General features: G+C 40.6%; 3 protein-coding genes and 1 non-coding gene across 6 annotated transcripts in view; 2 read left to right on the top strand and 2 right to left on the bottom strand.

The window, feature by feature from the left end:
* Positions 1-3,768, bottom strand: part of ARL10 (ARF like GTPase 10) — a 6,766-nt gene extending 2,998 nt beyond the window's left edge. Inside the window, exons 1-2 of the mRNA XM_069473906.1 lie at positions 3,567-3,768; positions 2,745-2,946 (exon numbers count right to left, since the gene is read on the bottom strand). Of these exons, the coding sequence (XP_069330007.1) occupies positions 2,745-2,946; positions 3,567-3,749 (385 nt within the window). The 5' untranslated portion in view covers positions 3,750-3,768. The remainder of the gene's footprint in view (positions 1-2,744; positions 2,947-3,566) is intronic.
* Positions 3,769-21,094: 17,326 nt separating this feature from the next.
* KIAA1191 (KIAA1191 ortholog) lies at positions 21,095-35,202 on the top strand. Of its 2 annotated transcripts, XM_069476141.1 has the most exons (9): positions 21,095-21,259; positions 22,297-22,404; positions 22,696-22,782; positions 25,447-25,625; positions 28,512-28,638; positions 30,762-30,886; positions 32,894-33,000; positions 33,193-33,335; positions 33,449-35,202. In XM_069476141.1, exons 3-9 carry the CDS (start codon positions 22,755-22,757, stop codon positions 33,655-33,657), a joined length of 918 nt encoding a protein of 305 aa, XP_069332242.1. In that variant the 5' UTR covers positions 21,095-21,259; positions 22,297-22,404; positions 22,696-22,754; the 3' UTR covers positions 33,658-35,202. The 2 variants fall into 2 exon arrangements, with proteins under 2 accessions (XP_069332242.1, XP_069332243.1); XM_069476142.1 differs by lacking the exon at positions 22,297-22,404.
* A 96-nt stretch (positions 35,203-35,298) lies between these two features.
* On the bottom strand, positions 35,299-113,708 carry SIMC1 (SUMO interacting motifs containing 1). 2 transcript variants are annotated; one of them, XM_069473903.1, is made up of 11 exons: positions 113,478-113,665; positions 78,975-79,899; positions 78,388-78,827; positions 75,101-75,333; positions 74,254-74,323; positions 65,349-65,503; positions 59,966-60,118; positions 57,981-58,109; positions 44,390-44,546; positions 44,124-44,208; positions 35,755-36,128 (listed from the first exon to the last, which is right to left on the bottom strand). In XM_069473903.1, the coding sequence occupies exons 1-11, from the start codon at positions 113,604-113,606 to the stop codon at positions 35,866-35,868; spliced, it is 2,739 nt and encodes a 912-aa protein (XP_069330004.1). In that variant the 5' UTR covers positions 113,607-113,665; the 3' UTR covers positions 35,755-35,865. The 2 variants fall into 2 exon arrangements, with proteins under 2 accessions (XP_069330005.1, XP_069330004.1); XM_069473904.1 differs by lacking the exons at positions 78,388-78,827; positions 78,975-79,899 and having other exon boundaries at positions 35,299-36,128; positions 113,478-113,708.
* LOC138388922 (U7 small nuclear RNA) lies at positions 81,965-82,026 on the top strand. Its single transcript, XR_011234377.1, has one exon. It is a non-coding gene; the product is annotated as a U7 small nuclear RNA (small nuclear RNA).
* Positions 113,709-133,807: the final 20,099 nt, after the last annotated feature.

Here is a 133,807-nt window from a genome sequence, read left to right as displayed (position 1 = left end):
CATTGAACTTACTTAACAGGTTGCAGTAACCCAAAGGTACAACATGCAATGTACCTTTCACAGGGCTGACATATACCAGGGCTGTCCGAAAGGCATCCAGCCATTGTATCCATGTATACATTATATGCATGGCTGGATACTTTTCGGACAGCCCTTGTAGGTGCTCAATAAATGGTACTTTTCAGTTCTTTCTCCTAGGCTGCTTGCCTCTTGCCAATTCCTAGCTTCCACCTAGATCAGTGGTGGCTGTGATCAGTAGCCAGGAGTCCTAAAGTCTAGAAAAGTCGGACCCTCTGCCCTGCCTAGGCACAGCCATCCTCCATTTGGTTTCCCCATTCAATCTTGTCATCCCGTTCTCTTCCTTTGGAAATGCCATACTCAATCCATGGTTGCCCATGCAGCACCCCCAACCTGGGTTGCCTTCCTGTTCCCCCTGCCCTTCTGCACAGTCCCCTTGGTCACCCTGCATCCTAGTGTTTCTGGTTATGCTTCTGACACTTGTGGACTCTAAGCTCTGAGAGTCAGAGGCACTTACCTCTGGATCCCCCCAAAGCCCTCAGCACAGTGCCTGGCACATAGCGGGCACTCAACAAGTATTTACTGAGTGCTTACTACATGCCAAGCACTGCTCTGGGTGCTGGGGATGCAGAGGTGAGAGAGGCAGGCAGGGCCCTGCTCCCAAGGGGCTCCCTCCCTAACTACCATGGACATGGCAATAACAAACACATTTCAGAGAGGAAGGAAGTAAAACAGAAAAAGGGAAAGTGGCTGGGGTGGGATTGGGTAATCTGGGAAGGTCTCCTCAAGGAGGTGGCATGTGAGCTGAGTCTGGCACGATGAGAAGGAGCTAGCCAACGAGAGTGGCAGGGGAAAGCACTACAGACCGAGGGAAGCGTAAGCTCGAAGTGTGTGAGAAACAGAAAGGAGGCCAGGGCAACTGAGGCACTGCTGGAGGGAGAGGGAGGATGGTGCGACCGAGGCTGGCCAGGGTGGGCCACACAGTGCCAAAGGCCACAGTGAGGCTGTGGGGAGCCCCTAGGGTGACATGATCTGACACAGGTTTCTAAAAGATACCTCTGGCTGACACTGGGGACAGAAGAACCAGGAGGACCAGTGAGACAGTACTGAGAGTGAAGTGGCTTGGACCAGGCAGGCAACAGTGGAGGTGGGGAGTGGACAGACACAGAACATATCAGAGGACACAACTGACAGAAAAAGCTGATAAGCTGGATATAGATGTTGTGGGAAGGGGAGAGTCATCAAAGCGTTGTACTCATTCATTCAGCCATCAATCACCTACAAAGAACCCATTCTCTGTTGGGCCCCACAATAGACACTGTCGAGGAACACAGTGAAGGGATTGTCATGGGAGAGGAAAGCACGAGGACTTGATTGGGAGATCTGGGTTTGAATCCAGGCCGAGTGACCATGTTGAGCCTGGGCTGTTACCAATCAGTCAGACCCTCAGGTAACATGACAACACCCATCCCCTTCTCCCAGGGTTGGGGGAAGAGGGTAGTTGTCTCTGCCAGGCCTCAAGCACAGACCTCCCACTTGACCTGTGTCCCTGGCACAAGAGAAGGAGCCAGAGAAAGCCTGCTGAAAGAAGAGAAGGCTAGGTGCATGTCAGCGTTTGCTACAGTCAGGGAGGAAAGACATGATCAGGCCAGAGAAGGCAGCAAGTGCCTGAGACCAGAGGAACTGAGCTCATTTAGGCCAACAGTGAACCTCGAGTCTGAACCCACCACCTAACACTTAACTAAACCCACCCAGTCTTTATGGTCTAAGTCCTCGGGCCAGTAGGAAGTCCACCTGTCCCTCTCCACCAAGCCTGTAGCTAGACATCAGTGACTAAGTTCTGCTGCCCTCTCAATACCCTCTCTGTCACCCTCTTCCAAAATAAGAAGCCTAGGACTGAGAGCAGGGAGTTACTCAGACCCTCTCAGATCACATACTCAGCAAGCTCTCCCAGTACCTATTTGGGGCTGGGCCCTTGGGGTCACAGATGGATCAGCCCTCTCTGTGCCCAAGGAGCCCATGGCCTAGTCAGGGACACAGGCTGGTATATGGCAAATACTGCAGCAGAAGGGAAGCCCAGAGGAGGAGTCCTTAACCTCACAGGGAAGCCAGGAAGGCTTCACAGGTATGTCATGTTTGAACTGAATCCTGAAGGATGAGTAGGAGTTTATCAAGGGAAGAAGGGCTTCCAGACTGAGGGAACAGTGCATGCAAAGGACAGGAGATAAGAAAGAGATCAGCAGGTAGCCTTCAAAAACAAGCAAAGGAGCATGGTGCTTAACAGTCAGGGCCTAGAGCCACTTAGCCTGCATTAGAAGACTAGAAAAATGCGTGACCTTGGATAAATGATTCTACTCGCTTGGCCTCAGTTTCCTTATATATATAATGAGGGCAGTGACCAATTCTAGTTATATAGAGTTGCTGGGAGGGTTGTATTAAGTTTGTCAAGTGCTTGGCATATGAAACTAGCTGTTGGCATGTAAAGACATGTGGGCTTCAGCAGGGGCGAAGGGCAGGGAACCAAGTTGGAGATGCCCATCATGAAGGGCCCCAAACGCCAGAATACAGAGCTTGGACTGTATCCTGTGTCCCAGGGAGGGATGAGAAGGATTTCGTACGTGAGAGCGTCCTGCTTAGACATGCATTTTGGAATCGCCCTCCCTTGCAAAGAATCCAGGCCTGGGTCCAGTAGAGGTAATGGGGAGAGGGGTGGGGTGTCTGCTCACTCTCTAGCAGGTCCACCTCGAAGTCCTTGGTGGACAGCCGCACAGAGTTGAAGCCCCAGGTGGGTATGTGGCCTTCCAGCAGCGGCTTTCCCGACAGCACGCGCAGGAACGTGCTCTTCCCAGAGCCATCCAGCCCCAGCACCAGCACCTCACGCTGCTCCAGCTCCTCCAGCGCCGGCTCCTCGTCCTCCTCGTCCTCGGGCTGCGGGGCAGAGGTCAGGCTGCGGCCGGGAACCTCCCGCCTGACCCTTACCAAGGGAAGACCAAAGGCACCAAACCGCTCACGCCCGCCCTCCACCCGTCCCGGGGACAGGCAGGCATGAGCCGAAGGAATGGGACAAGCACTGCCTTTGGAGTCCTGAATTCCAAGCCCTAATCTTCGGGTTTTCCCTAAGTGACCTCGGACAAATTCCTTACCCTCGTGGAGCCTCAGCTTCCTCAGACTACCCCACGTCCCGGGGGAAACTGGGGAAACGCGCACCTAGCCGGGCCCGATCCCGGCCTCCCCGGCCGCGCACTGCGCAGGCGCCGGGCGGGCGCGGGCACAGCCGGCGGGGCGCGGAGGTTGCTACCCCGCGCGCCCTGCAGGCTGCGGCGCCCGGGGCTCGCGGTGGCGGGGCGGCGCCACGCCCGCCCGCCGGCTCCGCTGTTCCCCGGCTCCGCGACCGCACGGCCGCCCGCGCGGGGCCTGCGGGCTGCGGCGACCAAGCCCCGACTCCGGCGCTTCTGGCGCTCGCAGGGTCGTGGTCACACCCCTCGGCCACACGCGGAGGCGCAGCCCCGGGCCGGCCCCCAGCCCCGCGGCCCCAGCCGGACACTCACGTCCCACTCGTCCCACTCGGGGAGACGGGCAGGCTCCGCGCCCCACCAGGCCTCGCCCTGGTCCCAGCGCCGCTCCCGGCCGCGGCCAAAGTAGGTCTTCCAGAGGATGAAGAGCACCGAGCCGAGCACGGCCGCAGCGCCGCCCAGCGCCAGGGCCAAGGGGCCCAGTGGCCGCGGCGCCATCGGGCAGGCGGGGGGCACAGGTGCGCAAGGCACTGGCCAAGCCCGCCGAAGATGGCCCCGCTGCGACTGCTGCGGCCGCGCCCACCCACCCAAGCCACCCCGCACTACAAGCCCCACAATGCACCGCCGCTGTCGTGGCAGGCCGCCCGGGGCCCGGCGGCGCGGGTGGGGGCGCTGGCCGGCGTGCAGGACCTCCCGCTCTCTCTGGCAGGTGCGGTGTGGCGGGACAGGCTGTGCTGGCAGGACGGGAGACGGCATCTACCGAGCACTTGCTGGGTGGGTGCCAAGGGGTTAGCTCGTGGCTTTTCTCGGTTACCCCTTACCATACTTCCCAGAAGGGGAAACTGAGGACCAAGGTCGCACCGTAGTTCATTGGTGCAGCCTGCTTTCAAACCCAGGAGTTCTATCTCCTGGGAATCCCTCAAGTCCTAGGGGAGGAAATTGAAGCAATACGTCCGGATCACATGGCTATGGGGTGACAGAGGCAGGACTAGAATCTGAGTCCCCGACTCCCAGTGGCCTCTACCCTCCTTTGGCTGCCTTCCCGACCCCAGGGATTTTGTTGTCTTCGGGTCCTGGGCAGGCTGATGAAGTAGGCAGGGCCACGAATCAGATGTTCAGACCCGACCACCTTGTCCTAGGTCACCACCCAGCGAGCGACAAGACTTCCACGTGTAGCACAAGGGAGAGGAACGGGAGAAATGGCCTGAGGGACAGCAGTCGGGTTCCTTTCACTCTTAAGAGGGGGACACGTGGAACGAACGCTGTGGGGTAAATGGGTGAAGACCCGGCCTCAGGCACTCGGGGCTCAGGAGGGCCTACCTCTTCACCTGCTCGTAGTTCCCAGTTCCTCGGAGCCCTTGGATCTGCGCCCTGTCCTCTGTTCTGATTCTGCTCCTCTGGCCCTTTGGCTACACATCTGTAATCCTCTCCTCCCACCTTGACTTTTTAGCCATATTTTACTTTTTCTAGCGCCGATTCTTTTGAAAAATTTATTTTTGTATTAACACTTCGGGGGCAGTGCATGTAGCTTGTTTGGGGGGTGATGTATGGAGGCAGGAGAAGGATGTGGGGAGGGCAGGACAGGAAGAAAAAAAGGCCAGTGTAAAAGGTGCAGCATCAAGGACCCTGCTGTAGACCCTCTGGGCTGAATCCCACTGGGACCTCTGAGGAGGACGCTGAATGTCTCTGGAGAATATATTATCACTTGTTTCATAATATATTTTTATTGTGAGCTGCTGCGAGCCATCTTGTAGACCGGGGATTAACTTAGAAATAAGTGAATAAAATCGCTCTCCCTCTCCCCAGTGAGCTCTTTTCTAGCAGCCTGCACATATACTAAGATCTCTCTCATTTCAGAAAACCAGCTTCTCTCTATGGTTGCTGCCTTTCTCTCCTGTCCATTTCAGCCCCACTTCTGGATAATTTGCACTTCTTATTCCTTGCCCCAGCCACCCAGTGAAACTACTTTCGCTTGTGTCTCCAACAAACCCCTTGTTGATCATCCATTGGAATGCCTTAGCCCTTATCTTGCTTAATCTCCTGGTACCATTTAACACTGCTAAATGCTGGGATCTTAGCAGGTTATAAATAACACTTGCAAGTTTAGAATTAATTGAGAAGATGCAGTAGGTAGCCACATGAAGAGAAAAATGTCACCTGCTGACTGTACAGAGCCAGACCCCTCTCCAGGAAGCAAGGAGCATCCTGACCTACCCTCTGTAGGTGGACAGGGCCCGGAGGGGTGCTCAGAAGTAGCTGGGTTGAGTGTGCCTCCTACCTTCTCCTAAAATCCCTGTTCAAACAAATCACTCCTCTAGGGAGGAGTGACTGAGGCTTGGGAAGAGCACCTAAGATGGGTTTCAAACTGTGGTTCAAGACCATTAGTGAGTTGTGAAATCAGTTTACTGGGTACCAACTATGACTTTTATTTTTTTTTTATTTTTTTTTTTTGAGACAGAGTGTCGCTTTGTTGCCCAGGCTAGAGTGAGTGCCGTGGCGTCAGCCTAGCTCACAGCAACCTCAAACTCCTGGGCTCAAGCGATCCTACTGCCTCAGCCTCCCGAGTAGCTGGGACTACAGGCATGCGCCACCATGCCCGGCTAATTTTTTCTATATATACATATTTTAGTTGGCCAGATAATTTCTTTCTATTTTTAGTAGAGACGGGGTCTCGCTCATTGCTCAGGCTGGTCTCGAACTCCTGACCTTGAGCGATCCACCCGCCTCGGCCTCCCAGAGTGCTAGGATTACAGGCGTGAGCCACCGCGCCCGGCCCAACTATGACTTTTAAAATTAGAAAATGAAATAGAATAGAAAAGAATAGAGTGGGAAAATACCAGCATTTCATGAAACTTGTGTGTGTGTGTGTGTGTGTGTGTGTGTACTGGGGCACCAGGTAAAAAATATTTCTTACTTTTGGGATGTGGTAATAAAAAAAATAGCTTGAAAGTCCCTGTTCTAGTGTGAGTACCTCCACGAGCAAACTGGAGTCAGGGAAGGTGTGCAGACCCCTCTGCCCACTACACACATTGGCCAGTCCTTTTGCTTGAAATTTCCTTCCACCACCTGCATACCTGGGAAGCTTCTATTAATAGGTGGCTTCCAAAACCTGGCAGGGCCCCAGCTCAGGCCTCGAGGGATCAACTCACTGACAAGACAGGAGCACGAGGCCTCCAAAGAGAAAAGTTTAGTGCTAGTGAATTTATCCAGAACTTTGCAGTCTGAAAATTAAAAAGCAAACAAAAAACCCCTAAGAACCTAGGGATTTTATCTTGGCAGTCATCTAAGTTTTATGTCATTTCAAAGGAAAGTGCCTTAATCCCGTAAGAGCTGAGGGCTCCTCAAAGTCTAGTTTGGCCTTGCCTCACCTTTCCTGCCTCCTGACACAGAGTGGGTAACCATTCTCTTGTGTCTTCTTGGCTGGAAATCCCATCACCCTGCCTCTCTGTCCCCCTGTCTTGAGGACGGTGACCAGGCTTTTTTCATCTTGGGGTCCGATGTGCTTCATACAGGACTGAGGGCCCAGAGTTCATGCTTAACAAGTTTGCCGAATTGAATCAGGTGCTAGAGTTCAGTGGCGTCATCATAGCTCACTATAACCTCAAACTCTTGGGCCTGAACAACCTCCTGCCTCACCCTTTGGAGCAGCTGGGAGTACAGGCACATACTACTACACCAGCTAATTTTTCTATTTTTTTTATTTATTTATTTATTTTTTTTTATTTTTTTTTTCAATTTAATTTTACAGAATCAAAGAGTCTAACAGTATATCTTGTAGATACAGTATGTCCTCATAATGTATACATTATTTCTTGTACAATGATATGAAATAATATGGGAAATATTCATGATAAATTATTAAGTGAACAGTGCAAGTTAAAAACAATAGTTTCATTTTTTTTCCCCACCCCCCCTCTATTTTTATATAGACTGAAACTTGCTCTCGCTAAGGCTGGTCTCAAACTCCTGGCCTCGAGCAATCCTCCCACCTTGGCCTCCCAAAGTGCTAGGATTATAGGCATGAGCCACCGCGCCTGGCCAGCAACCTTATTTTTAACATTTTATTTTGAAATGATTTTAAACTTAGAGAAAAGACAGTACAGAGAGTTGCTCCATTGGGCACGGTGCTGCGTCTGTAATCCCAGCTACGCAGGAGGCTGAGACAGAAGGATGGCCTCAGGAGTTCAAGACTAGCCTGAGCAACATAGCGAGATCCTGGAGACCCTTCTCTTTTTTTTTTTTTTGAGACAGAGTCTCACTCTGTTGCCCGGGCTAGAGTAAGTGCCGTGGCATCAGCCTAGCTCACAGCAACCTCAAACTCCTGGGCTTAAGCGATCCTACTGCCTCAGCCTCCCGAGTAGCTGGGACTACAGGCATGTGCCACCATGCCCGGCTAATTTTTTGTATATATATATTTTAGTTGTCCATATAATTTTTTTCTATTTTTAGTAGAGACGGGGTCTCACTCTTGCTCAGGCTGGTCTCGAACTCCTGACCTCGAGCGATCCACCCGCCTCGGCCTCCCAGAGTGCTAGGATTACAGGCGTGAGCCACCGCGCCCGGCCAGAGACCCTTCTCTTAAAGAAAGAGAGAGAGAGAGAGGAGTCCCTGCATATCTTTCACCTTGTTTCTCTTAATGTAAACATCTTACATGACCGTGGTACAATTACTAAAACTAAGAAATTAACATGGTAATAATGCTATTAACTAAACAACAGACTTTTTCAGACTTCCAGTTTTCCTGTCTTTTTCCTGTAGGATCTAATCCAGAACACTGCCATAGCATTTGGTTGTTCGTCTCCTCACGCTCCTCCAGTCTGTGACAGTTTTTCAGTCTTTCTTTGTCTTTGATGACTTTGACTGACGCTTTTGAAGAGTACATTTTGTAGAATGTCCCTCAGTTTGGGTTTGTCTCATGTTCTCCCATGACTAGCCTGGGGTTATGGATTTTTGGAGGAGCACTACAGAGGTGGTGTGCCCTTATGGTCATCATAGCATTATAGCAATATGTCTTACTCGTGGTGACGTTAACTTTGAGCACTTGGGTAAGGTTGCGTCTGCCAGCTTCTTTACCATTTTTCCCTTCCCATATTCTATTCGTTAGAAGAGAATCATGAAGTCCAGCCCACACTCAAGGGGAAGAGTTTTAATCTCTGCCTTCTGGAGGAAGAAGTAACAAAGCATTTGTGGACATCTGCTCAAACCACTATAGTACTTAATAAATACCTTGGGGGTGATACTTTGAGGCAGTGCAAATATCCTGTTTCTCCTTAAACTTTCACCTACTACTGTTGCTGGGTCTTGCTTGAGGCAGTTATTACTGTGGTGTTCTACTGCAGATATTCTACTTCTCTCATTACTAATACATTTATTAATTAGAATCTGTCCCTTCTCCCCCATTTGTTATTTATTAATCATTTATTTCTTTTTAAAATTTGTTAGAATATTATGGGTGTGCAAACGTTTTGGTTACATAAATTGCTTTTGTACCGTTTGAGTCAAAGTGTGCCCATCCCCAGATAGTGTGCATTGTACCGTTAGGTGTGAATTTACCCATTCCTAAATCATTTGTTTCTATCAGTATGGACTCAGGCATATTTATTTTAACTTGGGTTATAATCCAATACTGTAATTATTTACTTTGCTGCTCAAATTGTTCCAGCTTTGGCTATTGGAGCTCATTCACGTTGGCTCCTATGTCTTTTTGACATGGCCTCTCCCCATTTTTTAGCACTCTCTGCTTTCTGATATTGCAAAATGCTCCAGGTTCATGTTGTATTTTTTCTGCCTTAGCACTGGAATCAAACAGTTATCCAAAGGGCTCTGGTTCCTTTTATTGGAGAATGGTATTTAGAGACCAAGATCTGGGGCTAAATATGCTCATTGCTACTAGGATGTCACTACTTGTAGGACTTCTCAGTGGACAGAGCTAGGAAATGAACATATGCCTACTGGCTCATGTATATACACGTCTCTTTTTCTTATCTATCTGTGTATATATTAGGATAAACTTGAGCTCATACTGATACCTCTGATTCAATTTCAGTACCACAGGATTCATTCTAGCCTTCCCCCTTTCCTTATCTGTAACTTCTTTCTCTGACAGTAAGAAGCCTGGTTCTCAGTATATACAATATATTTACTTATTTATTCTATCCTAGTATACATGTAATTTCAGAATTGTTAACCATACCCTTGTCAGAGTATATAGTCAAAACACTGAAAATAGTGTTTTCTGGGGGGGAAAAAGTGTCAAGGTTCTTTTTTTTTTGCATATGGATGTCCAGTTGCTCCAGCACCATTTGTGGAAAAGACCATCCTTTTCTTCATTGAATTGCCTTTGTACTTCTGTATTGATTATTAAACTTTTATAGTAGGTCTTGGAAATGGGTAGTGTGAGTTTCCCGACTTTTTTTTTTTTTTTCAGAATTATTCTGACTAGTTTAGTTCTTTTATCTTTTCACATAAATATCAGTTTTAAAAAAATTTTTTTCCGCCAGGCGCGGTGGCTCACGCCTGTAATCCTAGCACTCTGGGAGGCCGAGGTGGGTGGATTGTTTGAGCTCAGGAGTTCGAGACCAGTCTGAGCAAGAGCGAGACCCCGTCTCTACTAAAAATAGAAAGAAATTATCTGGACAGCTAAAAACATATATAGAAAAATTAGCCGGGCATGGTGGCACATGCCTGTAGTCCCAGCTACTCGGAAGGCTGAGGCAGGAGGATTGCTTGAACCCAGGAGTTTGAGGTTGCTGTGAGCTAGGCTGACGCCATGGCACTCTAGCCCGGGCAACAGAGTGAGACTCTGTCTCAAAAAAAAAAAAAGAAAAGAAAAAAAATTTTTTTTAGGGGTCTTGCTCTGTCACCCAGGCTGGAGTACAGTGATGCAATCACAGCTCACTGCAGCCTCGAATTCCTGGGCTCAAGAGATCCTCCCATCTCAGCCTGCTGAATAGCTGGGACTACAGGTGTGAGCCACTGTGCCCAGCTCTTTTCACATAAATTTCAGAATAAGCTTATTGATAATACATAAACTCTTTCTGGGATTTTGCTTGGAATTGTGTTGATCTATAGATCAAATTGGGGGGCATTGACATCTTAACAATTCATGAACATGGTACGTCTCCATTTATTTAGGTCTTTGATTTCTTTCATGAATGTTTTGTGTTTTCAGCATACAAATCCTGCATATATTTTGTTATTTTTATACCTAAGTATTTAATTTCTTTGGCTCTATTGTAAATTATATATATTTTTTAAAATTTCAAATTCCAATTGTTCAATGCTGATATATAGGAGTATGATTGACTTGTGTATATTGGCCTTCTATCCGGTGGCCTTGCTAAACTAATTTATTAGTTTTAGGAACTTTTTTGTAGATTCTTTGAGATTTTCTATGCAAACAATTGTGTTGTCTGTGAACAGATAGTTTTATGTCTTCCTTTCTATTCTATATGCCTTTTATTTATTTTTCTCCATTTATTTTACTGGCTAGAACATCCAGGACTACGTTGAGTAAGAGCTGTAAGCAGTGCACCTAATCGTCCACTTTGCGAAAGGAAGTTGCCTGAGATGAAAATATATACAGATTCTGGCCAGTGGCCAATGGCCTGGCTATATGGTTGGGAGCCTGGGGAAAAGGACTGAAATACTCACACAAAGAGGTCTGGGCTAGAAGTACAGAAGATGGACATATGGAAGCGGGGACAAAGAGTGAAGATCTGTGTATCACATATTAACACCCGCCAGAAAGCACCCACCATGAAAGAGATACGGAATGACCAAGTGGCCAAAATGACGTCAGCTGACATTAGCCAGCCTTCATCATCAGTGAACCTGCCATGTTGAACTGGCATGATGGGCACATGAGCAGAGGGGCCACAGTGACAGAGGTGAAGGCTATGTATTGGCCCCAACAACATGGGCATCCACTACCAAGGCAGCTCTAGCGACTGCTGTCTCTAAGTGTTCCATTTGTCAGCAGCAGAGGCCAACACTGAGTCCCTGATATGGCATTATACCACTCCTTGAGTAGACCAGTTAGCCACTTAGTGACATCAGGCTCCTTCCATTCTGGGTTATCCTCACAGGGGTAGATGCTCATTCCAGGTGGGCCTGCAGAGCCTCAGCCAGCGCCTCTCTGTGGGGCTTACAGAATGCCTATCTACAGGATGTAGTCACAAAAAACACAGCCTCTGATGAGAGGACCCCTTTATAGTGAGGAGGTGTGGGAGTGGGTCCCCGACCAAGGGGTCTACTGGCTATATCATGTATCACACCATCCAGACGTAGATGGCTTTATACAACACTGGCTCAGTCTTCTGCTTTTTAGTTATTTATACCTTTTTCCTGCCTTTTAGGAAATTTCTTCAACCTGATTTTCATACTTGCTTATTTGGTCTTTGGCTATATCCACTCTGCTATTCAAACCAGCCTCTGAGCGCCTTATTGTTTTTTTTGTTTTGTTTTTTTTCTTTTGTGAAACAGAGTCTCACTCTGTTGCCCGGGCTAGAGTGCCGTGGCGTCAGCCTAGCTCACAGCAACCTCAAACTCCTGGGCTCAAGCGATCCTCCTGCCTCAGCCTCCTAAGTAGCTGGGACTACAGGCATGCGCCACCATGCCCAGCTAACTTTATATATATATATGTGTATATATATATATATATATATTTAGCTGTCCATATGATTTCTTTCTATTTTTAGTAGAGACGGGGTCTTGCTCTTGCTCAGGCCGATCTCGAACTCCTGAGCTGAAACAATCCGCCTGCCTCGGCCTCTCAGAGTGCTAGGATTACAGGCATGAGCCACCGCGCCTGTGAGCGCCTTATTTCCTCTCCCATATTTTTCATATCTGATTCTATACAGTTTGTTCTTCTTTACGATTTTTTGTTTTTCCTTCTTATTTCCAAAATCCTCACTTTTTTTTTTTTTTTAGAATAATATGTGGATTGCTTACTTTAAATTTCTGGTCTACCTGGTCCATTAACTCTACTTTGCCTGGATAAGGTAGTCTTATATGTTGTCTTTCTCTTGTAGAGTGTGTGTCCCTCAGTGTGAGCTCCTAGTTCTTTGGGGACCAGCTTCCAGGGCCAGTAGTGAGGGCCTGGGGGAGGGAGAAGGGCCCAGGTTGGAGCTTAAACCCTCCCTGGTGAGTTGGGAATGGGAGTGTCTGGTGTAACAGCTTAGGCTCTACCACCTGCTATCCTGAGCAGACAACTGCATCCTTGGAGAACCTCCCTATACCTCTCTCTTCCCAGGTAAGACTAGAAGGTGCCACCTACGGTTGCTAAACCTAGTGCCTAGGGTATAGGGAGGAGGGAGGGGGAGTGGAGGCAGAGAGGCTGCCCCAGTGCATGCCAGTTCACTCGCCTATTGTTTGTTACTGACTCCCCCACTCAGCCTGGAGTAATGGTGTGGTGATAGCAGCGGGGCTGCCGAGGAGGAGCTGGGGAAGAAGACAGGGCACAACTATTTGAAAACTCCTAGGGGCTTGACTTCCTTCCACAGAGCTATGTCCTCTTCTGCTCTGGGCTGCCACCGCCACCCCCAGACCAAGCCCTCTTCTGGTAGCCACAGGCAGGTCTCACAGCTTTTATGCCAGTTTCTTGGATGTGTCAACTTCCCTTTCACTCTCAGGTATCCCCTGAGATACCTGGGACTGGCTCTTGCTAGTTCTGTCATCTTGTCAGCTTATCTCCATCTCAAGAAAGAGGAAACTGAGGCCTGGAGAGAGGCAGTGACTTACCCAAGCTCATATAGTGAATAAATGATGCAGCTAGGGTTTGAACCAGGTCCACGTGACAGCACCATGGTTTTAATATCCTGAGTTCTCCTTTACAAGTGCTAAAATCTATTACTAGGTCCAGCCGTTATGTCACACTTTTTTCTGATAGCATGAAACTCAGGAGATTGGCTCTGAAGTTTCTCACACCCTCCTCAGTTGGATTCTAGGATGTTTTAATTTCACGGTCGTAGACAAGCTCCTGAGTTTTTCATCATTTTAATAATTGGCTCTTAATGTTTTTAAATTTTAAAATTATGAAATGTTTTATTTTAATTTTTATTTATGTATTTGTTTTTTAGAGACAGGGTCTTGCTACATTGCCCAGGCTGGTCTCAAACTCTTGGCCTCAAGTAATCCTCCTGCCTTGGTCTCCCAAAGTGCTGGGATTACAAGCATGAGCCACCACATCTGGTCCAAAATTATAAAATATTTTGAACAAACATGTTCAGATACCCATGTATTGACCTCCAAGATTAATAGTTAACATTTTGCTATTTTTCTTTCTCTCTTTAATTAAAACAATTGCAGACACACCTAAAATGCTACACCTACCTCCAGAGATAACTATTATCCTAAAGTTGATGTGTATCATTCCCATTAATATTTTATGCTTTTCTTACATGTGTATTAAAACTTTTTTGTATTTTAGCAATTTATATAGATGGTAATATACTGTTATCTTTTAAAAAAAATCCAACATAATATATTTGAGATTTACCCATGTTGATACACAGAGATCTAGTTCATTCATTCCTACTATTGTATAGTATTTCTTTGCATGAATAGATCACAGTTTACTACTCTTCTGCTGTTGAAATGGTTGGACTGACTGCACGTTTTTGCTGTTATAAAAAATGATGCAATGAAGTTTTTTATACGTGTCTTTCTTGAGCACATTTGCAAGAACTTTTCTAGGGTATATCCCAAGGAATGGAATTGCTGGGTCATTCCTTTCATATATCTTTGCCTGATATTGTGCCAAATTGCTCAAAGTGGTTGTCCTCATTTATGGTTCATTCTAGAAACATTCAGAGTTCCTATTTCTCAGTATCCTTGCCAACATATGATATTATCACACATAAATTTTTTTACAAATTTGATGGAAATGAACTTATATCTCTTTATTTTCATTTGTATTTTTCCTCTTTTGGGTGAGGCCGAACACCTTATAATATGCTTATTCACCATTCAGCTTTCCTCTTCTGTGAATTGTCTGTTCACATCCTTTGTCCGCTTGTTTCATTAGCAATTTTGATGAGTATGAGTTTATTGCCTCTCTCTGTCAGAAGCCAGGTTCCATGAGGGCAGGGACCGTGTCACTGCTATATCCCCAGCACGTAGCACAATCTCTGTCCCTTAAATACTGATCAATCTGTTGAGCAGGTGTTGACTGCATCTGTTTGCTGGCACCTACTGTCCTTTCCAGACCCTCCCTGCTTTCCTAGAGAAAATGCTTCTCCTGTCCCAATCACCAGATTCCTGGGGAAGCTGACATTTTCTAATGTTATCATGTCTTCCTGGACACAGGCGATTGGCCGAGGTGTGCAGAGCATTGTCCCAAGCCAGGACAGGCCTTCCTTGGGGTTTTTAAACTGGTGGGGCCAGTCTGCTCTTGGTGGAAGTAAAGCTCGAGAGCGATCAGCAGTCGTGTCCCTGCAGACACCGAGAGAGAATGATGATAACACGAATAGATGAGAAAGAAAATTTGAGTCTCTGGTTTCAGGTATTCATGAGGGACTCCGTGAGCTAGGCTGATGGAGTTGGGTTTCTCTCCTTTCAACTAAAGGAGTCCTGACTAAGTCACCTTACGTTTGAATCTTTCCCAATATTTTTTCTTTTAAACCTTTATTGTCATAAAGGTATCCTCATCTTTCATATCTTTTCTATTTAATAAAAATCAAAAATTATGTGAGAGTAGTAAACCCTTATTGTCGTCAAATCCTAGCTGGGAGCAATTTTAATGTGCAAAGAAAACTAGTCTTGGAGTCAGAAGACCTGAGCAGGGCACACAGCATGGTGGTATCAGCAAGATCTGGGCTCAGATTCTAGACCCACCACTTATTAGGTCTGTGACCTTAATCATGTCACATGACCTTCCTGAACCTCAGTTTCTTCAACTGTAAAATGAGGATAATGGTTGTGGCAGACACAGTTGGTAGCCTACCCAACAGTTATTCTTCTCTTTTCTTGCTAACAAAACCCCAATTTTTTTTTTTAGTTTTTTATTTTTTTGAGACAGAGTCTCGCTCTGTCACTCGGGCTAGAGTGCTGTGTCATCAGCCAAGCTCACAGCAACCTCAAACTCCTGGGCTCAAGCAATTCTTCTACCTCAGCCTCCTGAGTAGCTGGGACTACAGGCGTGCACCACCACACCCAGCTAATTTTTTCTGTTTTTAGTAGAGACGGGAGTCTCACTCTTGCTCAGGCTGGTCTCGAACTCCTGACCTCGAGTGATCCTCCTACCTCGGTCTCCCAGAGTGCTAGGATTATAGGCGTGAGCCACTGCGCCCGGCCCAAAACCCCAATTTTATTTATTTGGCATTTTCTCAGCCCCTGAAGAGGGGACTGATTTAAACTAAACTCATTGGAGCCTTTTAGTGTCCTTGGTCAGTGTTGGTTTAGGGGTGGGCATCTGGCTCAGTTCTAGCCCAAGAGATGTTAGTAGAAGACTACTACGGCCTTCCGGGAAATATTTTCTTCCCTACCTGCACAAAGTGCTGTCTGGTGAGGAAGCTATGCTTTGTGAGCTGGAACGGCCACAGTGCAAACACAAGGTGAAAGCCTGAAAATGAAATCCAACTTGCTGAGGAAAAGCAGAGTGGAGGAAGGAAAGAACATTCGTCCTTGAGGTCATGGAGCTTCTAGACTAATTTCAAAGAAAGATCCACTTTCCTCTAGACTCTTTGGTAAGCAAACAACAAATATTCTTAGGCCTCTGCTAGTTGGATTTTTCTCTTACTTGCAGCCAAATGCGTCCTAACTGATATAATGATCCCTGTGAGTGAGGAGTGTATGTAAGAGCATTTATCCTCACGCACGGTGAGGCATTCACGAAATGTTGCCTTCCTCTCTTCTTGACCCTTCATCACACCCACTCTACTAGACCCAGCCCTGGGTGAATCCAACAAGGCTGGGCCTGCATCCAGATTGTTAGGCTACGCTCTGGAACATCACACAAATAGGCAGATCGGCACAACCGTTTATTCATGGTTACGAACCTCAGTGGGTCCTCCACACTTTTAAGTCAGTCTTTCTTCCTTGCTCTGAAATGGCAAATTCAAATCACCTTCATGGGTCCTCCTTCTTTGCCCTCAACCCAGACCATACCACCTCATCTCCTCCTACTTCAAAGACAAGAAAAAGCCACCAGAGGAGGTCTTGTCAACCTACTTCCACCAAATTCCCTGAAACCTTCCTCCTCTCCAAAGCCAGCATTGGGCCTACCCCAAGGGTAAATTTTAGATCTCCTCTGGCTCTAGTCTCCTTCTTTAGAGGGTCCTACTCAAGTATTCTACTCAAAATATTCAAATGTACTCACTTCCCATGTTAAGTATATTACTATATCATTGCTGTAAAAAATTTTAAATAATTAAAAAAACTTAAAAAAATTATTTAGCTACAAATAACTTGTCTAATTTACAACTTTCTGTGTTTTTTGAGGACCACTAAGGTGCTCACTTATTTATTTAAAAAATTGTATTATTATTATTATTTTGAGACAGGGTCTTACTTTGCCCCCCAGACTAGAGTGCAGTGGTAGGTATCATCATAGCTCACTGCAGCCTCAAACTCCTGGGCTCAAGTGATCCTCCTGCCTCAGTCTCCCGAGTAGCTGGGACTACAGGCATGGGCCACTATACCTCATTAATTTTTCTCCTTTTTGTAAAGATGAGGTCTTGCTCTTGCTCAGGCTGTTCTCGAACTCCTGGCCTCAAGCGATTCTCCCACCATGGCCTCCCAAAGTGCTAGGATTACAGGCGTGAGCCACTGCCCCCAGGCGGATTTATTTGAAGATGAGAAAAATTCTAACTCCCAAGCTGTTTTCAAATGTAAGGTCATTTTTATAAAAATTAAATGTCATAAGTAAAATTGATGTAATAATATGTTGTGTATACATTTAATTAAACATATTAATTTTGATCTGCAGTTTTCTTTTTTTACAAAATTTAGAGCTAATAATTTTACTTTTAGCATGCAAAAGATTTTCCTGGGTCTCTGAAAAGCCCTAGGCCCTAGATAATTGACCCAATGCTGGGTGCCCCCTCCTGCCTCTCAGGGGTTGAGTAACCCTTCCCTCCTCTGCATCTTCCACACCTCCTTCTGCTTCTTCCCAGCTGCATTTAAATATGCTTATTTATGCCATCCAGAGAGACTCCACCGTAGCCTAACAAAATCCCTACCTCTATATGCAGGCCAATTCCCACTACTTTTCTATCTGTCTCCTTCCTACCCCACCAAAGCCCAACCGCAGACTTTGTCTACACTATGCCTGTTTCCAGATGGCCCCTCCCCACCATGGCTCTCAGGGGAAGGACCCAGCTCCATATCTTGGTTTATCAAGCCTTACCCAGTGTGGGCTCTGCCAACCTCAAAGACCCTGCTAACTGTCCTACCCTCCAGCTCCTCTTTCTCTCAGTTCCTGAGACACAAGCTTTCTCCCACCCTGGGGCTTTTGCCTTTGCCCTGGTGCTCCATGTGGAGCACACTCTCCCATTCACTTCTTTGCCTTCATAACTCCTAATTTCCCTGGCAGTCTCTCCTGATGTTCCAGAGTGAGTCAGGCCCCCATTACATGGCACCTGGTGCTATCACTTCATGACATGTGACTCACTGTGGTTATTCACTGTCTTCTTTTGGGGAAGAGACTTCAGGAGCTCTGAGTCACTGTATGAGTGTGCTAGGGCTGCCATAACAAAATGATATAGACTGGGAGGCTTAAACAACAGAAATTTATTATCTCACAGTTCTGGAGGCTGGAAGTCCAAGACAAAGGTGTTGGCAGGTTTCTGAGGCTCCTGTCTCTGACTTACAGATGGCTGCCTTCTTCCCGTGCCCTTGCATGACCTTTCCTCTATGTGCGTGCATTCCTGGACTCTCTTCCTCTTGTTGTGAGGACACCAGTCATATTGGATTTGGGCACACTCAAATGACCTCATTTTAATTTAATCACTCTTTAACGACCTCATCGCTAAATAGTGCTACATTCTGATGAACTGGGGGACTGGGCTTTCAACATAGGAACTTTGGGAGACACAATTTAGCCCATAACAGTCAGGGACTATGTCTTCTTTCCAGTATCCCAAGCACCAAGTGCAGTGCCTAACACAAAGTAAGACACAGAACATTTCTTCTCTAACCAATTGCCCCAGACTAGCTGCATGACATTGGCCTGGTTCCTGCTGTTCTTGCACTTTAGTTGCATGATCTGTAATATTAAGCTGGAAAAGCTGAGCTCTATGGCCAGTCTGATAGTTAAGTTCTATCAGCTCTAGCTCAGCATTCTTAAGTTAATTTCTTTAGTGAAGTCTTTCTCCCTCACCACTACAGGGAAGTGTTAGTTCCAGTTGTTTCTTCGCTGGGAATGTGCCTTCAACTCTCTTGCCCCAGGAAAGTTAAAGTGGAGAAGCTGAAACCAAGAACAGCCAGCTGCCTAGAGTCAGCTCATAGCTAGTCACTTGGTCACAGTGTCCAGCAGTGAAACTATCAGCTGGGCACTCAGCCTTGGGTTTGAATTTCAGTTCTTCCATTTCCGGGCTGAGGTACCTTTGCCAAGGTCCCCTTGAGAGTGTTACTTTTTCCTGCTACCGAATGGGCAATGGACATGGATAATTCCGGAGCATTGCTAGGTTGAGTGCCTCATCTATAATGATACAGGAGGCAGGCTACCAGGCAGAGCTCCCAGAAATGCAAATGCCACACTTAACAACCAGCTGAGTGGCTAAGCTCTTGTCTGCTGATGGATGGGTCATGAGAGCACAACAGACCTGTCTAGGGAGTGGACCTTTCTGAGGGCTTGGGCTACTAGAGAGGGCAGATGTCTAGAGGAAGGCAGGTGGGCAGGATTCTGTCCCACTCCTTGGCCCCTCCCCGATGAAGCAGACATGTAGGATTATGGCTTGCAGAATGCAGGACTGCTAGCTAAGCATGTAACTGGACCCTGGGCAATTCCAGTTCTCCAGGCTCCAAGTTCATTAAAGTATGAAATGCCCAAGGAGATGGGAAAAGATGATTCAGAGACAAAAAGTTTTAGAAAATTAGTTTCCTTGTAACTGTACGTTGTAAAGGCAACCAGGTTTACTACTGGTCAACCATACACAGGGACCCTTGATTGCTGTCTGCCAGAAGATAAGAACCATACAGTCAGACCTCAAAGCCCACCTTTCCCACGATGCTGCCACTCTTGGGGAAATAAAGCAGCTGTGCTCAGAACCAGAACCAGGCTTGGCTGAGAAGCAAACCAGAGTCAGGAAAAGAAGCACAGAACAGGGGGTAGGGGGAAGACCTAGTGCCACAAGATATCTCCCACAGGAGCTGGGAAAGATGGCCTGACCTCAGGCAGCTCAGGAAATACCCTTCTCAGGCCTTGCAGTTCTGTCGTGACTGACTGAATCCCCCTAGCTAGAACAGGAAGCCTATGAAAACAAGCCATTTAGCAAAGCAGTTTACTTCCAAAGAAGGCCGGTAAGGAAGTCTAGGCTTTAGGAGAATTAACTCTCCAAATAAAAAAAAAAAATAACACTCATTTAAAGGGGAAACCCCCACAAGAAAGCCAAGATTAAAAGTTTACAGTTAGTCTATTCTTTGTGGAAAACAGCAATTTTCTCACGCGGCTACTCTTCGCCAAGGTCATGACATTGGTACCACAAAAATCAGGGATAAAGTTATTTTAATCAGACAGTAACTTCCAGGAAAGGCTTCAGTTTTCAAGTATTTGTGGATAAGAACTAAATGAGATGATCCTGCCTTATGATTTATATAAGGGTGCAAAGTGCTATTTTCCGCCTTCTGAGTATGAGATGTGATATGCAGCCCTTCCTCATGGTGAAGGCATAAGGGGTCACTTTGCTTCCACAGAGGTTAAAAATATAGCCTATTTTTAAAAGCTCTAAATAAACAAAGTAACACTTTTAACACACGGATCACACTGCAGTGTAACTGTGCTATTCATAAACTAATTGTAGAACTTATAAAAGACTTTAATTCGTGCTGCACTCAGGCACCCGGCTCTGGAAAAGGCACTTGTGTTTAAAGTTGCATGAGCAAAGCCTCTCAGTCCTGCCAGTATACCTGGCAGAACTCACATGCTGAAATCTAAACGTGAGCTCCACCCTCAGCACCCACAGTCCTCCTGAGATGAGCCCTGATGGCAAGCTTGGGACTGGGGTGGAAAAGCGGATGGGCCTTTGCAATTTCTTCCTCTGCTTCAACTTTTTTCCTTTGTTCTATTTGTAAATCCTTCAGGGAAAAGAGAAGTCTTCCTTCAGGATGTGACATCTGCGTTGGCACCTCTCCAAGCCTCACTTTCCTTAGCGTAAAAGGGAAATGATACTAGAACTTCCTTACCTAGGGGAGGCAGGCGCGGTGTGCTCCCCCTTCTGGTTCAGCTACTGGTATAAACCCTGCCTAACTCAGCTGTTCTTGGAAGATAGTGCCCGCTCACTGCACCGCTTATTAATCAAAGAGAATTCTCAGCTCTCCCAGCCTCAGCTTCACCTCCGTGAATTGGGAAAAACAGGGTGACAAGCGCCGACATTCGGCAGCCCTTTTTGAGCCTTGTGGACTTGGGTTTGTGGGTGTCACTTTACTATGCCATCTCCACCTTCTCTCAACCAGTCACGGCCACAGGCACAGAACAGGCGCTGAGGAAGTGGTGGTAAGGGTAGCTTTTCTTTTCGGAGCTGGCGGATTCCACCCACACTCGCAGCCCTCGCAGCCAGCTGAGGTTGTGGGGCCTCCCGATCGCGAACTACAACTCCCGGCGCACCCCGAGCGCCTCCTGGGCCGAGTCTCGCGAGAAGTGCCGCGCTCTCGGGAGGCTTTACCACCGAGGCTGCCCGCCGGCCTCCAGTGTGCCCTGGCGGGTACGGGGGCCTCCACTGTGGCCGCCGCTCTCACGATGGCTTGGGTCCAAACTGCGCCACAACCTTTCGGGAGACGTGGGTCCTCGGAGCCACTTTAGTGTCGGACTTTGGGCTGCAGGCAGCTCCGCGGCGGCAGCACGAGAACAGGTGAACCCCAGATGGCGGGCCTGGGCCCTTCCCGGGGCTGCGTCTTCTGCCCATCTGGGGGGCGGGGGGCGGTGCGCTTCCGGGCCCTCCGCTGCGGCCGAGCCGGGGCCCCTCCATGCCTCTCCTCTCACCCTTACCCTGGCTCAGAGCTCGGCCGGGCCGTCCCTTGGCTCACTTGCCCCGCTTGCTTGGGTCCACCTAGTGGGGCTTTCTCTCTGCTGCTGATGCTCTGTAGCCCCGGTACGGGGCTTCTCCTTCCCTTCGTCGGACCAGCGCAGCCCAGCACCTCCCACTCCTTGTCCTCACCCTCCTCTCTCGAGCCCCCGCCTTGCCCTACCCTATGGCTTGTGCCAGGCCCTGGCCCTAATCTTCTTAGTCTTTCTTAGCCTCCAGGGGTGGGAGGGACTGTCGGATCAGACCTAGCCTTTCAAATCCTGGTGGCTTTGACTGGTGTCTTGCGAAGGAGAGGTGTGAGGGACGGTGAGGGCTGCGGGAAAAGGGGAAGGGGATGTATCAGGGCGGAGAATGCTCCCTGGCCCGAAAGGGTTTGGTTTTTGCGATGCTCTTTAGTGAAGAACTAAGTGGGTTGCTCTCTGAGCTGTATCAGAATAGAGGGACAGTGTAGCAAGCTGAAAAGTAAGCACAGTAACTTGGCTTGCTCAGGGCCTTGTTTTAACTCCTCTGTGAAGTGGGGATGAAACTACCTGCCTTGCAGATGGGCCACTTATCTGTGACCTGGGACAAATCACTTAACGCCTCTGATTTTTAGTTTCCTTCTCTTGAAATTTGGGATAAATAATGCCTGCTCTGCTGTGTTGCTGCAAGAGTTAAAAGACAAGCTAAAACGCTATAAATATTAGTTAGTTTTCGCAATAAAGAATGAATTTACCTACTCTAGTATCTAGGCCCTTGCTGTGAGTTAAGGAAATGAGTATAATACCCCTTGCGAGGTTGTTACGGGGAATAAAAGAGCGTACGGGAATGTGTTCGGCACATTCTGAATGGTTGTACCAATGCTGGTTGTTTATTGTTACTAGAACCTCTGGATGGACTCTTCCCGGGAAGGTTTGCTAATTTGCAGCAGCTGGACAATGTTCCTCATTAACATCTGTCTGTCAGCATAGTCGTCACATAATTTCACTGTGGTAAGGTGACTTTTTCACCATGTATAGTGTCTTAGCTTTGTTTTCTCACAGGGGTTAAGATCAGCCATGGGTGTGGCAAGACCTTGACTTTATCCTATTTTCATTGGCATGTTTGTCACTCACTGGCTCCTGTGTGTATGTTTTAACTTTGTAAACAAGCCATAAAATTCTGTGTGCCTTCTCCTAGGGGAAGCCTTGTGGGGAAAAAACTTGTGTTCCTGTCAAAAGAACAGCTTTGGAGCTATTCTTTGGTGTTTACCATAAGAAAATGCCCTTTGTTATTTTTACTAGGTGGCAGGGACTCAGCTCCGAATTCTATATACAAAAAGCATCTGGATCCCAGTCTTTCAATGGCTTCAAGACAACCAGAAGTACCTGGTAAACTTAATTCTTTTTGGTCAAGTCATTTAAGCTAAATAGAAACCATTTTATCTGAATTATATATTAATGGTTACTCTCTGCCACCTGGTGGCTATTTAGACTTAATAGATTGTCATCTGTTAAATAATCTTCTTAACCACCCAGCTATGGTATGAATCCTTAAAAGGAACAATCATTTCATTTAAGGCTATGACAAATTTGTTACTTTTCTACTGGGTAACAAATAAGAATTTAGAATAAGTTGTATAGTTCTTGTTGTATGTTCCAAAGTGATTAAACTCACCTTTTTTGGGGGAGTGAAGGTGGGGTGGGATGGAGGTCTGGGCAAAAAGGAACCAGCCTTTAATGGCAGATTGAATTTAATCATGAAAATGCTCACAGCAACATTTTAGGGAGTCAGTTTCTGAGTTACTGAAGTCATTAATTCCTCCTTGAATTGTTTTATGGGAAGAGAAAGTGATTTTTGAATAATATCTGAATCATTCAATTTCTAATTGTCAGTAAAGTGTGATGATGAAGAAAGGTGATGGTACCTATTTCTCAGAGTTGTTGTAAATATTAAACATAAAATATGTGAAAATGTGAGTTAAGAGTTAGTGATGAATATGCATTTGCTGCCCAGAAAAATTTCTGGTCTCTCTTTATAGGAATATATTTCCTAGTGAATATTAGTTGACTTTGTTATTTTTAGCATGACTACTGGGGGTGTCTTTATGTTTTAGAAACTGCTCCCAAAATAGGTGGGTTAATAGAAGTCTCCCTGTTCCCCCCAGTGTAGATCAGATCCGTCTATAGTCTCTAACATCATCAGCTTGTGTTGTAGTTTGTCTTTCATTGTTGCTGTGATTACCACAAACTCTCTGTAACCATCCTGAGTCACAGGGTTGTACTCATTAGGTTAATGTTTTGGAATGTTGGGAGCATGGAGTGTTGCATGCAGAGTGTGAGCGCTGGCTTAGCTATGTATCTCAGTCCCCAGCCCATACTTGCTAGCTGGGTGATATTGGGCAAGTCGCTTAAGATCTATGCCTCAGTTTCCTGAGCTGGAAAATGGGAAGAATATGTGCTTAATGAAGACTAGATAAGATGAAGGACATGAGTGCTTAGCAAGGAGGAGTATTCAGTGATTATTTTTGCTTGTGTGTTTTGAGATACAATGCACATACCATAAAATCTACCCATTTAAAATGAACAACTCAGTGGTTTTTGGTATATTCACAAGGTTCTCCAGACGTCACCACTATCTAACTACAGAACAATTTCATCACCCCCGAAAGAAAACCTCATACCATTAGCAGTCACATCTCATTGCCCCTGTCTCCAGCCCCTGGCAACCAGTAATCCTCCTTCTATTTCTATGGATTTGTTAGTAATTATTATTAATAGTAATAGTAATGGTAGCTTCTTTGTCCCTTGCTGTTTAAATGAAGTCTTTTGTGGTTTTGGACTTAATTGCCAGGCAAGTTGATGTCTTAGTGCAGTTACATAATTTTAGCAACAGGAAAATGTCACCTTGAAGGCAGGCTCTGGACGTGAGTTCTAATATGAAAGGATTAGCAAACCAAACAAAATGAACTTGGCTCCCTGATCTGGCACAGCTAAGAGTGCCCTTGAAGGGAGGTGCCTGCGTCATAGTGGGACAACGGGCAGTCAGTTCCAGTGGACAGGAACAGCAGGGTCAGCTAAAAGTGCTTTGTGAGAGTGGTTGTCAACACTTTCTGTGATGGAAATTGGCTCTGCCAGATGATGCATTTCTTGTAGTGCTGTTGTTTTCTTTGGTGAGGTAGGGAAGGCAGAGGGTTTGCCGTCAGGCAATGGGCAAGCCCCAGCTAACCATTTTCTTTATGAACTTGGGCAAATCATTTTACCTCTAGGCCTTAGTTTCTTCATCTATAAAATGGGAACAAGAACTTCATATTCTCATTCTTTTTTTTTTTTTTTTTTTTGAGACAGAGTCTCACTCTGTTGCCCTGGCTAGAGTGCCGTGGCGTCAGCCTAGCTCACAGCAACCTCAAACTCCTGGGCTCGAGCAATCCTTCTGCCTCAGCCTCCCCGGTAGCTGGGACTACAGGCATGCGCCACCATGCCTGGCTAATTTTTCTGTATATATTTTTAGCTGTCCATATGATTTCTTTCTATTTTTAGTAGAGACGGGGTCTCGCTCTTGCTCAGGCTGGTCTCGAACTCCTGAGCTCAAACAATCCGCCCGCCTCGGCCTCCCAGAGTGCTAGGATTATAGGCGTGAGCCACTGTGCCTGGCCTCTCATTGATTTTGTATCCTCAGTCTTGCATGGATTGAGTCTTGGTATTCCAGTAGGGTGTGGCTTTTTTGAAATTATATAGGTTTGGGTTTTGATTCCAAACTGTACTTTGAAGTTGTGTGACCATGCTCAGGTAAATTTAAATTGAACTACAGGTTTCCTAAATGGCAAATAGTTTGGGGCTGCTGAGTGGGTTAAGTGGAGAATCCAAAGTGGTCAAGCATAGGGGAAGGGATGAGTACTATTATCTTTCCTTGACTGGCTTAGCTATTCCAGAACAAGCTATTTTTTTTTTTTTTTGCTCTGTCCAGAATAAGTGTTTCAGGGTTTTCCCTCCTACAGAAAAGCTGCTAGTATGTTTAGTTGCTGAACCCATCTTGACAGGTGTCTCTGTTCTTAGCACTTGAGCCTGGTGGGCCTCTAGGCAAGATGTCCCTGCCCATCGGGATATGTCGCCGGGCATTCAGCTATGATGATGCCCTCGAGGACCCTGCGCCCATGACTCCTCCTCCATCGGACATGGGCAGCATCCCCTGGAAGCCAGTGATTCCAGAGCGCAAGTATCAGCACCTCGCCAAGGTACCTGACTCTGCTGGCTGCTTCTGGCAAGCTTGATCCCTTTGTTCCCCTTCCTCTGCTCCGGAAGCCTTCAGTGGATCCCGTACCCTTAGAATTGGGCAGCAGCCACTCCCTGTGTATGTTTTCTGTGCCTCAGCTACAGTTGGTGTGTCTTTTTTTATTTTTAATTAAAAACTAGAATGGCCATGTCTTTTACCTGAGACTCTTCTGTACCCCCACCCCCTATTCCCCACTTCGTTAAATCCAAGCTTGTTAGCACAATCTGGTTCTGCATGATCTAGGTCCTGTTTGCCTCTCCCCAGCCCCGCTACCCAGTGATCCAGCCATGCAAGTTACCTAAGAATTCTTGCACTTCATAGGCTATTTTCTGCCTCCAAGTCTCTGCCTCACACTGCTGGGACTGCTTAGGATGTTTACCATCCATCCTATACTCTGGCCCTCCGCCCTCCCATTTGCCTTTCAAATGGTATTCTTTACGTCTTAGCTCAAATCCCTTTTGTGAAGCTTTTCCTGACCTCTCCATCCTCCTGATGATACTATCACTTTGAGAGTGATAACTCCCTTAGTGTCACAATCCCTCCATTACTTTGTTACCTTCCTTAGTTCCCTGAGGGCAGGGGCCATATGTAAGTTTGTACTCCATCTGTAGTACCTAGCAGAGGGCCCAGCGTAAGGTAGATTCCAAAAAAAGTGTTCATTTTGTGACTGAGGGGAAAAAATCAGTTTTCTTTAACACATGCTGTGCTTTTCCTCATGCCGTTCCTCCTGCCTCGATGGCTTTTTTCCCATGGCTGTCCTCTGTAGGAGCTGCCTCCTTCCCAAGGCCGTTTCTCATACACATCGTGACCTGCCCTCACGGTCCTTTTGTGCAGTTTGGTGTCCAGGTTCCTGTGTGCTGGCTGTAGTTGTGTTGCTGAGGCCCATGCTTCCTGACTTCAGGACTCTCACCTCTGACTCTCCAACCACCAAGAATACAAGAAAGGTCATACTGTTGCCTGAATAAACTAGGCCTGCCAAGTTCAGATGAGGCCATTTAACCTGCAGCTATGGTTTCACTAGACTTTGAGCTGCATGATAGCTCAGGGCCGGACAGGAAGTCCACAGTGAGGGTCTGCTTAAACAGACCTGAGTGTGAATCCCAAATGACCTTGGGCACACGGCTTTCCGGCTGAGTCACAGTGGCTCTGCTCTGTCTGAGAGAGGACAATACATTATGTCGTAAAGGCGTTGTGGAATTAAATAAGATTTAAGGGCTTGGCACACGCTATGGTAGGTGTGTAACCAGCATTATGACTGCTGGCTCCCAGTTTAACTTTCTCTTAGTAGAGCTGTATTTGATTCCTTCTAATGAGTTTTTTCCCTCCAATATGCTTTCAGAACAGAGAGCTCCTTTCTAAGCAAGCATCCCCTACAGCTCTGGGGGAAGTTCCCTATATCAATTATCTACTGAACTATGACCCAGTCAGTTGTTGAGGAGAAAATGTTCTACGTAAAAAGTAGTGGAAGTGCTAGGAGAAAAGGCCCCCACAGCCTGCCTGTGATGTCAGAGCAGTGGGCCCGGGCGACTAGAGCAGGAAACAGGCAGGGCTCCTGGCGGTGCTTCCAGGGGCGGCACATGGTTTTCATGTATAAAAGCTGCTGGTCCCTTCACAAGGCAGTGAATGGGCCTCTGGTTTCCTGTTGTGCCTCAGCTGGAACAGCTGACGATTTGGAACAACTGCACTCTTTTTTTTTTTTTTTGGAGACAGAGTCTCACTTTTGCATGGCTAATTTTTCTATTTTTAGTACAGACAGGGTCTTGCTAAGGCTGGTCTCAAGCTCCTGAGCTTGCTCAAGCGATCCTCCCGCCTCAGCTTCCCAGAGTGCTAGGATTACAGGCGTGAGCCACCACATCCGGCCAGGAACAACTGCTCTCTTAAAGGAGAGCAAGTGAGTCAAACTGGACTGATTACGTTCTTTGGCCCTAACTATCCACGTGTTGGGAATCAACCATCTTCCAAGTAAGGAAACGTGGGTTCAGGTTTTACTTGAGTCAGGTCACAGCTGAGAAGTATAAATTCTATTTCGTAGTAAGGCTACAACATTTCAATATTCTGTCACCCTCTTTTCTGAGCATCTTTCTTAGTTGCTCTGGAGAAGCAGAGGATAAAGAATAAGGCTCATTCTGTCCTCCCTGCTAGGCCTGAGCGTGGTGTCAGGTGTTTAGAGTACAGAAGGTGGATGCTCCCAGCTCTTGCACGTTAAAGATCAGGAGCTAAGTAGATTGTTTGTTTTAAAAGACTGTTCCTTGGACCTTTAGAGCAGTGGTCCTCAAAGTGCGGTCTCTGGACCAGCAGCAGCAGTGTCACCTGGGAATTGGTTAGAAACATAAATTCTTGGGCCCTATCCCAGACCAGCCTGGACCTACTGAATCAGAACTCTTAGCGGTCTGTGTACTGAGCCCTCCAGGTGATTCTGATGCTTTGACAAAGTTTGAGAACTACTTAGTGAGTGCTCTGCTTAACTAAGTGAAGTCTAGTGTAGTGGTCAAGTCCTCACTAATAGGTGTTTCTCCTGCATTCTTTGTTTTGCTGAGAATGAGAATCTCGTACATTCTTATGAGCATAGTACTATGGTATATTGCATGGCCATAGGATGGGAAGGTAGACCTCAGACCTTCAAATTCTGACTTTCCACTTTTATAAATCTAAGCTATTCACATGTCTTTCATCACTGTTATCCATGGTGACAAAATCTAATGGGGTGGGGATGACCAACTAACTGCCCCCTTCAAATAATTCCTCACTTTTCAGATTAAAGGTATTTCAGTAACTTCTTCCCCACAGGAGTAAGTTTAGGTGTGTGACGCCCCTGCCCTGCTCAAGTGCTTCCTTGCCTCTCGAACAGGTGGAGGAAGGAGAAGCCAGTGTATCCTCCCCTGCCATGACCCTGCCATCGGCTACCGACAGTACGGACAAGGTCCCGGTGGTGAAGGCTAAAGCTACCCATGTCATCATGAATTCTCTGATCACAAGTAAGCGCTCTTCACCCTCAGAGCGGAGCGAAGGAGGGGCAGGAAGAGTTTAGGCGTCCTGCCTCCCGTCCGCGGATGATTCTGCAAACCTGCCTACTCAGCGCGTCCTAGCAAATGGCAGTTTGGCTGCTGACTCCACCTCAGTGTTGAAGCTCCATTTAGCTGGAAGATGTGACAAACATTAAGCACCTCAGCTGATTTAGGTGCCTTCTTGCTGCTTTGTTGATGTCTTCCCATATCTGTCACTGTGGTCTTGGGCAAGTTGTGTAACTGTAGAGACTGTTTCCTCCTTTATGAAATGGGGACTCCAGCTGGCAGGCTGAGGCTGAGGTGATGAGGATTAGGTGGCCCGGTGTTCAGCGGCTGGGAGCTGCTGCCATTGCTGTCTCAGCTCTGCTGGAGAAGGCAGCACACCGAGGCATCTCTCATTTGCCCTACATATGCATAGACTTTTAATTAAACCGCTCAAAATTGGTCCACCGGGAAGAGGACCAGGTTTTTGGTGCCTCAGATGTCGTTAAGAATATGATTGGTCCTAATGAGGCCTGACATAAGAGAGCCTGCATTTTTTTTTTTTTTTAAAACCTTACAACAAGTTAACCAAACCTCTTTGCTCTGGAGGGCCATTCTAACTGTGGTGGGAAGTTAATGATTATTAGATACATACTCTGCTTGTCAGCAGTATGCCCCTACTGGGTAAGGTACATCGAGGTTCTTCTTGGTTGGCTCATTGTTGAATCAGAAGCCCTTGACTTCAGGGCATCACTTTGTCTTGGGCAATTCCTAGAGAACCAAAAGTCCAGACTCTTACTTTGGTTTTTGCTTATTTACACATAAATGCACCTTTTGAATCAGCAACTCCTACTTGTATTTTGCAAGATTGAGAATGTGTTCTAGCAGTGTTAGAAAACTTAGTCATTGGTCTTTTAGCACAGTATAACTTCTTTATTGAAAATACAATTTACCGACGCCACGGCACTCTAGCCTGGGCAACAGAGTGAGACTCTGTCTCAAAAAAAAAAAAAAAAAAAAGAAGAAGAAAATACAGTTTACCAACAGTTCAGAATATTATAACACCTCAACATACCAGTGTTAGATACTTACTTGGCTTATTCACTTCCACATATATGCATATTTTAATATAATTCCAGGTATAGTAGACATACCATTCTGTTTTTCTCAACTAATATTAATACTTAACCATGTTGCTATCGTCTTAACTTTTAAGAAAAAGCTGCATTTAAGATCCTCGTATTGGTATACCGTAGTTCATTAAATCCTTTCTCACTTTGTAAATTTTCATGTGACCGACTACCTGGTAAGACTGGAAAAAAATCTTTATGCATTTAGGTTTTTTCTCTGTTTCTATTTCTGATAAAAATACTTCCTTAGAAGAGGAATGACTGGGTCATAAAATGCATCTGGCGTCTAGACTTCCGACCCACGGCTGCCCAGTCCTACATGTAGTTTGTATACAGATTAAGCAGGCGGCCAGCTGCCGTTCGTTCCGCGCTGGAACTGACCTGCTGACTGAGCTAACCGGTCAGAGAGGACGAATGTGGAGTGCAGCGTGTCAGCTGTGCCGGGCCCTGTGACGGGCCATTTACACAGCAGCAGTGGTGGATCAGAGGACTTTGGCTAGTTCAAGGCAGGCTCTCTGGTTTGAGTCTGGTTGGAACCTTGGTGCCATCTAGCCTGAATGTGCCCAATTTCTCTTTGGGAAAAGTTTTTGTGTGGGTGACGAGGGGGTGAGTCTCTTGGAAAACTTTGTATTTGGAGAATCTTTACTGTCTGAATGTCAGCTACCTTCTCTAGGCTGCATTTCTAAATACAAAGACAGTGTCACAGTGCACAGCTAAGAGGAGTGTTCACCTGGAGGTTCTTCAGCTATCCCTTTGGGCATAATCTGTTCTTTAGCTTGGTGTGAGGGAAGGCTTCCTTCTGGTTAGAGAACCATTGTGTGAGGTTAGGAATTACTGCTATAATGCCTCTCTGGGCAAACAAACCCTCCTTGGATGGTCGGTGTGGTCTCTTGCTTCTGGGGAGAACAGCAGCTATCTGTGTTCTCCTCAGTTTGTGGTGGGAGTAGGGATGGGCATGACTATCATTTCCTCTGTCCCTAGAACAGACCCAGGAGAGCATTCAGCGTTTTGAGCAACAGGCAGGGCTGAGAGATGCTGGCTACACACCTCACAAGGGCCTCACCACCGAGGAGACCAAGTACCTTCGAGTGGCAGAAGCACTCCACGTAAGCTGCTTTCTTAGGACCTTCCAAAAAACAAAACCGTCAGCATTCATGGCTTGAAATGTGGCTGTGGTTTAGAAGTTTCCAGCTCAGCTAGCTGGGAGTGGCAAAGAGTGATTGGAAGAAAGTTGGGCCAAGGAATTTAGAACTGGGTTAGTCCCACCGGTGGTGGCACTCCCAGGCTGCAGGCTCCTGAGCTCTTAGCCTTGTAGTTTTTGTTTCTTCATCTATAAAGTGGGGGTATCTGTTTTGCTTACTTCTGGTTAGAAGGATCAAATGAGATTGTCAGCTTATTTGTGAGTACTTTATGAACTATAAAGCAAATATGGATGGTTTCATGTACCACAGTGATTGACCTTGAGCGAGAGAGAAAATTGGGCAGTTTTAACAGAGGTAACAGTTTAACTGGAAAGGAACATTATATTTAATTTTTAACAAGTTAAAATCAAATGTGGAATTGGAATGTTTTTGCTATTTCATTTCTATAGTGAATGAATAATAATTTTGGTAAGGTTAATTTAACGGTAAGTAAATATTTGAGTGAATAGTTTCAAATAACTTTCAGAGAATACCACTTTATACTGAATAAGGTTTTATAATTTGTGAAGCACTTGCATTCACTTAATCTTCACATTGATCCTTTGAAGCAGATACTATTCTCCATAAGTGAAGAAAATGAGGTCCACGGTCATATATGTAGCCAGTCACAGTACCGGGACTCAACTGTCTCCTGATGCCCTACTTCCTGTTGGTTTTTTCCTCCTCCTTCCGAAGTAGTCTGAGAGTCTGGCTACTGAAGGGGCACCATACAGCTCGGAAATTTGGACTGCCTTCTGTAGGCAAGGATGGGTCATAACCCAGCCCTGTTACAAGCTTTATTGTAAGAGTTCTGCTGGGGTGTGAGGAGAGCACGGAAGGCAGGGAAGGGCATGATACACAGCGTATGGAAAGAGGGATGAGAACACAGATCTAGTGGCCTGGGGAAGGGATATAAGACATGAGCATTCCACATGATTCTTTTGCAGGCTAAGTTTAAAAACCACTGCTATAGGGGATCAGAGTTGGGCTGGTGGCCAGTTTAAACTCTCAGACAAGACATGCTTCCAGAGAGGGGTACTGTGTCAGCTTTTGACACTTAATTGAGAACTTTCTAGGATAGGTCAGTTAGAATCCCATTTGAGCAATTCACCTTATTGGATGGTAGGGCTGACTTTGGTTGGCCTGTTTTCTGCATCTTGCCCACAGGAGTACAACATGAGGACAGCTGAAATGCTAGGGGTACCTAGCCCCATTTTATAACAGATTGTCATCTTACATAAATTGGCATGGTGAGTGTTGAGAAAATTCAAACATGATCATGTGTTTGGAATGTAGCTTGGACTAGGCAGTGGCATACTAGACATGGAGGGTAGAGCCTTGCTCTAGAACTGAGACGTAGATTTGCCTCTCCCCTCCTCGACTGCTAGTCTGTTGAGGTATGTTTGCAATGCTGAGGGACCCCTGAGTAGCTGGTTAGGGGAGAGGAGGAGAGACTGCGGAAGTGTTCAGCTGAAGCGTAGCATGCCTGAGTCCTGGCTTTGAGAGACTAGGGATGGCCGGGTGTGTGCATGGTAGGAAAGGCAGTGAGAGAAGAGCTCAAGGCCCTGCTTAAAAGGCCAAGAAGGCCTGCAGCTTGCGTTCTGGCTCTTCCACTTCACTGGCTGAGTGCATGTGGGGAAATTACTTCACTTTCCTGAAACTAAAAGCTGCAGTGTAGAGCTTTTAATACAGAGATGTTTACCACATGTTGTAGGATGAATACCTCTTTTAAAAGATGGGACTCCATCTAGTATGGCAAAACAAAGGGAATATCTGTTATATCATCCAAAACCATTCCACCTATGGATGTTTTTTCTTGTGCCTAAAGTTAGAATGTGAACCAAATTGTTTGTGCCCAGACTCAGCTGTTTAGTAGCTATTTTAGATTTGCAGTCATTTTTAAAAAGTCTCTCTTTTTACCCATCTGAACAGAAACTAAAGCTACAGAGTGGAGAGATAACAAAAGAAGAGAAGCAGCCTGCGTCAGCCCAGTCCACCCCAAGCAGCACCCCTCATTCTTCCCCTAAGCATAGGCCCAGGTGAGCCCTTCCTGTGACCCCTGAGTGTCACTGTGCTTCAGGGGGAAGCTAGTGCTGAGGACAAAGTTGTACTTAGGCCTTTGGTTTCTGAGTGAGAAGGACTAGTTCACAGTTCCTACTTTTTGGTGTGCAACACTTCTAAGGGTGTGGGAAAAGAATATATTAGTATATGTTTTATTCTCTCTCTTCCAGAGGCTGGTTCACTTCTGGCTCTTCCACAGCCTTACCTGGCCCAAATCCTAGCACCATGGATTCTGGAACTGGGGATAAAGACAGAAACCCATCAGATAAATGGAGCTTCTTTGGAACAAGACCCCTCCAGAAATATGATTCAGGTAAGGGCAGTGCCTTCAAAAATGGAAGCAAAGTGGCAGGCATTGTGTCATGTCATAAATCAGGAGCTACCTATTAGTTTTGAAATCATTTGCTCTCTGGTTTACCTCTGTAGGAAGTTTTGCCACACAGGCCTACCAAGGTGCCCAGAAACCCTCTCCAATGGAACTGATCCGAGCCCAGGCCACCCGAATGGCTGAAGATCCAGCAACCTTCAAGCCACCCAAGATGGATATCCCAGTGATAGAAGGGAAGACACAACCCCCACGGACCCATAATCTCAAGCCCCGTGACTTGAATGTGCTCACACCCACTGGCTTCTAGAGCTCTTTCTGTTCCAGGGATTCTAGAGCCCCACTTCCCTTTTACCTTGGCTCTGACATAGGAAAAGTATATTTTTAAAAAACCTCTTAAACTAAGGCTAGACCTGAAGACATAATTGGTTTTTGAGAAACATTAGTGCAAACTTTGCCCTTGTTGTGTGGAAGAAGCCATTTTGTACTGCTTTAAAGTTAGATTAGGCCGGGCGCGGTGGCTCACGCCTGTAATCCTAGCACTCTGGGAGGCCGAGGCGGGTGGATCGCTCGAGGTCAGGAGTTCGAGACCAGCCTGAGCAAGAGCGAGACCCTGTCTCTACTAAAAATAGAAAGACATTATATGGACAACTAAAAATCTATATAGAAAAAATTAGCGGGCATAGTGGCGCATGCCTGTAGTCCCAGCTACTCGGGAGGCTGAGGCAGTAGGATCGCTTAAGCCGAGGAGTCTGAGGTTGCTGTGAGCTAAGCTGACGCCACGGCACTCACTCTAGCCTGGGCAACAAAGTGAGACTCTGTCTCAACAACAACAACAAAAAAATAAAGTTAGATTAAATCTCAGCAATGGTGTATGGGGGACTTGATGACCTATTTTTGTGTCATTTACCCTAGACAAGAATTTGATCATTGCTTACTAGGTAATTAATGTTTGTGCTGTTCTAAAAACCAGGCTTCTTGATTCTTTTACCACTATCAATGTGAACACTGACAAATCATGGCATAGAGGTGCTCACTGACCAGTTTAGACAACTTTGGGCCTCTTGACTATACTGGTGCTGTGTACCAGCCTTGTCAGGTAGGTGGGCCTAAGATCTGTTTTTGAGACCTGGGTACAGTTAAAAGCCAGACTTGGCAGGGACCTCTTTCCAGGCTGAAATAGGAATTGTCTTGCATTTTGGCATGCCCAGTAGATCACTTTGCCTTTAGCCAGTTCTTCGTGTGGTACCTCTTGGGCCAGTGTCATTGGAGGGATGTTTCTTTTTTATGTCATAGAACAAACACTAGTCTTGCATATCCTTTTTTGCACTTTAATGTGAGATTAATTTAACTCCAATTTGGTTGAAAACTTCCTAAGGGAGAAAATTCAGTCTACTGATTTGGTATAGATAAATGGATGTTAAGTAAAGATGGTAACTACAATTAGATTATAGTCTTGAGTTCATGTGAAAGTAGTGTCGCCTTATTTTAATTTCCTTGTTCATCATCAGGTCAGGGCCTGAATCTTTTTTGGGGGGAGGAGATGGAAGAATTCAAAATTGTCTATATGAAAGCATTTGTCACCAGAATGAGCCTCATTCCTTTATGCAACACATACCGTACTGAGGATAGGAAATAGGGAAACTGCCTTTTTATGCTCCTCACTCTGTACATGTTCAGTCATTGTCTTGAGCCCTGTCTCATACTTGTTTTTGTTTTGGATAGTCTTTTATCTGTCAGTACCTAAGGAGCTGACCTTTCCATAGAGATGCCCTGGAGTCTATAGTTATCAGAACAATTAATTTATTTGTGTCTTCTGTTATGATCTCCTGTTTGGACAATAAAAATCCTTACTACTTTCTCAAGTGTGGATATGTTTTTTTTTGTCCTTTTAAGAATACTCCATTCTGCCTATCGATACTCATGGAACCTAAGCATGGTAAACTTGGTATTTTGAAAAATCGTTGCCTTTTTATTTTATCCTTTTAACATCAAATGTTTTATAACACACTCAATCCTTTTATTTCTGCCCCCTTCATTACATTGGATATTAACAGACTGGCCACAAAATTCATAGGCATTATAACAGGTCTAGTACCGAATATTTGTGTTCCAGTAGGGAAAACTGAATGTCTTTCTCTTCAGAAACAGGTTGTTGGTACCTTGAATGACATAACATTGATGTATAGAGTTTGTTCAGCAGAGGGATTCTTTTCTCACATCTGGAAATGTTAAACATAGAGTGTGTATAGTATTACCTGTTTCAAAAAAGTATAGATAAATAATTTATTAAAAAATATATACACCTTGTATATTTAAGCCATATTTGAGAACAGGTTAGGCTAGGATTTAAAAAAAAAAAAAAAGATATTTACTAAAGAGAAAGTTATTACAACCTGTAGGTAAATAAGATAGGTTTGGTCCTGTAAGACTGACTACTTTTCATACTTTTAGAGCTTCTAAGTAGTTGCAGATAGAGTTCAGGAGGTATTCTTGGTGTGCAGTGCTTGGAAGGCCCTCAGGAGCTGCTCCAGTTCTTCTGAGAGGGCTCTGCATCAGGGTTCAAGTCCGCGGCATAGAAGAGGAGGAGCTTCAACAAGTGCACTTTGTCTTGGAGCTGGGGGACGAGAGGTTCCCCCAGCATCTGGATCAGGCGGCTGCGGAAGGCCTCGATTTGCTTCTCCACGTCCACCACTGTGATGTCATCTCCTTGCTGGGGCTTTGGCTTAATCCTTTTGATTATTAAGTCTTTTCGATCAATCACTGAACTCCGTAAGTGCTCTGAAAGAGGAAAAAGGTCAATTGCTCTTATCTGCTTTTTATTCCTTTATGACTTAAGAAGATGAAGTCCAATTTTAGTAGGTAGGGTCTTAGCAAAGACTTACTGACTAGCTACTGGGATACAAGTCAAAGACCATGTGAGTGCCCGTGGTGGTAACTCCATTTCTAATATGTCCCATGTTCTTGGTTCTCCCTGGTCCTCAAGAAGTTTTACATATTAAAAAAATTAAAAAAAAAATTGCATTTGGTTTTAGTTTTTTACCCTTTGCTGATTTAAACAATGAACCTGTATTAAACAAACTATATTTCAGATTAATACAACCACTCAGAAAAAAATTCAAGTGAATTTTGAATATCTTTAGGGAGATTTCTATGAAAAGAACTGGAAATATTGAACTTAAGTTTGTGGTACTGGTTTATTGTGACTCAGTCATTTTGTATGTATTGTAGGATAGATAAAATGAATATATTTCTGTCATTGGGAACAAGGGTTCTCACTGGGAGAAGAGGAAGAATCCTACAGTATGAGAATAGGCTGGGCATGGTGGCTCACGGCTGTAATCCTAGCACTCTGGGAGGCTGAGGTGGGTGGATTGTTTGAGCTCAGGAGTTCGAGACCAGCCTGAGCAAGAGCGAGACCCCGTCTCTACTAAAAACTAGAAAGAAATTAGCTGGACAACTAAAAATATATATACAAAAAATTAGCCAGGCATGGTGGCGCATGCCTGTCATCCCAGCTACTTGGGAGGCTGAGGCAGAAGGATTGCTCGAGCCCAGGAGTTTGAGGTTGCTGTGAGCTAGGCTGACCCCAAGCACTCTAGCTAGCCTGGGTGACAGAGCCGGACTCTGCCTCAAAAAAAAAAGAATAGAAATTGAGGTACCAGTATAAACTTGTTTTAAAAAAATTACATAATTTACTAGCTCTGTCATCATAAAAGGCCTAGAAGCAGAGACACCTCAATAGCAATCAGCATACCTGGCACCCAGACCTTGGTTTCTAACTACCATTTCCATTCAAATAAATCAGAATTTATCTGGACAAAAGGCTGATTTCTAAGACCAAGGCAAGAAAGTTACAAGGTGAACCTGAAACACCTTTCATAAGAAAGTAAGGGAATGCTTTAAAAACTGACGGAGACCTGTCAAAAGGACTTAGGAGCCAACTTGAAGGCGGCTCCTGTTGGTCACACTTTGGACAATGTGGTCATAAAATGACAAAAATGGATTATTTTAACACATTGAACTTTAAAAATTGATACACTGTGATAATACATTTAATTTTAAAAACTCCTAAGCACATAATAAAAAAGAGGGGGAAGAGGAGGGAAAGATCCTTTTTCCCAAAGGCCAGTTAAGAAACATAGAAGGTATAACTAGAAAGAAAGTCACCACTTTTCAACCTACTACTGTATTTGATTCAGGGAAGAACCATCAGTGGATGCTAAAACCATTGAGTGAATGGCTGAACAGGATATTCACGGTCTCAAAGTTTCACCTTCTGGATTACTTACTATTAACAAAGGGAAAACAAGGGAGAAGTCTGATAGACACTACTTTAGCCAAATGACCAAATGTAACATCACCACTAATGGAAACAAAATGACATTGCCTTTTGATGTCACGCACTGCGAAGGAAGGTGTATCTTTATTTAGTGTTTTTGACAAGAGTATTTAACATGAATGTGATCATGTGTAAACAATTAGACAATCCCAATTAATGGAATATTCTACAAAACAATCGGCCTAGATTCGTCAAAGATATCTGTGTTATGAAAAACAAATAAAGGCTGGGAACTGTGCTAGACTAAACGAGACCAAGAGTATGACTGCCAACTACAATGCTTCATATTTGACTAGATCCTGGCTCAAAACAAAATCAATAACCTACAAAGGATATTGGGACACTATCAGATGATATTCTATCAAGAATATCCTTCTTCTAGGGAGGTATATGCTGAAGTATTTAAACAGAAGAATTATGATGGTGCAACTTATACTTTCATCCGTTTCAGAAAAAAATGTACATAGATGGATCAATAGACAAACCAAATGTGGCAAAATGTTAACAGCTAGTCAATCAGGGTAATGGGTTTATGAATGTTCATTGTACTAAACTTTTGTAGGTCTAAAAACGAAGATACTGAGGAAAACAAAGTTATAAAGTTATCGAATCCCAAATCCACAGGCCAGCCCCAATAGGGTTCTAGAAGCATGTGGAACTGAGGCAAAGGAATACAAGGCCACACACAAGCCAAATGTACTGAGAGAGTTCTGAGGATTTCATGACTCCCAGCGCACTATACCATCATTTTCTCAGTCTCCTCATTTATGAAATGTGGATAATGGCATGTTCGCTAACAAGGTTATTAAAAGGATTGAACTACAGTGTGTCCAGAAATTTAGGAAGCAGAATAAACTTATTTTAAACAGTATATTAGGTTACATTTTCAAATAATATGCTCAGTGTTTTTCCTCAACCTTCAGATGAAATACTGAAAAGTAAAGTCCCTCTAAACTTACCCCAATGGGCCTAATCGTAATCTGAAAAGAAAGTAAAATAAATACACTACAGCATGTTCAAAAAGTCTGCAAACACAGGAAAGAAACCTGCCCTGACATGCAATTGCAGGGCTCTTTCAACATTCAATGAGCAAAAATTTACGGTGAGTACCTGTTATATATCTGGAACTGGACTGCACTCTAGGGACACAGTGAAATCAGAGATTTGGGCCCAGTCCTTGTAGACTGACATTCTAATTGCAGGAAGCCTGACAGTAAGTAAGCCAACAAAATTAATTATAGCTTGTTGTGAATGCAATCAAAGAAATAAACCAGATGCTGTGATAAACAGTAACGCTGGGGGAGATGAGAGAAGCAGCCCATTCTAGCCAGGGAGGGCCTCTGGACTGAGTCCTGAAGGATAAGAAGGAGGCAGCCATGTGAAGGTCCAGGGGAAAAGCAGTCCAGGTAGAGAGAAGAGCAAGCACAAATGCCCTGAGGCGGGAAAAACGTGCTTTGAGAATTAGAGGTAAAATCAGGGTAGCAAGCCTTCTGCCATGGGCTGATGCAATAAGAAGGCCCTTGTCAGATGCAGGCCTCTCAACCTTGGATTTTCCAGCCTCCAGAATTGTGTCAAAGCACTGGGGAGGTATATGCCAAATGTTAATGGCATCCATGGAAGCCAATGAAAATTACATTTGATACTTCACGTGTTTCAGCTAACCTAAAGTAATGACTTTATAAAATGAGAAACTTAAAAAGAAAACAGGGCAGCAAGAGGGAGAGTAGTACTGGATGGGACTGGAAAGTACGCTAGGTCACCTCACAATGAGCTCGGCCTCTGAGAGCAAATGGGGTATCTGGAGGGCTGTAAATAAGGAAATATGATTTATTTCACTTTGCTACTGATGGAGAATGGTCTTAGGAGGACAGGAGCATTTTGGTAGAATTTGATTTTCTTAAACAAGGTATGTGCTACTCTGAAAAATATAAAAATGATTTTGAAAAAAATGGAAAGAAAAGTTGACCGAATAGAGTAAAATAGGGAAGAACTGGGATGCAAGCAAGAGAAATCTAGAGTTTACTAACTAATGCAGGAGATTTAAAGAAGCAAATGCTAGCAGTGCCCATCTAAGCACTGCCCGTGGGGGAGGAAATCATGGCAGTGGACTTCAGCCATTCTGGTCCACGTGGCAAGGCCTTGGACTTTATGCTTCAGCAGAGATGAGAGTTCTTACATCAGAGATTGTTGATTACTATATGAGCAAATTTAACATTGAAAAGGGCTTAGCATAATGCCTGGCTCAAGATATTTTAGCTGATAGTATTATTATTGGTTCTGGATCAATATTGGAGTTAGTGACTATTCTATCATCATCATCATCACTATAGGAAACTCCTACCTAACACAGCAAACTGAGCTCTTTATCTTCCCTGCAGCTCTCTTCCTCCACTTCTCTCCATGTCAGTAAAGGCAGAACCCTGGGAGTCAGCCTTCAGACTCAGTCACTCCAGCCCCGTGAAGCTGAACTTCAAAGCGCCGCTGTCCCACCCCTGCCGTCTCTGCTGCACTCCCCACACGCACATCACCATTGCCCCTCCCCTGACCCCTCTGCCAAGCGACTCACAACAGGCAGAGCAACCTTTTACATTTGCAGATCTGACCATGGCACTCCCTTCACTTGAAACCACTTTGGTGGCTTCCCTCCAGTCTTGGCATCAGCTGAGTTTCCTAAACATGGCCGAGGAGGCCCTTCATGTCCTGTCCTGTCTACCAGTTCAGTCTCCTCTTGTGCTATTCTCCTCTCGCTCACTACATCCCAGCCCTACTAGCTTGTTCTGTGTTCCTCGGACTCACTAAACAACTTCTTGCCTCAGGGCCCTTGGACATGCTGTTCCTTCTTTCCGGAAAACTCTTCCTCCCTACTTGCCTGGCTACCACCATGACTTCCTATCTTAGGTGAAATATCACTTCTTTGGGGAGGTCCTTCCAAAAAAGAGATTAGGTTCTCTTGTTTTGTGTACTTGTACTTTCCTTCACAGCATTTATTTTAATTGTAATTATATGTTACTTGTATGATTGTTTAGGGTGAATCTCTCCACTAAACAATAAGCTATGTAAGGGCAGGGCCATACTGGTCTTATTCACTGAGGTATTCCCAAAGAGCCAGGCACAGAAAAGGCATCGGGTAGGTATGTGTTGCCTGGAGGAATGCATGGATTGAGCTGCTCCCACCTGTTCTGCCTTTCTGCCCTCCGTGGACTATGTATACGATTCTCCTTAGAATGACTTGTGCCTGACCTCTGTGGGCTGCCCTGCCTAAGCTGTCCAGCTGAGTGGGATTCAGGAAAAGCATGCACTTTGTTCATTTAAATATTATATGTTTAAGTTCCTAGGATTCATAGTTTCAAAATAAGAGGTTTTAACTATCCACAAGCACCAGGAAAACTCCCTGACAGATAGCAATTTGTAATTTTGCTGAGGCTCAAACTTGAACTACATGGCTATGAAACTGGGGTGTGGGGGTTGGTTCCCTTGGCCAGAGAGCATGAGCTCAACTGACTGTCTCAGTAGGGCTGCTCTGCCCTCCGTGGAAACGTTTGTAAAATGGGGGTTTAGGATGTTCTTCTCCCCGAGGTCTGTACAAAAGTGATTTAGCAGTGTACAGACTGTTTCGAAAATGGAGGGTGGGAAATTCCTTAGAATCTCACCTTCTAATCTCATCCAGGATTTCATGGAAAGTAATTCCGTCCAGTGTTTTTTCATTGCACACTGACTTTGGTGACAAACCTAAGTTTGAATCCTGGCTCTGCATTTACTTCTCTCTTGGTCCTTGTTTTCCCACCTGTAAAATGGGAGTGATACCTTCATAAGGTTGTTGGGGTATATAAGCCAGTGTATGTGAATTTATCTGGTCTTGTTTGCTGTCTTCCTCCCTGCTAAGAGGCTCCCCCTAAACAAAGGGCAAGCTTGGGCTCTTTAACTCCTTCCCTTCCTCTGTCCTCTTGGAGCTGGACAACTCAGGCCGGTCCCCAGACGCCCTCAGCAACACCCGCAGATTGCGCGCAGAGGGCAGAGACCACTAAGAGGCCCTCACAGTAAAATGCTTACTGACTGATGAGGACGCTGACCATTTCAGCATACCATTCAGCTGTGTTCTTTGTAGGACAATGTTTTCAAACTACTAGTTTTATATAGTTTTCTTTCTTCTTAATTCTTGGTCTCCAAAAAAGGTGGAGAGAACAGTAAAGATAAAACAACATTACAACGCCCCCCCATTTATTCTTGGTTCATATACACTGGTCTGAGGGCCTCCCTTGTCAGGGCATAAAATATTCTGTAATAAAAGCAGATCCCATGTCTATCTTAAGTCACTATTGCCCATAATAGGTGTATTCCCTGGGACTCAAAACAGAAACGAACAAGAAGTGTTAAAGGTGAACTTTAAACAAAAATACTTTAATATTAACCTTACTGTTAGATTTCCAAAAGAAACAATTACATAAACATCAATGAGGCTGAGAACACATGGAATTTGCCTTTGGGGCTTTGGTCTGAGAAGGACACTACCTTTCTTTGAGGGTGCTAAAAAATGTACAAACTGCACCACCCCAGGTGCTGGACTTGACAATGCACTCTTTTACGTGTGAGCCTACCCCTGGCCAGGCAAACAGGCACACTGAAATTCAACTAACATTTATTGAACACTTAGTACCTTTTTTCTCATACCCATTAATTATCAATCCTTGCAAATTCTATATTATTATCCTCATTCTGTAGAAGGAAGAAATTGAGGTATAGAGACATAGTTAGCTGCTCAACAGAGTAGGTGGTAAAGTTGGGATTTAAACCTAGACTGTCTGTCTTAAATCCAGTGCTATTCTTCTAAATATCTCTACAACAGCTTTCTCAGTTCCAGGGCTGAGAGATCTAAGGGCTAGCTTACCTTCCCACGTGCCATTACTGAGCTAAAACCAGGCCCGATGTGACAATGGGAGGTAGACTGTATACACACACTGTCCCCTCACTGTTGAGAGTCAGTCGCAGACACTGTGCCCTTCTACTCCTCAGTGGTTCCATATGGACCTCCTAAGACCAAAGACACTTACTATCATGATCCCGTATAATTATCAAAAATAGGGAATTTAATATTGATATACTATTATCTAATCTATTAAAATTTCACCAATTGTCCCAGTACTCTATGGTTTCTTTTTTCCTCATTTAGGATCCAGTCTAGGGTCATGTATTGCATTTAGTATTCATGTGCTTTTGCTTCTTTTTAACCTGGAACAGTATCTCAGCCTTTGTTTTTAAGACATTGGCACTTTAAAAAAGTATAGGTCAGTTATTTTGTAAAAGTTCACTCAATCTAGGTTCGTCTGATGCTTCTTTGTGATTAGATTCAGGTCATAAATTTTCAGCAAGAACAATACATACTTGATGGGGTGTCCTTCTCGGTCCATTACATCCGGGAGGAATGCCAGGTTTGTCCCCTATCAAGTTACTATTAATATTTTTCCCTTTGTAGTTAATAATTGATTAGGTATTCCGTTTTCCCAAGGGGCTCATTAATCCTTGGCTAATAAAATCATTCTCATTTGAAGCAGCTATTTCATCATTATCTTTGTCAACATTTGCCACCTGAGTGTTACTTGGTGTACTTCTCCCAGATCCTCATAGGTTATTGGCTTTGCCTGTGATTTGAGCAGCTCTGAAGAGCCATTTTCATACACTTAAGGGTACCTAACATCTTTTGCAAGTACATGTTCACCTTGCCACTGGTTTGCTCTGTATTTGCATTGTGTTGACAGACATTTACAATGTCCATAGTCAGTGGTCAATCAACCCAACAAAGATGCTGCAGCGATAGGCCAGGGCCAATCAGGTCATCACTGAATACTTTTCATGTTATGGTAATGACTTTTGCTTACCTACACAGCCTTATGACTGTGAGGACCACTGTATTACTAGCCATAACAAAAATATGTGAATTCTTCTTCTTCATAGTAGTGCCTCCAGCTATGCCATTTCTAGTTAAAACCAAGGAACAAAGCTTTTCTTTTTTTTTTTTTGAGACAGAGTCTCACTCTGTTGTCTGGCTAGCATGTGTCAGCCTAGCTCACAGCAACCTCAAACTCCTGGGCTCAAGCGATCCTTCTGCTTCAGCCTCCCAAGTAGCTGGGATGACAGGCATGCACCACCATGCCCAGCTAATTTTTCTATATATTTTTTTAGTTGTCCAGCTAATTTCTTTCAATTTTTTTAGTAGAGACGTGGTCTCACTCTTGCTCAGGCTGGTCTCGAACTCCTGAACTCAAATGATCCACCTGCCTCGGCCTCCCAGAGTGTTAGGATTACAGGCGTGAGCCACCGCACCCGGCCAGTGCTTTTCTTAAGTGAACAAATTAGAATTCCCTTGCATAACTATTATTCATAAAGATGTCCTTTGTGAGACCTCCTACAATACCTATTTGTGAACAAATGCTCCTTACCTCTTAAAACATGTTGATAACTGGACAACAGAAACTGCAGATGCTCAACCAGTTCATCCCAAGTCTGCCACTGTGTTTTATCCGACTGCAGAGATAGTAAAAGCAGTTGATGATAAATGTCTTCCCCAGTTAAAATTTTTGCACAGTTTTTAATTCATGTTTACATAATGCTCAAACAGTTGTGTTTCAAGCTAAAATTCCATGGGTAGAGAGTCAGGGGAAGGAAAGGTGGTCTAGGCCTGGAATTGAGGTAGGAAAAAATGTACCTGACACTTGAGTAGTGACGTGGAATTGTTCAGAAAGTAGAGGGCCTGGGCCAGAGACAAGGGCAGGCGAGTGGGCGTCTCACAGCTGTGGAGGAATATGATTTCTAACACTTTGCAGCGCAGAAGGTGGCTTTCCATGGTAGTAAAGAACATCTCTCTGCATGAAGAAGAGGAAGAAGGAGTTAATCATCACAACTATATTTCAAAGAACATATACCACAACTCACCCTGAATGTTCTAACATTTGCCCTAAAAAAAGACAGCTAAGAAGGAACTCAGTGGAGTCCTACAGAATCACAAAGCTTGTAGACAGGGCACAGATGAATTTGTTCATGAATTAACAACTGCCAGAATGAGGAAAAAGTCTTTGACATTTGAAAAAGATAATTTTAGGATACATTAAAAAGACAACATTACTTCATACTATGAGAATTAATCATGAGAATAAATATTTTTGAATGCCTATAATGTACCAGATACTATTTGGCACAATAAGGAATACTAAGATAAATAAAAGAGGGTGCTGCTCTCAAGAAGCTGATAGTTGAACAGGGGCAAGAGGTATGCAATGGGAACTTAAATATTAAGTGCAGGGCAATGCACATGTATGCGAGGTGCTGGTGGTGCTCCCAAGATACACAGAAGCGAGTGTGCATTTGGTCAGGAGATTGGAAGCGGCCTTCCTGTGGAGCAGGCAGTGCTGGTGACAGGGTCTAGGCAGGAGCAAAGAAGGCTTGAAGCAGGAGGCATTTCAACAAAGGGAAAAACATGAGTAGATGTACAGACGTAAAAAATATACAACTGTGGCATTCTGGCTTCTTAAATTTCAGAGTCTGGGCCTTCAGAGTCCCAGAGGGACTCTTGCCCTTGACTTTGCCCCTCTGGCCAGTTTCGTCAGCAAAAGGGGGCTGAAGCACCTTCAAAAGCTTCTGAGCAGGGGAATGACAAAACTGGAGCGGTGCTTTAGGAAGGTGAGTCAAACGCGTTGTTCTAAAAGCAATGTTAGCATCCAATAAAAGGCTATGAATCTCACACACAGGGTGCATCTCTGGACTGTCTGGAGGTTTTGGTTTTCTCGGCAGTCCTGGACAGCTTTGTGAGTCGTTGCACTTCTGGGAGGCAGACTAGCTTGGGAGCAGGTAAGGAGACGGCAGAGAGCAGGAGCAGCATGACTTGCCTAGTCAACAAGCAACAGAGCTGCCCCCAAATCAAAGAGTGCTTTCTTCTACAACATCCTGCCTGTTTGCAGTTTTGCAACATCTGGAAAAATAGGAGACTCCCTTTGCCACTGTCACTTACAAAATTGATAAATAAGCAAAGTATTTTTTTCTTTTTTACCCTTACTTTTGTTTTTCCACCAGACACATAAATTATTTGTGTAAAACAAAGTTTAAAAAGAAAAATGAATATTTAAAACTGTTGTTTCTTACTATTCAAAAGTTTTAAAATATCTAAAATATTCTTAAAAATCCATTTCATCTCTTTAATGTGTTTTAAAAATCCTTTTCTACATTGTCTCTGAAAAATTTTCTTCTTTCATGCAAAGAACTCCATATTCTTACATTTACAAGATATTCCTCAAGTTATTTTAAAGTGTGATTTCTACTCTGCATTTGGCCTATTACTCTGACATGACAATTTTCCTATTCAATAATCTTTTATTTGAAATTATATTTTCTCTTCCAATTTTTATGCGTGGGCCTACACTTGTCCTGGGTTTATAACCTACAGATGGTAAATTCATAAATCTACAAAGGACAAGAAGGTGGTTTCTTTTTTTTTTTTTTTTTTTTTTGAGACAGAGTCTCACTTTGTTGCCCAGGCTAGAGTGAGTGCCGTGGCGTTAGCCTAGCTCACAGCAACCTCAAACTCCTGAGCTCAAGCGATCCTCCTGTCTCAGCCTCCCGAGTAGCTGGGACTACAGGCATGCACCACCATGCCCGGCTAATTTTTTCTATATATATTTTTAGCTGTCCATATAATTTCTTTCTATTTTTAGTAGAGATGGGGTCTCGCTCTTGCTCAGGCTGGTCTCGAACTCCTGAGCTCAAACGATCCGCCCACCTCGGCCTCCCAGAGTGCTAGGATTACAGGCGTGAGCCACCGCGCCCGGCCCAGAAGGTGGTTTCAATGTATTGAACACAGTAGGAACTGGAGGTAGAATTATCTATAGTAATTCAAATTAAAATTTTAAAAACAAGGTACGAAGGAAGGCCAACATCTAGATCCAGCCTTACAGAGTAGCTGGCATTGGACTTTCCCTCCCATCATAATCACTGATAAAACATGAAACAACTATTTTCAGGCATTGGACAATTTACTACAAAGGACTTGATTCTTGAGAGAAGGGAAACAAAGGTGGTGAACTTCACTTGACACCAGCTTTCTTGCTGGGGACACTTTCTAATAAGGCAGAGGTAAGTGTGGGTCAGAACAAAACAGTGGGTTTGTTGGGCCGAGCAAACAGAGACTGGAGTCAGGACAGCTGAGGTGGCTGGAATTTGTATCAGAGAAAAGGGAGCTCAGCAAGTGTGTATAAGGGGCCCACTGGTACATGTGCAGGGAGGAGCGCCAACAGCCTGGTAGAGAACAGCTGCTGGGGGTCTGTGAGCTGAGTGGGAATTCTGGAGATCTCAGAGTGCTAAGAGACATTGAGTTGCAACGAGACAGTGGAGAGATCTCACTGAGTATCTCATTGAATTCAGTTGAAGCCCCAGAAAGACAAAGCTTCAAGACTCTGGCTCCTTAATAAGGGCTGCTTTAGAACCAACCCTTACAAATCCTAGAAACAAACCTCAAAAGGAAAAGCTATTCTGCCAGCAAATTAGCTGCACACCAGAATAAAAGTCAGTACTCTTTAAAGAAAGATAGCAAAATTCAGACTCTCAACAATGTAGTGCACACACTGTCCAGAACACACACAAAAAAATTACTAGAAAAAGGAAAAAGTAGGAAAATGTGATTCATATAGGAGCAAAATGTCCACAGAAACAGACCAAGAGGTGACACATATGTTGGAATTAGTTGAGAAGAACTTTAAACAGCTATTGTAAGTATAAGATTTTCTAAAGCAGGCAAACTAAGATGTATACAATGAGTAACTTAAAGACTCTCAGCAAAGAGAATTAGAAACTATAAAAACGAACCAAATGGGCTGTACATGGGTGCTCATGCCTGTAATCCCAGCACTTTGGGAGGCTGAGGTGGGAATATGGGCTGAGTTCAGGAGTTCAAGACTAGCCTGAGTAACATAACAAGATGCTGTCTTTATAAAAACTTAAAAAAAAAATTTAGCTAGTGTGTGCTGGTAGTCCCAGCTACTCAGGAGGCCAAGGCAGAAGGATTACCCAAGCCCAGGAGTTCCAGGTTGCACTGAGCTATGTTTGTGCCACTGCACTCTAGCCTGGGTGAGAGCAAGATCTGTCTCTTAAAAAACAAAACAAAACAAAACAAAACCAAGTGACTCTAAATCTGAAAAATACAATATATGAAATGAAAAGAAAAATCACTGAATAGGCTTCAAAGCAAACTGGGCACTGGAAAAGAAAACATCAGGGATTTTGAAGACTACCCAAACTGGAATAGCAAAAACAAAGAAACAAAAAAACAAAACAACAATAGAAAACACGAGTGCCTCAATGATTTGTGGAAAAGTGTCAAGCAGTCTAACATGTACACTTGGATTCCCAGATGATGAGAGAGGTTGGGACACAAAAATATAAAAAGTTAATGGGGCCGGGCGCGGTGGCTCACGCCTGTAATCCTAGCACTCTGGGAGGCTGAGGCGGGTGGATCGCTCGAGGTCAGGAGTTCGAGACCAGCCTGAGCAAGAGTGAGACCCCGTCTCTACTAAAAATAGAAAGAAATTATATGGACAGGCCGGGCGCGGTGGCTCACGCCTGTAATCCTAGCACTCTGGGAGGCCGAGGCGGGTGGATTGCTCAAGGTCAGGAGTTCGAGACCAGCCTGAGCGAGACCCCGTCCCTACTAAAAATAGAAAGACATTATATGGACAACTAAAAATCTATATAGAAAAAATTAGCCGGGCATAGTGGCGCATACCTGTAGTCCCAGCTACTTGGGAGGCTGAGGCAGTAGGATCGCTTAAGCCCAGGAGTCTGAGGTTGCTGTGAGCTAAGCTGACGCCACGGCACTCACTCTAGCCTGGGCAACAAAGTGAGACTCTGTCTCAACAAAAAAAAAAAAAAAAAAAAAAAAAAAGAAATTATATGGACAACTAAAATATATATATACAAAAAATTAGCCGGGCATGGTGGTGCATGCCTGTAGTCCCAGCTACTCGGGAGGCTGAGGCAGGAGGATCGCTTGAGCCCAGGAGTTTGAGGTTGCTGTGAGCTAGGCTGACGCCACGGCACTCACTCTAGCCCGGGCAACAGAGTGAGACTCTGTCTCAAAAAAAAAAAAAAAAGTTAATGGCCTTAATATTCCAAAATTTAGTGGAAAATATCAATCCACGGATTCAAAAAGCTCCACAAACTTCAAGCAAGATAAACATAAGGAAAACCACATGTAGGTATTACAATCAAACTGCTGAAGATAAAAAACAAAGCAGCCAGAGAAAAAGGACATTACATACAGGAGAACAAGAAGAAGAAATTTTAATGACTTCTCATGAGAGACAATGCAAGCCAGAAGACAACAGAACATCTTTAAAATAAAGAGAAAATACCTATCAACCCAGAATTATATCAAAGCAAAAATATCTTTCATAAAGGTGAAATAAAATTTCACTTTTACATTTAAACAAAATTTAAACAGACATTCATTATCTGCTCTACAAAAAATATTAAAAGAAGAATGTTCTTTGGGTGAAAGAGAAATGATACCAAATGGTATCAATGATATCTTCAAGATCAGTTGGATCTTCAAGAAGGAGGGAAGAGCATCAGAAATGGTAAATATGTAAGTAAATATTAACCCTCGTCTTTTAATTTATTTAAAAAACATCTACATATTTAAAACAAAAATAATAACACTTCAACCTTGAATTTATAACAAATGTGGAAGTAAAATGTATGACAATAATAACATAAAGGATGGGAATCAGGTAAATGGAAATATACAGTTATAAGATTCTTTTTGTAAAAAAAATTAAAAAATTTTTTTTTTAGAAACAAGGTCTTGCTTTGTCCCTCAGGCTGGAGTACAGTGGTGTCATCACAGCTCACTGCAACCTCAAACTCCTAGGCTCAAGCAATCCTCCTGTCTCAGCCTCCAGAGTAGCTGGGACTACAGGCATGTGCCATGATGCCCAGCTAATCTTTCTATTTTTTTTTTTTTTTTTAGTAGAGATGGGTCTCGCTCTTGCTCAGGCTGGTCTTGAACTCCTGAGCTCAAAGCATCCTCCCACTTCTGCCTCCTAGAGCGCTAGGATTACAGGCGTGAGTCACTGCACCTGGCCAGTAAAATTCTTACATGTTAAGTAGGACAATATTACTTCAAGGCAAACTGTAGTAACTTAAGGCTGTATATTATAATTCTTTTTTTTTTTTGAGACAGAGTCTCACTCTGTTGCCCAGGCTAGAGTGAGTGCCGTGGCGTCAGCCTAGCTCACAGCAACCTCAAACTCCTGAGCTCAAGCAATTCTACTGCCTCAGCCTCCCGAGTAGCTGGGACTACAGGCATGCACCACCATGCCCGGCTAATTTTTTCTATATATATTTTTAGCTGTCCATATAATTTCTTTCTATTTTTTTTTTAGTAGAGGTGGGGTCTCGCTCTTGCTCAGGCTGGTCTCGAACTCCTGAGCTCAAACGATCCGCCCACCTCGGCCTCCCAGAGTGCTAGGATTACAGGCGTGAGCCACCGCGCCCGGCCTGTATATTATAATTCTAAGAGCAAGCATTAAAAAAAATTTTCAGGGTAAGCATTTGATAAAATTCAATACCTACTCATGATGAAAGCTCTCAGAAAACTAGGAATACAAGGAAACTTCTTCAACTTGTTAATGAACATCTACAAAAAACTTACAGTTAGCAAGATAATTAATGGTGAGCTAATATATTAATCAGTAAATAATTAATGGATTGAATCCTTTTCCTGTAGATCATGAACAAAGCAAATATGTCCACTTTTACCACTGCTAGTCAACATAGTTCTGGAAGTTCTAGCCAGCACAATAAAGCAAGAGAAGGAAATAAAAGACATATAGATTGGAAAGGAAGAAACAAAACCATCCCTATTTGCAGATGACACGATGGTCTACACAGAAAATCCCCAGGACTCTTTGGGAAAAAAGCATGATCCATAAAAGGAAAAACTGGTAAGCTGGATTTCATCAAAACTTTTGCTCTGTAGAAAACCTTGTTAGGAGGATGAAAAGACAAACTACAGAATGGTAGGAAATATTTGCAAACCACAGGTCTGACAAATGACTAGTATCTAGAATATATAAAGACTCTCAACTCAACAGTAAAAAGCAAACAATCCTTTTAGAACTTGGAAAAAGAGCTTTATCATTAAAGAAGTTACACAGATAGCAATTAAGCACATGATAGCAATGTTCAATATCATTATTAGCCATTAGAAAAATAAAAATGAAAACCATAATGAGACATCACTACATATCTATTAGAATGGCTAAAATAAAAAAAAGTGACAATGCCAAATGCTGGCCAGGATGCAGAGAAACTAGATCACTCATACACTGCTGGTGGGAATATAAAATGGTATAGCCACTTGGGGAAACAGTTCAGCAGTTTCTTAAAAAATTAAACATGAAACCATAATGACATAGACATTGTACTCCTGAGAAATAAAGGCTTATGTTCTACAAAAATTTGTACATGAATGTTTATAGAAGATTTATTCGTAATAGCTCCAAACTGTAAAACAACACAGATATCCTTCAATGGATAAATGTTTTAAAAAAAACAAAACTGTGGTACACTCACACCATAGACTACTACTGAGCAATAAAAAGGAATGAACAATTAATACACACAACCTGGACGAAGCTCCAGAGAATTATGCTGAGTGAAAAAAGCGAATCTCAAAAGGTTAGATACTGTATGACTTCATTTACACAACATTATTGAAATGACAAAATTGTACAAATGCAGAACAGATTAGCGGTTGCCGGGGTGAGGCTGGGAGGTAAGTAGGTGTGGCTATAAGAGGGCAATATGAGCAATCCTTGAAGTGACAGAAATGTTCTGTATCTTGGCTTGTATCAATCTCAATATCCTGGTTGTGATATAGTATTAGTTTTGCAATATGTTACCATTGGGGGAAATTGGGTAAAGCGTACATGGGATGTTTCTGCATTATTTTGTACAATTGCATCTAAATCTACACTTATGTCTAAATAAAATTTTAATCTAAAAAAAAGAGCTAAAAGCCAACAGGAGAGAGAAAATGGAATAGAAAATACTTGATTAATCAAAAAGGAGCCAGAGAAGGAGGAAACAATGAACAAAGAACAAACAGGACAAACAGGAAACAAATATAATAGCAAGATGATGGGTGTAAACCCAATAATTAAATTATATGTAAATGGAATAAATACTTCCATTAAAAGGCAGGGATTGTCAGCTGACTAAAAAAGCAAATACCAACTACAGACTGTTTATAATATACTTTTTTTCTTTTAACTTTTTGGATTGACAATTTCAGATGTACAGAAAAATTGTAAGAATAGTACAAAGATTTTCCATATGCCTTAATACCTTTCACCCAGATTCCTCAAATGTTAACATTTACCACATTTTTTAATCCTTATGTGTCTTTTTATTTTTTCTCCCTGAACTGAGAGTAAGTTGCAGACATAATGCCCCAGTCATCCTTAAATGCTTTAGGGTACAGTTCCTGAAAACAAGGACATTCTCTTAGATGACCAAGTAAGATGATCAAAATCAGGAAATTAATGTTAACACATAGTAGTATACTATTGACAGGCCTTAATCAGATTTTTATTTTCCTAATAATGTTATCTACAGCAAAAGAAAATCCCAGGTCACAAGGTACATTTAGTTGTCTGTTTTTTAAGGTCCTTTAATCTGGAACAGTTCCTCAATCTTGTTTAGTCTTTCATGACACTGACATTTTTCAAAAGCACAGGCCAATTTTTTCAAGGAACGTCTCTCATTTGAGATTTGTCTGATATTTTCCCACAAACAGATAAAGGTTATGCATTTTTGGCAGTACTGCAAAAGTGCTTTATTATTCTCAATGCATCATATCAAGAGGCACATGATGCCAATTTATCCTATTGTTGCTGTTAACTTTGGACTTGATTACAGTGATACCTTCGTTGTAAAGTTGCTATTTTCCCCATTGTAATAAATGAGTATCTCGTGGGAATATACTTTGAGGCTCTGCAAATACCTTGTGACTTCACAAACTTTCACCATTTCAGTATCCATTAACGTCTGAATTACTATGATAGTTGTCAAACAGCATTTTTTCCTAATTCATCATTTCTTCTAAAATTATTAGTTAGCTTTCTACTACTGTAAGGAAGAGGGTCCCTTCTCCTTCTTCCTTCCTATTAGTATTGGAATCATAGATTCCTATTTTATTCAACAGATTATAATCCTTTCCTGTCAGTACTCATATTGGAGCTCAAATTTTCCCAGATTTTGTCAATAAAAGCCCCTTTAAGCTGTGTCTTTTGATATGTTCTGAATAGTCTTTGAACACTTCCTTACTTTCTGGCACAAAATGTTCTAGGCTTGCCTTGTACCTTATCTACCTCAGTTCTGGAATCAGCCATTTCTTCAAGAAACTTTGGTTCCTTTTAGGGTAAACAGGAATTTAGAAACAAAGATCTGGGTATGAGATGTGCTCACCGATACTAAGGAATAACTGCTTCTATGTTCTCTTAGTGGGGGGAGGTAGGAAACAGCTGTATGAACACATACACACATGTGTATCCATAGACCCTCACACACCTACATTTATTCCTGTATCTATCCATATTTATTAGAAACCACAAGTTCATATTGATACCTCTAACTCCAATCCAGCACCAAGGGTTCCTTCTATCCTTTCCCCTTTTCATATGTGTAACTTTCTTCTCTGACATTGAGAAACTTGGCTCTAATAATCTACAATACGTTTATTTGTTTAATCCTAGAATACACATAAGACAGTTTTTGAATTGTTAATCCATACCTCTGTGAAAAAAGACTACCAATGAGAGCCCAATATTTATTTACATTTTGTCTTTACCATGAGGGCATTTAGTCTAAATATTGTGCTTTAAGTTACCTGGACAAAGATGGAGAATGGATTAGTGGTTGCCAGGGCTTGGGGAGGATGGATGGTTGTGGCCATAAAAGGGTAGCATGAAGGATCTTTGTGGTGATGGGACAGTTTTGTATCTTTTTTTTTTTTTAATTTGAAACAAGGTCTTGCTCTGTTTCCCAGGCTGGAGTCCATGGTGTCAGCACTGCAACCTCAAACTCCTGGGCTCAAGCGATCCTCCTGTCTCAGCCTCAGGAGTAGCTGGGACTACAAGTGTGCACCACTGCGCCCAGCTAACTTTTAAATTTTTTGAATAGAAAGGGTCTTGCTATGTTGCTCCGGCTGGTCTCAGACTCCTGGGCTTAAGCAATCCTCCCACCTTGGCCTCCCAAAGTGCTGGGATTATAGGCATGAGCCACTGCGCCCAGCTCAGTGCTGTATCTTGACTGCAATGATGGTTATATAAATCTACATGTGGTAAAATCACAAAGAGCTACACACAAATGAGTGCATGTAAAATGGGTGGAATGTGAATAAAGTCTTGGATTATACCAAGGTTAACTTCCTGTTTGTGAGGACACACAGTACCTCTTTGTAATAGTAATAGTTTTTGCAACTTCCTTTGAACCTATAATTATTTAAAAATAAGAAGTTTTTAAAAAGTTACTTGGGCTTGTCCCTCCACCCCTACCTCCATTTTATTTATTTATCTATTTATTTATTTTTAATTTTTTTTTTAGAGATGGGGGTCTCACTATGTTGCCCAGGCTGGCCTTGATTTCCTGGGCTGAAGTGATCCTCCCCCTCAGTTTCCTGAGTAGCTGGGACTACAGTCTTGCACCACCGCTGGCCGGCTCCCTACTATTCCATTAATTTAAAGTCCAGTTAAGTTAATTTGTTTCTGTTTGTACTCCATTTTAGGCACTTCCCTCCCTGAACTTCCTTGGTGATTGTCTTTTTGAGTATGTAAAACATTAAATGGCTCTAGAAAGGTTAAAAGTTGTTTTTTGTTTTTTTTTTTTGAGACAGAGTCTCACTCTGTTGCCCGGGCTAGAGTGCCGTGGCGTCAGCCTAGCTCACAGCAACCTCAAACTCCTGGGCTCAAGCGATCCTCCTGCCTCAGCCTCCCGAGTAGCTGGGACTACAGGCATGTGCCACCATGCCCGGCTAATTTTTTCTCTATATGTTTTTAGTTGTCTATATAATTTCTTTCTATTTTTAGTAGAGATGGGGTCTCGCTCTTGCTCAGGCTGGTCTCGAACTCCTGAGCTCAAACGATCCGCCCGCCTCGGCCTCCCAAAGTGCTGGGATTACAGGCGTGAGCCACCGTGCCCGGCCATAGAAAGGTTAAAAGTTTTAACTGTACAAAAAGGTATACTCAGGGAAGTATGTACCAACCCAGTCCAGTCAATACCTTTTCTCCTTTCTCCCATTCCCACCCACTTCAGTGTATAACCAGTTTTATTAGTCTGTGGCTTACCTTAATTTTGTTTCTTCTTTCACAATTGATCAGAATCATGTATATTTTTAGATTTCTCCTCCTTTCTTATAAAAAATGTTTATGTACTAAATATACTCTTTGTATTTTGCTTTTTAAAAATAACATATCTTAGAATTCAGTTCATAGAAATTTTCGTATTTTTTATCTTTTTATAGCTGCATAATACCCCATTGTATAGATGTACCATAGATAGTCATCACTGTCCTATGTATGGGCATTTGGGTGTTTCCAATATTTTGCAATTACAAAGAATGCTGTAGTGAATATCCTTGTGCATATGTATTTTCATATTATTAGAAATATGTCTTCAGGGGATTCCTAGAAGTGGGATTGCTGGGTCAAGAGGTAAATGAGCATTTATTTTTGTTAGATATTATAAAATTCCCCTCCATAAGGCTTGTACCAGTTTTTGCATTGCCATCAGCATTGTATGGGTACCTATTTTCTCATAGCCTCACTAATGGAGTGTATTACTGTTCTTTAAATTTTTCACTATTTAGATAGGTGAAAAGTTATATCTCTGTATAGTTTTAATTTACTTTTCTTTAAATGTGAGTGAAGAAACATTATAGAAACCATTAAACATTATAGGAAAATAAAATTACAGATCAATATTCTCTGTCAACATAGGTGCAAAAACCCTTTGTACAATATTAGTAACTTAATATATAAAGAGGATAACAGCATAACCAAGTAGGTTTTTATTCCAGGAATGCAAGGTTGGTTGAACATTAGGAAATTAATCAATGTAAGTCACCACATCAAAAGAATAAAGGAGAAAAATATGATTACCTCTATAGATGCAGAAAAATATAATTTGACAAATTTCAATACTATTCTTCATAAAAACACTCAATAAACTAGAAATGGAAGGAAGCTTCCTCAATCTGACAAAGGGCATCTATGAAACAGCTAACATCATACTTAATGGTTAAAGACTGAATGTGTTCCCCCTAAGATTAGGAATGAGGCAACAATATCTGCTCTTATGATTTCTCCAACATTTTACTGGAGGTACTACCCCTTGCAATAAGGCAAGAAAAGAGCAAAAGGCATACAGATTGGGAAGGCAGATGTTAAACTCTCTATATTTGTAGACAACATGCTTTTATACATAGAAAATATTAAGGAAACCATTAAAAAATCCTACTAGAATTAAATACATTTATCAAGGTTGCAGGGTTTCTACACACTATCAATAAGCCATTGGAAAATGACATGTCAAGCAAGTGTATGCATTTGTCAAGACTCAACGAATGATACTTAGTTACTCATTCCTTAGATTACCCATTTGTCTCCAGAATCTCGTCCTACATAAATGAGAGGTATGGGAGTTGGACCCAAATGAAATACTTCTGACAACATATTAGAGCAAGCATGGCATTTATATGTCCTTTTTTCTGTCTAACCACTACAACATACTGCCTTCTTTGCAGTCTTTTTTTTCTTCTTCTTCTTGAGACAGGGTCTCACAGTCACCCAGGCTAGAATTTAGTGGTGTCATCATAGCTCACTGCAACCTCAAACTCCTCAAGTGATCCTCCTGCCTCAGCCTCCCAAGTAGCTGGGACCACAGGCAATGCGCCACCACCTGGCTGGCAAATTCTTCTATTTTTTTGTAGAGACGGGATCTCACTCTTGCTTAGGCTGGTCTTGAACTTCTGGCCTCAAGCAATCCTCCCACCTCAGCCTGCCAAAGTGCTAGGATTACAGGCGTGAGCCACCACATCCACTCTCATACTGCCTCCTTTGAATAATGAATTTGGGATTAAGTAGCCCCAGATTTAAATCTGGATTCCAAATCTGTTTAGCTGCACAACCTTGGGCTAGTTAATGTCACCTCTTTGAGTATTTTTCTTATTCATTAAATGGGATAACATTATAAGGTTTCATGAAAATAAATGATATAATTAATTCGACAATGGTTGACAACATTGGAGGAACTCAGTAAATGTTTGTCTTAATCTTAGCAGGGTATTTTAATTAAGTCCTATTATAGTACTCTATGGTATGACATTTTCTTATAATAGAAGAAACCAGAGCTGCACAAGAGTAGTCTTGGTTGCCAGATGGGAGCTTAGGGACCCGGATGGGAAGCAAGCATTTAGCTAATGGAGGTGCACTGAAGACAAATATACACCATAATTTCCCAAGTGTCACCACTCTGCAATAGCTTTCTCATAGTTATTCACCTTACCAGCAATTGTTCATAAATTCATATTCATTCCAATTTATTTTTCTTCCTCTGGATTTTAAAATTACTGGTTCAAGGAAGGAATCATTGGTCCTAGCCAAAAACTCTATTTCTTTATCTCCTCCTAATAAAATACTTTACTAATTTATGCTTAGAGAAACTGAATTCCTTATTCTTACTATCTGGGTGCTCATTCTACAGGTCCAATTGTCTTCAGTGGGTCACCTCTCTGTCCCCTAATATTGGACATGTCTATTTCATTCATCTACCAAGCATTCAGTGAACACTTAGGCCAGGCCCTATGGATGAAGATCAGAGAAGGTGGTAGTGCTTAACAGCTGAATTTTGAAGGATGAATAAGTCTTTAGAGAAATGGGTAAGGTAGGGAAATTTATGCTCTGTTTGGGGTACCCTGTCTCTTCCCAAGAAATTATGCCTTAGCTGCAAATAATAACAATTAGTTGAGAACCTCCTTCCTTCAAAAAGTCAAAGAGACAGGAATCCCATTACCGCTTTCTTCCTATTTTAACTAGTTAGAAATTTTCTTTTTCTTTTCTTTCTTTTTTTTTTTAGCTTGTAATTTTCTCTTGTGAAATTCTGTTACCAGCAGGCAGGACAGATAGAAAAGTTAATTTAAGAAAAATGACTTCCTAAAGGTTTCTTTCCCCCCCTAAAAAACTAAGACTCACCTCTGACTCCTCTCAGGAATGTCCAGCACAAATCCAAACATCATCTCAGCAATTTTATTGGAGCTGCAGGTGGGGGTCCTGTCCACCTCCACGGCTATGGATAGCATCCTCTGAAGCTGGCACACAATCCTGAGTCCAGAACATAAGACACAGATGAGTGGGAGGGTCTGGCAAGGAGCCACCGTGTGGCTAGGAGGAGGTCCCCACCAGTGTACATCAAGAATAGAGACTACTAAAGGATCTTGTAAAGCACACACAAGGTCAGGGAGAACTACTCAAGCCATCAGCATGCTTTCATTTAGCAGTTTCACCTACCTGAATCCCTTTTGCCAGATCATACTGTCTGAACCTCTGAGAACCTGGGGTTGAGCTGCAAAAGCACGCTGCTTTTAAATTCAAAAATAGAACCACACAATCTTAAGGATCTAGAGAACTTTAAGGATCATCTGACCTATAATTTCCCTATTTTATAGATGATGAAACAGGTCCAGAGTGACTAAAAATTATTTCAATTTCTTTGATACAGGAGAAAATATGTATTTGCCATATAGTTTTTTCTTGTTACTGTTTCCTTTACAATAGTTTCTAAATTCAGTCTCAGAACTTTTGCTGGTGGAACCTGACCTTCTCTCCCATTCAGCCTACTGTGGGAGACACCCAGTCTGATATGGCATTCCTGATGTAGGAATCCAGGAAACCCCTCAGAAAGGTAAGGCTGGCCTGATATCAGCCTTCTCTAACACGTATTATTTGTGATGGAAGGAAGGGCTTTGTTTTTAGAAAATCTGCAGCCAGTGACAATAGGTGGACCAGACTAGGGCCTTGGGCATCAGATTCTGGCTGTACAATGATAAGCTGTTCAACCTTAGACAAGTTACTAACTCTGAGTCTAAGCGTTATCATCTATAAAACAGGGGAAGAATATCATGCATTTCATAAAGTTGTGAGCGATGTGTAAAATATCTGGCAGACAGGCACTCCTTAATGAAAAATGGTAGCACCTATAACTGTTGTTGATAAGATCATCATAAAATTGACTTTTAGGAGGCCTATTGTTATTTCTGCTAATATTTACTTATAACAAATTTATTATGATTATTATTATGAGATCAGCTTCCATTGAAGGAACAGTATTTGCCTCCCTCTTGGGTTTGTATATGGTACCTCTGAGATAACCTCACTTTAGGGCCTTCTCCAAGAAAATGCTTCATTGTTCAAAAACATTCCCCCTTTAGATAAAATAGTGTCTTCTAAATTAGTTGAAATCTGTAGGCTTTATAAATCAGGTAGGTACAAGCAGATTATAATTATAACACTGTGAATTCAGGCACAAATGCTATATTTGAAATGTCAAGTGTGACTGGTTTTTAACAATATATATGATTGGCACGGAATACTAGGTCACTTGTACAAGGGCAGCCCCAGCCTCTAAAATCCTGGCATTTCTCAAAAAAAGCCAAGACCACTCTTAACTCCATAAAAAAAATGCCATGAATCTCTTTCCAGTGCAGTCTGAGGCAATGAGATCTACCTTGACCTGTTGGAACCTGCAGGTTGAACTGCTATTTTCCCCTAGGACTAGGGGAGATAAACACAGGTCCTTGAGGACTTGAGGTTGCTGGAACACCGCTACCCACCACTCCTCTATGTCAGTAGCTACCTCAAGTGATTAGTAGCTGTAACCCTTTACTGTCTCTTAGAATCCAGGAAAGGAAGTGCAGTGTCCTTTAGCTTTTTGTTCACTTCTGCTTTGTGACTTTGTACTTACTTTGTGGAGTCCTATTCATCTAGGGGTGAAAGCACCTGCTTTTGTTCTACTTTGGAATTAGAATGTAGCGTTTAGTTAAACTAAGCCTTTAATAAGAATCAGCCTGTGTTACAAGATCTTGTTAATTTGAGGGAAGCAACTCTTAGGGAGTGGTGCTGCTCTCTAAAACACTAAATCCCAATAGCCCGGGAAAGACAACTTCTGCCTGCCCCCTTACAGCTGATTGGTGTTCTTCGTCAGGTTAGGCTGGGAAGAAGGGTAGCTACTGCTGGCTTTCAAGACTCCTGTTCCTGAAGAGGTTTGATTCCCATTTGGGGGCTGAGTTAATCCATCTGCAGTCACTGCTTTGACCAGCCACTTGATAACATCCCTGCAATTGAAAAAGGATAAGAAGGAAAAGGTTTATTTTTTCTTTTCCTGGGCAGGGGAAAAAAAAAAAAAAACAACAACAAAAGGAAAGAAAAAAAAAAAAAGAAGAAAAAAAAACAAAAGAAGAGGTTTAAACTTCTGTTGTATTTATGATGTTCTGGACTACAGCCTTAATCTGAGCTCCCAGATCCCTAGATTTCCCTAAAGGCAACAAAGGGGGCCCTTAGGTTATTTTTAATATTTAAATCTAATGAAACCCCATATTTAATTATAGTAAGGCTAAAAAGCTAACTAAAAAATAACATTCTTCTTTCAGCTACAATTATTGAAAGGTAACTGCAGGGTCAAAGAGCACTATCTGTGACTTCCTGGCCAGGTGGAAAGTTGGACTGGATGACCACAGAAGTCCTTGCTGGCTCTCTATTATTGGGTGTCATCTGTTAATTCTAATAACTAAGGTTTAGAGTATGTGCAGTGGAGTCATACTTTAAATACAGGGCTTAATCTCTAAAAGTTGGTAAGGTAAGAACATCTCATATAGTCAAAATTACTTTTTGATGGTCACTTAGGTAACCCAGGTAAAAATGGTAGATTGAATACACATATCTAATTTTGTTCCCTCCTAAAACCCCACTAATATTACAGTAAATACTTAAAAAAATATATCTATAAGGAAGGGGAGGAGAGGAGACAATAGCAGTGAAATCTTATTTAAAGTGGAAGGCAAATGAACTATACTCACAAAATAGAATATTACATAGTAGTCAAAATGAATATGCTATGACAGGCAACAATACGGACAAATCTTAGTACTATAAAATATTAAGTGAAAAATAAAGTTCTCAATAGATTACATACAACATGATGTCTTTTAATATAAAGATAAAAGAGACTAAAATTAAAATATATACTTTATAGGAACACATGTACATACAATAAAAGTACATAGAAAGGAAAGAAATATTTCCAAAACATTTTTAAGGAAAAAAAGAAAGGAAAGGAATGAAATGATGAATATGCAGGATGGAGAATATCTTGGGCACAGGCAGGGGCAAAGGTGGGAGATGGGGGATGGTGTGTGGTTAGAGGTAGGTAATTGTCAAGGTCCTAGTCTTTGATTTGGGGGTAGGTTAAGAGATGCTGATTACAAAATTAAAGGTAACTAAGTAACTAAGCAAATAAATCAAGTGTGTCATGTTTTAAGAATGATGTTTAATCCAAATCTATGACTTTGGTAAAGAGATAAATTTTAATTGACTTAGCAGAATTGAGGAAGCTGAATCCTAAGCCAACAGCAGAGAACAACAATCCTATTTAATCCTATTTACTAAAAAAAAAAAAAAATCTTCAGTAAGTTCTGCAAGTGGCAGTACTAGGTTTCTCTGAAGTGAGGGTGAAGGGGTGTAAGTTAAAATAAATTGGATGGCTTGAAAGCTCTTTAAGAAATTTTCAGACTCCTAGGTCTTTTTACCCAACCCTTCAGACTACAGGTAGACTCAGTGAAGAGGTAAAACAAAGGGTCTCTGGACTGGGATACGAGGCATAGCTTGGAGGCAATGGCACCAGGGCAAACAGGGACACTAAATGAACATACGCATGCTCAATGCAGAGACCCTTGCTATCTTCCCACACTTATCTTCCAAAAACCTGAAGTTCCAGTCTCTATCATTCATGTAGGTGATTAGAAGTCTTCTCTGGAAAACTCAAACAGCCCCAGGAGGAAAGACCTGAAGACACTGACTTGAGTGATTTTCTTAGAAATGGAAAACCAGGCTAGGTGTGGTGTCACACCTGTAATCCCAGCACTTTGGGAGGTTGAGGTGGGAGGATCACTTGAGCCCAGGCTTTTGAGACCAGCCTGGACAATACCCTGAGACTCTGTCTCTAGGGGGAAAAAAAAAGAAATGGAAAACTAGTTCCACCTACAGGGAAGTGCAGAAATGACAAGTCCTCCCATGTCCTCAGAGCTTCTTTTGAGTCCGCGACCTTTATACATGGATAGACTACCAAGGTTTATCAGACATCTATGGAAAACTTCAAACATAAGAGATAGAGACCAAAATAGCAAAAACAAACAAACAAAAGGCAATGTAAAGAAAACAGATATTATGTAGAGAATTAGAAAACAAATAAAAATGAAAATCATCAAAGATATGAGATGATATAGATCTAGGAAAGAAGAAAACAAGAACATAATACTATTTATTAATTTCAATAAGGAACACAGAAAAAAATAAAAGAGCTCTTGGAAATTGGAAACACAATAACAAAAATGAAAAACCCTATTTATCAGATATGAAGAGATATGAAGGATATTTTACCAGACTGAAATGGCCGACTGAAAGCCCAACACAATGGACGAATATAGACCTTCAACAAGTCTAGTGGGCAAAAAGAGAGCTTTGCCAACTTCCAGAGGAAAAAACCAGAGCACATTTAAAGAATAAGTACTCAAAATAGCTTCTGACATCTTAACAGCAATTCTGGGAGCTAGAAGACAATGGAAGATTTCCTTCAATGTTCTGTAGAAAAGTTATTTCAAAGTCTCAAAAACGTTGCTTCCCATATACCTTTCTTAGAAAGCTAGTAGAGACTGATTCCTTAACACAAGAGAGTAAAAACCAAGAAAGAGAAAGACATAGGACAAGTAAGTTATCCAACAGTGGAAAGAGGTAAAGGGAACTCTCACATTTACAATGAAGAAGACTGGAAGAGGACAGAATTTGGGGTTGACTTCTGATTTGCACAAAGAAAGCAAGAAAACTAAAAATACGACAATTATTAACTCTAGGGAAAACAAAAAGGTATGAATAAAGGAAAAGTAATCATAGTACTTGGCTAAATTCTGAGTGGTCTACATAGTCAAAGTAATAGAAACTTTGAATATTGATTTAAAAAAATTATGGGCTTGGTACAGTGGCTCATGCCTATAAGCCCACCACTTTGGGAGGCCAAGGCAGGAGGACTGCTTGATGCCAGGAGTTCAAGACCAGCCTGGGCAACACTGCAAAATCAGCTGGGTGTGGTGGTGCGTGCCTGTAATCCCAGCTACAGGCTGAGGCAGGAGGAAAACTTAAGCCTAGGAGGTGGATTTACAGTTAGCTGTCATTGTGCCACTGTACTTCAGCGTGGGTGACAGAATGACTGTCTATTAAAAAAAAAGATATAACTATATTAATGGTACAGGGGCTGGGAAATGTGTGTGTGTGTGTATGTGTGTGTGTGTGATGTGGGAAGGTGGGGAAGAAAAAGAGTTAACTCCTAATCTTTCACGCAGGAAGTCAGTAGATAATGGCTAACAACGGAAAATCAAGAAGTAGAAACACACCTATGTTATTTCACCATATGGAGGTGAATATCAAAAGAATCAATTAAGAGCTGGGAAAGAGAAATGCAGGTGAGGGACCTGGAGACAAGTGTTTCTTAAATCTTGTAGAACTAGTTTATCTTTGTACGTATAGTTAAAAATGAAATAAAGAGAAGAAAATCCCTTAAGAGGGCGTCATATAGAGACTCACTTAGCATTTTTTTTTTAAAAAAATCCTCTTCAATGTATAATTTACATACAGTAAATTGCCAGGGTTTTGTTTGATGAGTTTAGATAAGATATGTAGACATCCATGTCATCACCACTTCAATCTCATATTCATCTCTTAGTAAATCAAAGATAGCTTGTTTTCCTTACAGCTAGAACAAATGACTTTTTTCATTGATTGAGCACAAAACAGAGGACCTGGCTTGCATTTAGAGGCTATAAATACACCCTCTCCATGCCTATCTTTAAACCTAAGAGTCACTCTGTACAGTGAGAGGCTCACACCATGAGAGATGGAAACGAAAGCAACTAAGAGAACAGTGGGTCATGTCTTCCATCTGCCACTCACTCTAAAGCCAAGCTCACAAAGCATAATGGTAGATAGAATTGTTCTCATTATTTAAATTACTATTTTTCACTTTAAAACCAACTGTCCTGTGTTCTTTGTAGATTCTCTACTTACTGATTTTTCTACTCCTATAATTATTAACATTTAAACTTTAGGTAAAACGCCACATATAGGAATATGGATATGGGCATGCAAACTAATGGGGCAAAAACTGACCAATGCCCAAAACACAATGAAACTTCTTCCTTTTTTAATGGAAGAGTTATGATAGTCAATATCCCACACTGGCCTGTGAAAAATATTCTCAACAAACATATAAGAACATGTGGGAAAGTAAAAAAGAGTGGAAGAGCTTCAAGACTGCTCTAAACAAAGAGATGCTGTTACACTGTTCTAGTGAGAACCATTTCCAAAAAAGCGAGGAGTGTTCAGAGGCTCCTCAACCTACAATGGGGTTATATTGTGATAAACCCATCATAAGTTGAAAATACATTTAATACACCTAACCTACTGAACACCATAACTTAGCCTAGCCTACCTTACATGTGCTCAAAATACTTACAATAGCCTACAGTTGGGCAAAATCATCTAATACAAAGCCTATTTTATAATAAAGTGCTGACTTTTTGGTGACTACTGCATGTAATTCATTGAATACTGCACTGAAAGTGAAAGACAGAATGGTTGCATGGGTACCTGATGTACAGTCTCTACTGAATGCGTACTGCTTTTGCACCAATATAAAATTGAAAAATTTTAAGTCAAACCTTTTTAAGTCAGGGACCATCTGTAGATCCAAGAGAAAAATTCCAGCCTGAGATCCCCATCCTAGAAATCATTCCCCACCCCCTTGGTATAAACATATAGTAGTTCCACACTCTGAAGCTTCCAGAAACTCTGACCCTAATTCTTGGAAGAAAGAACACATGCTTACTATCTATTGTACCTTACTGTCAGCCACATGACCTATTGCCATAATATTACTTTTCATAAACTAGTATTGACAAATGAGATTTATACTGAGTTTTCAGGGGGATGGAAATAAATCTAGGTTAATAAAAGCCACAAAAGTTTTACACACGTTTCCCCCTTAGATCTCACAAGGTTGTTTGGACAATACTTAAATAGACCAAAGGAAGTCAATGGTATTGAAACAAAAATCACTCAAGCTATGGTACCTGCCATATTGTTGGTGCAGAGAGGGTTTCTTTTTTGATTTTAATAATTATCCTTGTTATACTACCTAGTGACTAGAAAACCTTGTCCACCTGATATTCTCTAGCCTTCAGCAGCTGCCCACCTATACCTACTACCTCTTGTCACCCCAGGGCTCAGGTGGCTGGTTACCTGACATTGTGGGGCTGCTTGTCACAAGACAGCACAGTGTTTGCAATGGATTGCTGCAGGTGCTGCCGTTGCCTCCTCAGGATCTGCTGGAAGTCATCTTCAAGGGTCTGTACTACATAACGCAGAAAAAGGACTCGCCCAGGCAGAGTCTGTCCCTGTGGGAAAATGAATGTGAAGTCAGTCTTTTCACTCTCCTGGATGACAGTAAGCACGGGGCACTCTTAAATACTAAGTCCAAGAGAAGGCCACGAGTCAACAAATGTGTCTGTACCTAAAATAGAGGGTCCTGGGAGAGAGCAGGTAGTCTAGGTCATTACAAAAGAGGACAAATAGGGCAACTGCTAAAAGAATGATATCCTATAAGGTCTGAGAAACCATTTTTTTTTTTTTTGGTTTCTAAGGATTAAAAATAATTTACTTACTCAAAAGATTAGGTATCTTTTAGGAAATTAGAATTTCCTAACAGCTAAGATGTAACCGGAGGTCTGCTGGAGTCTCTAGGATTATAGAACTTTTGATCTAGAGACAGCCATGGGAAGTCAGTCTCTCTCAATGAACCTATAAACCTTAGGATAAACCCAAAACTTAGTAGAACAGAGAGAGAAATTGGTTCTTTAATGACTCTGCTGAGCTGCTGGATCAAACAACCATGATGTCCACCTTACTGCTGAACTCCAGTAATGTGAGCTGATACATGTCCTTATTGTTGAGGTAAGTCTGAGTTGGGTATTCTGTTACAGGTGAAACAATCCTAATTGACACAGGTAAAGAGGATGGGCTTTGGTGGAACTCAGATCTTACGTTTTTGTTGTTGTTTGTTTTAAACCTGGCTCCATCCCTCATTTAATTTCTCTTACTTAACTCCTCTGAATCTCATGGGGATAATTCTGATCTTACCAAAGTTAGACCTTACCTGTTACATAGCTGGCAGGCATGCACAATTTGTTGGTTTCCCTTTACTAGAAGATAAGCGCTGGGAGCTCAGGAGCTCAGGTTTTGAAACTTCACAGAATAGGAAGGCACCAAACTGTTTCTGGACTATGTGGGAACTTTCAAACTCCAGGGGGTAGGTATATTTTCTGGGAACATAAACTCATGGACCAAGATATGGTTCAGTCAGCAGGAAACATATAACCATTCCAAGCACATACCATTTCTTTCTTTTTTGGGGGGAGGTGACACTAAGAATCACATAGTATTTGTCCCTTAGAGAACCGGCACATTTCACTTAGCATAGTGTCCTAAAGGATCATGCTACAGGGCCATGTTGTAGCATGTGACAGGATTTCTTTCCTTTTTAACACAGAATTAATATTCCATTGCATGAATATACCATATTTTATTAATCCATTCATCTGACTATGGATATATGGGTTGCTTCTACTTCTTGGCTGTTGTGAATAATGCTGCTATGAACAAGGGTATGTAAATATCTTTGAGAAGTTGCTTTCAATTTGTTTGCATATATACCCAGAAGTGGGATTGTTGGATCATATGGTAATTCTACTGAGGAACTGCCACACTGTTTTTCATAGCAGTTATACTATTAATACTTGACATTCCCATCAAGAGTGCACAAGGGTTCCAATTTCTCTACATCCTTGGCAACATTTATTTTCTGTTTTTGCTTTTTTGCTTTTTTTTTTTTGAGGTGGGGTCTCACTTTGTCACCCAGGCTAGAGTGCAGTAGTGTCACCATAGCTCACTGGAACCTCAAACTCCTGGGCTCAAATGATCCTCTTGTCTCAGCCTCCAGAACAGCTGGGACTACAGGCGTGCACCACCACACCCGGCTAATTTTTCTGGTTTTTTTTTTTTTTTTTTTTTTTTGTAGAGACAAGGTCTCTTTCTTGCTCAGGCTAGTCTCAAACTCCTGAGCTCAAGCAATCCTCCTGCCTTGGCCTCCAGAGTGCTAGGATTACAGGAGTAAGCCACTGCCCCCAGCCTGCATCGTGGTTTTGATTTGAGTATTTTTTCAGATGTTTATTGGCCATTTGTATATCATATTTGGAGAAATATCTATATAAGTCCTCTGCCTTTTTATAAATTGGGTTATTTGTTGTTGAGTTTTAGGAATTCTTTATATAATCTGGATATTAACCCTTATCAGATATATGGTTTACAAATATTTTCTCCTGTTCCATAGGTTGCCTTTTCATTCTTGATTGTTTTACTCTATTTTTCTATTTTTTATTTTTATTGTTTCACACTATTGATGCATAGAAGTTTCAAAGTTTGATGTTGTGCCATTTGTCTATTTTTGTTTTCATTGTCTGTGTTTCTGGTGTCCTATTTAAGAAATCAATGCTAAAGCCAATGTCATGAAGCTTTCCCTCATGCTTTCTTCTAAGTTTACTAGGTTTCGATCTTATATTCAGATCTTAAATCCATTTTGAGTTAAATTTTGTATATGGTGTGAGATAAGGGTCCAACTTCATTCTTTTGCATGGAGATATCCAGTTTTCCCAAACCACTTGAAGAGACTGTATTTTTGCCATTGAGTGACCTTGGTACCATTATTGAAGATCGTGTTGCCATATATGCAAATGTTTATTTCTGGGCTCTCTATTCTATTCCATATGTCTATATTTCTACCTTTATGGTTGTTCCACACTATTTTCATTACTGTAGCTTTATAATATACTTTACAGTCAAGAAGTATGAAAATTTCAACTTTGTTCTTTTTTTCCCAAGATTTTTTTTGGCTATTTGGTGTCCCTTGCAAGACATCAACTTTTGTAAAATGAAAAGTTGGTTTCCCTTGGGATTCAATACGAATTTTGGGATAGATTTATCTATTTCTGTGAAAAATGCCATGGGGATTTTGATAGGGATTGTGTTGGATCTGTAGATCACTTTGGGTAGTGTTGACATCTTAACAACATAAGTCTCCCATCCCATGAATATGGGATGTTTTACCATTTATTGGCATCTAATTTCTTTTAACAATGTTTTGTAGTTTTAAGTGTACACGTCTTTCACTTCCTTAGTTAGGTTTATTCCTAAGTATTTTATTCTTTTTGGTGATACAGTAAATCAAATTGTTTTTTTAATTTCCTTTTCAAATTTTTCATTGTTTACAATAACGCAACTGAGTTTTGTGAGTTGATTCTTTATCCTGCCACTTTGCTGAATTTGCTTATTAGTTCATTTACTAGTATTTTTGTGGAGTTTTTGGATTTTCTTATCTACATATAAGATCATGGATGCCTTTTATTATTATTATTTTTTCTTGCCTAATTGCTCTGTATAGGACAATACCATGTTGAACAGAAGTGGTGAAAGCAGGCATGTTTATCTTGTTCCTGATCTTAGAGGAAAAGCTTTCAGTCTTTCTCCACTGAGTATGATGTTAGCTGTGGGCTTTTCATATATGGCCTTTATTATATCGAGGTGCTTTTCTTCTATTTCTAGTTTTGATGTTTTTATCATGAAAGGGTGTTGAATTTTGTCAAATGTGTTTTCTGCATCAGATGAGATAATCATGTGGTTTTTGTCCTTCATTCTGTTAATGTCGCATATTACACTGATTTTCATATGTTGAACCATTTTTGCATTTCAGAAATAAATCTCACTTGTTCATGGTGTACAGTAGGCCCTCTGTATCTGTAGGTTTCACATCCATGGATTCAACCAATTATGATTTGAAAATATTAGAAAAAATATTTGCATCTTTACGGACTTTTAAAATCATTATTCCCTAAACAATGCAGTATACGATTATTTACATTGTATTAGGTATTATAAGTAATCTAGAGATGATTTAAAGTATACAAGGGAATATTCATAGGTTACATGCAAACACTATGTCATTTTATAAAAGGGACTTGAATACCTGTGAATTTTAGTATCTAAGGGAAGTCCTGAAACCAGTTTCCTATGAATAACAAGGGATATTCCTTTCATGTGCTGTTGAATTCAGCTTTAGTTTTTGAGGATTTCTACATCAATATTTACCAGGTATATTGGTCTGTAGTTTTCTTATAGTTTCTTTGTTTGCTTTTGTTATCAGGGTAATACTGGCCTCACCAGAAGAGTTAAGGCATGTTCCCTTCTCTTCAATTGTTTATAAGAGTTTGAGAAGGACTGATATTCTTTATATGTTTGTTAGAATTCTCCAGTGAAGTGATCTGGACCTGGCTTTCTCATCTTGGGAGTTTTTGATTACTGATTCAATCTCCTTACCAGTTATTGGTCTGCTCAGATTTTCTATTTCTTCATAAGGCAATCATGGTAGGTTGCGTGTTTCTAGGAATTAATCCATTAATTCTAGGTTATCCAATTTATTGGTATACAATTGTTCATAGTGTTCTTTTATAATCCTTTTTATTTCTGTGGCATCAGTTGTAATGTACTCTCTATTTCTGCTCTAATCTTTACTATTTTTTCCCTCTGTTAATTTTGGGTTCAGTTTCTTCTTTTTCTACTTTCTTGAGGTATAAAGTTAGGCTGTTGGTTTGAGATGTTTCTTCCTTTTTAAATGTAAGCATTTATAGCTATAACTTCCCCCTTAGCACTGCTTTACTGCATCCGTAAGCTTCGTATTTTCATTTGTCTTAAGGTATTTTTTAATTTCCCATGTGATTTCTTCTCTGACCCATTGGTTATGAGTGTCTTGATTAGTTTCCACACATTTGTGAATTTTCTAGTTATCATTCTGCTACTGATATTCTAGTTTCATCCCATTGTGATTGGAATAGATACTTGGTATAACATCAATCTTTTTATATCTTCTAAGTCTTATTTTCTGGCCCAACATGTGGTCTTTCTGGAGAAAGTTCCATGTATACTTAAGAATTCATTTTCTGCTGTTGTTGGGTGAAATGTTCTGTGTATGTCTATGTTCAAGTGGCCTATAGAGTATTGTTCGAGTCCTCTATTTCCTTATTGATCTTCTGTATGGTTGTTTTATTCATTATTGAAAATAGGGTATTGAAATCCACTATTGTTGTGTTGCTGTCTATTTCTCCTTTCAATTGTCAATGTTTGCTGAATATTTAGGGGGTCTGATGTTTAATACACATGTATCTATAATTGTTACACTTTTTCGGTAAATTGACTCTTTTGTCATTATATAATGTTCTTCTTTGTTTCCTGTAAGTTTTTGACTTAAAGTCTTTTTGTCTAATATTAGTATAGCCACTACTTCTCTCTTTTGGTTATCATTTGCAAGGAATACCTTTTCCCATCTTTTCACTTTCAGCATATGTATAATAATTCTTGAGTCTCTTGTAGATGGCCTATAGTTGGATTCTCGTTTTTACTCCATTCAATTTATTTTTTGATTGGGAAGTTTAATCTTTTTACATTTACAATAATTACTGATAGGGAAGGAGTTACTATTGCCATTTTAATTGTTTTCTGTATGTCTTATAGCTTTTTTGTCTCTCCTTTCCTTTTTTACTGCCTTCCTTGGTATTTCATTGATGTTTTTTGTAGTAACACACTTTGATTTCTTTGTCATTTCCTTTTGTGTATAAGCTATAGATATTTTAATTATGGGTACCACAGCAAGTATATAAAATATCTTAAAGTTTAACAACCTAGTTTAACCTGATAACAACTTAACTTCAATTGCGGGATAGAGTATTCTTGGCTAATTGCTTTTTTCTTTCCTCACTTTGAATATATCATCCCACTCCCTTCTGTTCTGCAAAGCTTCTGCTAAGAATCCACTGATAATCTTATAGAAACACCCTTGTATAAGTTATTTTTCTCTTGCTGTTTTAAGATTCTTTGTTTTCAATTTTTTAAAACTTTTTTTTTTTTTTTGTAGAGATGGGATCTCTTTATGTTGCCCAGGCTGGTGTCAAACTCCTGGCTTCAAGTGATCCTCCTGCTTTGGCCTCCCAAAGTAATGGGATTACAGGCACGAGCCAATGCACCTGGCCCGGTCTTTGATTTTGATGATTATAACATGTCTTGGTGTGAGTTTCTTTGAGTTTATCCTAGTTGGAGTTATTGAACTTCATTAATTTGTATGTCCATTTCTTTCCTCGGATTTGGGAAGTTTTTGGCCATTATTTCCTCAAATAAACTCTCTGCCCTTCTCTCTCTCTCTCTCTCTCTCTCTTCTCCTTCTGGGAATCCCATAAAGTGTATATTCGTTTGCTTGATGGGATCCCACAAGTTCCTTAGGCTTTGTTCAATTTTTTTCATTTTTTTACTTTTTGCTCCTGTATATCAATGATTTCAAATGATCTATCTTGAAATTCACTGAATTTTTCTTTGGCCTGATCAAGTCTGTTGTTGAATCTCCTAATAAATTTTTCAATTCATTTATTGTATTTTTTTCAGCTCTAGAATTTCTGTTTGGCCTTTCTTATAGTTGCTATCTTTTTTAAAAAAAAAATTCTCATTTTGTTCATGCATCATTTTCATGATTCCATTTTAGTTGTCTGTGTTCTCTTTTATCTCCTTGACTATCTTTAAAACAGTTGTTTTAAATTCTTTGTCAGGAAGTTCTGAGATCTGTAAGTTCTGTAAGATCATTTGGATTTTGTTTTTGGAGTTTTATTTGTTTTTATTTCTCTTTTTGTTTCTTTTGGGTTGGTTTCTGGAGCTTTATTTCTTTAATTGGGCCAAGTTTTCTGGTTTTTTGTTTGTTTGTTTTTGCATGTCTTGTGATCATTTGTTGAGATTTAACCACTTGAAAAAATAATCACCTTTCCTAGTCTTTACAGACTAGGTTTGTGTAAGGGAAGACCTTCACCAATCTGCCTGGCTAGAGGTTCTGGACCTCAGACTTTTTCTGGTGTTGTGTTTGCTCTGGACTTGTGAACGTACCTTTAATTGTCTTAACTCCTCCAGTGGCTTGTCCCTGTTTCTTTTAAGGAACCCACAATCTAATCTCTTGCTCCCCTTGCTATTTGCCTATGAAACTACAGACTCTCTGCAGTTCTAACGTATTGCAGTGTTCACCTGTTTCCAGCAGTTTCCAAACTATGCCACTGTTCCCATCAGTGCTCCAAGTCTGACAAGACAGAAGCCAGTCTCTCAGGCAGCCTCCAGATAAGCTAGTGCACTGGATGCATGGTCCATTCTTTTATTTCTGTCCCAAGTGAGGAGCTAGGGCATGGGAGGTTTTTTCTTGGTTGTGTCATGCTATGCTGGGTAGGGGGAGGGACTTGGTTATGCAATAAATGTCATAAACTTTTCTGCCACTTTTAATAGAGCACTTTCTTGGTTATGCATTGGCCTGGGCATTGTATCTCCTTAACTTATCTCTAGAATTCTCACAGATATTCTGGTCCATATATTGTTAACTCAGTGTCTCCATGGGGTAACAAGGGTCTGGAGCTTCCTAGTCCCCCATCTTGCTGATGTCTCTCAGATCATTCTTACTCAAGGTCTTCTGTTCTTTCACTCCAATCTGCTCCCTAGGTCTGCTATTCATTGTAATCTTGGGACTTCTCTTCAATACTCTCCTGAATTAAATCTGGTATTCCCTGGATCTGATGCCTCCCTATTTTTTGATTACTCCCTCATTCCTTTGATGCACTCCCGCAGCTAACTTCCTAAGAAATAGGGTATGGAGATGTATTTTCAAATTCCTGTATATCTGGAAATGTTTTTATTCTACCCTCACACTTAACAGTTTGGCTGAATAAAGAATTCTAAGTTGAAAATCTTTTGTTTTATCCAACTGCTTTAGGGTTAGCAGACAAAAAGCTGGCAATTAAGCTTGGAGATAACTAAAGTTCAGAATGTGGAAGACTTTATTCCTGGAGTACCAACTGTACACTAGCTGTCTTTGTTTATTTCAGATGGTGCATTCAATTTCTTTAGACAATGAATCCTCTGACTTTTTGCCTGAAGGGTATCACTTGTCTACTGATTTTTCTGTGCTCAAGAATGAAGAGGTTGATAGTTTCATCCACAGACTTTCAATAAAAATCCATTTATAGCCCATATCTGACTTCCACCCTCTACTATATATTATGTTTCTGAGTCCAAAACCTCTCTGGTGCTCTAAAGGGAAGATTTCCTCCATCCTTGGCTACAGCCTCTTCTACATGTATTCTAGTCTGTACCTTTTTCTGTCCGGCTTCATTAGCCATCATTCTTACATTTTCTTTAGGTCTTCCAAATCTTCATTCAAATCTACTGTCCTTCCTCTTATTTTTATAGCCATGGATTTATAACTTTCTCTATTCATTTACTATTTTTTTTTTGTTTGTTTGTTTTTCAGCTCATTAAGGGGGTACAAAAGATCAGGCTATATACATTGCCCATGTCTCCCCATCCCCCCGAGTCTGAGCTTCAATTGTGTCCATTCCCTAGACAGTGCACACCACACTCATCAAGTAGGTGTGCACTCCTCCCCTCCCCCCACCCTATCCCCCCCAGTCAGAACTTCAATCGTGTCCATTCCCCAGGCAGTGCGCATTGCACTCATCAAGTAGGTATACACCCATCCCTTCCACCCAGCCCCGACCTCTGTCCGATACCCAATTGGTGTTAATCCCAAATGTGCACTCAGGGAAACCAGTTTCCTGGTGAGTACATGTGGTGCTTATTTTTCCATTCTTGGGATACTTCACTTAATAGAATGGGTTCCAGCTCTCTCCAGGAGAACCAAAGAGATGCCATATCGCCATTATTTCTAATAGCTGAGTAATATTCCATGGTATACATATACCACATTTTGCTAATCCATTCATGAATCGATGGGCATTTGGGTTGTTTCCACTACTATTGTTTTTAATGGGATCTCATAGAAGGAGAGGGGTAAATGAATGTACTTAATCTTGAATAGGGAGATGGCAACATCAACAGGAATTTTTTGGCAGCGATAGGAGTATCAGGAGGAAATATGGCATAGACTTTATTACCAGATTTGCTATCACTTTTCTTTATAGTTAAAACCTCTGCAGAAGATACATCCTCATAATTGTTGTGTTACCTCTTCCTCCATGACATAGGTGAGCAGTTTCCAGTCCCACTCCACTGTCTTGGCATTGGCTGGATGTAGCCTGAAAGTTAAGTGACATCAATTAGAATTCTGGAGAATTTAGTGGAAGAAGGGATAGGATCTGGAAGATCATAGAAGGAAGAAGTTTTCTCTAACCTCAGTGCTCTTGCCCACCCTCTGGTACCATATCATGTCAATCTGAGGGTAACAGAACTTCATTGTTTTTGCTACCCAGTATCTACTCCCCTTTTGGGGAAACATTAGTATTCCAATATTGTCTTCAAGAAACCAACTCTTTATTACTTTTAGCAAACTGGCTTTACCTACCAGAATTCCAGGATAAAGCATGTGACTTATTGAGCCAATCATGATATTCTACTCCTCAATTCACAGTGATTGGATCAAAGATGGGCTAATGTCTCCTGTTAGGTCAATTAAATCCTATAAGACTCAATTTCAAACTCTTTTGTGACTATAAGGGAAGTAGATTCTCTCTCCCACTGGGAGTGTTATAAAAGCCTGAGGCTGGGAGGGCTAACATGTGGAGCCTGAAACGGCACCAAAGCAAAGCTGGAAAATGAACCCTGGTAACCATTTTTTGCATACTGAATCATGTCACATCTTATTCCTAGGTTTCCAGTAAATGAGTAAACTCTCTTTTACAAGCTATTAAAACCAATTTGTATTGGATTTCTTGTCACTTACAATCCAAATAACACTAATATACTTAGTTACCCTCCCTAATGGGTAGCTGAATAAAGCTTAGGCAAGAGAAAGCTGGGCCCTGAGTCCAGGTTCCCTAGAAGTTTTGCCAACAGCCAGCTGTTATGATTCATACTGTTGAATTTTCATGAGAAGCATGTAGGCTTCCTTTAGGACATCCACAGTCTCAGAGCCACTGAGCAGGATTTTCTGGATGATGTGAGCCACAATTTCTCTGGGTGGGTAATGCTGGGGTGACACAAAGTCCATCAAAAACTGCACGGTCCCCAAGGGAAAATTTTCTTCAATGGTGTTTGTCACCATTCTTAGTCTTCGATGAGGGATGGGTTCTAATTTTTGACCTTTGTTCTGTAGAGATAAAAAGAAGGAAATTAGGATAGGTTTCTATAGCACATAAAAACAAGAGGTTCTAGAATAGGCTGAAGACAGCAGTCTTCCATGCATTTAAAATGTTTCATAATTAAAAAAAGGTCTTAACTAAAAAAAATTTTAATGACATGGGAAAAGCTTATATAAAGTTAAAAAATAATTCAAAATTCTACATATAACATGATTTCATCTATGAAACATAGCATCTAGAAAGAAAAATATAAAAGAGTTAAGAGCTAGCCTAGGTTGATTTGGGGGTAAGGGTAACAAGAGATTTAGGGGTAGTTATAATGCTCTATCAGATACTAAAATAGATAAGAAATAAGTTTCAAATTCATTTTGTTAGGAGACGTTCTCATTTTGGTTTTTTTTTTTTAAGACAACAGTAAATATTAAGTCACCTTCTTCTGAAAAATATGTACATAAAGACTGGAAGAGAATATATGAAGTGATTTTCTACTATGTGGGTAGTGGAATTAGGGATGGATTTTCCCTATATATGTTCTTTTGTATTTTTTAATTTTTTCACAATAGGCACGTATTACTTTTATAATTAGAAGGAAAAAAACATTAAAAAGTTTGCTTGATATAGGAATATAACAACAGCAATAACAATTTTGAATACTTAATTTATCCTCATTTAGTTCTTACACAACCCTTAGAAATACATATTATTATTACTATTTTATAGAGAAAGAAACTGAGATCTAGAGAGTAAGCATTTGTCATGCAACAAATGGCAGAGCTGGTTTCAAACATAGGTGGCATAACTCCAGAGCCATCCTCTTGACTCCTACTCTCTATAAACAAAAAAAACAATAAATATATATGTTAAAAATTCTAATTATTAAAAAATTAAAATGCCTATGTATAAAAAGGCAACTGCAAAGGAAACACACCAAATTATTCACAATAATAAATGCTGTCCGATAGTACCAAGGGTATATCATAAAAAAATATATATATTTAATATATATATCAAAAGATGTTTTATAATAAACAAGCACTATTTTTAAAATCAGAAAATAAGTATTAATTTAAAAATAGCTCACTAAACAAAGATCTTACAGCGTGCATTAATAGAGTAAAACAATGATGGCTAGAATTGTCCTTCCAGAAAATCTTCTGGAGGAAAAAAAGACCAGTTAGCTTTCCTTATGTCTCAAATTACCTGCAAGTTCCCCCTGAGCTCACTGATGAGAGAGACCATGACTATATATGGCATGTAGTGAGAATTAAGAGCTAAGGAAGACAAGAGAAGAACAAAAATTTGCTTTGATGATTGGTTTTACGTGTGATACACTTTATAATCTTGAACCTATATTATTAATTTTTTGCCTACAAATAGGGACATCTACAAACAGAGAAATGCTTATAAATTATTTTGATGTCCATACCCTTAAAGGGAACAATATTTATAGAGTACGGCCATAGGCCCTGAAAGGTAGCTATGTGTTTTATGTGTTTACCTTTAAGTCTAACAACTCTATGATATGAGCATTATGACTCTTATTTTAGAGTTAAAAAAAGACTCAGAAGAGTTAAGGCCAATGGCAGGTAAGTGGCAGTGGTGAGGGCTAGCTGAAGAAGTTCTGGGTGAAAAATGACCAATATTTATTTACATTTTCCAATATTTATTAAAAACCCAAAAGAAATCATAGGAAAGACAGAAAAGGTTTACAGATGTATTGTAGGTGGTTGAGGTTCTTTAAGGTGGTAAGAAATAAAGAAGAAAAATCCACTTTGTGTAGCCTCATTGCCAACTCATAATCCAAGCTATGTGTACACAGAAAGGGGACAGCTTCTCTGTTGTGCCACACCTACAAAGTACCACAGCCTTGACTATGGAAAACTGATAAACTCTCAAGTCCCCCAAGAGTGCTCTTGATGATGGACAGATGTGTCACCAACTTGAGGCAAACCCACAGGAAAAAAGAGAATGAGCTAGTGGTCGGGTGGAGAGAGAAGACATAATAATACATATTAGAAGACATAACAATTAAGACAAGATGAAAAAAGTCATTCTCCAAGGCCAAATCAATGTGAATGTCTGGCACCTGCTAAGATGGATGACTGCTTAAACAAAGAGAGTGTACCTTTTGACTTCTTGAACTACTTCAAGCCAATCTTCTTAATATGGGGGATGTGGTGTAGATAACAACAAAAAGTCTCATATTGTGGGACTTGGATACAATTTTTTGTTTTTAAAGACAGGGTCTCACTCTGTCACTGAGGCTGGAGTGCAGTGGCATGATCATAGCTCACTGCAACCTCAAATTCCTGGGCTCAGGTGATCCTCAGCCTCCAAAGTGGCTAGGACTATAAGCACACACCACCATACCCAGCTAATTAAAATAATTTTTTTTTTTAGAGATGGGGTCTCACTGTGTTGCCCAGGCTAGTCTCGAGTTGCTGGCCTCAAGTGATCCTCCCATTCTGGGGCCTCCCAAAATGCTGGGATTACAGGTGAGCCACTGCTCCTAGCCACAATTTTTTTTCTTACATATCTAGTTTAGTTCTCATAGATCAATGGAGACCAATGGGAAGTAGAATACCCATTAAAGTCTTAAAATTGAATTTCCTCCCCAAAATCAGAGAGTAGTAATTTTGGAGGCACTGAAGTAACAAAGAGTAGTATCATTTCTGTGATATGGGAGCATTGGGAAAGTAAAGGGATAGGAGCTGAAGAAGACAAGAATTTTAATATGATCTATGATGAGTCAGACACCCTGGCACTTTACATATATTATCTCATTTAATGACCCTGGAGGTATGTTTTTACCTTCATTTTACATATGGGAAAGCTAAGGCTCAGAAAGGCAAAATAACTTACACAGTGCCAGTTTTTAAGTATGCGGCTAAAATCTGAACCCAGATCTGACTCTACACTGCATGGTCTTCACTAGTGGGAGAAAGATAAACATTTCATTTATACTTGGCTTCTCCTTTCATGTATGTACTCCAATCATCCTGACCTTATCCTAGGCCTATAGATAGGACACTTAATCCTTAGGGGAAGATACATTAGCTCACCTCTCTTGTATCTTTATCTGGTATTAGTGTCTGGAAGAAGAGGTGATGAACCGGCGGTCGCAGGAAGTACTTCAGCCTATGCAGGCATGGTCTGTTGTACAGCCCACCTTGTGGTGTCCGTGCTTGTATCTGGGCAGGCCCGGGGTTGGCTGGCTCTGACAGTGATATCTCTTTTCTGGCTGGGGTTTCCATGACAGAGAGCCAAGGAACTTTCTCTAAGGAAGTTTCAGACTGTGGAGATTGTGGGCTGGGAGAGCAGCTCAGAGAGGATGGATCTGAGATATCCATAGGAGTGTTTCTATTCTGTACATCATTCTGGGGAGAGTCAGGCCTGTCTCTTGGTAATTGAGGCATGTCTCCAGGTGAGTGTGGCATGTCCTCTGATGAGCGTGGCATGTCTCCTGACAAATGTAGCATGTCTCCAGGTGAATGTAGCATGTCTCCCAGTAAGTATGGCACATCTCCTGGTGACAGTGGCATATCACCTAGTGACTGTGGCATGTTTCCTGGTGACTGTGCCATGTTCACTGGTGACTGTGGCACATCACCTGATGACTGTGGCATATCTCTTGGTGACTGCGGCACACTGCCTGGTGACTGAGGTGCATCTCCTGGAGACTGTGGCATATCACCTGGTGACTGCAGCATGTTTCCCGGTGACTGTGGCATGTCTTGCAGGTGTGCCACATCTTGTGGGTATAATGTGTTTTGAGGTGGGCCTGGTACATTTCGAGGTAGGCCCAGAGAGTCTTGAGGTGGGTTTGGTAAGTGTTGAGGATGCCATAATGTGTCTTGAGGTGTGGCTGGCATATTCTGCTGAGGGCATGGCACATCTTGAGGAGGGCATGACACTTCTTGAGGTGGATGAAGCAAAGCTTGCAGTTGGCACTGTATAGTTTGTGATGGGCATGACAAGGCTCGTGGTGGACATGAGGAGGCTCGTGGTGGACATGGAGAGGCTCTCAGTGGACATGGCAAGGCTCGTAGTGGGCATGGCAAGGCTTGTAGTGGGCAAGGCACATCTTGCTGTGGACATGGCAAGGGTGCCCTTTGATTGCTGCTGCTACCATTATTGCTTGCTGGGGAGAGGGAGCTAACATCTGAAGACAGCTGTAACCTTGCCAAGAAGTTGAGGTCACCTTTGAATGTGGTTGTGCTACAATTTGGCTCCGCTGGATAAACAGAGTCCCCACTTATGGATGTAGGGGGTTGGGGACCTTCATATGTATTTTCTTCCAACAAGTCCAAATCCACAGGATCACTGTTAATGATTCTCTGTGCCGCAGGTCGCGAGCTCCTGTCCACTCGCCCTTCCATCATCTCTTTGCCAGAGAGGCTGGGACATGTCTGAAGACTGGTTGGCTCCTTCTGGGAAGGAGTGACAGGTTCTAAAGTCAAATCAAGAGTGGCAATAGGTCTACTTTCTTCTTCAGTTCTTGTCAGGTCAATCACACAGAGTCCACCGCGATCCTTTGCCCTTGGTCTGGTTTCTCTAGTTAAGTCAATAAAGTCCTGTTGAAGGATTGTGAGAAGAGAAGAGGTCAAGTAGGGAGTCTCAGCTTTATCTAAGGAGACTTAAGTTTTAGCTTTTAAGCATGAACATTATTTTACCATTTCACTTCACTGATAATTTAAACATCTTGTATAACATGGTATATTTCCTTTGGTCAACATTTTGGTATTATCAAATCTGTCAATTTCTATACCTTCTTAAATTATCCAAGTGCCACATGCACATGGGAGCATAGTGGAAAATTTTTTCCGGTCTAAGGAGGAAAGGGAAGTAGTAGGAGATATTCCAACCTTAAGTCACAAAGTACAAACCAAACTTTGTCTACACCAGGATAATCTACAACAAAAGCTAAACAAGAAGTGAAGCTAATATAAGAGAATCTATGTGCTAAGAACGTGTTGGGTGCCTTCACATGCTATCTTTAATTTTCACAAGACTACAAAGTAGGCATTATCATCTCCACTACACAGATGGGGAAACTAGAGTTCAGAGGGATTAGGTTATTTGCTCAGTGGCAGAGATACACCTTCAAACCCAGATCTGTGTCCTTTCCCTGCTAGGGCCTAGGAATATACATCTTCATTCAATATGTAATCAGCCTAACAACAAATACAGAAGATAACACAATAAGAGTTATAAAACCAATAGTGTAAGTCTGAGCCCTAACAAGATTAATTAATGGAAAGCTTTCTATCTCTACTTCCATTCCTCAACAAATTGATCAGGCAGTTCACAAAGCCTGATGATATAGTATAGAGGTAATGTAATCAACCTCTGTGCCATGAGCCTCGAACAATGTTGTTCTACTTTCCAGGTGACTTCTCACCTGGTTGAGTGTCATTGCTATGGGTATGTGAGGGCCCTGGGGCTGGCAATACTATTGCTGCTACGACACTACTTCTCTCAACAGATGGTTACTACTGTCACTAGCACCAAAGCAGGGCACAGGACTTTGGGTGGGTCAAGTGAGAAGCTGGCATGTATCTCATCGTGAAACAGGATTTTTCCAGGTGAACAGGACTGTTTGGTGAAATCTAATACCTCAATCCTAGGAAGCAGCCATATAATATCACTGCCTTTGGTGGCTCTCAATGGCTAGCCGAACTGAACATAAATACCTGAAAGGTCACTCAAGGTCTGAAAATGGAAATGCATTTTTATTTCATTTTCCAATTGTCCACTGCTAGTATAAATACTACTGACATATATATTAACCCTGTATCCTGCAAACTTGTTAAGTTCACATAGTAGTTTGGGTAAAATTTTTTCATAGATTCCCTAGGGTTTTCTATATAAACAATTATGTTGTCTGCAAATAAAGTCTTACTTCTTCCTTTCCAATGTGTATGCCTTTCCTTTTTCTTTCTTTCTTTTCTTTCTTTCTTTTTTTTTTTTTTTTTTGCCTTATTGCAATTGCTAAGGCACCCAGTATAATTCTGAATAGAAGGGCTGAGAGCAGACGTTCTTGCTTTGTTCTTCAACTTAGAAGAAAGAATTTCAGACTTTCATCATTAAGTATAATGTTAGCTGTGGGGTTTTCATAAACGTCCTTTATCAGTTTGAGGAAGTTCCCTTCTTTTTCTAGTTTACTTTGAGTTTTAATTGGGAATAGTTGTTAAATTTTGTCAAATGCTTTTTCTGCATCTGTTGAGATGACCATAATTTTCTTCCTTTGTCCTATTCATGCCAGAATTTACACTAATTGATTTTCTTTCTCTCTGTTTTTTCCCCTAGAGAGAGGGTCTTACTCAGTTGCCCAGGCTGGAGTGCAGTGCTGTGACCACAGCTCACTGCAACCTTGACCTCCTGGGCTCAAGCAATCCTCCCTGAGCCTCCTGAGTAGCTGGGACTAACTACAGCTGTGCGTCAGTGAGCCTGGCTAATTTTTTTTTTTTTTTTTACTTTTAATTTCTTGTAGAGAACAGTCTCACTACGTTGCCCAGGCTGGTTTCAAACTCCTGACCTCAAGTGATCCTACCACCTTGGCCTCCCAAAGTGGTGGGATTATAAGCGTGAGCCACTGTACCCCATCTAATTGATTTTCTAATGTTAAATTCACCTTGCAAGTGTTACAGCTCTTTTAGAATTTGTCTAGCAGGTTTTCTGGTCCTCACCAGAAGACCATGCCCCTTGAAAAAAAATTCACCTTGCAATCCTGGGAATACTTTAACTTGGTTATGATGTATTATTCTTTTTCTACATCGTTGGGCTTTAATGAATTAGTATTTTGTCAAGAATTCATGAGGGATATTAGTTTGTAGTTTTCTATTCTTGTAATTTCTTTTTTCTGGTGCTGCTATAAGAGTAAAACTGGCCTATAAAATGACTCAAGAACTATTCCCACCTTTTCTATTTAGGTTGTGTTGGCATGTTACTTTCTTGAATGTTTGATAGAATTCACCAGTGAAGCTATTTGCACCTGAAATTAGCTTTGTAGAAAAGTTACAAATTAAATTTACAAATTCAATTTCTTTAGTAGATATATGGCTATTACAATTTTTCTATTCCTTCTTGTGTTAGTTTTGTGACTTTTGTTTTTCCAGGAATTTGTTCATTTAAATTACCAAATTTATTGGCATAAAATTGTACATAACAGTTCCTTATCATCTTTTAAATTCTATACTCTGCATATAATTCTTTATTCCCAATTCCTGTTTTTATTCTCAATATTGGTAACTTATATCCTTTGTATTTTTTGTCCCTGATCAGTGTAGCTAATCAATTTTATTGACCTTTTCAGAGAACTAGATCTTTTGTCTGTTTTGTATTTCATTTATTTCTGTTATCTTTACTATTTTCTTCCTTCTGTTTACTTTGGATTTAAATTGCCCTTCTTTTCCTAGCTTCCTAATGTGGAAGCTTAGATCATTGATTTTTAAAGATTTTAGACCTTTTTCTTTTCTAACATTACCTTTTTTTTTTGACACAGAGTCACTGCAACCTCCAACTCCTGGGTTCACGTTATTCCTGCCTCAGCCTCCAAAGTAGCTGGGACTACAGGTGTGTAAGACCATGTCTAGCTATTTTCTTTTTGTAGAGATAAGGTCTCACTCTTCTCAGGCTGGTCTTGAACTCCTGGCCTCAAGCAATCCTCCTGCCTCAGCCTCCCAAAGTGCTAGGATTATAGGTGTGAGCCACCATGCCTGGCCCTAACATTAGCTTTTAAAGCTGAACATTTCACTGTAAGTACTACTTTGTCTTCATTCCACAGTTTTTAATATGTAGTCATTTTATTATCATGGAGTTTAAATTTAGTTTCATTCTGTTCAGAAAACATACTCTATAAGATATTAATCTTTTGAAATACACCAAAATTTGTTTTATGTCCTAACATAAGACCTGTACCTTCGTGAATCTTCCTGGTGTACTTGGGGGAAAAAAGAGTATTCTATGGTCATTGGTTAGAGTTCTGTAAATAACAATTAGGTAATGGTGGTTGTATTTTTCAGGATCTTTGGTTTCTTTAGTTTTTTGGGGGGATTTAATTGTACTACCAATTACTGAGAGACTGTATTAAAGTGTCCAACTATGATTATGGCTTTCACTATTTTCTCCTTGAGTTTTTCCTTCAGGTACTTTGAAACTGTTTATTAGATGTATATACACTTATAATTGTTATATCTTGCTAATGTATTAACCCTTTTATCATTATGAAGGATCCTTCTTAGTCTCTATCAATCCTTCTTGTATTGATGTCTATGTTTTCTGGTATTAATAGAGCCACCCCACATTTCTTACACATACTATTTGCATGGTGTATTTCTTTCTATCATTTTATTCTCTGCATTTGTGTCTATTTAAAGTGCATCTCAAAGATAGCACATAGTTAGTTCCTGGTTTTTTGTTTGGGAGTGGGGTCTGGTCTGACAATCTTTGCCTTTTGATTACAATTTTTGGTCCACTTACACTTAATTATTAACATGTTTGCTTTTAAATATACAATTATACCATCTGTTTCCTATTTGTCCTGTTTGGTGTTCCCCTGTTCTTCCTATCTCCATTTATGCTAATCACATATTTTTTGGCATTCTATTTTAAATCATCTATTGGTTTTCTAGCTACACCTTTTTATTATATTTGTAGTGGTTGTTCTTGGGATTACTTTATGTAAATTCAACTTATTACAATGTACTTAGAAAAATATTAAATTACTTAAAGTAAAAATATAGGAACCTTACAAAATATTCCATTTACCCTGCACCTCACACTGTATTTTTGTTGTCATATGTATTATACTGGTAAACATTTTGAATTCCTTAATATGGTATTACAATATTTATTTTCAACAGTTACTTGTCTTTTAAAGAAATTAAGAAATAGCAAAAAACTGTTATTTTCTTTCTACACACATATTTACAGTCTGGTGCTGCTCTTCATTCCTTTGTATAAATCCAAATATCCATTTGGTATCATTTCCCTTCAGCCTAAATTTCTTGTAGTATAGGTCTACTAGAGAAAAATTCTCTCAATCTGTATTTACCGTAAAATGTCTTCATTTTGCCCATATTTTTGAAGGATATTTTTGCCCTAATATATAATTCTTAGCTGAAAGGTTTCTTTCTTCCATCACTTGAATATCAGTCCAACATCTTTTGGCCTCCATAGTTTATGATAAGAAGTTAGCTGTTAATTGCATTGTTGCTCCCTCTATGTAACATATTATTTTTCTTTAGACAGTCAAGAAGTGGTTTTCTATGTTTACCTTGCTTTGAGTATGTTGTACTTCCTGGATCTCTTAGTTTTTTTTCCAACAAGTTTGCAAAAATTCCAGCCATTATTTCTTCAAAAATTTTCTATAACCTACTGCTGCCCCTCCTTCTAAGACTCTAATTACACATATTATGAATTGCTTGATATTGCAGTGCATATCTCTGAGGTTCTATTCAATTTTATTCCATATTTTCCTTCCTCTCCTGAAATTGAGTGATTTCTATTGATCTATCTTGAACTTCACTATTTCCCTTGCCAATCTGCTTTCTTTCCCAATCTTCTGTTGAACCCATTTAGTTTTTTCTTTATTAGAACTTTTGCCTTTTACTTAATTTCTTTAGTGTCTTTTTTAAATTTCAAAATGTGGGGGTACAAAAGATAAGGTTACATATATTGCCTTTGCAGTAAGTCATAGCTATAAGCATGCACATCCACAGAGAGTGTGTACTGCACCCATTAGGTGTGAATTTACCCATCCCCTCCTCTCCACCTCCTGCCCAACACCTGATGAATGTTACTTGCATATGTGCACATAAGTGTTGATCAACTAGTACCAATTTAATAGTAAGTACATGTGGTGCTTGTTTTTCCATTCTTGTGGTACTTCACTTAGAAGAACAGTCTCCAGAGCACCATCCAGGATAATACAAGAGCTGTTAGTTCACCATTGTCTTTTGTGGCTGAGTAGTACTCCATGGTATACATATACCACATTTTATTAATCCACTCATGGACTGATGGGCACTTGAATTGTTTCCACATCTTTTCAATTGTGAATTGTGCTGCTGTAAACATTTGAGTGCAGATGTCTTTTTTATAGAATGACTTTTTCCCTTTGGGTAAATACCTAGTAGTGGGATTGCTGGATTAAACGGTACTTTTAGTTCTTTGAAGTATCTCCATATTACTTTCCGTAGAGGTTGTACTAGTTTGCAGTCCCACCAGCAGTGTAAGAGTGTTCCTATTTCTCCTCATCCGCACCAACATTTGTTGTTTTGGGACTTTTTGATAAAAGCCATTGTCACTGGAGTTACATGATATCTAAGTGTGGTTTTGATTTGCAATTCCCTAATGATTAGAGATGTTCAGCATTTTTCATGTTTCTTGGCTATTAGTCTATTTTCTTTTGAAAAGTTTCTGTTCATGTCCTTTGCTCACTTTTCAATGGGGTTGTTTGATTTTTTCTTACTGATTTTCCAGAGTTCCATATAGATTCTAGTTATTAGCCCTTTATTGGATGTGTAGCATGTGAATATTTTCTCCCATTCTGCAGGTTGTCTATTTGCTCTCATGATAGTTTCTCTGGTTGTGCAGAAGCTTTTTAATTTGATCAGGCCCCATTTATTTATTTTTGTTGTTGCTGTGATTGCTTTTGGGGTCTTCTTCATAAATTCTTTGCCTAGGCTGATGTCTATAAGAGTTTTTCCAACATTTTCTTCTAGAATTCTTATGGTTTCATACCTTGGGTTTAAGTTGCTTATCCATCGTGGTTGATTTTTGAGAGGTGCTGATCCTGTTTCAGTCTTCTACACGTGGCTATCCAATTTTGCCCAGCACCACTTATTAAATAGAGATTCTTTTCCCCAGTGTACATTCTTGTCTGCTTTGTCAAAAATAAGATGGCTATAGAAAGATGGTTTTATGTCTTGGTTTTCAGTACTGTTACATTGGTCTATGTCTCTATTCTTGGGCCAGTTCCATGCTGTTTTGGTTACTATAGCCTTGTAGTATGGCTTCAAGGCTGGTAAATTGATGCCTCCCAATTTGTTCTTTTTGCTTAGGGTTGCTTTGTCTATATGCATGGGGTCTTTTTCTTTGTTTTTCTAGATCTTCCATATAGTTCTTTTATCAATTTCATTTAGTTCTACTCTGATCTTGGTTATTTCTTTTTTTCTGCTGGGTTTGGATTGGTTTGCTCATCCTTTTCCAGATCTTGAAACGATTCATTAGATTGTTAATTTGTGATCTCTCTGTCTTTTGGATGTAGGTATTTATGACTATGAATATTCCTCTGAGGACTGCTTTAGCTGTATTCCACAGATTTTGATAACTTGTGTCCCCGTTATCATTTAGTTCAAAGAATCTTTTGATTTCCATCTTAATTTCCTCCTTGACCTACCAATCATTCAGCAGTAGGTTCTTTAGTTTCTATGACTTTGTGTAGAGATGAGCATTTTTGTTTGAGTTGATTTCTAATTTTATACCACTGTAGTCTGAGAAGATGCATGGTATAATTTCCATATTTGTTGAGACACGTTTTATGGCCTAGGATGTGATCAATCTTAGAGAATGTCCTGTGAGTTGATGAGAAGAATGTATATTTGGTGGTTTTTGGGGTAGAATGTTCTGTAAATGTCTGTTAGGGCCATTGTTCTAGAGTTCTATTTAAGTTCCTTGTTTCTTTGTTTATTTTCTGTTTGGAGGATCTGTACCATTCTGTCAGTGGGGCGTTTAAGTCTCCAGCTCTTACGGTGCTGTCTATCTTTTCATTTAGATCAAGTAGGATTTGCGTTATGAATCTGGGTGCTCCTGTGTTAGGTCAATAAATATTTATGATTGTTATGTCTTCTTGTTGAATTGTTCTCTTTACTATTATATAATGACCATCTTTGTCTTTCATTACTTTTGTTGATTTGAAGTCTAAGTTATCTGATATGAGAACTGCTACGCCAGCTTTCTTTTGGTTTCTATTTGCATGGAATATTTTTTCCATCCCTTCACCTTGAGTCCAGGTGAGCCCTTATGGGTTAGATGTGTTTCCCAAAGACAGCAGATACCTGGCCTGTGTATATTTATCCATTCGGCCAGCTTATGTCTCTTCAGTGGGCAGTTCAAGCTATTCACATTTATTGAAAGAATTGATAAGTGGGGTGGATTTCTGTACATCCTGTCGAGTTGAACTTTGTTGCTTTGTTTTCTCTCTTGAGCCATTGTGGTATCTGCTCTTCAACCTTTAGCTTTTGGATAATTTTATCTTGGTAAGTGTTTATTGTGCTGATTTGTGAATAATGCAGTACTGAAGCCTTCATGCAGAGCAGGTCTTGCCTTGATGAATTCCTTCAGTGTTTGCTTGTCTGAGAAAGACTTTATTTCCCTTTCATATATGAAACTTAGCTTTGCAGGATATAGAATTCTAGGCTGGGCATTATTCTGTTTGAGAAGACTGAGGATGGGGCCCCAATCCTTTCTGGCTTGTAGAGTATCAGCTGAGAAGTCTGCAGTGAGTCTGATGGATTTTCCTTTGTAAGTCATCTGCTGCTTTTGCTCTACAGCTTGTAGGAGTGCCTCTTTTGTATTTATTTTGGCCCGTCTGATGACTATGTGTCATGGTGTCTTCCTCTTTGTGATCAATCTCCCAGGGGTCCTATAAGCTTCTTGTACCTGGATATCGAGATTTCTAGCAAGGCAAGGGAAATTTTCCTCAATTATTCCCTCAAATAGTTTATCCAACCGTTGAGTATTTCCTTCTTCACCTTCAGGGATGCCTATGATTCTTATGTTAGGCCTCTTTACATAATCGGACACTTCTTGTAGGCTTTGCTCATTCCTCTCATTTCTATGCTATATCTCTGTGACTGACTTGTTTAATTGAAAGGAGTTGTCCTCGAGCTCTGAGATTCTTTCTTCTGCCTGATGTAACCTGTTCTTAAGGCTTTCCACTGTGTTTTGTAATTCCTTGAATGAATTTTTTCATTTCCAGAAGTTCTGTTTGATTTTTCTTTAGTAATTCAATTTCTTTAGTGAATTTTTCTTTTATTTCCTTCATTGCTTTTGTGTTTTTTTTTTTTTTTTTCCGGTTGGGTTTCTATTTTATCTCATATTTCATTAACCTTCCTTACAATCCATGTGCAAAATTCTTCATCTGTCATTTCAGTATTCTGCTTTTGGTTACTATCCATTGCTAGGGAGCTGGTGTTCCCTTTTGGGGGTGGCTTTTCACTCTGATTCTTCATACTTCCAGAGTTCTTTTGCTGGCTTCTTCTCATCTGGAACAGATGTTGCTTTTTATTTTTGGATTGTCTTTTGTTTAGATACTGACATGCAGTTTAATCTGAGTCAGTAGGTGGTGCTTGTGGGTGTGAATCAACCACATCCTCTATGATTGAGTCAGTGAATGCTGTAGCAGACGTACAAATTGACCTCCTTGTCAGTAGGTGGTGTTTGCTGGAGGGAATGAGCTGAGCTGATTTTTGGACGCCGTGACCACCTCTAGTTCCCCAGGAGAATCCCTGTAATGCCCCAGGTGGTAGGTGGGGCCCTGGACCTTCCAGGTGAGTCCTTTATTCACTGCCAGAGCAGACGGGGGTGGGGGAATGAGGTTGAGTGGGGTTAGGTTGAGTAAGGCTGCCCTCCAGCTCCACAAATGCTGGTAAGAGATATGCAGAGATTAAAAAACCATTACTTCCATCTGGGCTAAGCTGCCCAGAAGGGACTGAAGTGGCCCCACTTAACCAGAGAGTCTGCATGTGGAGGCGGGGCTGTCTGAGACCTGCAATCCTGTAGTCTAGAGCAGGCCTCACTCCTTTTCAACCCTCCCCTTTTTCTCAGTTTCTCCTGGGCCTCTGCCTATAGCTAGGACCTCAAGTCAGCTGAGCTTCCCAAAGACTGTGCTGCAGGCAGGGAGGTTCCCTGGTCAGGGTCCCGGCCTGAGCTGGGGTCGCAGCCTTCCTAAGGGAGAAGGGGTGCCCCACTAGCTCACTGTAGCTAGGACCCACATTGCTCTCTCCCCCGTTTTGCCCCTACAGGTACCTGTACCTCACTAGACTAATTCACAAATATCCCCTTTGTGTCCCTAAGCAATGTGATTGAGACCTGGGTGTACAGGGTCTGGTCTGTGGGCCTGTCCCAGGGCCCCAGAGATCAATCCCTGACCATTCCAAGGAGAAGAATGCTGGTCCCCTGTCACCTATGGGGTGCCCACAAGGGTTCAATGTCCCTCTGCCTCAGGGCCTGTCTTGTTCTAATGGGGCTGCCAGGCAAACAGCCGCACGGAGGGGCTGGCAAGGAGGGAGCCCATAGTCCAAATACCCCTCAGTCCGCTGCAGGACTCCAAAAGGGAAGTTCTGAGCCCTACTCCCTGTAGCAGTTCATTTGTCCCTTTCTGCAGCTGTGGGAGGTGTAGGGGAAAGGAGCAAAAGGAGCAAAATGTCAGGGTGGGAATGAGCAGGATGGAGCCTGGGGGTTTGAAATCCTCTAGGGAGGACAAAGGTTCCTGGTAGGTAGAGAAGCAATACGGCACCTGCTATTTGACTCAAGTCTGTGGGATGGGATGTGCCCCAGGGGTGCTGGGAGCCTGGTGTTCTGTCCACAAGAAGTTTCCTGTTCACTGGTGGCAGCAGTCTCTGGGTTCATGTGGGTAGAAGGACTCTCCAGTTGCTTGAGAGTGGGCAGATGGCAGGCCAACCCAACCTGGGAGCAGGTTCAGGGCCTGGGAGGCAGGAGGCAGTTAGGACCTGGAAGAGGGGCTTGGGTGGATAGGCTGCAATTTGCTTCTTAGGCACCATAGTCCTGCAGATGCAGGTCACCTGCACAGATATCTCGGCTCTCCTCGCCTGCCCAGAGCCCGCACACTCTGGGTGGAGCCCGCCACACCTCTGCATGAGAGCCCTTGGGCCAGGAGTAGGGTGGAGCCTGAAATCGAGTTTCCAAACAGGACCTCTAAGCAGAGTGGCCTGAAGATGGTGGCAGCAGGAGGCAACCGGGCAGATGGCCTGGATGAATAGATTGCAATCTGCTTCTTAGGCACCAGGGTCCCGCAGATGCAGGTTAGCTGAAAATGTGGCTCTCCTTGTGCTGCTCAGAGCCTATGGGAGCAGCTGCCGGTGGCCTTTCAGGTTGGTTCCCACTCCTCTCTGGTCAATTCCCATGCCCTGGTCTCACTGATTTCCAGGGGCGAGGTGCCCATCTCCAAATTCTAGCCTTCAGCCACAGGAAGCCGCAACTCAGTCTAGTCCCTCCACAGCCCAGTGCAATTCTGGCTCAGTGCACCTGAGAGTTCAGGCTGGCTCTCCTCTCCACAGAGCCTGTAGTGTAGCATAACAGCTTTGCACTGACTCCAGGGCTGTCCTTGTCTGAGCAGGCAGGCGGTTTGTGGGAGTGGTGGGCGTCCTCCTGCAGGTCAGATTGCACTGCAGTCCTCCTGCACTCTGTTCTCTATTGATCTCTTTATGCTCTCCAATCTTTGTGAATGTAACTCCCCATCATCTCTTTTTCTGCACTGAGTGTCCCATGCTGCTTCTCTGCAAATTCACAACACTGCTTTCAGAACGAATGATCTGCGTGTAGGCAGCCATCCAGGCTCTTCACCTCCTTCCCTGGGAGCAGTGAGCTGGGAGGCCATTTTTCTTCCCTCCATTTAGTTTTTTTAAAATTCATTTACTGCACAACTCTTGACTTTCCATTTTTTTAGTTTCTATTTCTCTGCTGAGATATTCTAGTAATATGTATTCACTTGTCATATTAAATATTGCAACTCATTGAACATATTTATAATAGTTGCTTTGAAGTTTTAGTTAAACCCAACACAGGCTCATTCAGAGTCAGTTTCTGTTGACTTCCCTTTCTTTCTCCCCATCCTCCCCAAGTATGGGTCACACCTCCCTGCTTCTTTGCATGCCTACACACTGGGTTTGATTGTGTTCCTCTATGAATTGTTGTGGGGTTGTTGTTGTTGTTGTTCTGGGAGATACTTAATTTGCCTGGACTCAAACTGCAAACTTTGTCTTCGTTGCACAATATACGTGCTGGTATCTTTGTTCTTTGTTTTTTCCTCCCCGCCCCCTGCCCCCCGTATCTTTGTTCTTATGGTTTCCAGCTGCTGTGTTAACTTGGCTTCTTGTGAGAGTGGGTTCTCAGCTATGCCTGAATGGCTGTTAGTCAAGGATCTGGGCAGAAATTACATTCAGATTTTGGGGTTCACCCTTCCTGTGGTTTTTCTTGTTTCTAGGGATTCTTCTCTAATTTCTTGCTGCTATGCCAGCCTTGACCTCTGTCCCCTGACATTTCAAGCCTACAAAATTTCAACTTTCTGCCACTCAAGTTGCAAAGGACTGGGGAATGCATTCAGTTAAAAAAGCATTGAACTCATGGATATTGTCCTATGCAGCTATCTTTCAAAAGTAGATTCCTCTTTTCCATCTGCCTGATTTTTCACTGGGCCCTCAGGGAGTATTTTAACAGGTGTGGTAAGGGAGTTTCATAGATTGAAGTAGAATTTAACTGCACCGCTCTCCAAACCTTGGAGTTAGTTGTTCCCCTTTTTGATGATTCCACAGCACAGTGTATATAATAATACTATTTTAGCACACGTCACAGAGCATTTTGCAGAGTACTTGATTATCTTCTCACTCATTTGATAATAACCTCTTTTTGTATCCTGTAACCTTGATACCTATATGATACTTGGACTCAACATATAATAAATTTAATCTAATAATTATCAATTTATCTCCTGTCTTGTCATTCTCCTCTCATAGTCCTCCAACTCCTAATTAATTTACATTTCCATTACATATTGTTCTAATTATGCTTTCACAGATAACAAATTATCTTTCTAATTTTAATAGTTGTATTGCCAGAGGGAGGAGAAACAGAGATTACTAAGGCTCCCTAACATTTGACATCTACAGGGTAAACCTAGGCACTAAGTCCATCAGGCCTTCTAATTAACCATATTTTCAGACCCAGATACCTCACAACCCTGTGAGGTGAATATTATTCTTATTTTATAGCTAAAAAAAACTCAAGGTCAGAAAGCAGAACACTTTTCTTCTGGGTTCTAGACTTGTTTAAATTGGAAGTCTCATATTAAACTATATTAGCAAGCTGCTGGCCCAAGGCTTATCTACTGCTTATGGTGTTAATAATGGGATTTGCTGCTCACCACTCCAGTTTCAGCTCACAGTTTTTGGTTTAATTTTTCTCCTTGAAGATTTCTCTTAATTCCTGGCAGCCCAGGGAGCAGGAGAAATTAGTTTCAGTCAGGATCCAGTTAGGTTTTTTTTTTTTGCTGTTGTTGTTTTGTTTTGTTTTTAGTGGAGAGCCCTTGAAAGTTGGCCATACTGCTGAAAGCAACAGTTCCTGGTCCAGGCTTCTTTACAATATCCCAATATTAGCTACTTATCCTTCCCACTAGGGCCTACTATAGTGCCAGTGACTGACATGGGAGCAGACATATGGCAAAGTGTTCAAGAAATATCAACAGAATTGAATGAAATAATTTTGAGAGGGAAAGCTAATTTTTCACACCTCACATGTGAAACTTCAATAAGACTGAAAATAATAGAGATACTTCAGGTTTCTTTCTACCTATCACTTACTCTTTTTCACAAGGAAAAAGGAATGGCTTAATTATTTGGTAAAACTAGAATCAAGAACTAAATCAGGAATGGCTCAGCCCCTTTTCTCTGTTTCAGGCACCCTACCCTAAATGTACTGTCTGCTTTTTCCTTAGATAAAGTTAACATGCAGGTTCTGCCCTTGCAGTTTGTAAGGGAAGTTAGGTGAGGGCAGAGGTGGGCAAGGGGCAATAAGTTTAATTTATAGATTTAGGGAGCCAAATTGGGCCTTTGGATCCATGAAGCTGATTCTAAGTAGGCATATCAGTCTTATAGTTCTTACGTCCATCACCATCTATTTTACTTGTATGTCTGTCTATGGATTTGCCTATTCTGGACATTTCATATAAATGGAATCATCAACTATGTGGGCTTTTGTGACTGGCTTCTTTAACTTAGCATAATGTTTTTAAAGTTCATCCATGTTATAGTATGTATCAGTACTTCATTCCTTTTTATAGCTGTTATATAGAAATACCACTAGGCACTAGGCACTAAGTCCATCAGGCCTTCTAATTAACCATATTTTCAGACCCAGATACCTCACAACCCTGTGAGGTGAATATTATTCTTATTTTATAGCTAAAAAAAACTCAAGGTCAGAAAGCAGAACACTTTTCTTCTGGGTTCTAGACTTGTTTAAATTGGAAGTCTCATATTAATGAGTCTCATATTAATGAATACTCTGTATTCATTCAGCAGTTGATAGATATTTCTTAGAAACAACATTTCCTTCCACTTGTTGCTATTATGAGCAATACCATGAACATTTGTGTACAAGTTTTTGTGTGAGCATGTGTTTTCAATTCTCTTGGACATATGCCTAGGAATGCAATTGCCAGGTCATATCAAGTTTATGTTTAACTTCGTAAGAAACTGTCAAATATTTTCCAGAGTGACTGTACCATTTTATGTCCTCATGACAATGATTGAGTGATCCAGTTTATGTGCATCCTTGCCAGCATTTGGTATTGCCACTGTTTGTTTTCTTACTATTAAGGTTAGAGTGTGCTTTATATATCCTGGATCTAAGTTTTTTGCCAGATATTTTATAAATCTTTTCTGCCAGTTTGTCTTTTCATTTTCTTAACAGAGTCTTTCATAGAGCAAAATTTTTAATTTTGATGAAGGAAGCCCAATTTGTCATTTTTTTTTTTTCCTTTTATGGACTCTTCTTTTGGTGTCATATCTTAAGAACTCTTTGTCTGATGTCAGGTCATGAAGATTTCCACTTACGTTTTCGAAAAGCTTTATAGTTTTACATTTTAAATTTAAGTCTATGATCCATTTTCAGTTAATTCTGATATGTAAAGTTTATGTCAAAGCTTTTTTTTTTTTTTTTGCCTTTTAGTGTCCAGTTGTTCCAGCATAATTTGTTGAAAATACTATCTTCCCTCCATTGAACTGCTTTTGTACTTTTGTAAAAAATCAGTTTGCTGTAATTGTGTTGGACTATTTCAGGACTCTGTATTCTATTCTATTAATCTATATGTCAATTTGTCCACCAATACCACAGTGTTGTGATTACTATTGTTAAATAGTAAACCCTAAAACCAGATAGTTTGGTTCCTCCAGCAACACCTCCAACGATATTTTTCCTGTTGAAAACTCTTTTGGCTAATGAAGTTCATCTCCTTTCCACATAAATTTTAGAAACAGCTTTTCTACATGTATAAAGCATCATGCAAGAATTTTGATATGAATTAAGTTAAATCTATACATCAATTTGAGGGGCAATGACATCTTTAGTATGTTGAGTTTCCCAATCCATGAATACATCTTTCTACTTAAGTTCTTCTTTCTTTCAGAAGCATTATGTAGTTTTCAGTAAACTGATCCTATACATATTTTGTTAGATTTATACCTAAGTATTTGATTTTGGGGGATGCAATTATAAATGGTATGGTTTTTAATTTAGGTTTCTAATTGTTTATTGCTAGCATATAGAAATATAATTGATTTGTGTTGAATTTGTATCCACTGACCTTATTAAATTCACTTATTAGTTCCAGGAGGGTTTTCTTTTTGTACATTCTTTGAGATTTTCCATGTAGATAATCATGAAATAGGGACAGTTTTATTTTTTCCTTTCCAATCTGTATACCTTTTATTTCCTTTTCTTGCCTTATTGCACCAGCTACGGCTACCAGTACCATATGAATAAGAATGGTAAAAGCAGAACTCCTTGCCTTGTTCCAGATCTTAGGAAGAAAGCATTCAGTCTTTCACCGTTAAGTATGATGTCAGCTCTACTTTCTTTTTGTAGATGCTTTTCATCAGGTTGAGGAAATTCTTTTCTATTTCCAGTGGTTTTTTTTTTTTTTTAATCATAAATAGGCACTGAATTTTGTCAAATGTGTTTTCTATATCACTGGGTTTCATCATGTGGTTTTTCTTCTTAGAACTACTACTAAGATGGATTACATTAATTGATTTTCAAATACTGAACCAGCCTGGAATTCCTGGAATAAATCTCACTTAGTTGTGGGATTTTTATATATTGTGAGTTCGATTTGCTAATATTTTGCTGAGAATTTTTATGTCTATGTTGATGAAGGATATCACTCTATAGTTTTCTTTTTCTGTAGTCTGTCTGATTTTGGTATCAGGGTATTACTTATCTCATGAGGTGAAAAATGTTTGCTTTTCTTCAATCTTCTGAAAGAAGTTGTATAGAATTGGTGTTATTTCTTCTGTAAATGTTTGACAATATTTCCTAGTGAAATATTTGGGGCAGGATACTACTTTTTGGAAGGTTTTATATTATTAATTTAATTTCTATTATAGTTACAGGACTGTTCAGATTATTTAATCTTGGGTGAGTTTTGTTAGTGTTTTGGGGGGAGGAGTGGTTCATTAACTAAACTGTCCATATACCTGCAGTCGTTTACAGTAGTCTCTTTATTATCCTTTTAATGTTGGTGGGATCTATAGTGATAATCCCTCTTTCATTCCTGGTATTCATAGTATGTTTCTTCTCTCATTTATCAGTCTAATTAGAGGCTTATCAATTTTATTGCTCTTTCAAAAAATCTTTTACTTTAATTTTCTGTTTTTCTGTTATCAATTTCAGTGATTTCTGCTCTAATCTTTATTATTTTCTTCCTTCTGCTTGTTTGTATTTCTTTGTTTAGTTTCATAAAGTGTGAGTTTAACATTATTGATTAAAGACCTCTCTACTTTTTAAATATATAAACATTTTGTGAAATAAATTTCCCTCTAAGCACTGCTTTAGCTATGTCCCGATCTTTTTTTTTAAATTTAAAATTTATTTTTATTTATTTATTTTTATTTCAAGATATTATGGGGGTACCAACATTTTGGTTACAAGTAATGACTTTGCCTTGCCTAAGCCAGGGCTAGAGGTGTGCCCTTCCTTCATATAGTGTGATATGTTGTGTTTTCATTTTAAATTGGTACTTTAAATTGGTACAATTACATTGTACCAATTTTGGTACAAAAATGAATATTTTTAAATTTCTCTTAAGATTTCTTCTTTGATCTATACATTATTTATATATGTGTTGTTTAATTTCTAAATGTTTTGAAATTTTCCTATTACCTTTTTGTTATTGATTTCTAGTTTAATCCCCTTATGGTCAGAGGGCATAATTTTGATGATTTCAATTCTTTTAAATTTTTTAAAGTTTGTTTTATGACTCAACCTATAGACCATATGATAGATATGGTCTATCTTGGTGGATGTTCCATGCATGAGAGAATAGAACAGAACATATATATTTTGCGTTGCTGGGTAAAGTGCCAACTGTCCTTTTGAAAATTTTAACCTAGTTTTTGGCCTATATACTAAGAATAAGGCGAAGAATGACTTACCTCTTCCAGGCTAAGAAAGTCACTTTTTAGTTTCTACATAAGTAAGACCAGCCTTTGGAAATTTCAAAAGTTGCATTAAAACAACAGAGTCTGAAGGACTCTAGAGCAGGAGATCTTCTCTTCATTACCACAGTGAAAGAAATCTCACAGAACTCAAGCTCTAATCCCCAATATTAACATAATAAGTACAGTGTAGGTGCATCTTACTTGGGAATTAAGTTCCAAAGTAAACCAGTAAGACAAACACAGTGCCTATTTAAAAAATAGTGCCTATTTACCTTGAACTTGAACTCGCATAAAGGGGTTCCCACTGGCCCAAACTAGGTCAATTTGAGCATCAAAATAAACTGCTGGTGGGACTGCAAACTAGTGCAACCCCTATGGAAAGCAATATGGAGATACCTTAAACAGATTCAAGTAGACCTACCATTCGATCCAGCAATCCCATTATTGGGCATCTACCCAAAAGAACAAAAGTCATTCTATAAAAAAGACACCTGTACCTGAATGTTTATAGCAGCACAATTCACAATTGCAAAGACGTGGAAACAACCCAAATGCCCATCAATTCATGAGTGAATTAGTAAAATGTGGTATATGTATACCATGGAATATTACTCAGCTATAAGAAATAATGGTGAGATAGAATACCTTTTGTTCTCCTGGAGAGAGTTGGAACCCATTCTATTAAGTGAAGTATCTCAAGAATGGAAAAATAAGCGCCACATGTACTCACCAGCAAATTGGTTTCCCTGATCATCACCTAAGTGCACATTAGGGAATAACACCAATTGGGTTTCGGACTGAGGTAGGGGGTGGGGGGAGGGAATGGGTGTATACCTACATGATGAGTGCGATGCTCACTGTCTGGGGAATGGACACGCTTGAAGCTCTGACTTGGGGGGATGGGCGGGACATGGGCAATATATATAACCTGAACTTTTGTACCCCCATGATAGGCTGAAATAAAAAATAAATAAATAGCAAAAAAAAAAAAAAAATGGCATCGAAGCAATTGGATATCCATAGGCAAATATATGAACCTGGCCCTAACTCTTATACTTCATACCAAAACTAACTCAGAATGAATTCTACAGACTTATAAATAAAATCTAAAACTACAAAACTTTTAGGAAAAAAAGTAGGAGAAAATCTTCAGGCTCTAGGCCTAGGCAAAGAGTTTTTAGACAATACCAAAAGCACTATCTATATAAATAAGACCTAATCAAAATTGAAAACTTTTACTCTGTGAAAGCCTATGTGAAGAGAATGAAAACACATGCTATAGACTGGGAGGAAATATTTGTAAACCACATATCTAACAAAGGATTAGTGACTAGAATATGTAAAGAATTAATTCTCATAACCTAACAGTCAAAAACAATAATCCAATCAGAAAATGGGCAAAATATATGAACAGACCTTTTACTAAGAAGATATACAGATGGTAAATGAGTACATGGAAAGATGTTCAATATGATTAGCCATTAGGGAAATGTAAATTAAAATCACAATGAGATATCACTACACATCTATCCAAATGGCTAAAGTAAAAATAGTGACACCACCAAATGCTGGATGCCAGGAAACTAGATCATTCACACCAGGGCTGTCCATTAAGTACCCAGCCATTGTTAACAATAAAATATAATGAGGCTGGATACTTTCTGGATAGCCCTCGTATATTGCTAGTGGGAATGCAGAGTGGTACAGCCACTCAGGGAAACAGCTTGGTAATTTCTTAAAAAACTAAACATATCATAGGACCTAGCAATCACACATCTAGGCATTTATCCTAGAAAAATGAAAACTTAGATTCACACAAAACATGTACATAAATGTTCATAGAAACTTTGTTTATAATATCCTCAAATTGAAATCATGCCAGATGTCCTTCAATAGGTGAAGGGTTATAAACACTGTGGTACATACCACATGGTACATACTGGAATACTATTCAATTATAAAAAGGAATGAACTATTGACACACCTAATAACTTGGATGAATCTTCCAGATATTATGGTGAGTGAAAAAAATCAATCCTCCAAAGTTATATACACACCTGCGGTTCCCAACCCCTGGGCCACAGGCAGGTGTGCCTGTTAGTAACCAGGCAGCACAGCAGGAAGTGAGCAGCAGGCAGGCGAGTGAGCGAAGCTTCATCTGTATTTACAGCTGCTCCCCATTGCTTGCATCACTGCCTGAGCTCTGCCTCCTGTCGTATCAGCGGTGGCATTAGATTCTTATAGGAGCATGAACTCTATTGTAAACTGCACATGCGAGGGATCTAGGTTAGATACTCCATATGAGTAACTAATGCCTGATGATCTGAGATGGAGCCGAGGCAGTGATGCTAGCATTGGGGAGTGGCTGCAAATACAGATTATCATTAGCAGAGAGGTGTGACTGCACAAAGACCATAATAAATCAATTGCTTGCAGACTCATATCAAAAGCCTATCAGTAAGAGACAAGTAACAGTTAAGCTGCATTTGGTGGCAGGCTTATAGTGGGAAGTGAGTTGACGTATTTCAATTGTACAGCTGCATCTGGAGGCAGCTTTAAGTCAGAATCCGACACTTATTTTAGTCTGCGTGGGGCCTGCCCATTATTTTATTTACCACTTCCATCCGCACCTCTTTCCCACACTATGCACTTGTCTCAGTCAGTTTTGGTAGGCCCCTACCAAAAATAAGTAAAAAACAAACATTGCTGGAGAGTTTCTTTGAAAAGGGGGAAAGACCCAATGATGAGACAGCAGAAGACTTTAAGACCGCCAACAAAATGGAAGCTGCATTTAAAAGAAAAGTCTCAATAGGTTTTATTAAGGGACTAGAAAAGCTTATTCTAAAATTTGAATGGAAGAACAAAAGCCGAGGTTACCCAAGAGATTTCTGAAGAAGACAGTGTGGTACTCACACTACACAAAAAGACAAATGGAATAAAGAGCATTCCCAAACACACCCACACATAGGTGAAAACTGGATTTATATCAGAGCTAGTATTAAGACTAGGAAGGAAATTATAGACTTTTCAATTAATGGAACTAGAAGAACTGGTCATCCATATTGGGTGGAAAATGAAATGCTATCTTCACTTTACACAAAAACCAGAAGTCAATTTCAGGTGTATTAAAGACTTAAAAATGTAAAACACAATTAAAAATCTTTTAGAAAAAAATATGAGGAAATCTGTACAACCTCTATATAAGGAAGAATTTCTTAAAATAAGATACAAAGTACAAACCATAAAAGAAAATATTTGATTACATTAAAATTAGCAATTTGTGTTCATCAAAATCACTCTAAAGTTGCCAGACAAGCCACAGACTGGAAGAACTCCGGCAGTGATTGATTTCAGAATACTATATAGCAGTGAAAATGAACTAGAGGCATATGTAATAATACTAATTTTAATACTGGGAGGAAAAGCATGATAAAAGAAAATAACATACAGTATGATTCCATTCATATAAAGTTCAAAAATAAGCAAAAGAAAGCTATATTATTTAGATACATACATACAGGTGGTAAAATTATAGAGAAAAACAAATGATTACATAAAAATCGGGAAGTAGTTGGGAAGAGAAGGGGTAGCACCGCATGAAAGTAGAATGTAGTTGAACCAAGATGCATTATGTAGGACTTTTATAGTGCTGGCAATGTGGTTACATGGGCTTTTGCTTTATTTGTTCCACCATATGATTGCTTTATATATTTTTCTTATGTGAGTAAGATCTCTTTCAATCAAAATATTTTAATAAAAGAAAATTTAAAAGTTGCCAGAATAAATGTAATAGGAAATTCCAAGATCTACATGAAAAAAACTTTAAAAGCTCATAAATACCTAAATACAGTGAAGTACTATTTTTTTGTTTTTGGATAGAAAGAGGCAGTACTGTAAAAATGGTTAAATCTTCTTAAATTAACTTTGTAATTTAAAATGCTGGCTGGGTGAGGTGGCTCACTCCAGTAATCCCTGCACTTTGGGAGGCTGAAGCAGGAGATCACTTGAGGCCAGGAGTTTGACCCCGTCCCTACTGGGGAAAAAAAAAAAAAGGAAATTGGCTAGGCGTGGTGGCAAGTGCTTGAGCCCAGGAGTTCAAGGCTGCAGTGAGCTATGATCATGCCACTGCACTCCAGCCTGGGCAACAGAGTGAGACACCATTTATTAAACAAACAAATAAATAAATAAAAATAAAATGCTGAGAAATTTTAGAAAATTTGGTAAAATGACACTAAAGTCGATGTAAAACATGTGAAATTGATTAAAAAAATAAAACTAAAAAAAGAGAGAAAAGAAATATGTGACAAAAGCTAGAAAAACTCTGGGAAATGAGCTGGAGACTAACACCATCCTAATTTTCATTATATACTATTCTCTAATGTTTGAATTTTTAAAACAAGTATATGTAATTTTTTAAATTAAACTTTATTTCTTAGACCATTTTTATGTTCATGGCAAAACTAGGCAGAAAGTACAGAGAGTTCCCATACATTCCCTATTCCCATACATACACTACACCTCCCCGCGTTACTGGCATCCAGCACCACAGTGTTATATTTGTTATAATTGATGAACCTATACTGACACATCATTATCACTCAAGTCCTTAGTTTACATTAGGTTTCAAACTTGGGGTACATTCTATGTGTTTTGTTTTGGTTTTTTTTTTTTTTTTTTTTTTGAGACAGAGTCTCACTCTGTTGCCTGGGCTAGAGTGCAGTGGTGTCATCATAGCTCACTGCAGGCTTGAACTCCTGGGCTCAAGCGATACTCCAGCCTCAGCCTCCCAAGTAGCTGAGGGGCGCAGCTAATTTCCTTTTTCTTTCTCCAGTAGAGACAGGGACTCCCTGTATTGCCCAGGCTGGTCTCAAATTCCTGGCCTCAAGCCATCATTCTGCCTTGGCCTCCCAAAGTGCTGGGATCTACCATGCCCAGCCTGGTTTTTGACAAACGTATAATACATATCCACCATTGTAATACCATACAGAATATTTTCACTGCCCTAAAAATCCTTGGGGCCCTGCCTAGTCAAACCTCTCTCTCCCCAACTCCTGATCTTTTTACTGTCTCCACAGCTTTGTCTTTTCCAAAATGTTATATAGTTGGAATTATATAGTATGTAGTCTTTTCAGACTGGCTTCTTTCATTTAGTATTATGCATTTAAGTTTTTTCCATATCTTTTCATGATTTGATAGCTCATTTCTTTATAGGGCTAAGTAGCAATTTACTTATCCATTCACCTACTAAAGGATACTTTGCTTCCAGGTTTTGGCAATATGCATAAAGCTACTATAAACATCTACATGCGGATTTTTGTGTAGACAAAAGTTTTCAATACATTTGGGTAAATACCAAGGAGTGCAATTACTTAATTGTATGGTAAGAGTATGCTTAGTTTTATAAGAAATTGCCAAAATATCTTTCAAAATGGCTGCATCATTTTGGATTTACACCAGCAATGAATGAGAGTTCCTGTTGCTTCACATCCTCAGCAGCATTTGGTGCTGTCAGTATTTTAGATTTTGGCTATTCTAAGTGAGTAGTTGTCCCTCATTGTTTTAATTTGCAATTCCCTAATGATGTATGCTATTAAACATCTTTTCATATGCTTACTTACCATCTATCTGTATGTCTTCCTTGATGAGGTACCTGTTTAGGTCATTTGCCCATTTTTTTTAATTGGGTTGTTTTCTTATTGTTGAGTTTTAAGAGCTCTTTGTATATTTTGGATAAAATATCCTTTATCAGATGTGCTGTTTGCCAAGTATTTTCTTACAGTGTGTAGTCTGTCTTCTCATTCTCTTAACATGTGTCACTCACAGAAGTTTTAAATTTTAAGGAAGTACAGTTTATCAATTACTTCTTTTATGATTATGTCTTTGTTATCAAATCTAAAAAGTTATCACCAAACCCACGGTTATCTAGGCTTTCTCCTATGTTATCTTCTAGGAATTTTATAGTTTTACATTTTCAATTTAGGTATCTGATCCATTTGGAGTTCATTTTTGTGAAGAGTGTAAGATCTATTACATTCATTTACATGTAGATTCATTTTTTTTGCACGTAGACGTACAGTTGTTCCAGCACCATTTGTTGAAACACTATCTTTGTTCCATTTTATTCCCTTGGCTTCTTTGTCAATATATTTATATGGGTCTATTGATGGGATCTTTATTCTGTTTCATTGATCTATTTGTGTATTCTTTTGCCAATACTATACCATCTTGATTACTGTGGCTTTATAGTAAGTCTTGAAGTTGGGTAGTGCTAGTCATCTGACTTTGTTTTTCTCATTCAATGCTGAGTTGGCTATTCTGAATCTTTTGCCCCTCAGTATAAACTTTAGAATCAGTTTGTTGATATCCGCAGAATACATTGCTGGGATTTTGACTGGTATTGCATTGAATCTACAGATCAAGTTGGGAAAAAGTAACATCTTGACAATATTGAGTCTTCCTAACCATGAACATGAAATATTTCTCCATTTACAGTTCTTTTTTGACCTTTTATCACAGTTTTGTGATTTTCATTATAAATATCTTATATTTTGTTAGCTTTATACCTATGTATTCAATTCTCTTTTGGTGCTAATGCAAATGGTAATGTGTTTTTAATTTTCAATTTCACCTGTTCATTGCTAGTATATAGGAATGCGATTGGTTTTTGTATGTTAACCACGTGTTCTACAACCTTGCTGTAATTGCTTATTAGTTACAGGAGGTTTTTTATTGATTCTTTCGGATTTTCTAATTGACAATCATGTCTTCTGTGAACAAAGACAGTTAGTTTTATATCTTCCTTCCCAATCTGTGTATCTTTTCTTTCCTTTTCTTGTCTTACTGCACTAGCGAGGAATTCCAGCACAATGTTCAAAATGAGTGGTGAGGCGACATTCTTGCCTTGTCCCTGATCTTAGTGGGGAAGCTTCAAGTTTCTCATTGTTAAGTATGATATTAGCTGCAGGGTTTTTGTAGATTTTTTTTATGAAGGTAAGTTCCCCTCTATTCCTACTTTGCTGAGCATTTTTAGCATGACTGGGTGTTAGATTTTTGTCAAATCTTTTTTCTGCATCTACTGAAATGATTATGTGACTTTCCTTCTTTAGCCTATTGATGTGGTAAATTGCATTAATTGATTTACAAATGTTGAACCAACCTTGCATACCTGGGACGAATCCTATTCAGTCATGTTGCATAATTCTTTTTGAACATTGCTGGATTTGATTTGCTAATATTTTGTTGAAAATTTCTGCATCTATGTTCATGAGAGATATTGGTCTGTGGTTTCCAATTGTAATTCTTTGGTTTTGGTATTAGAGCAATGCTAGTCTTAGAGAATTAGTTAGAAAGTATTCCCTCTGTTTCTATTCTCTTAAAGACTGTAGAGAATTTGTGTCATTTCTTCCACAAATGTTTGGTAGGATTCACTACTCAACTCATCAGGGCTTGGTGCTTTCTGTTTTGGAAGGTTATTAATTATTGATTCAATTTATTAGATATAGGTCTATTTAGATTATCTACTCATATACCATTTATACAAAAAATTAAAGTTTAAAAAGCATCAGTTTCCCCAAATTGATCTACAAGTTTAATAATTATAAACAGAATTTCAGTGGGATTTAAAAAAATAATATAGAAGATGACTCAAAAGTTCTTCTGAAAGAGAAAGTGCTCAAGAATAGCATAGAAACTGTAAGGGAAAACAAAAATAAGGATGCTTTGTCCTAATGAATATTGGGACAAACAGAATAGCTACAGTGATTCAAATATGCAGAAAATATATTAACATACTAATTTTATAGAAAATAGAAATAGGCTCTAAATTACCTGGAAACAGTTTATGACACAAGTAGTTTTTCATATCACTGGGTATTCCATTCAATAGTGTTAGACGACTTAACCAGTTGAGAAGAGTTTCTACTTCTGGCAAAATTCCAGATAGTTGAAAATGTTAAGACTGTAAGATTGACACAACTATAAGAAGTATGATAATATCCAGGTTGGCCAGAGTATAAGAAAATAGATACTCTCATATATTGTTAGTATTAGAAAATATGTGACAACCTTTTTGAAGTATAACTTGGTGGTTATATATCTGTGAGTATTCTTATTTTTTTATGGCAATATGGTTACTAGGATAAGTTCAGTAAGAATTTGCTCTCTCTTTATAACAGTATACAACTGAAAACATTGGTTATATTACCAAAGCCTTGCCTGGAAATATCAAATATTTGAGAATGCGCATAGAATACCTAACTTGAAGTGTTCCCAGCCTTCAAGTGAGTAAAAACTGCTACCTCTTGGCAGGTTCAGGAACCTCAGGACTGTAGGTAAAATCTAAAGTCTGCCTTGGTTTGCCTTCCAAGCCTCAAGAGGTTTTTAAATCTGAGATTCCTATGTAATCAATTGCTATCTTTGCAGCACTTGCATAATCAGACCAAAATTGATGAAACTAAATTTGTTTTACAAATTAGTCTTACTCTAATGTTCTTTGATAAAAATGAGAATTACTATAGAGAGAAAAGTTGTATTTCCAAAGGAAAGCTGTAACACACAAGCTATTACTTGCTCTGTCACCCAGGCTAGAGTGCAGTGATGCAATCATAGCTCACTGTAGCCTCAAATTCCTGGGTTCAAGCAATCTTCCTGCCTCTGTCCCCCGAGCAGCTAGGGCTACAGGTACATGGCACCATGCCTGGCCTCATGCCCAGCTAATTTTTTAATTTTTTGTAGAGGTGGGGTTTTACTATGCTGCCCTGGCTGGTCTTGAATTCCTGGGCTCAAGCAATCCTCCTGCCTCAGCCTTCCAAAATGCTGGGATTACAGGTGTGAGCTACCGTGCCCAGTCCTCCTGTGTACTGTTTTTGAATTCTTGTTGTATACCTGTAGACTGGACTAGATTCTGAATTATTCTAGAGATCTCCACTCTAACTTTCTTCTATAGAATTATTATAAATGGGAATGACTCTGTTCTTGAAGCCATAAATTGAAACTAGATGAATTTTAAGAGACAAGTTTCATGCCTGATGTATGGGTCACACAGAAAGTTCACCAAACCACCTGATACCATAACCAGAGACATTCAAACTACAAACCAGGATGAAAAGTTGACATTTTCACATTGTCAAGAGCTCTTCCCAAGCTCTCTAAAGTGTGATATTACGATATGGAACAAGAGTCCATATCATAATGAGACTCCTACCCCTCTGAATGCCTACCTTTTTCATTTGGCAGGATAATGGTATAATGGAAATTTCACAATCAGTAGCTGCTGCTGGTAATTTGACAGAAACAGACCTAAGAGATCCTGTTTAGTTCACCTAGTGGGTGACTTTGGCAACGTCCCTAATACAATTGTTACTCACTCTGCTTTAATTCAACCCAGTCATGGGATATTGGATGATAAAATTACTCTATCTTATCTATTGGTTAAATAAGGAAATGTCTATGCTATTGCTAATAGTATATGCTGTTCCTGGATAAATTCCTCTGGGAAAGTTGAGACGCTTATACACAAAATAAGAAAACAGGCTGCATGGTTACAACAGGTCTCATCTAATTCCCCGTGATTTATTCAACTAGTTGCCTTTAAGCCTAGGTTCATGGCTCAAAAACTACTGTGCAAACTGAGATTATCATTTACTTTGTATTTTCCTTTTTAAACTTTCTACCTAAAAATTGAAAAAAAATGTTCAATTTCTGCAGAAGTACAATTCCTAACAGAATAATGCTGGCTCAGCACTTTGAGATGATAGCAAATGTCTACGAAACAGGCAAAATTGAACTTAACAATGGACTCTAGGTAAACTTAGCCTGAGAGCCACTCCCTCCAAATCTCCCTTGTTGCTCAAATGTGGCTGGAAGGATTTTGACAATGACTCCTAGTCACCAATCACTACTTCTGACATGGGACTAGACCAATAACCCAGGACGGTTCCATCCTAGCAGACATCCCTGATGTCTGAGGGACAGACATCAAAACCTAACTACAGGTTGACTGATCGGTGATGCTTTTGGAAAAAGATCTTGATCAAAAAGGGGAAATGTGAATGTTGTCAGAGTCAAAACGGAATCATTTGTGTTAAAAACCCCAACAAACAGAGACAGGCAAGGCCATGAAGAGAGGATTCTCATGCATAAATGCCTGATAGCAAGAACCATCACAAAAGACTCTGTAAAAACCAGAACCTTACACAAATGCCATCACCTTACATAAACTCTGTACCTCCACTCTAGCCTGAGCCACAATTAACTCTGGCCTGGATTACTGCAGCAACCTTCTAACTGATCTCCCTAATTCCACTCTTGTCCCCTTACAATATCGTGGCTACACTTCTGGTTTGTTTGGGATTTGACACCCTGCCCACGTAGCACCCCTATTCATTTGCAAAAAGATTCCCACTTGGATGATAAGTTATATGGTCTCCTTACTTTTCACAGTAGCTAAAGTCACCTTTTAAAAATGTATTATAAATCAAAACATGTCACTGCCCTGCTTAAACTCTTCAAAGATTTCTTACTGCATTATGATAATATCTGAATTCCTTATTGTGGTCTACCAGGCCCTATAAGCGAACCCACCTATCTCTCACCTCTTCTGACTCTGCCTTTCAATCATTACAATCCAGCCACACTGGCTTTCTGCTCCTCTAATAAGTCATGCTCATTCCCACCTCTGAGTCTTTGGTTTTGCTGTTCTCTTTGCTGCTACCTTATTCCTCTAGATCTTTTCATTAACAAGTTTCTTCTGTCATTCTGTTCTCAGATCACATATTAACTCTTCAGAGAGGCCTTCTGTGAAAACACAACCTAATGTTCCCATCCCCACCCAAGTTACTCTCTATTGTATTTTTCACTTATTTGTTGGTTTGTCTGCTGCCTATCTTTCCCCAACAGAATATACGTCTTTTGTCATCTTGTTCACCTCTGGCCCCCAGAGTCAGAGCATGTGCTCAATAAATATTTATTAAATAAATGAATCACAAAGAAAAAAATTAAAACCATGACAGCTTATAGAACCTGGCTATCAAATCAGCAAAGATTAAAAGAACAAAAAAACCCTACTTTTCTTCCAAACACTGCGTATTATCACCTGAAATTACATTTATGTGGTTTTTTACTGCTTGTCTCCCCTCACTAAAAGAAAAACTCCACAAGGCAGGGACCTGGTTTTGTGCACAGATGTACTTCTCACACCTATAAGAGTGGCTGGTATATAGTAAGTGTTCAATAAATATTTATTGACTAAAGTAACAATACCTAGGGGAGACTAGGTAGTAGAGAAAGGGGTATGATTGATCATGCACTATTGGTAAGAATATAATTAGTGCACAATTTCTGCAGGAAATTATGGCAATAGAGTTGACTTTTGAACAACATGGGTTTGAACTGCATGGGTCCACTTATATGCAGATTTTTTTTCAATAAATATTAGAAAATATTTAGGAGGTTTGCGACAATTTGAAAAAAACTCATGAATTGCGTAGCCTAAAAATATTGAAAAAATTAAGAAAAAGGTGTGTCATGAATGCATAAATGTAAATACAGGTCTATTTTATCATTTACTACCATAAAATATACATTAATCTATTATAAAAAGTTAAAATTTATCAAAACTTGCTCAGGCGAACAAAGACAATACATGGTGACATTTGTAGTCAAAATAAATAAATGTAAAGATGCAGTACTAAATAGCTGCATAAAATTAACTGTAGTACATACTGTACTATAATAATTTCATAGCCACCTCCTGCTTCTATTGTGGTAAACTCAACTATCCACTTAAACACCTGTGAAGGTTAATCATCTCAGCATGAGCAGTTCATCTCTCTAGGAAACTGTATCACAGTTGTGATGTTATGATATTAATATATATATTGGTTTTCATCCATGGTTCCTGTGAAATTTCCTAACTCCCATCGTCCTTGTTATAATGTTGGGGCACTTTAGGCCTCAGGAGATAGAATCTCTCTCTGACCTTCTCCTGTCCTCTTTTCAATCTGATTGTGGGTCAAAAGACCCTCATTCCAGAGAAGGTCCTGCTCCACACTCTGGAAGAAGGTATACTATTAACACAAAGAGAGGCCAGGAAGAATCTGAACAGACAGGCCTTGCTGTGTTTCAATCATGTGCCTTTTGTCCAATCACATTTCTACATGGTTGTCAATCATACCTATGTAATGAAGCCTCCATAAAAACCCAAGATGGCTGGATTCAGAGAGCTTCTGAACATGAAGACGTTCCTGGAGGGTGGCATGCCCAGGAGGGCTTGGAAGCTTCATGCTCCTTTCCTCAAACCTTGCCCTATGCATCTCTTCAGCTGCATCCTTTGTAATATCCATTATAATAAATCAGTAAACGTTTTTCCTGAGTTCTGTGAGCTGCTCCAGTAAATTAACTGAAGCCAAAGAAGGAGGGGGTTATGGGAACCCAAACTTAAAGCCGGTTGGTCAGAAGCCCTAGAGGCCTAGACTTGCGACTGGTATCTGGGGCTGGGAGCCCTGTCTTGGGGACTGAGCCCTCACCCTGATACTATCTTCAGGTAGATAGTGTCAGAATTGAATTAGAGGATACCCAGCTGGTGTCTGCTGCTTGGTATGTGGGGAAAAATCCCACATTTGGTCACAGAAGTCCTCTTTTGTGTTGATTGTTGTGGAATTTAGAGGAAAGCATGGGTTAGGGAGTGTTTTTCCTAAAGCAATAGTAAAAAATAATCTTTTTCTTTTCCCATAGCTATTTCGTATTTTTCATCATGTTTAGTGCAATACTGTAGACCTTGAATAACACCAGGGGACTCATACAAAGTGCCACTAGTGATGCTGGAAGCACTTCTAAGAAGCAGAGAAAAGTCATGACACTACAAGAAGTTGAATTGCTTGACATGTGCCACAGATTGAGGTTTGCAACTGCAGTTGCTCACCATTTCAGACAGACGATTCATCTTGTAAACAGACAATGTAAACTAACAGTATTGATAAACACAGTATAGTACTGTAAATGTATTTTCTCTTCCTTATTTTAATAACTCTTTTCTCTAGCTTATGTTATTGTAAGAATATAGTATATAGCACATATAACATACAAAATATGTATTAATTGACTATTTATGGTATTGGTAAGGCTTCCAGTCAACAGTAGGCTATTAGTAGTTAAGTTTTTGGAGAATTAAAAATTATATAATTTGCTGGGCAGGTGGCTCATGCCTATGATCCCAGTACTTTGGGAGGCCAAGGTGGGAGAATTGCTTGAAGCCAGGAGTTCTAGACCAGGAGCTCTCGCTGGGCAACAATGAGACCTTGCCTCTATAAAAAATTAGCCAGGCATGGTGGTATGTGACTGTAGTCCCAGCTACTGAGGAGGCTAAGGTGGGAGGGTCACTTGAGTCCAGGAGTTTGAGATTGCAGTGAGCTGTAGTGACGTCACTGCCTGAGGAACAGAGAGAGTCTGTCTCAAAAAAAAAAAAACAAAAACTCAAAAATTTACATGTGAATTTGACTATGTGGGGGGTTGGCACCCCTAATCCCCCAAGTTGTTCAAGGGTCAACTGTATATATCAAAAACCATGAAAGTGGGGCACACCTTTTGACTCAGCAATCTCAATTCTAAGAGGAACTTATCCTAAACAAATGAATAACGATACAAAGATTATTTTTGAGGGAATTTCTCATTGGGTTGTTTATAATAGAGGAAACTTAGAAATAAAGGCATGATATCTATTAATAGGAGATCATAAATATAATTATAAATTTGTACAAGGAAATAATACATTAAAAATATTGATGAAAATATGTATTTATTGGTATGGAAAGAGATCTAAAATATATTAAGAGAAAAAGGCAAGCTAAAACTCCCTACATGTATAGTGAGACTTCATTTTTGCAAAAACATGTATGGGGGACATACAGGTATGTCTGAGTGCACATGTGCATTTATAGGTAAAAGTTTAGACAGACATATAAAAATACTAACACTGGTTATCTTTGGATGGTAAGATAAGGGCAATTTAAATTTTCTTCCTTATACACTTATAAAATTTTTTATAATTAGGTCAACCAAAATTAACTATCTGAAAATGTTGTGCTTTCATAAACAAACAAACAAACAAACAAAAAAAACTCCAAAACTAACACCGACATATTTCATCAACTCAATAAAGACTAAAGCTCAGGTTAAGAACCAGCAGTTCAGAAATGTCAACAGTATTAGATATGGCCTTCTTTTTTCCCGAATTCATGCAAGTTATTTCCCCTTAGTCAATATTAATAAAAAAGAAAAAATATATGTAAGTTGTTTCTTTAATTTCATTGCCTGCCAAGCTTGAGAAGGTCAGGACTGGCTTAGAGACAACACGAAGAGCAGCAAAAGCTATCACGTATGTCGGACATTTTCTTTGCATTGCTTCATTAAAAACCTTATAACAATCCTGCTAGGTAGGTGTTAATGTTCTCATGCTCAAAAGTTGAGAGGAGATAGAACTTGCCAAAGCTCAAATAGTTGCTATATGGGGGATCTTCATTTGAATAGAGGTCTCTCTGACTTCAGAGCCTTCAGGAAAAGATAGAGAAAGGCGCTTTAGGCTTTATAACCTTGCAAGTCTCTCAATGCTTCTGATCTTTTACATGGTTATCCTACCCCCTTTATCTAATTTGCAAGAAATATAATAGGAGAACACACTTGGAGCTTTTAGAGAGCTGGAGTAAATATCCAGAGAAGCAAGATTTAAAATGGGTACTGCTCTTTGGAACTTGCCCTTTATTTCTATGCAACTGAAAAGGCTCAAGATCAAAATGTTTGGGTGAATGGTCACGGGGAGAGGAACAGAATACACCAATGTATATGCGTGAAGGACCAAAACAGATTGGGATAAGGATGACATCTGCCCAGTGAAGAAGGAAGCTGGACCAGGATGAGGAGGAATGGACAACACCTGGGAGGAAAGGAAGCAAGGCAGGAAAAAAAGTTAAAGGGGGACTGAGAGAAGGGGCAGTAGAAAAGGAACTAGGAGAAAAGGCAGTTGTGAGTTATTCTGCAGTATTTTTTCCTCCCACCTTTTTTCTCTGTACTCTTTTCCTTGATGATCTCAGTCACTATTAGGCCTTCACTCCTTTCTAGTTGAAAGACTGCCAAATCTCCCAACTTTTCTCCAGAGTTTAACTCCTCCAAGCCAGCCACATCCCCCTGTATTTCCTATCTGCATTTAAGTCCAATAGGTCCGGCCTGAATTTGGCATCTCCTCTACCCTGAGCCTGCTCCTATTGTTATACTCACCCTTACTTATCAAACATCCATCTGACCCTGCTCTTTGTCCCCCATTCCTTCAATCATTCTTTCATCCAACAAATATTTATTTTGGATCTGTTATGTCCTACACACTCCACCACAGCACTAGGTATATCCAGTCACTTCATGAAGTCAGGGCATTTCTATCTTGAAAATCTCTTGTCTGTCCACCTCTTTAGCTGCCCAACTCAACTAGAGATATACTGAGAATCCCTCAAGCAAGAAACCCTCTTGCTTGAACATATAATACTATATGTGGCACACCATTCATTCTACAGTGATCATCTAGCACTTGGCACTGTACCTGAGACACCAAAGCGACAGTAAACTTGCTGAAAAGGAAATTGGTGCAGCAGAAGCTAGGAGACTTGTCTTGAAGGAGTATTTGCATGTGAAGCATGCTGTTTTCCTTAAACCGTATCAACTGTTCACATAACATCAGCTTGATAATTCTTTTATTTCTGGGTGTGGCTTTGGCAGGCTGGGGAGATTGTTGGAGGTCTTCTGATGGAAAGCTGTCCACCTCCCACCTCTTGAGTAGGTTACCCAATAATCACTTGTCGCATATATCACTTTATGACACGGACCACCGATGTTGTGTTCTCCATTGTATCCCTGTCCCCTAGAACATCTGGTCCAATAGTACGAGTTCAATAAATATCTGTGGAGGATTCTCGAAAGGCAGGGACCATAGAAGTTTTACCCCTCTCCCCGCCTCGGGAAAGACAAAGATGAAGAGGCCTGAGGGTAAAGAAACAGTGCGAGATGTTTCCCTCCCTACTCTCTCAAGGCTTGGTGCATGGGAAATGTTTGCTGAGCAAGATAAATCGCCCTCCTGCACAACTCCAAAATCGCGCCCCTCGGCAGCCAGGCCTTGGAGAGCAGCCACCACATGGCCCAGGCCCGCGCTTCCCTCGCTCCCAGCCTGGGCTCCTGTTACCTCCCTGCACACATCTGTGCCCACCACAGGCCAAACAATTACACGCTCCCGCGTTCCAGCCTCGAGGTCCAGGTTGGGGCTGCGGCCCGGCCCCCCAGGACACCCACCCCCAGCCAAAGCTCTGGGGACGCCCGCGGCCCTGGCCTGAGACCGCCACCGCCGGGGGCTCTGGCAGGCCCCGCACCAGGCGCCCCGGACGTCGTCCATGTGCTCGTCCGTCCACCGGCCGCTCTCCAGCCGCAGCCCGCTGGGGCTTGAGGGATTAAGCCAGGGAGGCCTGGCCGGGCCCTGCCGCGCTCCTCCGGGCCCGAGAGGCCGGGAAGGCGCAAGGCGGGAAGACGCTGCAGCTGTGAGGCGCCAAGGGACGACCGGTGGCGGCGGGCCCTGCCGAGGGTCGCGAAGACGCACGACCAGAGCAGAGGCTACGCTCCGGCCGCGGCGGGGCTAGGCGAGCGGCGGCTCCCTCACTCACCACGGTCCGGCGGGGCAGCGCGCCGGGGGTCCGGGACAGGGCCCGGCGGAGCCTCCGCGCCCGGCCCGAGCGGGTCCCCCCGGAGCTCTCGGAGCCGCTGTCGTCCGAGATCACGATAAAGTCCTCCATGGCTGCGGGCCCCGGCCGAGCCAGCGCGCGAGCGGCCGGCAAGCCAGGCGGCGACGGCGGCGGCGTCTTCGGTTCCTGTTGCCGAAGCGGTGGCGGCGGCGGTAACCCAGGCCATCACCCCGCCTGTCCCGCCCCTTCCCGCCCCGCGCCCCGCCCCGCGCCCCGCCCCCTCCGGCCCCCTCCGGCCTCGCCCCGCCCGCCGGCGTCAGGCAGCCGGGTCCCGGCCCGCTCGCCGTGCCTGGCGGCGTCCGTTAGCCCTTCCCTTCCTGAGGGGAAGAGAAAGAGAAAGGAATCAAAGCCGACTTGGGCCGGAGTTGCGGGCGTGCGAGACGCTGAGACGCCGAGGCTTCCCCACCTGTTTCCAACTGACGAAAGTGTGAAGTGAGGTGTGGCCAACCCTGCCTGGCCCAGGTGTGACCTGGCCTCTCTGACTGAGGGCGCCTTGACTGACTGACTGACGGGAAAAGGGGTCCCCCAAGGGTGGCCGACCTGGCTCCTGAGTGACTAGGTAGTGGAGTCCCCAACTGACACACTTGCTGACAAGGTAGAGCGGCCCCTGGCTCACTGAGGGTGGGTGGCCCGGCTTCTGGCTGAGGTAGGGGAGAGAGACCCCACTTCTCTGTGCACATGCGCAAGGATATCTGTAGGATAAATTCCTACAAGTGGAATTATTGGGTCAAAGGCCATGCTTTTGTTATTGTTTTGATAAATGATGTCAAACGACCCTTCTAAATTGGACCAGTTTGCACCAACAATGTCTCTCAGGAATTTAAATTGTAAGATTTAGAGAGTTGTTCAGTTGGTAGCAGGATTAGAAGCTGAAAAAGTGCACAAAGAGCAGCCATGAGGAAGCAGAGGCCACCACGAATAAGAGGTTATAAAGATGTAAAAAGATATCCCCAACAGAGGAAGTGGTAGGTAGCTGGCTGGCTGGTTGGTTGGTTGTAAGGCAGGAACATTAAAATCAAAATAACCATTAGTACAATAAATGTGGGGTATTGACAAAATTCTGCTGCTCGGGCTCCAACAAATTTGCAAAATATGTTAAGAGATGCAAAGAAAAATGTGTTTAGCAGAAGGGAGATTTGTTCCTCAAGGAATGGTTATCAGGAGCTCTATAACACTGCCTAATGCAGTGGTTCTGAAATGCCAGTGAGCATCAGAATCACCCAGAAGGCCTGCTAAAACACAGATTGCTGGGCTGCACACCAGAGTTTCTGATTGAGAAGCTGAATTTGGGGGCTTGGACCCTCCAAATTTGCATTTCCAACAAGTTCCCAGGTGATGTTGATGCTGCTAGTCTGGGGACCACACCCTGAGAACCACTGGTCTGATGGACAGGAAGTTTATGGCCCACAGATTTGAGATGTTCTGGTCCTCGGTGCATGAAATCATCCTTGTGAAAGAATTCGTTGTCTACACCTAATGCCATTAAACATTTAGTTTATTTAACTCCCTGCTTTTTGGAACACTGTTTTCTCTAGGCTTCTGTGACTCTGTACTTCTCTTACCACTTTTTTTTAGTCTTCTTTGCTGATGATTCCTATTCATCTACTCCTTAAATCTTGATGTCCCTCAGAGTTCTGACATGGGCCACCTTCACACACTGTACCTTCTCTCCGTACAATCTCAACTATTCCCGTGGCTTCAATGATTATTTATATGCCAGTGACCCCCCTCAAATCTATCTCCAGCCCAGCCCTGTCCTTAAAGCTCTGGTTTATATATTCAAATGCAAATGTTTATTGAAGCTCTTAGGCATCTCAAGTCGAATATGTCTAAAACTGAGCTCACCTCTACTGCCCCCTGCAACCCGGCATATAATCTTTCCCTCAAAAAAGCCTGCTTTCCTTCTGTGTCCCCTGTCTTATGAGTGATGATACCACCAGCCAGCAATTGCTCAAGCGAGAAACCTCAGTATCGTGCTTGATTTCTGCCTTTCCTTCATCAATTCCTATTTTACCTACTAAATATCTCTTGTATCCCTTCACTTTTTTTGGCCTCTACTGTTATGATTCTAGCCAAGCTAAGATCACCTCTGGCCCAGTCTACTTTAGTAGCTTCCTGTTTAGCCTTTCTGAATCTACTCTTATCTTTTTGCATTCCTTTCTCCACATTCAGCCAAAGTGATCTTTAAGATCATCTCCTTCAGTGGCTTTCTAAAAACACATAGGAAGCCTCTTAGTCAGCTCTTGGCCTTAGTCAACTTGAGCTGCCATAACAAAATACCATAGACTTGCTGGCTTAAACAAGAGAAATTTCTTTTCTCACAGTTCTGGAGGCTAGGAAGTCTAAGAGCAAGATGCTGGCCAGTTCGGTTCTGGTGAGGGCTGGTTTCTCCTTGAGTTGCAGATGGCCCACTTGTCACTGTGTTCTCACATGGCATTTCCTCAGTGCTTGCACACATGGAGAGATTCTCTCCCTCTTCCTCTTCTTACAAGGCCACTAATCCCATCATTAGAGCCATACCCTCATGACCTAATCTAGCTCTAATTACCTTCCAAAGGCCCCATCTCTAAATAGCATCACATTCAGGGTCAGAACTTCAATGTATGAATTTGGGGGGAACACAAACATTCAGTCCCATAACACTATAAACTTCTAAATATAAAGATAAATATGAATTTATATGCATTTTTCTAGATCACATAAATAAAAATATATATAGTAAATATATATATAAATTTAAAGGTAAATCTAGGCTCTGAATGATCTGGACTTTTTCTATTTCTCCTATTTCTGAGTTTCAGCTTAGACAAATCACTTTCTTATTCCTCTCACCCATCCTCTAGCCACACCATATTTCTTTCCATTTTTAAAAATAAACCAGAATCTATACTTCCTTACACCATTTCACATTGAACTCTCTTACTATCGCTGATCCCCCTCTTCCAACCATTCAGCAAATTTGTAAAAGTCTTTTTAAAATGGACAACTTCACTCATATACAAAAGTAGAGAGAATAATCAGAGCAGCAGTTGCTTTAGAGGGATGTAAGTGAAAATTTATTGGGAAGGAGCATGAAGAAACTTTCTGGAGTGATGGAAATGTCTGATTCCTTGTTAGAGTTTGAGTTACATGGGTGTATACATTTATCAATACCCATCAGATGGTACACATAAAGTTTGTGCATGTTATTTAAGTTTTATCTTAAAAAAAGAAATGAAAAATTTTTAGTTTATGATATACATGTGTTAAGGGGTGAAGTGTACTGATGTCTTAGAGTTACTTTGAAATGCATCAAAAATAAGATGGATGGATGGGTAGATGAACAGATATGGACAAAACAAATACTGTTTAGCCAAATGTTAACAATTGTGAAATCTAGGTGGTAGTTATGTGAGTGTTCATTTTTATGTATATTTGAATGAAAGCATTCATAATATGTTGAGAAAAATGTGAAATTTAAAAAGTTGTGTATCTTTTACCACAATTTTAAAAAGTTTTTTAAAAAAGGAGAGAAGAGTATCATGGACCCCACGTGCCCATCACCCAGCTTCAACAATTATCAATCTCGTTTTACTTATATCTCCACCCACTCTTACTCCCACCTTCCTGAGTTATTTTAAAGGAAATCCCAGACATCACATCATTTATTCTGCAAACATTGTGTTTTTAAAAGATAAGGAGTCTTCATTCAACAAATTATTATTAAACAGCTATGGTGTGCTCAAGGGATACAATAGTGAACAGGATAGATTCAGTCCTTAGTCTCAGTGCTTATAGTTAAAGGGGAAGACAAACAATAAACTAGTAAATAATTATAAATAAGTATATAAGCAGTTTGATAAGTTTCAACTTATAAAACATAAATATGAAATAGTTTTATTTTTTTTCCCCCACTATCCACTACCACTGTCTCTAGAAATCCTCTTGCTCTCTGGATAGCAGATTCTCTTAAGCACCTCCTGCTCTGGTCCCCTAACTTTGTAATCAATTGTAGTAATTAATATAGTCTCATTCCAAATATACTCAGGCCTATCCATTTTGAATCTTTAATCTCATATTTAATTCATAGCTGTTCCTGTTCTCCTGGTGCAAATGGACTTGTGGCCACTACAGCTCTTAGTGGAAGGGGGTGGTGATGTCACTCCCTTCTCTCCCCTTGGCTCTTTCTTCTCTCAAGTGAGGATGAGGAGGAGGGAGAAAGAATATTCTCTGCAAGACTGTCCATGAAGAATTGGCTGTTGTCTCCCTCTCTGGCTGTTGCTACATCAGTAGCAGTTCTCCCAACATGTCAGATGTCCAGATGCCAGCTCTCTTACTTGGACTGTACACATGGAACTCTTTGTGGGCCTCCCCTGAGCACTCCCTAATGTAGTAGACCTCAGACTCAACTTCTTTCTCTGGGACACCCCCACCAGTCCCTGCCAGGGACAATCTATTAATAACATATGTCATTTTGTTGTTGGGGGATCCTTGTCTGGAGGTGCTTCTTGGGGAGTGCCAGCAAGAACCTTAAACCTCAGCCACCTTTTGTGCTGTCCAGTTGACTTATGTGTGGAGAACTTACATACATAATTCAAGGAGGAAGGGGATGTAGGTAGCTCCCTTCCTGGTGCTCTGCTCTTAGCACTGACCATCTTTCTCCTCCCTTCCTTCGCTCCCAAGGGCATCAGAAAAGCTCATCCAGGTCAATGGTTCAGTGAATTCAGGCAAGTTCTCAGCTTGGGGAGGGAGAGAGAAGCTTGTTGAACCTTAAAACTTGTGGGAAGAGAATGTAGGAATAAGCTGAATGGCCCCCATCTCCTTCAACTGCGGGCAGGTAATGGACGGTTGCCATCTACACTAAATAGTGGAAAAATTTCAAATATCTATTTTTGTTGCAGAATTTATAATAAAATGATTAATATTAATAATTGACCTTCAAGCATAAAAATAGTGATATGACTTTTGGGGTACAATAGTGTTCTGATTATATATATCTTTCTCAGTAGCCATTGTGTCTGAAACTCAGGAAACATAGGGTTCCTGGCGGTGTAATATGAGAACACCTGAAAATTACCTTGCCCTTGCTTGGCAACCCAGGTGGGATAAATACTGGCCCTGGAGTTGCTTTCCTTAAATCTGTAAGTAATGTCACTTGTGTTTTCTTGGCCATCCTGGATTTATCCCAAAATATTCTGTTTACCTAAGACTTCCAAAATGATTGTGTCTTTTTTTTTTTTTTTTTTTTTTTGAGACAGAATCTCACTCTGTTGCCCAGGCTAGAGTGAGTGCCGTGGCGTCAGCCTAGCTCACAGCAACCTCAAACTCCTGAGCTCAAGGGATCCTCCTGTCTCAGCCTCCCGAGTAGCTGGGACTACAGGCATGCACCACCATGCCCGGCTAATTTTTTTTTTTTCTATATATATTTTTAGCTGTCCATATAATTTCTTTCTATTTTTAGTAGAGATGGGGTCTCGCTCTTGCTCAGGCTGGTCTCGAACTCCTGAGCTCAAACGATCCGCCCACCTCGGCCTCCCAGAGTGCTAGGATTACAGGCGTGAGCCACCGCGCCCGGCCAAATGATTGTGTCTTTTTGAGAATTGTGTGTGTGTGTATTTGTTAAGGTGACACTTCTTCATAGACTTGGTCCTCCCAAATCATACAATGATCCCATGTAAATTGAGAGGCTAATGTAGTCTTTTATGCATCGAATGAATACTGTTTTTACTGAGCAACTGCTAGGTGCCAGGCACCATGTTAGGGGTCAGGGATAAAGCAGTGATTAGGACAGCCATCGCCTCTGCCCTCACATAGCTCAGCAGTTAAGGAGGTATCCCTAGTTTGTAAATAAAGAAAAAAAAATCCTATTTTCTTACTTTCTTTTCATAATTTTTTTTTTTTTTTGAGACAGGGTCTTACACTGTTGCATGGACTAGAGTGCAGTTGCGTGATCATAGCTCACTGCAGCCTCAAATTTCTGGGCTCGGCCGGGCACGGTGGCTCACGCCTATAATCCTAGCACTCTGGGAGGCCAAAGCGGGTGGATAGCTCAAGGTCAGGAGTTCGAGACCAGCCTGAGCAAGAGCGAGACCCCATCTCTACTAAAAATAGAAAGAAATTATCTGGACAGCTAAAAATATATAGAAAAAATTAGCCGGACATGGTGGCACATGCCTGTAGTCCCAGCTACTTGAGAGGCTGAGGCAGTAGGATTGCTTGAGCCCAAGAGTTTGAATTTGCTGTGAGCTAGGCTGACGCCACAGCACTCACTCTAGCCCGGGCAACAAAGCGAGACTCTGTCCCCCCAAAAAAAAAAAAAAAAAATTTCTAGACTCAAGCAATCCTGCCTCAGCCTCCTCAGTAGTTGGTACTACAGATATACACCACCAACCCCGGCTGATTTTTCTGTTTTTTTATAGAGATGGGATCTCTCTGTGTTGCTCAGGCTGTCTTCAAGCAATCCTCCTGCCTTGGGCTCCCAAAGTGCTAGGATTACAGGCATGGACCACCATGCCTGGCTAATAATGAATTTTTAATTAAAAATTATACATGAAAAAAGTTATGCATGGAAAAGTAAGTGTGAAAATGCAAATCAAAATTACAATGAAATACCACTGCACACTCATTAGTATGGTTATTTCTTAAAAAACAGAAAATATGGCCAGGAATGGTGGCTCACACCTATAATCTCAGCACTTTGGGAGGCAAAGGCTAGAGGACTGCTTGAGCCCAGGAGTTCAAGACCAGCCTGGCCAAAAGTGAGACCCCCATCTCTACAAAAAATTTAAAAAATTAACTGGGCATGGTGGTGCATACCTGTAGTCCCAGCTACTTGGGAGGCTGAGGCAAGAGGATCACTTGAGCCTAGGAGTTGGAGACTGCAGTGAGCTATGATGATGCCACTGCACTCTACCCCGGGCAACAAAGGAGACCTTGTCTCAAAAAACCAACCACACAAACAAAAAACAGAAAGTAAGTTTTGGCAAGGATATGGAGAAATTGGAACCCTTGTGCATTGCTGGTAAGAATGTAAAATGGTGCAGCAGCTATGGAAAACAGTTTTGCCATTCCTCAAAAGGTTAACCATAGAATTATCATATGATACAGCAATTCTACTAGGCATTTGCCCAGAAGAATTGCAAGCAGGGACTCAAACAGGTGCTTGTCCAGCAATCTTCATAGCAGTGTTATATGTAATAGCCAAAGGTAGAAATAACTTGTGTCCATCATCAGATGAATGGATTAAAAAATGTGGTATGTACATACAATACAATATTATTCGGCCATACAAAGGAATGAAATTCTGATACCTGCCACAATGTGGACGAACCTTGAGGACATTATGCTAAGTGAAGTAAGCCAGACACAAAAGGACAAATTGTGTGATTCTATTTATATGAGCTACCTAGAATAGGCAAGTTCATAGAGACAGAAAATTAGAGGTTATCGGGGCTTAGGGAAGGAGAGCATGGGGATTTATTGTTTAATGGGTACAGAGTTTCTGTTTGGGACAATAAAAAAAGTTCTGGAAATAGTGGTGATGGTTGCACAACATTGTGAATAAGCTAATACCACTGAAGTGTACATTTAAAATGGCTTTGATAAATTTTATGTTATGTATATTTTATTATAATAAAAATATATGAATAGTTTGCTTTTATCAAAATTAAAAAGGTTATAGACAAGGCTAAAGGCCTCTTTGACACTTCCCCATCCTAATTCCCAATTCCCCCTCTTCAGTGCTTCTGTGTTTATTCCTCTAAAACTTTTTACTCTGTATTTACTTGAATTCATGCATACTTCTTAAAATGACATACATTTTAGCTTTATCCAAGAGCATATTTGCTTTAGTATGGAGATTTGAAACCATCATTTGTAGTAAAAATGTTCTAAGCAAAAAGCTTCCTGCCTTATTAATGGAGGTTTTTGGGTTTTTTTGGTTGATATACATCTTTATTTTTCTATTTTTCATGACATGGCAGGGTCAGTGCCTGCAGACTGACTTTTGTTTATGCTAAAGCTGGCCAGCTCAGGTTTCTCCCCTGCCCTAGGGAACACTCTGTCCCTCCAGGTATAATCTCCCAGTTTCAGGGCATTCCTGGCTTTTCTGCTGGATTGCTTTAGCAGGCAGCCTCTTAGTATAAATAACATTATTTAAATCATTTTCTTATCCTTTCCCCCTGCTTCCATCCCAGCTTCTAATTTGCTGAGCTATCAGGTAGATGTCAAAGTCTTTGCAACAATTTTGTTTTATCCCCTATGTGCATCCTCATTTGAGAAAACTAAAGCAATTCAGAATGATTACAAAGCAGAATGTGTAACCCTATCAAACTTCAATAACATCTTTCTAGACATCTCTGAATAACCATTCAGAGATGGTTACTCACATGTGCAAAAACACAATTTTACACAAATGGGATCATACTGTGCATCACAATTGGCTTTATTAATATATTCTTACAGTTTTCTGTGTCAGTGAATATGCATCTATATTATCAATTTTATTGGTTCATATTTTTAAAATAGTATGACATTTTGTTATTATATATAAAAGCATAAAGAAACAAACAAAAAATTGTACCACATTCTCCCATCCCTGATATCCCTAATTGAACGGTTTGTAAAATTAAAAGAAACACATTTGTGAGATTAGAACATTCTCGCTAAAAAAAGTTACAAGATGAAAAGTAAAAGTTGAAAGCTACGCTCTCTTTTCTAGTTCTTCTTCCCAAGGCTAAATACCTTTATAAGTTTCTTGTGAATCCTTCAAAACATACAAAATTACTACACATACTTATTTCTTTTCTATCTCTGTTTTTAACACAAAAAGATTATACTATATGTAATTATTTACTTTGCTTTTTTCATTTAATATATCTTGGCGATTGTTCCCTAACTGCAGTATATATATCTTTCTCTTTTTAACAGCTTGCATAAAAAAGTCATTCTTTAGAATGTGCCACAATTTATTTAAATGCTTCTCTGTAATAGATATTTGGTTATTTCTAGGGTTTTGTTTATTTGTTGTGTAGTTTTTACTATTACCAATTATGTTACAAGAATACCTTTGTAACAAGTCTTGCCAGCATATCCACAGGGAAATTCTTAAGCACAGGCAACTGGGGTAAAGGATATATGTGTTTTATACATTGGTAGAAATACCAAATTGTCATCCAGAAAGGGTGCACTAAATAACATTTGAACAAAAGTGTTTGAGAGTGCTTGTTTCCCAAAATTCCCTGAGCACTGGTTATCAAACCTTTTAGTTGTTGCCAATCAAATAATTTAAGGTTGGTATCTTGTCCTGATTTGCATTTACTTCATTATAAGTGAGTTGAGATACTTTTAAAATGCTCATTGGCCATTTTTTTTCCTTTAAACTGTCTATTCATGTATATTGACTTCCCCCCTCCTATGCTGTTCATCTTTTTCAACAGCTATCAGTGGGATTTATGTGAATAGCTAACACTTAAGTAAAGTATTACATTGCTTGGTTAATTTATTCAACTAAGCACAAAATAATAAACACTTATGATGTTTTCAATATTATCCTGCAGCTTTAAGCATTCTCACACATCCATCTTTGTCCTCTGGACCAAATACCTCTTTTTTTTGAGACTAAGTCTCGCTATGTTGCCTAGGGCTAGAGTGCCATGGCGTCAGCCTAGCTCACAGCAACCTCAAACTCCTGGGCTTAAGCAATCCTTCTGCCTCAGCCTCCCAAGTAGCTGGGACTACAGGCATGTGTCACTATGCCTGGCTAACTTTTTTTCTATATATTTTTAGCTGTCCAGATAATTTCTTTCTAGTTTTAGTAGAGACAGGGTCTCGCTCTTGCTCAGGCTGCTCTTGAACTCCTGAGCTCAAGCGATCCTCCCGCCTTGGCCTCCCAGAGTGCTAGGATTACAGGCGTGAGCCACCATTCCCGGCCCGAAATACCTCTTTAAAGTTAGATTTCTAGAAGTGGAGTTGCTAATTTAAAGTTGAATTCTTTGTCCAAATGTTCAAAATAGCATTTTGTGATGGGGAAATGGTCCAAGAGGGGAGGTAGGTGAGAAGAAGAAAGAGGAACTAAAAGGTTACTCCTAATTGCAAGGCTAATTGCCTCTAAATTAGAATTCAACTAGCAGGCTAATTGATGATGTTATCATCCTAGCTGCTTTCATCAATAAGCTTCTTAAAATCCTAAATCTCCTCTCTATTTGAGTGCCCAGACCTCCTGGGAATCTTCAAATCCTAGGGTAAAAAAAAAAAAATTAATTGTATAATTTTTGAGTGAATAATAGCATTAAAAATAATTATAAGCACATTCTGAATCATTTTATGGCCATGCAGTTTCAACATTGGCTTTATATATATGTTTACAATTGTCTGAGTTGGTACACAACGTTTGAAGGAACACTGGCACTATGGTAGTTCATGAATTTTAATTAAATGGGGGGAAGTAGGGGGAGAATTGAGTCAGCTTCCTTTTGGGAAGGTGGACTTTTGGGGCTGGTGGACTCCTGGGCAAGCAGAGCTCCAAAGAGCCTGTGCACAAAGCAATCATTAAATTAAAATAATGTAGGAAATGATTTAGGGGAGGATGAATTGCACAAATCCTGTCTTTATACCTAACAACTTGTTCATTGGCAGTAAGTGTAGTAGAAAATACAGAGTGAAGTAGTTTTATATTTCTGACTTGAGTAATAATTGGATTAGGACACCAATTTAGGCCAAATTGCATTAAACACCACAATGCCAACCTTAGTTTTACAGTAGTTATCAGGTGACACTGCATTAAACTAGGCATTGCAGGATGGCTTAGGGGTGGTTTTGACCAAGTATGATGTCTGCCTTGAGTTAGCAAAGAACTGAGGTTATTAAACACCAATTTTATACGATATAATTATCTGAATATTTTCTGCATTTGTATTATTGACAGACAAAGTCAAAGAGATAAAATTGGTATGCTCTCATTTATTGTTCTAATGGGCATTTGTTTGATTAATAATGATGTATAAAATGTTAATCTATTTTTCTCTTTCCCAATGTTACTTTTCTTGTGAAGACATCCAAGTCAAAAATCTACTACTCAAATTAAGTTGTCCTTTGTCCTAGATACCATTATACACATATTCAAATATATTCTACATATTTGTAACAATATTGTGGCTAGAGCGTTGGCTTATACATTTCACTTAATGTATACTGTAAATGTTTTCTGATTTTGCTAATCTGTTTTTATTGTTGTGTCCTTTTGTGCTTTTGACTTATACATTCTCTCTTGACTACCACCATGTAAACAACATTGTTTAATGTTGTTTGCCCAGGTATGGAATCCTGTACATCTTTCTCCATGATCATGTAAACATCTCCAAAGATATAGACATATGTGCACATACATATAAATATATATAAAAGATTGTGAGTTTGTCATTTGCTTTTACTAAGGTGAGATCATAAACTATATATATTTCTTAGATACATTATTTTTTGCTTAATTTATCAGGGTAGCCACCAGATCAATAGCTACAGATTTTTAAATGTAATTTTTTAATAACAATTTTAAGTGACATGGTTATCCCATCTACAGTGGTACAAATCTGTTCACCGTTGCCCCCCATTGATGGACATTCAAGTTGTTTTCAAGTTTTTTGTTATTACGAACAATGCCCCAATAAATATTCTCACAGATTCATCCTTAGATGGTTAGAACTAAAATCACTAGATCAAAGGCTATGTATATTTTTGTTTTTAGTGTATAAGGGCATATTACTTGCTTTAAAAGGTTGTAGGAAATATCATCCAATATCAATGAGTAGACTTTATTTGAATCTTTTTTTTGGTATTTCAGATTATTAAGGGGATACAAATGTTTTGGTTACATGAATTGCTTTTGTACAGATTGAGTCAAAGTTGTAAGTGTGTCTATCACCCAGATTGTGTGCATTGTACCCATTAGGTATGAATTCACCCATCCCCCCCTCCCTGCTGCCACCTGCTTGATTTCTGTTTAATTTAACTGTCATATGTGCACAGGAATGTTGATCTACTTGTTCCAATTTAGTAGTGAGTTCATATGGTTTTTGTTTTTCAATTCTTGTAATACTTCACTTAAAGGATGGTCTTCAGTTCCATCTGATTGTTACAAAAGGCATTAGCTCACCATTGTTTTTGTGGCTGAGTAATACTTCATGGTGTATATATATATAATGCATTTTATTAATCCATTCATGTATCGATGGGCACTTGGGTTGTTTCCACATCTTTGTGATTGTAAATTGTGCTGCTATAAACATTTGAGCACAAATGTCTTTTTGATAAAATGTGTTTTTTTCCTTTGGATAGATACCCACTAGTGAGATTGCTGGATAAAATGGTAGGTCTACTTTCAGTTCTTTGAGGTATCTCCATACTACTTTCCATAGAGGTTGTACTAGTTTGCAGACCCACCAACAGCATATAAGTGTTCCTTTCTCTCTGCATCCACGCCAGAATCTGTTGTTTTGGGACTTTTTGATAAAAGCCATTCTCACTGGAGTTAGGTGATATCTCATTTTCTGGTTTTGATTTGTATTTCCCTGCTGATTAAAGAAAGTGAACATTTTTTCCTATGCTTATTGTCCATTAGTCTATCTTCTTCTCTTTATGCCTTTTGTCTACTTTTTAATGGAGTTGTTTGATGTTTTCTTGCTGATTTGCTTGAGTTCTTTGTAGAGTCTAGTTATTAACCCTTTATAGGTTGTACAGCATGTAAATATTTCCTCCCATTCTGTAGGTTGTCTGTTTGCTCTATTGATTATCTCCTTGGTTGTGCAGAAGCTTTTTCACTTAATCAGGCACCACTTATTTATTTTTGTTCTTGCTGTAATTGCCTTTGGGGTCTTCTTCATAAATTCTTTCCCTAGGCCAATATCTAGAAGAGTTTTTCCAACCTCTTCTAGAATTCTTATAGTTTCATGCCTTAGGTTTAAATCTGTTTCCCATTGTGAATTAATTTTTGTGAGTGGTGAGAGGTGTGGATCATGTTTCAGTCTTCTACATGTGGCTATCCAATTTTCCCAGCACCATTTATTGAATAGGGATTCTTTTTCCCATTGTATATTTTTGTCTGCTTTGTCAAAGATCAGATGGCACTATGAGGATTTTTTTTTTTTACCTGGGTTCTCTGTTCTGATCCATTAGTCTAGGTCTCTGCTCTTATGCCAGTACCATGCTGTTTTGGTTACTATAGCCTTGTAGTATGGCTTGAAGTCCAGTAAAGTGATGCCTCCCAATTTGTTCTTTTTGCTTAAGGGTGGTTTGGCTATTCAGGATCTTTTCTGGTTACATTTGAAGCATAGAATTATTTTTTCTATATCTGTAAAAATGACATTGGTACATTAATGGGAATTTCATTGAATCTATAAATCACTTTGAGTAGTGCAGACATTTTAACAATGTTGATTCTGCCAATCCATGAGCATGGTATGTTCTTCCATTTGTTTGCATCCTCTGCAATCTCCCTCCTCAGTGTTTCATGGTTCTCCCTCATCTTTCACCTCCTTGGTTAAATATATTTATTCCTAGGTACTTTATTTTCTTTGTTGATATTGTAAAAGGTATTGAGTCTTTGATTTGATTCTCAGCTTGACTGTTGTTGATATATAGGAATACTACTGATCTGTGTACATTGATTTTGTAGCCTGAGACTTTGCTGAATTTATTTATCAAGTCCAGGAATCTCCTGGCAGAGTCTTTGGGGCTTTCTAGGTATAAAATCATATCGTCAGGAAAAAGCAATAGTTTGACCTCTTCTATCTTCATTTGGATACCCTTGATTTCCTTCTCTTGCCTGATTGCTCTGGCTAGGACTTCAGCACTATGTGAAACAGAAGTGGTGACAGTGGGCAACCTTGTCTGGTTCCAGTTCTAAGTGGGAATGCTTTCAATTTTTCCCCATTCAGTATGATGTTGGCTGTGGGTTTGTCGTATAAGGCTTTTATAATGTTGAGGTATGTTCCATGTATGCCTATTTTCTTCAGAGTTCTTATCATAAAAGAGTGCTGAATTTTGTTAAATGCTTTTTCTGCATTTATTGAGATGATTATATGGTCTTTGTTTTTGCTTATATTTATGTGCTGAATCACATTTATAGATTTGCATATGTTGAACCATCCTTGCATCTCTGGGATGAAGCCCACTTGCTCATGGTGTATTATTTTTTTGATGTGCACCTGAATTCACTTTGCTAGGATTTTATTGGGAATTTTTGCATCCATATTCATAAGGGATATTGCTCTGTAGTTTTCTTTTTTGTTGTGTCCTTTCCTGGCTTTAGTAGCAGGGTGATATTGGCTTCCTCGAATGAGTTGGGGAGGATTCCTTCCTTCTCTGTATTATGAAATAATTTCTACAGTATAGGTTCCAGTTCTTCTTTATGGGTCCAGTAAAATTGGCTGTGAAATCATGTGGTCCAGGACTTTTTTTTGTTGGGAGATTTTTTATTGCTGCTTCCATTTTGTTACTTGACATTGGTCTGTTCAGGAGTTCTATTTCTTCCTTCAAACAAAGTATAAAAATAAGTATGACATTTATAAGACAATTGGAAATTTGAACACTGAGTAAATCTTTCACTAAATTAAGGAATTTATGTGTTTTAGATGTGATAATGGTAGAGATACATACTAAAATATTTATGGATAAAAAAATTTGCTTCTGGCTGGGTGCGGTGGCTCACGCCTGTAATCCTAGCACTCTGGGAGGCCAAGGCAGGAGGATCACTCAAGGTCAGGAGTTCGAGAGCAGCCTGAGCAAGAGCGAGACCCTGTCTCTACTAAAAAATAGAAAGAAATTAACCGGACAACTAAAAATATATAGAAAAAATTAGCCGGGCATGGTGGCGCATGCCTGTAGTCCCAGCTACTTGGGAGGCTCAGGCAGGAGGATTGCTTGAGCCCAGGAGTTTGAGGTTGCTGTGAGCTAGGCTGACGCTACGGCACTCTAGCCCTGGGCAACAGAGTGAGACTCTGTCTCAAAAAAAAAAAAAAAAAAAAAAAAAAAAAAATTTGCTTCTAATTTGCTTCAGATAGGTACTGGTGGGAGAGAAGTGGATGGAAACATGGATGCAATAAGAGTGGGCATGAGTTGATAGTTGTTGGAGCTGGCATAATGGGAGTTCAATGGTATAACAATTGTCTTCTTTTATATATGTTCAAAATTCTCCATAATAGTAACAACTTTACAAAGCTGTAATATTTTACCCTATATCTTCAATGTATGAGGAAAACCATTTCCTTACATTTCCCTTAGCACTGGGTGTTACCACTTTTTTATGTTTGTCAGTCTGATGTGTGTCAAAAGGTATTTGTTGCTATAATTCGCATTTACCTTACTGCTAGTGAAGCTAATCATCTTGAGAAAGTATAAAGCTTCCTTTTTAGTAGCTAGCAGCCAGGTCATAGTGTTCTCAAATGAACAAAAAGGATACTTTCTAGAATATAAATAAGATACAGACAAGGCCACTCTGTGACCATATCTGGAACAAGACAGAGACAAAGCCATTTTGCAACCATGAAAACAATCAAACATCCCTCACTTCTGACTAACCGGAGTGACGACTGCTCCTTTACCAACAACAACTTTAGTCTTGCTTTAATCCTCCTTCCTAGTAAAAATTATTAAGATATACAGCCATTGAGTTGTTCCAGTTTATTGAAAACCCTCAATCCACAACTGATCCTCACTTGTTTAACTTTTTTTTGGAACGATCTAGCACAAGCCCAAATCCTGTCAGAAGCCCCTTCCAGCTTCTTGTTGCTAGACCTCTACAGTTCCTCTGGAGTGTTTTCTCCCTGTTGTGCAAGGTAAATGAACCTTACTATTTGTTATTATAGATATATTCCTGGTGGCCTTTGGTCAGTGGGCTTTAAAACAACCTTTTAAAGTGTATTGTCCATTAGGATTTCTTCTTATTTGGAACATTTTTCAAATTCAGTGGGTAGTTTTGAAATTTTCCCTTTTGTCTGAGAGTCAGTTTCATTTTTTACCTTCCCCATTCTTTTCTAGGAACCATATGTACTACTTTTTAGTAAGAAGAGATAGAAGATAAGGATTCCCATTCAGGTTAGATCACTCTAGGTTTGATGACATTAGCAAGCATTTTTAGGATTTTATTTATTCTCCAATAAGGCTACTGGGCAGTGAGGCTGGGGATAGTTGCTGAGCCAAGTTGGACCTCTCTATTTGCTCCAGACCCTTCTGGTTCTTTTCCTGGCCACCTATCTAGTTTGGGTGATGCTGGTAATGTCTGGGGCACATTACACACATGTATGTGTATGTATATGAGTGTGAGTGTTTTTTGTTCATTTATTGCTCATTTCTTTAGGTATTGAGGGAGTAAATTGCTCTAATGAAGTTTCATTTCATCTTATCAGAAGTCTGATATTTCTATTAGATTTTGCATTATATTAATACATTTGCAAGCTCTGATGTGAGATATGTAAAAATTCAATACTTCTTTATTATTTTATTGATATGAAGTATCACCGTTTTGTTTCTTTTAGTGCCTTTCATCTTGAATTCTACTGTTTGTTACATTAATATTGTAACATACATAACATAGTCTTTTGTTTGATGTACTGGGAAAATATTTTGATATTTAAACCCATGTGTTTTTATCCAGTTTGTAACACTTTCTCCATTCTGATAACTAGACTGAGTCATCCTTGGCCTTAAAGGATATTGTCACAATAGAACCAGAATACAAAAGAGGCAAATGCTTGGCTTGTGAATTTCAAAGATTGGGCTCAGGTATAAGAGGTTCTGAGCCAGTTTCTTCTTCCTCAGAGTAAGTCATATTGTTTGTTGTATTAGTTGTATTTCCTTAGATGTTACTTCTCTCCTTCATGTTAGGTGGTATTTTTCATTTTTGGTATTAGAATTTTCCTCAAATATTTTGTCATTCTTGGTTGGGTGTTCATCTTAATTTTTGAAGTTCCATGTTAGCCCACATGTCAGTACTGGATCTGTTTATAGCATTTTATTGCCAGTAATTTAAGGAAGGAATTTGGACTTGCTGCTGGTTGGGGTATGTTACTCTCCAGTCTTCTGGGGCAGGGACCACCACATCATTACCATGGGCACTGCAAGGTCCTGCCTCTGTGGCTCAGGTGCTTGCAGTCACTCACTGCTCTCACCTGAAGGCAGGAGCTTCTGCTGCCTGTTGCTTGGCAAAAGCTGGAGAGGATTACTCTTTTAGTTGTCCCAGGGATCACTCCTATTTCCTCATATCCACTGTCTCTGATGTTGGAGATCCCTCAAGTTGCTCTTATCTTTTGTTTGTTTTCTTTTCTGGATATTTTAGGTCATGATTTTCTCCTTCAATCTGATACCATTTGTTCTCCATTTTCAGGGATAGGACATAATTACAACAAACTAATATGACCATCAACATCATATCAGCCCTCAACACTACTTTTATGATTAATTTGATTTCCTGCTCTCTACAATTACTTATTTCACCTCTTTGCTACTCTCCTTAAGCCTCTGACTATCTTAGATACCTTTTCACTGTCAGAAGACATGGCCATTTGTAACAAAGAAAATTGAAGCCATCAGATGGGAACTCCCTCATTTTTCCCAAACCAAACTGCAACTTCACACAAAACCACATCCATCCTTTCCGCCTGCCCTCCTGCTGCATTAGAAGTGCTGTTTGTTCTCACACCTAAAGCCAACCCCTACAACTATTCCCTGGGTTTAGTTCCTTCCTATTGTCCTCAAACCTAACACTCTCAGTTCTTCTTTCCCTAATCTATATATCCGACTGCTCCTTCTCAACTGGATCCTGCCCCTGCACTTAAATGTGATTAAGTTTGTCCCATTTTAAAAACATCGTCTGCCAAATACCTAGGTTTTACTCCACTTTTCCCTCTAGTTTCTATCTGGAATTCAGTCATAGTGACCCTTCTAACATGCCATGTTCCCCCTTGCCCCAAGGCCTTTGTAGGAGCCTCTCTGAAATGTTTTTCCATGGTAGATCTCAGCACAGCATCCCTGGATCAGGGGAAACTCCCCAAACCTCTGGTCTACTGTCAAGTTCCTTTCTTACACCCTCCTAGAGAATTTGGGCACTTTTCTCTAGATCATTCCCTAAGTTAATAATTGGGCCTAGAGATGAGATCCTTTGATTAATATTTGCCCCTCCCCATTGGATTACAAGTGCCATGGGAGCCCTGAGAGTGTCCACCTTTGCACACTGCTGCAGCTCAGTGTCTGGCACAGGGCCTAATATCTACTGGGCATTTGATGAACAGTAGGGACTGACTGTTCTTTGAAAATTTGAAAGGACTTGCACTTAAAACTATCTGGTCTGTTCCCTTTTTGTAGAATGCTTCTTTTAATACTTTTAATTTTTTTCAAAGTTTTTTTACTTCTGTTTCTGTGGGTCTTTCTGAGTCAATTTTAGTAATTCATATTTACTCAAAAAATGACTGGTTCAAAATTTAAACTTTTACCAGAACAGAATTGTACAAACTATTTTGTTATAATTGGGGGAAATCATATTTGTGTTTTAACTTCTTTTTGTTCCTTACATGGTATATTTGTCCTGTCCTCTCTTAGGCTAGTGTGAGTTTGTCTATTTTATTGCTTTGGTATTTTTTCCTTAAGGACCAGATTCTCTCTTCCCTTATAATTTATAATTAAAATGTTACATGTCATTATTTATATTCTTTTTAAAAAACAGCTTTGTTGAGGTCTAATTTACATCCCATAAAATGTACCCATAAGTGTACAATTTAATGATTTTTAAGTATGTTTATAAAGTTGTATAACCATCCCTATTTGTTTATAAAGTTGTTTAACCATCACTGTATTGACTAAAGAAAAAATTCAAGCTTGTAAAGAATTAGAGTTAGTTTTTGATATAGTTTGGATACTTATCCCCTCCAAATCCCTCGTGTTGAAATTCCATCCACAGTGTTGGATGTGGTGCCCTGATGGGAGGTGTTTTGGTCATGGGGGTGGGACCCTCATGAATGGCTTGGTGCCTTCCCTCCGATAATGAATGAGTTCTCACTTTACTAGTTTACTCCTAGAGTTGGAGTGTTTAAAAGAGCCTGGCACCACCTCCTCCCTCTCTTGTTCCTTCTCTTGCTGTGTGACACACCTGCTGCCCCTTTGCCTTCCACCATGATTGACCTCACCAGAAGTAGATGCTAGTGCCACGCTTGTACAGTCTACAGAGCCATGAGCCAAATAAACCTCTTTTCTTTATAAATTACCCAGGCTCAGGTATTCCTTTGTAGCAATTCAAAATGGACTAACGGTTTTGTTCAGAACTGAGGGCTATAGATGGAGGCCTCTAGCAGGAGCAGTTCCGTCAAACTGCTCTGGCACAGTATTTCAGCCCACTGCTTGTGTACAGGTGGTGGGGGCTCAGTAGTGCAAAGTCACATCACACTTAGAAGTTACACTGAAGCAGAATTACGGCAAGGTTTGAGTGTAAGAGTACATCTGACTATAGATTACAGAAGCATGATCACTAAGCCCACAGCCGTTACTTTACGTGTAGGAAAAGGCAAGGACTAGGATCGTTTATCTTTTCAGAAATATAGTGACTCAGGCAAGAGATGTGGGAGACTGTGTGCTCTCTCCTGTTTTGTCTTCAAAGATCCCTCCAGAGAGCTACACGTGGTCACAGAGTTAGCTTTGTGAAATTATGCTGGCAAGCAGAAATGAGCAAACATGGCTTCTTACGTTTGCCACTTTGTCTCACAACCACAGTCTGGTTTTGGAATATTTTCATCACCCCCGAAAGATCCCTTGTGTTAATTTGTAATCAGTCCCCGTTCCTATCCTTAGGCTTAGGCAACTACTAATCTGCCTTGTGTCTCTATAGACATAATGCCTTATCTGGAGAAAAATCATATGATACATTTTCTTTTGCACTGGGTTTCTTTCATTCAGTGTAATGTTTTGAAGTTCATCTGTGTTGTAGCATGTGTCAATATGTCATTTCTTTTTATTTCTTAGTAGCATTCCATCGTATGGATAGAATATATTTTACTTATCTGTTTACCAGTTGATGAATATTTTGTTCTTTCCAATTTTTTTGGCTGTTTCTGAATAACGCTGCTGTGAACATTCCTGTGCAAGTCTATGTGGACATGTCATTTCATTTCTCTTCAATACCTAGGAATGGAATGGCTAGGTAATGTGGTAAATTTATGATTAACCTTTTAAGAAGCCACCAAACTGTCTTCCGAAGTGGCTATGCCATTTTACGTTCCCATGAGCAATGTGGTAGG

Source organism: Eulemur rufifrons, chromosome 7 (genome assembly GCF_041146395.1).
Source record: "Eulemur rufifrons isolate Redbay chromosome 7, OSU_ERuf_1, whole genome shotgun sequence".
NCBI classification, from domain to species: Eukaryota; Metazoa; Chordata; class Mammalia; order Primates; family Lemuridae; genus Eulemur; species Eulemur rufifrons.
Note: the sequence above shows the minus strand (reverse complement) of the source record. Positions and strands in the feature narration are given on the sequence as shown.

Excerpts from the sequence above, each read along its gene's own strand:
- KIAA1191 (XM_069476142.1), top strand. The coding sequence starts at position 22,755 with ATGGCTTCAAGACAACCAGAAGTACCTG. Across the intron at positions 28,639-30,761 it reads CATGAATTCTCTGATCACAA|AACAGACCCAGGAGAGCATT; the intron begins GTAAGCGCTCTT and ends CTCTGTCCCTAG. Across the intron at positions 30,887-32,893 it reads GAGTGGCAGAAGCACTCCAC|AAACTAAAGCTACAGAGTGG; the intron begins GTAAGCTGCTTT and ends CCATCTGAACAG.
- SIMC1 (XM_069473903.1), bottom strand. The coding sequence starts at position 113,606 with ATGGAGGACTTTATCGTGATCTCGGACGACAGCGGCTCCGAGAGCTCC. Across the intron at positions 78,828-78,974 it reads TGCACCTCAGTCACCAGGCA|ACATGCTACATTCACCTGGA; the intron begins GTGTGCCGCAGT and ends ACTTACTGGGAG. Across the intron at positions 36,129-44,123 it reads TTATCAACATGTTTTAAGAG|AGCACTTACGGAGTTCAGTG; the intron begins GTAAGGAGCATT and ends TTCCTCTTTCAG.